Genomic DNA, 123,495 nt, shown 5'->3' with positions numbered 1-123,495 from the left:
ACTCACGTGACAGGTGGTGTCATCTGTAAACAAACAATGCCTAGCGAGAGGTGTAAACACAATACAAAAGTTAACCTATTTACACTCACCACTGCTTATTTAACATATATTCAGAAAAATTAAACATTACATTAACAACAATACACAATTTACTTGATAAATGGACTATAATATACAACTGTCATTACCTTGTGTGGGGGTAACTGACATTTTTGTCTTCCTAGTGCATCGGCGGCTGATGCTGTCATCCATTTTTGCAGACGGAAGCTGCTCAACGGGTTCAAGACAGTTCCTGTAAATAGTACTTATCAAGCGTACTATAAGCGTACGTTATACTTTCGGAGATGGGACATACCGTAATAAATTAACATAATTTGTATTCGGTTGCATCCAAGAACCTTTGAATTTTAAATGCATTCAGATTTTCCTAAAGCCAACTCACATTTTTAAAATCATATTCCTACGCCTGTAGCTGGCGGTAGGTTCGTCTTCAGCCAGTGGCGAGGGAGGCGGGTAAGGTGCTAGAATACGTCATCAACTTCGTTTTTGACACAGTATTGTTTCCAAAAACCAACACCAATGTGCGACTTGGATACAAAAGAACTGTTCACGTCTGCACGGCGCTAGGTTTGAGAGTAGCAAACCCGTCTCTCATCCACTAGGCATGGACATACAATAATAGTTCACTACACAACTATATTAGAATAGTCCAATCTCTGGTCTCGAAAATTGTAGTTAGCTGGAAACAGTTGTACTCTCTATGCTGCAGTACTTGAGTGTTTCGCTGGAGGCTACGAGTTCGGTGAACTGTTAGTTGAAAATTTTGAAACGTCTCCAGAAAAAAAAAAAAAAAAAAAAAAAACGTAGTGCTTGAAACTCTCCCATCCGTTTCCCATGAAATAAATATATATTCTATACAGATAATCTGAGTAATGTTGGCTTTTAACCTTAAATTAGCATGACATAAATATTCAAATTACTTGATATAATATACAAGTGATCAAAGATTTACATAAAATTTCCATTTTGATAGGCAAAAATTCTGATACATCATTTGCATATCAAAATTTAAATGACGTACGCACTAGGGCTTTACAACTCACCTTGTAGTCTTTCCACCATGGCTCCGACTATTCGTTTCAGGATCTTATTCTCGAATACTTTCAGTCTACGTTCTTCCCTCAGAGTAAGCGACCATGCTTCGCAACCTTATAGGAAAACAGGAATGCTTAATATATATGCTTATATATATATATATATATATATATATATATATATATATATATATATATATATATATATATATATATATATAACGCTTGACATTCCTCGACAGAATTCGCGACTTCAAGAGATTTTGAACTGAATAATAAGAATTCCCTACTTTTAGTCTACATTTAACTTCTTCGTGGATACCATTTTGGTCTTTTAATATTGATCCTAGATATTTAAAAGTATCCGCTTTGTCGAAAGTATTATTTGATATTTTAATGCATCCATATTTTCATATACCGTATTTCTTCGAATCTAACCTCCATCCCATCGCCATCGAATCTAAGGTGCACCTGAAATTTCACCTCATTTTAAAAAAGCTTCGAATCTAAGGCGCAGAAATAATGTACAAATACATTCCTACTTCGATAAGTATTTTCTTGTCATTAGAACGAAGTGTTCATTGTTCGTGAGCGATTACCATCTTTGTGCAGTCTGTCATTATTGTAATATAACCAATTTTAGGCAAATTAATTGTAACTACCAGTGTTAAATACTGCAGTAGATTATATGTTCTAACCTATGTGCAATGAATCAATATGTATATTGCAGTATATACATCGAATCCAAGACGCCATCGAATCAAGGGCGCACCTGAATTTTGGACGTCTAAAAGCTGACACAAAGCTGCGCCTTATATTCGAAGAAATACGGTATTTAGTTTTCTCTTCATTTACTTCTAAATCCATGTCCTTGTAAACGTTTAATTACTTTGAAAGTGTGTCTGTCTGTTTGTCTGTCAAAATGTATGTATGTATATACAATCACCTAGACGCCATACCAATCATTATATAAGAACCCATTTTCAAAGTTAAGGTTTCTATGAGATTCACTACAGACAGGATTTTAATGTTCTTCCTACAATTGTTTACGAATAAAACTGAAATTTTTTCTATTTTCTCAAAAACGGCTCTAGCGATTTCATATGTCTTTCGTATATCTGTTGGGATGCAAGAATTAGTTAAAGGGTTCGGTGGAGAAGATTATAGAATTGGGCATATGTTCGACTGATTATGGATTCTGTGTGAATCATGTGAAAACTAGGTTAGTCTGTGCAAATATGTACAGAGACTCACTTTAATATTCGGCCACCATATTGTATTGGAGTTTTATCTTATATTATGAACTACAGTAAAGTAAAGTGATAGTATTGGTTATACTATGTGAAACCTCTATATTTTCTGCAACTTTTTACAAACATTAAACCATATAATTTTAACTCTAACGTACAAAACTCAGAATATTTCTTCTCAAACACAAAAATTATAATCACTTTAATATTCGGCCACCACATAATGTGGAACTTTCTTGTCGCCTTCTTCGATGCAAGAAAAATGTTTTTATGCCTAGTTGGATACCCTTTATTGCACAACACCCCCTTCAAGTGATTTTGCATATTTCCAGTTATTTTTGCGGTATATTCAGGAGCAATATTGGACCATTCTTCTGTTAACCTTTACTCAAGTTCCTCCTTTGATTTTACCGCCACTTTCCGAACTAGCGTTGAGTTCATCCCACAAATTTTCAATGGGATTGAGGTCCGGACTTTGTGGTGGAGTTTCGATAACTTTGGAGCAGTTGTACAGAAGCCACTCATGTACAACATACGCCTTATGTTTTGGGTCGTTGTCGTGATAAAATTTAAAAGTCTCGCGGATTCCAAATTTGCCAGCACTCTTGTGTAAAGTCTCTTTTAGAATGCTCAGGTATTGTTCTTTAGTTATTTTAGCATTTATAAACCTGAGTTCAACCACACCGGCAGCAGATATGCACCCCCAAACCATTATGTTACCATCAGCATATTTGACTATTGCTAGTAAATTCAGTTTGTTTAGTTCTTCATTAGCCTTTCGCCAGACTAGAACCCTGCTATCTGACTTTAAAATGTTGAATTTTCTTTCCTCAGCAACAATAACATCTTTCAATCATCCTGGTTCCACTTGCACGTATATTTTAGCAAACTGAAGCCGTTTTGTTCTGCTCACTTTGTTGATAAATGGTTTCTTTCTAGCTACCTATCCGTGGTATCCTTCGTTTCTCAGTACTTTCCGGACAATCTATGGGTGTACATCCTTTCTATATCCTTGCAACAATTCCGCTGCAATCTTCGGTGCACTTAATTTTGGGTTTTTCTTAACTTTTCTCTCACACATGCGTTTGTCTCGTTAATTTAGCTTGCTAGGGCAACCCTTCTGCTTCACGGATTCTATCCTGTTTTCGTTCTTATAACGTCGCAAGACATCACTGAATGTACTTCGTGGTATATTCAAGAGACGGGCAATATACATATTGGAATCCTTCTTTTGTGACGAAAATTGACCAGTTGGCTCTGCTCAAACGTTGTGTTACAACGTTTTCGCCCCATTCGAAGTGTTATACTGCAAAGCCAATACCCATTCACACTTTCTAACACGAAGACGAGAAATGAGTTAACAATACGGCGTTCCTTCCCCCAATCATATTGTCCTGTAAACTGGAGATACAGCAGTAAGATCATCAAGTCACTTTAGTGGCCGAATATTAAAGTGGCATGATATGAAGGCAGTTTGTAGAAACATAGCAGTTAGTTAGGCATAGTTTGCATTTACAACTTCTACACATTACAAAATAGTACACGAAACATGATAGTTGTTCCCTGTCATCGCTTACAAATTCGCATATATTTACATTAATGCGTCCTTTAACATAAATAACAACAATATGGAGTGGCCGAATATTAAAGTGAGTCTCTGTATGTTTAGTCAGGTTTGAAATAGTTCGTTGATTATGTTCCTAAGGTTTGATACATACAAATCGATAGGTTACAGGTAAATCAAAGTGAGTAGCTTAAAGTACGTAGAAGTGTTGCCATTAAACTCAAAAGGGAATAAAAGGGAGTCAGAGAATTTCTGGTAAAATCCTTTTGGAAATACGCACGTTCTCTGTTTAATTAGTGTTGAGTGACCATTGTGCTAATTTAATTCCAGAAACAAAGCAGAAGAGATCCAGGAATCAGTTATGAGTGAAACTATTTAAAAATATATATATATTTAAGAATAAGAGGTTTCCTCACAAAGTAATGGAGATAAATTAAAAAGCAATGGCGTAAGATTGTGCATCGAGGTTTATGCTTCAAGTTTTCTTGCAACATCTTCACAAACTGGCAGAGCTACAGAAACGAGATCAGGAGATTGCTTGCTTAAAAGAAGAAATTGTCTTATTTTTGATTAACAATAATATCATATGAAGACAAATAATACACAGGAAACCCAGTTCAACCAATGCTTTAGAAAATGCATACACCACGTAAAATGATATAGGAGGTTTCACTGTTATAAACTTATGCCCTGCTGAACATCAAATATGCTTACGTTGTCGGTTGATTGCACATTACGCACGTGCTTGTTTTGCAGATAAAACTATTTTCACGCCTTACTTTGTTAATTATATATATATATATATATATATATACGAATTGAGTAAGCGACTCACTTTATAAATTAGCCAGATGCCGAAGGATATTTGCTTAATCCATTCTTTATCTTCCTCGTCCAAGTAACATCCAACCACTTCATCACAGTCCTAGGATCAGAACCAAAATATCCAGCAATCAGACAACTTCTTGCTATTAGCAGCACGATCAATACTGTCACCTTTTTGAGCGACAGTCAAATCTAAAAAGCCAAATGTTACTACACGTCCTGTTTTAGCTGTTTTTCTGTTTTTTCTTCTCAAACAGGGCGAATAAATGTTACGTTTTAAGCAAAAATGAACCAGGGACGGATCCACTACGGACTTGGGGGGGAGGCGGTGGGTTGTAATACTGCTACTTAGAGCTACTTTTAAGAGCTCCAAACTCTGGGATGGGTTTTATTAATATATAAAATAAGAAAGTTTACTCTTGTGGGGGGTGATCACCCCCCTGGATACGCCCCTGAAATGAACATGGTGTCCTATAAGTGTTATTTAAAATTTAAATGATGAGAGCAAATATGCTCTCGTCAAATGATTGTCTATAGAGCTATTTTTCGTAATAGACCAAATAGGCCATACAGCCCCACGCTGATCTGGTGACTAGTGGATGTGAATTTGGTACACGTGGTTCCGGGTTTGATTCCCGAGGGACACCACAAAATGTTGATTTCAGATTACTTCACTTTTATTAACCCCTTAAGGTCATATCCCGAAATATCTCCTATCTTTAAAAATTGTAATTAGTTTTTCCCGTCACCGTGTGCGTGGGTTTTCTCGGGGTTCTCCCGTTTCCTCCCACTTTCTTCATTTCACCATTTCATTCATTACTCATCACCACCGTCTCCTTTAGTCTAACCGGCATAACCGTGGGACGTAAAACTTAAAGATTTCATTTCATTTCATAGTTTTTCCCGTGTAATCTCGTTGCTTTTGTAACTTTCTTATTCCTTTGTACTCATCACGAACGAAGCCGTCTATTAGCGTTCGAAGTACTTATTTTGACTAACAGATGTCCATAGTGGTATTGTGCAGTGTCTAGCGGCTTTGTACTGCAGCGCCACTAGCATATCTGTGTTGAATTTTATGTACTTGTTCTCTGCATCACTCTGTATCGAGAAAACTCGGGGTAAAAATCATGATACCAACTAGGAAATTTGAAACGTTATTTTATTATGTATTGCAGACCACATTATCTATATCATTTAGCAATAAATATCACTTGTGCACGAATATTTCACCTATATCTACACAACCTTATACTTTCTTATAGCCCCGAGATCAGGGGTAAAAGCGGTTCTGAGTAGGTAGAGGGAAGTCTCTCGTAACGTTGTCTCCCGTACCTAACTTTGCCCATTGTAATTTCTAGGAAGTGGGGATGCCATACATATGTTTTTGAAGTGGGGTAAAGCCGTCTCCCTCACTTTCCCCTTCACTTTCATCCCTGCCAGAGATAACTCGGGATGAAAATCTGCAAGTTTCTTTTTTCTACACACTGCAAAAGATTTATGACGAAGTATTTTTAATATATACTCTTGTATATTCAAACAATTCAAACAAGCAACAGAAAAATATGGATTATTTTTACCAGAAAATCTCCTGATATTTAAGTCCTTAAGGGGTTATTCATCTGTGTCATCTAGCGTAAAGGGCATTATCATAGGACTAAAAAGTTTTCATTTCATTTTGGGTCATGCATAGAATTTTAATGCCCTTGAAAGATTGGAATCTTTTAATGCGTTTTGTTCATTTTGTAACTTGAAAACATTGCTGTCGCCCAAGGGCGCCCATCAGGGGAGGGCAAGGTGGGGCGCTCGGCCCCCTTTAGATAAAATTGAACTTCGGAAGATCGAAAACCCAATAGATATTTTAGAATACTTACCGCAAAATTTGAACTACATTTGAAATGTCGCTTATGCTTGCCCCCCCTTCCTTGGAAACCACAACATGGGCGTCCTTGCTGTCGCCCAATGCAATTTGAGAATAAGAGGTTGACAGAGGAGATCTCTCCAACTTATATGCGTCCCATTTTCGCAAGTAAAAATTATAGTCACTTTAAAAGAGCCTTTAGTTTTAGGCATCATTGCAGACACCAATTAAACCACTGTCGAAGTACCCTGCTGATTGAATGAATGTGCGGATTGAATGATTGAATGAATGTATTAAAGATCAGAGTGAGATTTCGTATTGATTTATATATTGAATCATGCTACATTATTGTCCGTGCTGTTAGTTTTTATTTTCGTAAGGAAGCAAGTTACTGTTAACATATAATTATGTATTTTCCTTCTGAAAAAAAAACATGGATTCTTTCTAAGTATAGCGACCGCAGTGGCTCAACGGTAAAGCGTTCACCTCTGGTGCTTGGGGTCATGGGTTCGATTCCAGTTTCCGCCAAGTGAAGTTAGTGGTGAACAAACACCGTGTGCGTGGATTTTCTCGGGGTTCTCCCATTTTCTTCATTCCACCATTTCATTCATTACTCATCATCACAGTCTCCTTTAGCCTAACCGGCATAACCGTGGGACGTAAAACTCAAAGATTTCATTTTAATTTTCTTTTTACTCGTAGGTGAAGCAGCAAACAGCTACTTGTTTATTGATTCATCATTGAACGGTATAGGGGAGAGAGCAGGGTTGTGTTACCTCAAGCGTTCTTTAAAATGCTTGTCTTATTTATGCCTTAGTTGTGAAGTGAAGACATTCTTAACAAAATTTTGATCAATGAAATAGTATTTGTGTTTAAAACGAAGAGAACAAGAAAGCAAAAAATAGTATACTCTAATATTCTTATTAGATCTTTCATCGTATTAAAAAAAAATGTGTTTCTATATAATCAGAATATGGCTAATAAATTAGTGTTTTTACAGTGTGGAAAGACAGTACGTATCCTGGAACTTCATATTCTATTTAAAAATACTCATGTGAAATTGAAAGGAAATGCGACACTTTATGGATACAAGACTTAGGCCAAGAAAGCCAGTGGAAAATTGATACTGAAATCACAAATAATTGCTAAAACAATGAAGTGAGAAATATATATATATGTATCTCTCTCTCTCTCTCTCTCTCTCTCTATATATATATATATATATATATATATATATATATATATATATATATATATATATATATATATATATATATATATATATATATACACTCTCAGTCTAAGAGGTTGGTGCGGAAGATTTGGGTTTATTCCTGATGGGAGCTCATTTGGTTCGGGATCCAGAGTTAAACTGCAAATTCATGTCTCATATAGAGTCGGTGCTGAAAAGGATACCAAACTCCTAATAAACCAACCAATCGGTCCTAGAAGTCATACGTTTCAAGGAAAATGATTGATTTGTGATCTGTAAAGGCTTACGATTTATCTAAGAACTATGCGTGGAGGCAATTTCCACATAAACCCAAAAATAGATCAAAGTCACAAATCTAGGTATAGAAATTGATAATCTATTGATGAACCACTGTGATAAATAATTAAACTTTGAATTTTTAACTTCCAAAAATTAAGCTTCTAATTTCCTAAAAATGGGCTCCAAAGACCCTTCAATATATTATAAAAATCATAAAATGGAATACATTCTTCTTTTAAAAATATTGAGTGGGGAAATCTTATAAAAGGCAACACGAACTAGTTGAAATTGGGAATACAAAATAAATTCACAACACTTGTTTCATCCATCTTTGTCTACAACACTTTATTTTCAAGTTACAATCATCACAAAATTTACAATCATCAATTTAAAAAAAAACAAGTTCCTGTGCATAGCTTCCATCTTAGCACTTTAATTTGTATGAAAAACTAAACTTACAAGTGAGATAATCCTAATTCTTTTCATCTATTCGTGTCTATTATTATTGTATGTAATTAAAGAAATTAATACCTTAACAGTGAAATTTATTTCTTGAATTGTATTAAACGAAATTATCGTCAATGCTAAATATACATTTAATCCAATGGCACAGCTGCCAACAGGACTTCTCCCCTAAAGGATAATAAGCTAAATTGTTCATTAGGAATTACTTTTGATCGTTATTTAATATACAGGGTGTTTCAAAAGTCCCCCGACATAAAATAACTCTGTTATTATCAGAGTTACAACAAAATGTAAGAGGCGAACCCACCTCCAAATATGATGTTTTCAATCTAAAGTGAAATTTTCTTTCAAATCTGACGATACGATTAGACTGTATAATCTTTAAATGTCCAATGTAAAATAAAAAATGCAACGTTGCCGTTTACCTTGGACCCACAACACAACGTCCTTTACGCTAACATGTCGTTGACAAGCTCAGATTTCAAACAGTAACTTCATTCACTTCTGTTGTGGGTCCAGGTAAATGGCAACGTTGCATTTTTATTTAACATTGGGCGCATAAAGAGTGTACGCCCCAAACGTCTCATCCAATTTGAAAAAAAATCCTTCACTTTAGATTCAAAATATCATATTTGGAAATTGTTTCCCGTCTTATATTTTGTTGTAACTCTTATAAGAGTTACATTTTATCAGGGGACTTTTGAGACACCCTGTATCTCAAAGCTGTGCTTAGTCCAAGCATTGTTTACATATCATATTATGTTAAAGTTACAAAAAATTCATATTTTTTTATTGTTACGTTAACCATAAATTTATAACGAAACACTATTTAAAGTATTGAAAAACTTTAGTTCTTAAAATACAGACGTAAAAAACAGTAGATATCGGGTAGATATAAAAACAATAATTATTGTTATTAAAGTAAAGATAAAAATAATAACAATTAATAATTTTATCAATCCTATTTCCCAAGTTATTGTACTTGCAGATTACTTTAACAACGATCATATAGCGAGACATTTAACAGTTGTTAACTGTAATTTTAATCTAAAATCTTGTTATTTCAAACGTGATCTTATTTAACCCTTTAACTGGCACATTTTTGTGGAAATGTGGCTAATACCAGTCGCAGTGGCGTATTTAGGGGAGCTTCCGGGCTTAAGCCCCCCGAAATCTTACTTACTATAGTAAAGTATATGAAATATCTTGCAGATTTTTCATATTTTCAGCCAAATCTCCCCCGAAAGTTAGCAAAGCCCCTCCCGAAACAAAATCTTAAATACGCCACTGACCAGTAGTAACCACAAGAACCGTAGAACTATGAAACAATGATGTATGTTTCACACAAACAACAATAGAACACAACAATAAACAAAAAGCGTTACAAAGACATCCACGCCTCTCCAAAACGTTTGCTTTTCTTTAGAGCAGCATGAATGTTCTTCTTACGAGCAACAATGTGCCATCTGTTATTCCAAAAGCCAATATCGTTCACACATTATGGGCATTCAGAGCCATCTATTGATTTGTTTCCGATTTAAATGTAAGAAGAGAAGTTTTCAAGAGAGACCTTCGTCATTGCCACTGAACATTAGTGACTTTTTAGTCAAAACGTAGTACTACGTCGTAACCGTTGCCACTGCACATGTGCCATGACGTAGTACTATGTCACAACCAGTTAAAAGGTTCCAGCTGAGTTAGTATAAATGATTGCTCTGTAGAATTTCCTTCATTCCCCCTTGCAAAAAAAAAAAAAAAAAAAAAAACTGATTATGTAACTGACTACATCTACTTTTTATTACTGGGTGTACGATAAGTAAAAATGTTCAAATAGAAACACATGTTAATCGTAAACTTAGATACAATGAAAACTTTAAAAATAACAGTTTATGGAGAACATTTTTTTTAAAAAATCTCCAGTACAAGAGCTTAAAGAAGGAAGAATGCCCCTCCCACAAACCACTCCACAGAAGAATGACTTGTCTATTTTTTTAAAAAAATAATTCGATGTTGTCCCTGTCTGGAAATCTATTCTGGAAAAGTTTTTTTTTTTAGATATTTCTCAACCCATTATCCCAATTACTACAAAACGACGTCGCTCTCTTTGAGAACAAAATCTTTTTTATTACGCACGTATGGAGGAGGACCCAACTTCTTATAGCTCTCTTGTTTTATATATTACTTAAAAAAAAGAATTGTATGTCAATGTTTCGCTAAGATAATGCGCGGAAATGTTTAGAAAGAAAGAGATATTTTCATGGTTTCACTATTTTGATCATATATTGGCTCAAACCAACTATATGTCCACTTTGTAAAAAGGACTATTCAATATATGGGATCAGATATGATATATTGTCTACATTCTCCACACATAAATGATCAGTTGACAGTAAGAAAAGTGTCAGAATTAGGTCCGGTTTTGAAATCAATTGTGCATACAGTGAACACCCAGAGGTCCTTTACATACCATTCACCTCATGCAAAGACAACACCAAATAACAACAAGGATATGACATGACAGTTTTGGTTCGGGACGGATTTCCCCCTTTAAGTCTCCTTTGAAGAGTCTTTACGTGATCACTACCTATCAATCTACCATATCCTGGATTCACAATAAAAAAAGATCGCGTCCCCTATCTAATCGCATTTATCATAGGACATAGGAATTTCTTACTTCCATAAAGGGAGATGTTACTACCTACCACGAAGTTCAAGTGTCTTGGATCGTACCTTGACCAGGATGAGGATTACATACAGAAACTCAACACAGAATACATCAGTAGCGTGCTGTGGAAAATCAGCGCCCGAGCCGAGAATATACGATAGTGTCCGAATACATATAAGTGATTTTGACAGACCAACCACGAAGTCCCATCATGGTTGGCGCGAAGTGTAAGAAAATTTTCAAAACTAAATCTTGCTTTTCATTGATTTTGAGCACTTTTTATTGCAATTTTTCTTCCATTTTATATATGTGCACGTACATTTTCCTAGTATAAATCTGAACCTGCTCAAGTTAAAATACTGCTTAGATTCAAAAATACTGCTGTTGATCTAAAACATTTCAAGTAATTATTTCTCTCTTTTTTTCTTTATTTCTTTACTTTCCTTTTCCTCCCAAATTTTTGCGCCCCATTTACTTCGGCCCCCGAGGCCGTCGCCCACTTACCTCCCCCATGGCTCGGCACTGGAATACAGTCTCCTGGTTGAAATAAAGAAAGATATCGGAGTGCTGTTTGACAAGAAAGTAAGTTGTAGGTTAAAAGCCCGCATACCCATGGATAAAAGAGTAATAAAGACAGTCATGGTGTACAGTAGTAAAACTTGCACTATCACAAAGACCCAGAAGAGGAAGATGGAAGTGACAGTGATGAGAATGTTAAGATATGTATGTAGCGTGACGAGAAAGGATAACATACGGAATGATTGTATGAAAGACATTGTTAAGGTGGGACCCTTCGGTATAAAGTTTCGAGAACGGAGGCTGAGACATAGAGAACGAAGAAGCGACGACTATGAGGAAAAAGGAGTTGCAAAGATGGAAATACTAGGAAAAATGAATGAATGAATAGGGGTTAATGGGAACGTAAGTATCAAGGCTATATGTCCCCTTCACGATAAATACGGGTGCTCAGGACTGCAAGATTAAAACAAGGATAGACTAAAGGAAGACCCAACATGTAAGACCTTCTGCCTTGGGTCTGTCACAGGAAAATATAACAAAATGGAGGAAAAGAGTTGAGTTTGAGTTTAACGTCCCTTTCAGCAGCGAGGCTATATGAGACGGAATGAAGGAAAAGAATAAAAGACGTCCAGTTTGCCCGTTTCTAGAAGTGGATCTGGTCAGAATTTCCAGGTTATCAAATTTTAGCAAGGAACAGGTGTTATGGGATTTCACTATAGATAAAAAGGAGTATTTTTGAGCACTTACAGTGATTTCAACACCGTTAGTACAACACTTGTAGTAAACTGTGATTTCACGTTCTACGGATCTCAGCTGTTTTGTCTTGACGTAGCAGTTATTTGTTTTAATACCGTACAGCAACTGTCTTTCCTTTCGTTCATACATTCTTCCCCTTTTACCTTCCACGTACTAGTTTAATCAGAATACAGTGCTGTCAGAGAATTTTTCAGCTGGTTTCTTTCTCTTTTTTTATTGTAACGAGTATTGTTAAATGAAAGCACGTAAAGACTGGGGTTAAGTTCCAACGTTGGGCGTCCGTTTCCAGCAATTTTTTTTAAAATTTACAGGAAAGATATGGATAATTTGATCGTTTGTGCGCTTGATAATATATGAGAGTCTCGAAAAATATGTTTATTTGTTATATATAAGCGACTATAAACATGGGACTATACGGCGAGCGGAGGGAACTACTTGGCGCAAGGTAACCGAACAGTTGCATTGTGGGAAAGAAACGAGCATATTTGTTATCAACATGGCGAATGTACAAGGGCAATGAACTAACAGTTTTAATATTTGTGAAGCAATACGTTGATAACGAGCAAAATCTTTTAAAAGTTTGTGAAGATAACGGATTAATGAACCTAATAACAAATTGCATAAAGTGTGCAAAGGAGATAACAGCGAAAAAACGTGGCGAAAGCGGACGCCCAACTTCGGAATAAATACCAAAGACTGTGACGATAAATAATAGTTGTTCATGTAAAAATGACATCTTTCCGCTTAAGGTCCTACGGTTATGCACTTTCGGGTAAGAGAGACGTTGATTAAAGCAAGTGAATGATGACGGAAGAATTGGTGGAATGAGAAAGTGGGCGGAAAAGAGAGTGTCCCGAGAAAAAAACACGGACACGTTGTTGTCCACCACAAAAATTACTTGGCCAGGAGTCGAACCAGGGACCCAACGCAGCAGAGGTAGCGCTCTATCACTGAGCCATCGCGCCCCTTCCCCTAGTTGTGCATATAAACGCCGTGACAAACATCTTCGCATTTGAAGGCGGCGCTCCAAGTTCCCTTTAAATGCTGCTAGCAAATGAGAGGCCAGCGGTATTGCCACGTTTAGTTGATACACATCCACGTCTATCCCTTGTTACCTGATCGCGCTGTAGTTTGTCTGTTTACCCATAGCCACACCCCTTTAACACTCGGCAACGTTGCGTCAGAGCTTGCGTTTTATTCGTTTAGCTGAAATGCCAAGATATTTGTCACAGACCTTAGTTTGTATAAGAAATATGTTATTGATGACTGTATACTACAATATTACGCTATTGTGTACAAACACATCTTTCTTTCTAGAAATTCATGATAATTTCTGCAAAAGTCAAGATCAAAATACCTAAAACTCTGTTCATTGATACCAGTGTTAGTATAGAGGTCTCTAGTGGCTGCATGATTAGCATACGCGTCCTCGGCGCGGTAGATCTGAGTTCGATTCCCGGAACAAATCCACGTGGTTCGAATCCCGCTAAAGCTGTAGGTGCACGTCTTCAGTAGCCGCGCTCCTGGACGAGACGTTAAACTCACAACTTAGTCAAAACAAGTGTTAGTGTAAATGAGACAATAGGGTGAAGCGAAAAAAGTAAGGGATTAAGAATGTTGGGCACGACATTTGAAGACAGAAAATAATTTGGTATAAAACGAAAAATTGAATTGAGTCAAGCGTAAGAGAAATGCTGCTCTTTCATTTAGAATATTGTATAGAATCGCATTGTCAAATAGTGAGATATGTTGATGTTTCATAATGTCGGCGGTATTCAAATGTATTTGTATGATTTGCAGGAAATGTAACATACCACCAAGTAGAGTATAGTAAAGTCCCGATTACCCGCGAAATTGGATAGCAATGGCATCCGGGATAGCGAAAATCGCGGACAACCCGAAAAAAAGACTAAAAATAAGGTGCAAACACGAAAAAAATCAACATAAAAACTATTTTTTATTGTACAAAATATAGTAAAACTTTTAAAATATATACAGTACAGCAGAAACCTTGGAAATATTGATTTTTACAGTGCAATTTACTTTTGTAATTTAGAACATACAGAACATACTTGCATACGGAGTGTCAATCCACAGCGACTACGTATCAAAAATAATTCAGGACTTTGGAAGAGAAAGGGCCAACTCAAAAAATCGAATTTTGTTTTGTATTTCTTTCCTCGCATCAGACAGATCTAGATAACACATAGATACCGCGTTTTGCCCTGGTTCGTCCTTAGTATTCTCACAGTTTCAAAATAAACAAAGATTCGACCTTTTCTATCTTAATGAACTTACAAACTTTCAGCTTGATTTCCCAACACCCTGATTTCAGGATTCCCCCTTTCTCTTCCAAGGTCCTGAATTGAGCGCGACTGCAGAAGGGTTAAAAAAGATTTCGCGGCAATCGCGGATAATCGTGGCTTTACTGTATATTTTATAAGAAGAAATTGACATTTTCTGGCAACACTGTTAACAAAACATCTCCCATGTGGGAAAATTGATATAGAATGAATGTATGCTATCACTGATCCCTTATATTGAAAGAAAACTACGTAAAACTACATTATATTAATTTAAAATCATCGCTTGGACTACATCTCCATCTCCTCCCGTGCGGTACTTGTGGACCAATAGGCGATATTGAAAATTGCAAAAGCAACAGGAAAGAAGATACGTGAAGCAACATCTATCTTGTAGCCAATCGTAGGGAATCTTGAAAGCCAGGCTCTGATTCGTCCAGGTGGCCGGATATCATCATCATCAGTGTCTTTTGCTTTCGGTCCTGAGTCCAACAAATTAGTCTGAAAAGAAAACGAAATCGATAGAATAACAGTTTTAGTTAAGACTTAATTACAAAGTATTTTGTCCCTTGTATTTTGAAGCAGTGATGATTTCAGAAGGTTTCTTCAGGGAGCGAGGACGGAATTTCAATTTTGTTTGGGAGTGAGAAAGCGAGAACATTGGGGGTCCACATTGAGCACGATGAGAAGTATGGCCCCGTGGGGTTCGTAGCTCCGACGGAAGTGTCCTCTCAGCCACCCCTTGAAGACATCACTGTTTTGGGTACCTCTCAGTCTCATAGTCAACGTAAGCAATAAGTTGTCCATTGATCTGTAATATTCTCATGAATCACAGGGTGACCATTAAATAATGACCACATTACACTACAAGTTTTGTGATATTATTTTTTTTTATATATATATATAGGTTAAGAGTCTTAGTCCCGGCGAAATTAAAATACCGCTAATTTTACAGTAAATATGTGATATCTTCAAATAGATAAAAGATAGACAAAACGTGGAACAAGAGCGTCTTAGACAATATTATTTTGCATAAGATACCGTTATCACGACTCGCTTATCTGCCTTCGATTTCCAGCCATTTTGAAAATCGGCATTTATTTTCGCGTTTCTAAACAGTTGAAAACGGAAAGCCACTAGGTGACTTGTGATAACGGTACCTCACGCAAAATGATATTGTCTAGGGCGCTCTTGTTCCATATTTCAATTATATTTTATCTATTTGAAAGTATCACATAGTTACTGTAAAATTAGCGGTATTTTAATTTCGCTGATAATGAAAAACATTTCCGAAATTAGTGATGTAACATGGAGGAGCTAGCAACTACTCGGTTATCTCCTCAGGAAAAGTTTCACGCTAGGTTTGATGTGCATGCAGCTTCTTCTCGGAAATCAATTCTGCGTATCTTAAGTCTCATAGAAAAAGAGGCAGTGTAATGGATGCTAAACGTGCGAGTAGGCGTAGCTCTCCATGCAATAAAGAAATTGCTGAATGCGTGAAAGAAAATTGTGTTATTGTAACTGTTAATGGATATCGTTACAGACAAATGCTTAGAAATATATATATTTTTTTTAATTCGTGATTTACAGGGTAGGAACCCCAAATTTAGGGATATGTTTTTTCAGCAAGACGGTGCAACAAGTCACACAGATCTTGAAACAAGGGAATTACTGCAACAGACATTTCCCAATCATGTGATTTCTCGCTTTGGTGGCATTGAATGGCCGCCCTATTCCCCAGACTTAAAATGCTCCAGAATTTTCTTTATGTGGCTATTTACAGTCTAAAGTCTATGTCAATAAACCAAACAATGTAGAGGCTCTGGAAGCTACCATAAGAAATGAAATTCAATTGATAACAAATAAAACACTTGCAAACGTTGTGGATGACTTGTTAATTCGTTTTCAGAAATGCATACGAATCAAGGAACGATATTTAAATTCTGTAAGTTTCAAAGCATTGGCAATGTTTGTTAATGTCCTGTATTTTTATGTATCATACTAGTTACTACTTCAATGTTGTAGCTGAAAGTGTAACACGAATTAAATTATACGAAATGTAAATGTGGACGTTAATTAATGGTCACTCTGTATTTACTTCAACTTCTTTCGATTATTCCCTCTAGAGTAAAGGAGACAGATGATTAATGAAGATGAATGGTCATGAGATAATATTGGTGAAATGAAAATATGGGAGGAAACGGGAAAATCTCGGGAAAACTCACAAAAATGATGTTGTCCATCATAAAATCACAAGTCCCGAGATCGAACCAGGAATTCAGCGTACCAGACATAAATGCTTTACCGCTGATCCACTATAACCACTATTTTCTCTATGAAATAAAAAAAAATATCAGATTATACACTCTCTAACACATGCCTCCTCAACAAGTATGTCCGAAGCTCAATGGAGAATATCATGAAATTTTAGAATTTATGTGCGTAAATAAATTTTATTCCACCTAGACGTTTTGCGATAAGTCTAGATTTTAAATATTACTTTCTATTTTTTTTAATGATGAATATTTTTACAAAGTTGAAACCAATTCCGGGGCAGATGAAACCCGCAGCCAGCCACCGAAGCTTCAGGGAGCCAAAAAAAGCGTTCTACATCAATAATCACTGAGATCTTGTATGCATGGTAACCATAATTTTCATTATATAACTTTACTTTAGCTTCCTACCACAATAATAATAATACTAATCATGGGCGTCACGGGAGAAAATTTTCTAGAGGGAACTTAAAACCCTGGTTGTTGTATTACGTTTGGTATTTATTATTTGTATTAAGAAAATCTTAAGAAATTTAATATATTTTCGTGAGCCAGAGGGGGGCTTCGGCCCCACCCTGATCTCCCCTTCAGGCGCCCATGATAGACTACTAATAACAATAATAATCACCATCTTTATTTCAGTGCCGCGAACAGCTTGATGGCAAAAATACAGCACTTTGTGCATCAGAGCACAAATTACGAATGAATAATAATATTTATGATAATAGGGTATAATAGCACTAATAATAATTAAGAAACAGTAGAAAAAGGAGCACAAATATAAAACACAATGTGGATAAGAGTCAATTGAGGAGAAATAATTCGTTGTCAACGCTATAAAAAAATCTATCTAAAACAACGAAAAGCTAAGAACACCAGCATTAACATTACAGTTTTGCTTAATATTTCTAGACGTAATTGCTTAAGGGTCTTCACTACAGCGAAATTAAACTACTGCTAATTTTAGTTTCTGCAATATCTTCGAAACAAATAAAAATATTCGAAAAGCAGAAACGTAGTAAAGTAGACAATACAATTTTGCATGTGATACCTTTTACCGCAATTCACCTATCTGCCTTTGCTACGCCGCTATTTACAGAACCCGCAAAAAATGCAAAAATCTGTCTAAAGGTTGCAAACCCAAAGCAGATAGATGAGTTGTGATAACGGTATCACATGCAAAATTCTATTGTCTAGTTCACTACGTTTCTGCTTTTCGAATATTTTTATTTGTTTTGAAAATATTACCAAAAAATCTCTAAAATTTGCGGTAGTTTAATTTCGTTGTAGTGAAGACCCTTAAAAAGTATGTCATAAAATTTGCACTCGCTTAATACAGTAAGTCTTACGAGTTAGTTTATGTGTTTGAAGAATCTATCAATCTTTTTTAAAATTTAATATTTCCAATTCAAAATCGTGCTATTTGTTATGATATGATTTGGTATAGCCTAAGAAAAAACACAATTTTAGTCCCTTTGAATTGGAAATGTTAAATTTTAGAAAGATTGACAAATTCTTTAAACACATAAACTTAAGACTTACTGTATTAAGCAAGTGAAAATTTTATGAGATATGGCTGATAGATTTTTGACATATGTTTCGTAAACAGTATTCACTGATATAAACATTATTTAGTAGTTTTTGCATGTATACTTTGTCATTTTTTTTAAAATCCTATTCGTAAGACCAAATCCCAATAATCATTATGCTTGAGAAGCTTTTTATAATGAAATTCTATTTCAGTATATTGTAAGTGCAGTTTTAGTAGCGTAATGCAACTATTAACTTTCGTTATCAATATTGTATGTTTCTCTTTTGCCACAATTTCTTTCACACTAAATGTATTTAAAGTGTTTTCTCCATGAGCTGGGCAACTTAAGTGTGGCACTCTAAATAATTTAATGATATTAAAATGGATAAATATCAGATTAGGTTGAGTAAGCGTAATACTTCTTACTATTTAAATAATCATAATATTCTAGAAATGTTTTAAAATGCGTATTTAAAAAAAAATAAAACAAAATGTAGATATCACTGCATAAGAACCACCTCACTCGTGTGTATAAAGGGACATTCCATCTGAAATCAACCAATGAAATGACAAAATCTGACCTGACAATCTTAGATTTTTGTAAAAATTGGTTTTATTACAGTGAGAGATGAAAAAATCCCAAATATCACCTCTCTCCTCCTGAAAGTGTCCCCATACAGGGTGTTCCAGTGAATATTAAAAATTGTAATAATATGGTTAATATGTGCACTAGAGACGTGAAACAAACACCATTGGAAATCTTAAAGATTGTCTTACAAGTTGTACTATATTTTGAAAAAACCTGTAAAATAAAAAAATAACACTTCAAAAATTCAAATTAAGATTTGAATTTTGAATTTCGCACAGAAATGTCCCTCTGAATTTGTTCAAAATTATCCAGATTGTAGTCTCGTATGTGTGCTAAAACATCACAAAGTTGCATTTTGGGCATTCAATGGAATCCGATTCAAAGTTCAACATAAATCAAGCATTGCACGATATTGACCATGTGAATATCTGGATTCAGGTCGATAACCATTTGCCTGGAGCTATTTACCTGCAGCATCAAAGGAATTTATATTCAATTTTATTTCTTTCTTTGCATGCAACTTTGTGGTGTTTTAGTACACATATGTGACTACAATCTGAACAATTTTGAACAAATTCAGAGGAATATTTCTATGCCAAATTCAAAATTCAAATCTTAATTTGAATTTTTGAAGTGCTATTGTTTAGAGCAATCTTTAACCTTTCTAATGGTGTTTGTTTCACGTCTCTAGTGTACATATTAACCATTTAATGACAATTTTTAATAATCACTGTAACTGAAAAAAATGCATTTTTTACATTTTTGAACACCCTGTATGGAAACACTTTCAGGAGGAGAGAGGTGATATTTGAGATTTTTTCATCTCGCATTGTAATAAAGCTGTACACCAATTTTTACAAAAATCTGAGATGGTCAAGTCTGATGAATTGTTGTTTTGACATGGAATGTCCCTAAAACTAATTCATGCTGGAGTTACTTCTAGAACATTTATTTATGATTATGAACAAAATTGCAACAGGAGTTTTAGAAAAAGTTTGATCGAAAATTACCTCCAAGGGCTAAAAGTGGATCTGAAAAGGTGGGGGGGGGGCGGTAGGTAGCGGCATGACGCCACACCGTTCCCCCTGCCTATCTTTGCCCATTGTAATTTATTTAGGAATTGCGGGGACGCCGTACTTACTTTTTTCCAGATGGTGGGATGGCGTTCCCCGCGTTCCCCCTCACTTTCACCCCTGTTCCCAAGATTAAAATACTTCTTGTTGATTTTTCACACTTGACATGTACCATATTTTACGAATGTTATTATGTTTATTTATAAAATATGAAATAGTAAATTTTTGAGAAATCCATCCGAAAAAAATCATTTCAAGAATGAGCTACCTCTTGTAGACACATTCAGAAAATAAAACTGTTTACTACGACAGAGGCGTACCCACGGGGAGTCTATCGGGTCCAATTCCCCATGAAAAAAATTGCTAACTCAACATACACTTCTGTACTTTCTCAATAAAACTATATTTATTTAACAGGGAAATGATTGACGTAGCATGAAAATTTGATCTTACACTTCACCTGTACTCTTTCTTTTATAAAAACAATCTAGTTCTATCATTTTTTCTGAAAATATAGGTGCAAGTATTTTACAACTAATTATCGTCTTTTCGGATGCAGAATAATACCCGTTCAATACTATACAGACGTAGTGGATTGTAGCATTGGACACCCCCTCAAAGCTTGCCCACCCCCTTAAATTTGGACTCCCCCAACAATAAATTCTGGGTGATTGCCTGCTCTACTTTATGGAATGTCCAAAAAATTGCCCCAATAAAACTTCTCTCCAAGAATAAACTACTCCTTGTGGGTATCTTCAGAAGAAACGGCTTGCCCTATATACAGTCGTTAAGGGGTAGACTACTAAAAATGATACGAAAGCTAACCATTTTTCTTTTGTCCGTTTTTCGTAAGTGAAAAGAGATAATGAAATGTAACTTACCACAATAATAGATTATGTTATTCTATACTCGAAAATATGAGTCAAAAGAATTTTCAGTGTTGCTATCCATAGAAATTACAGTTTGGCCGGAATATCAATTACCCAAAATCTATGTTAAGGCAGCGACTAGAAAAATAAACTCAACTGTAATTGATGACTTAACATGTTGTCTTGGCTCCTTGTTAACTACTTTTTTAAATAATATTTGTATTGAACAAAATTGAAATTATACTTTCTGTTTATTTACAAAATAAATACAAATATAATTTAAAAAGTAGTTAACAAGGAACCAAGACAACATGATAGTGCCGTTCTGTAATAGTGTTAACGTTTTTATCATAATTTTTCGTCATCGCTTCACTGCAGTATGAAACATGTTATTTCAGAAACAGTTTTCTACCGCTCCTTTAACTTGTCATTTGGAACAGACAGTAGTTCACGGAATGATAAAAACAAAAAATATGTGGAAAGAAACTTCTGTTAAAATTTGATTCAACAGAGAAAGGAACGCAAATGTTGTAAACTATTTTACAAGACATTATTGGATATGTATTTTTTATAGTAGTGGATATGTACTTTTTATAATAGTTGAAGTCATAATGAAAGGAAAATTGTTACTTTTTATTTGAATGAACAGAGGAAGGAACGTAGATATTGTAAAATCTTTTTCAATACTTTTTGTATATTCTTTTACTAGAGATTTCTTCATAGTTTCGTATTAAAATACTTACTGTCATATCCTCATTTTATTGTTCTAACAAACCAATATATGTTGCCAGTAAAATAGTTTAGGTTGATCGAGCCCCTGGTGTGATAACCACAGTATTTCATATCACCCTCTCCCCCCATTACGAAATCCTGGCGAAACGAACCAATATATGTTGCTAGTAGAATAGTTTAGAATGAGCGAGTCCCTAATATGATAACCACAGTATTTCATGTCACGGACCCCCCTTCCTTCCTTCCCCATTACGAAATCCTGACTACATGTGCCTGATTGTTCTCATATTTATGTCACTTTTCCATGTTTCTAATATATATATATTTCGTTTTGACTCAAGCAGGCACGTAGCCAAGGGGGTGGGTCGGGAATCCTACAATCGAAACCAGAAATGAAAACAAGTTAAGGAAGGATGAAACAAAAAGAAGAATCAACGTTAAAATTAAAAAACTACAGCAAGCGTTTGGTTACTCTTTCTTAATGAGAAGCTTTGTGAGGAAACGTGGGGGGGGGGGAGGCAACAAAAAATGGATTTTATTGTAACCGAGCATTCCGAATTCCATCTAGCTCCATGTTAATCCTATGGACTACAAATGACGATCGATAAACGGTTCTATCAGATAGACTCTCAGGTAGAGCTTAAGAAATGACCATAATCATCAATAATGAGCCTGGCAACATAGGTTCCAGTTACACTCGTCAAAGAAATTTTAAATTTTGTGCCAACACTAATCCATTTTATAGGATGTCTTTAAGCCAAAAGAGATCTCGTTGCTATCCTTGATGGCATTAAACAAAAATAAGAAAAAGAAGAAGAAAGAAGACAAGAAGAACCGAGTTCGAATGACATCAGAAGATTATATCTTTTACAATACTTTTTAAAAATATTCTTTTACTCGAGACTTCTTCATAGTTTCTTTTTAAAATACTTACTAACATATCCTCATTTTATTGTCCTAGTAAAGTAGTTTAGATTGATCAAGCTCTTGAGCCTTCAAAATTTTATGTCATGCCCCCCCCCCCCTCACCCGTTACGAAATCCTGGCTAAAAGAACCAATATATGTACCAGGAAAATAGTTTAGATTGTTCAAGCCTCTGGTGTGTAACCATAGTATTTCATTTCACCTCCCCCCCCCCCATTACGAAATCCTTGCTAAACGAACCAATATAAGTTGCCAGTAAAATAGTTTAGAATGATGGAGCCCTTGGTGTGATAACCACATTATTTCGTCACGGACTCCCGTATTACGAAATCCTGGCTACGTGCTTGACTCAGGTATTCACTCTTTTATCGTCTTTCACTAGCAACTGTCAATTTTAGCCCAAACATCCTGTATGTTTATGAATTATGAACAAAACCGCTTAAGAAGTTTTTGAGAAAAATCTCCGTTCCAAAAAAAAAAAAAAAAAAAAAAAAAATCCCACCCTCAAGAATAAAGTTCCCCTTTGGAATATTTATTTTTTAAAAGCGGAAAGTGAACACTCTTACCAGAAAATCGCAAAATTTCATTTTCACTCTCCAGTAAACTGTTCTTTTGAAAAATAAAAGTTGAAAAAGGCATCTAAAGAATTCCATAAAAATGTTATGTTTAAAATTGGGTCTGGATACGTTAAATGAAGCACAGTATACATACATAGAGCCGAAAGAAACAAGTGGGTGGACATACATTCAAAAATGCTTTCTACGGCATGTGAACTATGAAAAGTGTAAATTAGTTGAAATCTTGTATTCGATTAGTTTCATAATAATCATACTTTACTTTCCCCTCTCCTTCTTTCCTATCCTGACGTAACTAATTCTGACTTTAGAGGGCGGCTCTGTGGTAGAGCTCTTACCTGTGGTGTTCCTGGTTCAATTCCCGGTCAAGTAAGCTTGTGGTAGACAACATTGTGTCCTTAATTTTTTCAGGGTACTGCCGTTTCCTCCAGCTGCCTAAACTCAGAATTGTGTTTCTTATAATGGGTCCCCTTGAACTGAGATCGGTATAAGTCTTACAGCCCTGGGTAAGGTGCTGATAACAACTATGTAAGTAGTCAATTCAAGTATGGCTAACTGAGCAGAGGGTGATCTGAGCATTCACGTGGAACGATCTCCAGTGAAGAAGCAAATCTTCTTATGGAAGTCATAATAAGAGATATGTACCTCTGAAATAAGGTTTACCCCGTTTTTTCAGTACACGCTCATATAATAACATCTTCAGTGATATTTTTGTTTCTTTACGAAGGAGTTTTGCTCCTCATTTTTCAAGTGATTTGAACATTGCTAACAGTATTTTGATATTAGCTTATATTTACATTTATAATTAAGCCTATTCTAAATTTGTGTAACCTCTATGTAACGGACACTCGTCATTTATGGACAAATAATAATGTTCCGTAGGTATCAGTTCCTCAGAGATTTCACTGTAATGAATTTTTCGAATATTAGGATAATTACTCGAATAACTTTAATAACACCACCCACTGATCAAGTATTATGTGTTCAATGCTCACTCATTGGGAGTCGAACCAAGCAAATCGTGCACCAAAGGAGCACACAGTAGCTAATAGTCCAACGAGTAGAGCTAAAGAGATCACACATCATATTACTAAAGGAAGAACGTCTGTCCGGGCTGTAAACTCCAGGCAAACAGGTGTCCATATGTCTCAGTAACTGTCATCATTCAAGAAATGTTACACAAGCTAATGTCTCAGTAACTCGCCATTCAAGAAATATTTCCCAAGCTAATATCTCCGTAAATGTCATCTTTCAAGAAATGTTCGAGAAGCTAATGCCTCAGTAACTGTCATCATTCAAGAAATGTTCCCTAAGCTTATGTCTCAGTAACTGTCATCATTCAAGAAACGTTTCGCAAACTAATGTCTCAGTAATTTTCATCATTCAAGAAACGTTCCCCAAGTTAATATCTCAGTAACTGTCATCATTCAAGAAATGTTCCCTGCTAAGAACTTACCATAGCCACAGCCCCTCCATCTTCATTCTCAATGTCCGAAGGAATTAATTGTTTTCTGTCCCCGATGAGTATCACAATGACGACCTCCAGCAACGCCATAAAAACGAAGAGAAGCATCCAATTAGACCAAGCATCGATGGCCTTTGTGTCTGACGACGGTGGAGACGCCGATGTAACTCGTGAGCTTTCAAAGACTGCCGACAGAAACACAATCACTGCAATGATGACTCGAGTGCTTGTAGCTTGTGTCTTCAACCAAAAGACAATCCATGATACCATCGCAAGGAGACCAAGAGGTAGATATAAATGTAGCAAGTAGTTCTTCACCAGTCGCTTGAAGTACAGATCTACCCGAAGACAGCTGTATTCTCCTACAAAGAAAGACAAATGATAAAGATTATATAATAGAGAGAGAGAGAGGCTTAAATATAAATCTACAATTTATTCAAAGTTGATAGGCTACTCTATGAGATTTAAAGTTTTCTTTTTAACGCCCCAAGTGAAGGTTGATAGGATACTTTGTAAAGTTTAATGTTTTCTTTTTCTCCCAAGTGAAGGTTGATAAAATGCTTTATGACGTTAAAGTTTTTCTTTTTCCCTCAACTGAAGGTTAACAGTGAGATTGAGCGTTTGCTTTTATGTGAGATTGAGTGTTTGCTTTTTCTGCAAATTTAGGGTTAATAGTATACTCTGCGAGGTTTAAGGTTTTATTTTCCTCCTAAATAAAGATTAACAGAATACTCTGTGAGGTTACATGTTTTCTTTTTTAATTCATAGGATACTCTGTGAATTATCAGCCTCACTTTTCCTCCAAGTTAAGGTCAATTGGATGCTCTATAAGGTTTAAGGTTTTCTTCCGCCGAAGTGCTCTATTTAGAGTACAATTTCTACTAAGGAGCATAAGGCGTACAAACTCGCAACCTCAGCTATTGAGGTCAATCGGTCCGAACCTTAAAGATTTCTGCAAAGTTTGAGGAAATTGAAACGTAGTGTTACATGATGAGAGATATAGTCCCGGAAGTCCGTCGTTCAATTCTTTTCCCTGTCTTTCGAAGTTTTATATTTGACAAAATATGAATTAACGCTGTCCGTTCGAACAATAATTGCTGGACCAAAGAAAACTCCTGAAAATGCTCTGGCGTGGCCACGGCGTCTAGTTGGATCATATATCCACACACGTTGACCCTCATTATAAGTCACTGTTGTATGATGTTTTTCATATAACTACGTATTTGTAACTATAGCGATAAGATGCTGGTCTTTATGATAGGGTACATAACATAGAGTTTAACGTCTTGGCCATATGAGACTGGGACTACAGGATGGGCGAGAAGTCCCTTTTATTAATGTTAACATTGTTTTTGCTGTTGCTGTTTTATTGTTTATCCTTTATTTTAAGGTTAATTCATTTATTATTATAATTGTTATTACTGCTATAATTAATATTAATGTTTTGTTCTTATAATAATACTAAAACTGTACTAATACTAATGCAAAGGAATGTCTCACAAAAGTTTCACCAAAACATGAACAGTAACATAACATCAATAATAATATTTAAAAAAATTAAGCAAGAACAGTAACTTACAATATTTTACTATGTAAGGAGATTTAACCCTATACAACTTAATGTTGAATCCTAACCTCATAAGCTCCCACCAGGAATCGAACCTAAGTCTCTGGCGTTATATTAAAATCGAGATTTCCTCAATTTCGAACATTCTGTTTAACAATTTTTTTTCCTATGTTATTATTATTATTATTCACGCTTAAAGAATCACTAATCTGTAAAGCGTTAAAACGTATTTGATGGAAACTTTTTTTTTCTTTTAGATAGAAACATAAATTCTTACCTGTACTAGTTTTCGAGTTGCAGTAGTCAGTTGTAAATTTCTCCATTTGAAAAGGGTATGGATCAAGTGTTTTTCCCAGTTGTACCGGGTTTTCTTGCTTCCACCTAAAGACCAAGTCTTCTGTTGTGTGGGCATCTAGGAAAATAAAGCAGTAAGTACAAAAATACTGTATTGTATTTAGAAATGTCCAAATTTAATGATAGGTAAATAATTTACAGTATTTCTAATAAAATGTTATTGCTGTAAAATATTCTAATTTGTTCTAACTTTAAAAACAACCATAACCTAAGCGGTTGGCAACAGTCTTACGCAATACAGTTCTCGAAACTTGAGGAAACTCATCTGAAAGCATTGTCATTACGTACCGTCTATTCTCACGAATTATTTCATCCACTTTGCTCATCAACTCATCAGTCACAACAGAAGGCCGCACAGTTCGTGGTTCGTCGTAGACATTGAACTGCTCTCTTTATTGAACTGCTTATCTCGCTTTTGCACTATTGCATGTTCATCGATTTAATGTTCCTTACATTCAAAATCCGGATAGCAGAACGAACCTCACAGTCAGCGGGTTCGGCAATTATTTTATACATTGTAAACGATCACAGGAGACAATATACTTGCTACAACTCAGCCGTACTTTCGTCAGTAAAGAGCAGTGACGACGCCAGCTTTAAGTTCTTAGGGGGGCAAAGGAGGGGCAAATACATTTTCGGGGGGGCGGCTATTTGCCATACCAAAAATGACATATTTATTACGTTTGATTTATTTTACATTACATTACTACGAGTAATACATTCGTCTAGTACTATATGCTACGTATCTCTCTCTCTCTCTCTCTCTCTCTCTCTCTATATATATATATATATATATATATATATATATATATATATATATATATATATATATATATATATATATATATATATATATATAGAGAGAGAGAGAGAGAGAGAGAGAGAGAGAGAGAGAGAAAATTTACGAGGAGTTGCTGAAAATGTCCTAGTCCAATCCAGGAGTGTAGGTACTAGGTAGAAAAATGAAATCGTAGTTTAGAAAAGCACATCTCTGTATGTACAAATACAAATTTTCATATTAATAATGAAATTCTTATTGTTTCTCAGGCCTCTGACGTGATTATGTGTGCCCAAGCAGCGAATTTCACGAACATACAGACCCTAACTGTTATAACATTTTTGTTCCACCAAGGGAAGTCACCTAAGTAAATTAATTAGGAAATCAGTGAAACACCACGGGACTCTCCTCCGTTATATACAGTGGTGAAGAAGTAAGTGGCTTAGTATAAACGTGGCAATTTCTCAACAAATTATGCTTTACATCCAGGATGATTAAAAGCAATGACTCTTCCCGAAATCATGAATGCAATTTGTGACATTATTCTTGAAAATTGCAGCATTTCTGCCAGTGATTGATATAGCCCGAGGCCAGTGGGCCTAGGCCACCTCAGCTTTTGAGTGACAAAAAAAATTTAAGCTATTATTTATATAGTTTTTAAAGTGTATAGTAAACTCACGATATACTTATTATAGTCAGAGGTCTGGCTGCACCCCGCTTTCTCATTTCTGGGCATTTCTTTGGAACTTGTCGGTAGCATAATTCAGAATGGCTTGGGTATGCTCAAGTTCTTGGCATAATGGGTTCTCAAAAAATCTGTCAGGAGAATGAAACAGTGGCGGCATTAAGAGAAGTCTTCTTCCAATTCGACTGTAATACTGATCAATTTCGCTCACGAATAGTAACCATAGATGAAATATGGTTGTACCACTATGATCCTGAAACGAAACAACAGTCAATGGAGTAGTAGCACTCATTTCTTCATCGCCCCAAGAAGTTCAAGACACAGAAGTAGGTTGAGAAACTGTTTGCAACATTCTTCTGGGATAAGTATGGAGTGGTACTCATAGACTACCTCCGCAACGGTCAAATATTTAATCCAGAATCTCTACATTACTTACAAATCTAAAAAAGAAATATTCAAAGTTCAACGCCGCGGAAAATGAAAAGAAAGGAATTCTGTTTTTTCAGGAGAATACATCTGTCCATCAAGCCCCTGCGAACACAACTGACATTGCTTAATCTATGATTTCAATGTCTAGATCATCATTATTATTCCGCAGATTTAGCTCCGTCTAACTATTACGTGTACTTGTTTCCCAAACTTAAATAGCAGTTGAAAGAACGCCATTTTAGATCTGATAGGAGTAGTGCTACGAACAGTGGTGCGAGGAAATCTTCGGATTTTTTAACTTTCTGTTTTACCTAGTGGAGCACTGCACAAGGTAGTATATTGACTCTCGCGGAAAGTGTAGATGAAGTAAAACTTTACAATTCCACGTGCACTTCTTCTGGGTTGGGCTACGAATTTTTAAGCAGTTCCCAGTCAATATGGTAGACGTCACGTCAGTACTTTGAAACAAAGTAAGTAAGGAAGCACTACTGTAAACCAATTACTAACTAAAGATCAGCACTCTGACAATACGTTTTATTGGAAATCAATTTAATTCCATAAATTTATTATTATCATTTGCAGGAAGGGAAAACACAACTCTTTTTATCCCCTTCAAAAAATTAAGCCCTGGTAGTTGCAAACTAAGCTATTATAAGCACATCCTCTGAATATTAAAAGCCGAGAATAATGTTTCAGAAAAAAGAAGTATAGAACCTTTAAATAAAACAAAATATGAAACTGAAAAATTCAAACTTGGATAAATACAAACATGTTACGTAACTGGTTTTACCTTTCTTTTGTTTCCAATCGAAGTTGATCCAATGAGAAGAAACCAAGTCGACCAAATCTACTATTGTTCGCTAGGCACAATAATTAAAAATCATAAGAAAGAAGTATAACTAAAATTTACCTCAAAAGGGGCTAAATTAGAAAACAGAAATACTCAGACGTTCAAAGAAGAATGCTTGAGGACTTATCTGCCACATAGTAAATGCATGGAAAGTAGACTACAATTTGACAATGAGCTTGGTCATGATACTGGTATAAAATACTATATGCAGAATGTTTAAAGATTGTAGGAGTCTGGGGGGGGGGGCAGTCTAAGTGGCAGTCAGGGGTAAAGAAGTAGCTACTAGGGGGGCGCTCGCCCCCCTTGCCCCCCACTGGCGTCGTCACTGGTAGACAGGCAATGAAGCAGTGAAAGTAGTGCGTATGCATGAAGCGCCGACACTAGCGCTGCGGTGGTGTTCAAACGAGACGGTATTCACTTTCCGGAAACGCCTCATATTTCTACATTTTAAAAATATTTGATTATCCAAATTCTTTTGTGGATAACAAATTCAACTTAAACCTATTGCAAACAAGGTCAAATTGTCTTGCATTGTGTGAAGTAACTGTGTATTGGATATGAAGTGACGATGAGATAATTGTATAAACTCTAATTTAATTCATTAAATTCGATTATTTTATTAAATTATATTATTAACGAAAGAAACATGAACTCTTGAAAACTCATTGGAAGAAAACTTTGATTAGAACTGTACATTTTTAGACATCTGTTGTAAACACATTTTTTCTTCAGGCTGACTTACAATTTCATTTACGTTCTGAATATTATTATCTAAAGTATTTTCTTTTTGCTATATAGCATTATTACTAACAGGATGTATATTGTATTCGTTTGTTATTGCCAAGGACTTCGATCTCCACCATGTGCCGGTGTTGTACCATCAGTTGTAGCTCAGAATAATCTCTAAAAATGATCATAGAACAATGTAACAATAGGGGATGGAACTGTTGCACAACACGGTACTTAAGAACAAAATTATGATTGAATTTAAATGAAATTTAAATGCGTCAATTTTGATGATGACTAGTAGGGAAAAGGTGAGAGAAAAATAAAGATATTAACTGAGATAAAGGAATGAGCCTGGTAGATCCAACGAGGCTGGCGTCGTCCTGGTCATCTGAAACGATGAATATCTTTCTCTGGAGGAGCCTGGATAAGCTGGAAACAGTCAACATCTAGATCTCTATCCTGTTGATCTGCAAAGGGGCGTCGATAATGTGTCTTTACGATGATGTCCTCCTACACCTTCATTCCACTAGTCTGCTGACGAACTCAAAAGTGTCTGCGGCGATGAGCCGGCAGAATGGTATCCTTGACTTATGGAATTGGCTATTCTCCAACGATGCGATCTGCTTCTCTTGTCGATCCTGCACCCATCCTAATTGTGTGTCAAATACCCCTTGTTGTTATGTTCCTCGTGGTTTTGTTTGGCTGTAGAAATGATGACCTAAGAGTCCAATGAATAGGGAAGTATCAGGCTATGCTTGAAGGTATGCGGAAAGGTAAAGAGGAAGCTAGTCGAGTTTATTGACAAAAATGTGTTTACAACAGATGTCTAAAAATGTACAGTTCTAATCAAAGTTTTCTTCCAATGAGTTTTCAAGAGTTCATGTTTCTTTCGTTAATAATATAATTTAATAAAATAATCGAATTTCATGAATTAAATTAGAGTTTATACAATTATCTCATCGTCACTTCATATCCAGTACACAGTTACTTCACAATTGTCTGGTCTAATCCTCTTTTCGCCTATCCAATTATCTCATACAGTTATGACAGATTAATTATAAAATTTGTGTCCGCCATTTTGGGCAAAAAATTAGAATTCTTGTTTTGCCTAATAATTTATTTAGCTTAAAATGGTGACAATAAAAAGTCGTGGAAATCGGAGGAAGTTACAATTTTCGCTAAAATTAACTTTTCTCTCGAAGTTTGTGGTAGGAGCTGGCACTACACGTTCTCTAGTAGGGACCTGTTAACACCACTATCCACGTGCTGCCCACCGTCTATATAAGTGCAGCGCAAGCGCGATTCTTTCTTTGTTTTCTTCTTGGTTACAAGTCCGGTTGGTAGCAGGCAGGGATCTAGGTCAAAACTCCCACAATCAAGAAATGTCAAAACGCCCACACAATCGGTCATAATTCCCAAACAAATGGACAAATCTCCCAAATGCACGAATGATCAAAAGTCCCACAATCAAGAAATGTCAAAACGCCCACACAATCGATCATAACTCCCACACAAACGGACAAATCTCAACGTGTACTAGCAGCAACAAACGCATCAACTTTATTAGGTGGCAACTGTCGCCGATAATTTGAAACTGAATATGTAAGAACCATGAAATAAAGTAAATAGACAGTCATCACTTTGTTATAAAATTACATGGCGAGCAGATTTTATCTGATCTCAAATGGTTATCGTCGAATATACGTGGTTAAAGGAGCACTCTGATTAGCCAAATTCAAAAGACGTCAATAATTTATTCCTCTACAAGCGACGTTCTCTTTATCCCCTCCGTGGCCAAGTCGTAAGAGCACGCAGCTACTAATCCAAAGGTTGTTAGTTCGCGCCCACTCTGGGAATTTTTTTCATTTGTTTAAAGTGTTTTTAGACTCACCTTAATGTAAACACATTAAGCATATAGGCGATTTAACATATTTTGGGGGAGTAATTTTGTGGATCATTGACGCTTATGGCATGGGGAACGTACTTAGAACATACTAGGCACGTTCCCCAGGTACATGTCAGGTATGTGCCTATGGGCGGACATAGACTGTGACTATCACTTTTCATCCATGTGATTTCTCTCTCACAGAGGTACATAAGGCACATACTGGACACATTCCCATGTATCTGACTATGTCTCGGACTATGTCAAAAAAACAAAACCGTTTCCATTTTGATACCTGTAAGACAAAGAATAACCATAACTGTTCTATAAGATCATGACTCACGAACAGTAGCGGCCTAGTTCGACCCGGTAACTGCCCGCGGAAGGAAGAAAAACTTTTATGAACAACATTACTTGTCATTTAATAAGCGATGGTATGGAGACGAGACGAGACGAGACGAGACTTTGTACAGTCTCGGTCTCATCTCGGTTGATACATAGCGGTGTCACTCTCGATCTCGTCTCGAGTCAAATCGTCGTCTCGGTCAACAAATTCTTGTCTCGATCTCAGTATCGAGGGGCAAGTTTCGGTCTCGTTTCGAAAGTCTCGAAATAACTAGTGTGAAATTAAAATTGTGAAAGTATTATTATCGTACAGTCTGTCATTTCCGCTTCTTATTTTTTGCCTTCATTCTTGACTTAGAATTATGGTATGGTGTACCTCTACATAGCTAATTTGCTAGCACTAATGCTTTCCATGCGTGTGTTCCAGGTTCAAACATCAATGGATGTATTATACCTAGGATAAAACCCTAACAGCAAGCCATATTTCACTTTCAGCAATAGACTTTATCTCTTATAGCCTTAATACTGCCTATATAATTAAACTCTATAAAATTAACTCCGGTACTATACAATAGTTTATTTCCTTCCTTTGAATCAGAAATGAAATCTGTAAGTTTTACGTCCCACGATTATGCCGGTTAGGCTAAAGGAGACGGTGATAATGAGAGATGAGTGAAATGGTGGAATGAAGAAAGTTAGAAGAAATGGGAGAACACCGAGAAAACCCACGAGCACGGTGTTTGTCCACACGGCGCGAGCTGGGATCGAACCAGGGACCCCAAGCACCGGAAGTGGATGCTCTACCACTGAGCCACCGCGCCTCCTCCTTTGAATCAGAATTGTTCAATACCTCCTTACGGATAACGCAACACATAGGAACACGAATGTATTAATCGTACCGAAATTAAAATTTTACAATTTATCAATTATTATCCAACACATTCTGCTTTGACTGTCATTTTAAAAACAGAATGGGCTATAGTGTTCATTACCTTAACAACTAGGGTAAATTATTACTAGAATATATTTTGTTTCAAATTGATCAAATGCTTACCGTTTCACAGCTCCGTGTTTAACTGACACTTTGCAACAAGAAACTTTGTGAACTTTGTGCTGGAAGCTACGCCACTCATCTTTACTATGTGTGGTCTTGGGTTGAATCATCAAAAAAGTTACGTAGATTCAAAGTCCGATGTTTTGCATAGTTCGTGTCTCACTTGAAGTACATTATGTTTTTATAGGGTACAGCGGGGTAATTCGAATAGGCGGGGAATTTGAATAATGTTAAGCAGTTTGCTAGCTGGAGTGGAAACGCGGCTTGCCATGTTAGTGAACCTGTGATGGATTTGTAGGGGTTGGTTTGCAGAAGTCGCTCTCAGAAATGCAAACTATTCCTGCAGTTCTGAAGGCCTATACGATTTTTTGCTTGCTGCAAGGTAAGTACAAATATGTCTATTTTTAGGTCGATATAATTTTCAACGTTGTTTCCTTAAGCTTTCCTTATTATTAACTGGATAAAATGAAACCGCTCTGGATTATAATCGTATCAGTAGCCTGTGGGGCATTGATATACTGTATGCTGGCGTCAACTAATGAGCAGTTTTCATACTACGTTGTGAATGGCATATACGTCGACTGCGGGGCAATTTGGATAATTCAAAACGGGGCAATTTGAATACCAGTGGAATTAGAACTATAGGCGGGGAAAATGTAACGGTGATAGCATGCTGCAATGCCAAAGAGTCTTTATACCTCCTGTAGTAATATTCAAAGGCGTACGCCAAAGTATGGACTTTAAAACCCAAAATCTCACTCACAACTTCTGTCCTTAGAGTTGTCATGACATCGAAATGCTTTACCTACCTCCACACACAACTCACGTATTACAACCACTCTATCACTCTGATTTAAGGTCCTTAAAGCCAATTACCATCAAGAGGCAACCATCTGGATTCACCAATACTCGAGCTCAGTGATTAGTAAATCTCAGTTCTGCATTTTGTTCATTGAAGCCTGGAAGCGGAAATTCTTCTGTTGCACTGGCAGTTAATGGATTTTCATATACCCCTTCGGTATATACCCCTTTAGTCCACAAGCTGTTGAAGAATTTCGATTCGCCCCTTCGGAAACGTATGGCCTTGTTACACATTTTGAGGAGCAGTCTTCTCGGGAAGATCTTAATAACGCGCCTTCTTCTTCCAGTAATGGCTCTCAAAACTTTGTCCCAACGAAGCCTATAGATGAACGCATACAACAAGTGCTTCCAAGCCCAGAAAAAAATTGTGTGCAGAAGAGACGTCGTGTCACAGGAAAATCATGCCACTGAATTTCTCAAAATATTCGGGCAATGAGAATAAAACAACTCCGAAGAAAGACGCAAGCATCGGATGCAACAAAATCCATGGACACTACAAGAAAGAAGAGCGCTAATACAGAACCTGCCAAGAAAAAAAGCAAATGAAAGCTCGAAAGAAACTGGTGTCCTCTAACCCTTCCAGTGACGAAGATGTAGGCCTAAGTCTAAAGATGGCTGCAGGCAGTGAAAGTCAAACATGGAATTGCGGTTTTTGCCGTCTTAATTACTATTCAGAACGTTCTGCTAGAAAAGGAGGCTGGATTCGTTGCCAGCGTTGCAAGACATGGTTCCACGAAGTCTGTGCCGGTGCAGAAGGTCGAAAACAGTTTATCTGTTGTCGTTGTCATTAAATACGAACGATGGAAGATGAATTAACCTATTACGGATGTGTTGCCGTAGACAGTGTTCCTAAAAATTTCTTTAGTGTACATTCAAAAAGATAGCTACAGGTGACGTATATTTATAATTTACGTACTCATTTTCATTCAAAATTAGCATATTTCAACTACTGTGGAATTTGCAATCTAACAATTAAGTAGTTTATACATTATTTCTATAAGACTTGCTTATTTTGTTTTTTATTCATATTACCCCACTCGTTATTCAATTTGCCCCTCGCATTTACGTTTTTCGAAATTTCGGGGGGGGGGGGGGATTGAATACCCAAATTTCACAATGATGTATCTCAGATACTATCTTACGAAAAATTGTTAAGTAATAGTACGGTTCAAAGTTTTTGTTCACAATTTTATATTTGAATACCAATTACAGTTTCCGAGATATATGAGAAAATGTCTGAAATTATTCAAATTACCCGGCTGTACCCTACAAGTTCATAAGGTCGTAATGCATTACATAAGCATATATTCAGAGCCGTAACTAGACAAGAGGAACTAGGACAGTACCCCAGTGTCCTCACCCATAAGGGCCTCGGAAAAATGCCAGGCTTACAAAATTTCTATTCTGAGAATTGAAAAAAAAAGATAAAATATAAGAAATTGAAGAATTTAGTGTTATAATTTAAATAAATTGTTATGGATACTGCAGACCTATCTGTTTGTACGCCAGAAAAAATGTCGCCTCTTGGTGGCGACGAAATCATCTTTGGGGACCCACAGAGTCATTGTTACTTAACTAAATAGGACAAGACAATAATTTGTTTCCTTTCGGAAATATCTTGTTTTACTCTTCATACTACTCTTCGCAGTAGTTTATGTGAAGTATAAAAATGTTTTAAAAATCATATATATATCTTCGTGGATCTATAGCAAGGTATTTAGAAGCTAAAAGTCGTGTTGGAAGTGGAATCGACTATGAACCTGACGGTTCAACTAAAGATTTTAGGAAAGGAGATAGGATACAGTGTTGTCGCTGGTTTCTACTGAATTGGTATCTTCGACACCGTCAACGCTTTCTCGTCTGTCAACAGTATAAAAGCAGCCAAAAGGTTATTAAAAAAAAAAAAAAAAAAAAAAAACACTTGAACTTAGAAAATGATCCCGGAATATGATCACTGCACATAAGTGACATATGAATATTACTAAACGTCCTGTTACTTTAAAAAAGTCCCTAAAGTGAAGTGAATTCTATATTTACTTGTAGACATTCTGTTGCCCATAGTCAGGGACGTGCCGTGGAAAATCAGCGCCCGGGGCGGAGTATACGACGGCGCCCCTATACATATATTCCAAGTAATTTTTCCTATATTTTTAATTTTTTCTCCCGAATTTTTCGCCCCCTTACTTCGGCGCCCGAGGCCGTCGCCCCGCTCGTCCCCTCCATGTCACGGCACCATATTTTAATTTTGATGTTATGCCATCGAAGCATTCCGTGGGGATTGATGTCCTCAGCCCAACAAAGGTTAAGGCGCTTATGAGAAAGAATTCAATATATGTATAGTGCGTACATTTTATTCATGAGTGTATACTTTTATTGTTACAAAAAAAAAATAATAAAAAACGACGTCGTAACATAGGAAATGACAAATAGAATATACTGCTTGCAAGCGGAATCCATTTTCTATATCATTGTACACTAGGCGGCACCCAGAAATTTTTGTTGGGAGGGATCCCAGCTTTGGGAGGGGAAGGTCCAATACTACAAACCAGGTCCGCAACCAGCCACAGAGGTTTGGGGGGGCCATGAATATGTTAGGGGAGCCAAGTCATTAAAAAATTCTCTTACACAGCTAAATTGTGTGTTTTGTATTAATAATAGCATTTTGTGTTAAGGTCTAGGGGGCCACAAAAAGTTTAGGGAGCCAGGCCCCCCTAGCCCCCCTCTAGTTGCGGGCCTGCTACAAACCACTACGTCTATGTAGTACTGAACCGGTCCCGAAAAGACGATAAGTAATTGTAAAATAGTTCCACCTATAATTTCAGAAATAGAAAGACAGACGAGATTGTTTTTATAAGAGAAAGAGTTCGGATGAAGTGTGAGATCAAATTTTCATGCTATATCAATTATTTCCCTGTTAGATAAATATAGAATTATTGAGAAAGTGTAAAAGTTTACGTTGAGTTAAGAAGTTTTCGGGGTTCTGAACCCGGTGGACCCCTCGAGGAAGCGCACCTGTTGTACACAAATGAAGGGGACTCCATCCGCTACTACTATCTAGTATGGAATTTGTTGATATATATTTGATATAATTATGACATTTCTCCTTGTACAACTGTCCATTTTCACACGTATAGAATTCAAACAAATGAACCACTAAATCAAAAAAAGGAAGAAGCCCTGTAAGCAGGTAAGCCAAATCCACATAAAATACCAAGAGATCCTATAAGTTTGTAATGACATAGGTTGGTAACAGAGCGCAGCACCTTGCAGATTTATACCTGCCATCTACCGTTGGGAGGTAGAAGTAACACCAAATGGAGTAAGTTTCAGGCTTACGTTTATTGACAGTATACGTTTCCAAAAGAAATGCGACTTTGTACGGGACACCAAGGGCGCCCATCAGGGGGGAACAAGGTGGGCGCTCGCCACCCCCCCTAAGAGGAAATTGTATTTGGGAATATTGAAAACCCAATAGAATTTTTACATTAGTTACAGCAAAATTTGAAACTATATTTGAAACGTTGCTTATACCTGCCCCCCCTTGGAAACCACAACATGGGCGCCCTTGCGGGAGACGGTTGATTTTTTGGCAAGTGAATGGTGATGGAAGAATTGGTGGAATGAGGAAGTGGGAAAAAGGGGAATACCCCGAACAAAGAAAACCTACAGATATAATTACGTGTATAATTAAAGCTCCGTATTGGTCCCCATTATTTTCCATCAGCATCAGAATTTATTTAGCCGTTCTTCCTTTTCCTTTCTCTGAATTAACAAATCACCAGAAAATCAATGTAAAGATTTGTATTTATATTCCTACCAATTTCTTTTTTCTGTCTATTTATGTTCATATTCTATCAAAATTATCCTGCATCTATTTAGCGCCAATATCAATAAAACCTAGAGTTGTGAGCATGAAATATTTTAATCGAAATATTTCAGGGCTCTGAAATATTTCAGAATGAAATATTTCAAGGACTTCGTTCTCCAATATGTCTTCTGGGACAAAATAAGCAACTTTCATAGTTTAATTATTCCAATAGCAAACTGGGTCACTAAAATCGAAAGCGACAAATCTCAGATAAGCAAAGTGTATTAAATATTTTCTGACCTGAGGGAGAAAATCCAGAACACAGTTTCAAGAGCTCCTGATCTTCAAAGGGAAGAGCAAAACATAATGCAGTTCTTCGAGGACCGTAAGTAGATCTGTCTGCGTCCTGTGCATTTATTAGCGAATACTTTAGATCCAAGTTACAAAGGCAAGAACTTGACCACCGAAGATCAATCGGACACTTTAAAAAATCTGAATCAGGTTTCATTGATTTGTTCAGATGTTGATGAGACAGAAGTTCTGGCCCAATTTGCACAATACAGAATGAAAGAAAAATGTCTGGTCCAAAGTCTACTGCGTCAAAGCTGTCTCCTCTAGTTTGGTGAAATGGACTATGTCCTTCTTGTGAACTCACAAAAGTTGCAAGCAAAGTTTTTTCGTGTTCCTGCCACATCTGCTCCTTGTGAAAGAATCTTTTGCAGATGTGGCAGGAACATCCATACGAAGAAACGCAACCGTTTAACAAATGAATGTGCTGCTAAACTGACTTATGTAAAGCATAAACTATTTAAAAAGGGATATGTTGGAGGTGAAAAGCTATCTTCCTTTTCTAAGAGGAGTTGACCAAGTCCGAGTCGTAACCAAAATATGCCTACAGTGGGAACAAGTGGATATTCAGTAAAGAAAAGGAAGAAGCAGATTCAAGGACGAATTGACACAATATGTGAAGAAGAAACAGACACTTCTATACCTACAGAATCTGACGATGGTGACAGTGCTCACCCTGATGTTTCTGATGCAGAAACGTATTAAAGTTAGATAAACATGTTAAAGTCAGATAAACATATTAAAGTCAGATAAATATATTAAAGTCAGATAAACATGTTAAAGTCAGATAAACATATTAAAGTCAGATAATGATATTAAAGTCAGATAAACGTATTAAAGTTAGATAAACATGTTAAAGTCAGATAAACATATTAAAGTCAGATAAATATATTAAAGTCAGATAAACATGTTAAAGTCAGATAAACATATTAAAGTCAGATAATGATATTAAAGTCAGATAAACATATTAAAGACAGATAAACATATTAAAGTTAGATAAACTATGCTAAAGTCAGATAAACATATTAAATTCAGATAAACATGTTAACTGTTGAATCTGTCGTATACTCGTATAACAAAAGTCTTACATGTCTTACATCATACTTCTTACTTGGTAACTTAGCCTACTTTAATAATAATAATAATAATAATAATAATAATAATAATAATAATAATAATAATAATAATAATAATAATAATAATAATAATAATAATAATAATAATAATAATGTTGTATTCACTGTAGTAGCTGCGATTTTCATTTCCACAATACCACTGTCTTATCTGTATGAAACAATTATAAAAACGAAAAGATTTTCTGAAATTTCAATGAAATATTTCAATTTTAAAACTTTCATGAAATTATTCATCCCTAATGAAACTGTTAGGAAAGAAGTTTCGCATTGTTGTTTGGAGTTTTTATTTACTGTCCAAAGCGAATTTGTTTAATTTAGGAAGGAATGGAGAGAAAATATATGGTTTAAAAGAGCTATCATTTATTCGTTCAAAGGATGTACACTTAATTAAAAAGAAAAAAAAAACAGAATGAGCACATTGATTATGTCTATTTTGAACTAAAAATTTTCTAACCCAACCTCAAATGTCATAGGAAACAGTTTACCAAAGATGTCAAGTTGGAGCCCCTTTGCAATCGGTAAAAATTGTGCAGATTTGTATCTTTTTTTTTTTTTCAACTGTAATAAATTTTATCAAGTGCAGAAAAAAGTAATATTCATTGAAATACATAATGATACAGTATACTGAAATTATGTACACTTGTGAAAATATGCCAGTTTTGTTGCCTACATTTCCCTACGTAAAAGAACATTTCCAATGAAAGGAAATACAGTGAATATGATTTTCTTATCCATAGTAGAATGAAAAAGACAAAGGGGAAAGAAGCATTTCCAACGGATTTCAATGTCATTGTCTTTGGAATTCAGTTAGTATTGCTTCAGAAGAAACTCTGAAGGAGTGTCTATACTAGCTCACTGGTAAAGCACGGGGCTTCTGATTGTAAAATCGTGACTTCGATTCCCAGTTTTGTCAAAATTCTTGGTGTTTAATGATATTTTCCTCAATGCATTTTCTTCATATTATGTTTAAAAGTAACACCTGAGTGTTGGGTATTGACGGAACGCCAGTATATTATATGTGAGTATTAAACACAAGATCAGTAAAACATGTGATGGCAATAAGTAAGTGTCTGTTGTATATCTGTCTGTAAATACGTCATACGGAAGTTACTTCTCAATATTCTCATTACAGCATGGGGATTTACGTTCACCCAATGTATACTCATAGAAGTTCACACAGATCTGAAACACTATTTTAGTGTCACAAGAATGATCGTATGAAAACTATCTGTTAATAAAGTATTTGTACGAACACAATCAAATGTGTGTTTCAAATGACAAAAAAAAAAAAAAAAAATGAAATTATTCAGTTTAACATCCCATAATTATGCCCTTTAGGCTAAGGGAGACAATAATTAAGGCAAATGAATGATGATGGAAGAATTGGTAAAATGGGAATGTGGGAGGAAACGGAAGTACCCCGAGAAAACCCATTGGCATAATATTGTCCATCACAAACTTACTTGACCAAGAATCGAACTAAAGACCCACGCACCAGAGGTAGGCACAATACCGTGCTACTAATCAAAGTTTTAAGATATGCAAGTCATTACGTAATGTACTTCAAGTAATTATGGCTTAAATGTTTTTGTATTATACCCTTCCTAGACTTCTCGAGAGCAGAAGGATTCAATTAACTTCTACGTCGAGTGAGGAAAAAAAAATCATGGCATACTTTTACTTTATCAAAAATTTACAAAATGAAAACAATTCTTCAAGAACTGAGACGAGACAAGACGACTTCAGGAGACAAGATGAGCAAACCGTATTTCTCGTTTTGTGTGCAACATTCCCGGTGGGAGACTACAGACCTGCACGGGCCGGGCTTGGGCGGGCTAACTCTGTTATTCCTTTGGGCCGAGCCGGGCTTGGGCGGGCCGACACTGATTTCTCTTCAGGTCAGGCCGGGCTGGGGCCGATTAATTGCAATTCTTTAATAATTATTGACTTTCGTTAAACGATAATTATAATAAAGACAAACGTTGAAGAAAATGAAACTTTTAAAATTTATCGGCCCGGGCCGGGTTTGGGTCAAGAATTTTAAAAATCTTATCAGGCCGGGCCGGGCCGGGCCGGACTCGGGTCGAAAATCTCCAAAACATTTTGGGCCCGGGCTGTTCCGAGCCTAGATACATTCGGGCTGGATTGGGCTCGGGCCGAAAAATTCGGCCCGTGCAGGTTTCTATGGGAGATACTCGGCCGAAAAGGTGTAACAGTCTTTATAGGGAAGTTTTTTTTTCGTTGCAAAGGAAGCTTTCCCTGATTCAGCTCAGGCAAATGCTGAGATGGTTCCTAACATGCAGGTCGCAGGCTACTTCCTTCCTTCTCTGTATAGTTTGCTCGCTGAGGGACGTCATCCTTCATACTTAAGGCCATAAATTACGAAATATGTGTAAATAAATAAAAATCGCGGGCAACATTACCTCTAGCAACACATATTTTACCTATGTGACTTACTTCAAAAGTAGCCACTAGCAAATGGCTACTGGCCTGGCGCTGTATTCCATAAATATTGGTGTTAATTTTTTATATCAGGTTATAAATTGAAAGAATAGATAGTTCATTGTAAATCTAAGAGAAGAAAACGATTCAAATACTTACAACTTGCCATTCTAATTGGACAAACTTGTTCATCCATTGGATAACTCGACAAGTCCATTGGACATGCTAACGTCATAGTAATCCTGTAAATATATCGAATATTACATACTATATCCAGTAAGAAAATAAACCAGTAGAAAACAAACTACGGTATTAATGGTTTTCAATAAATCAATATTCAACCAGATATCTTTATATATCTTAGTATACAGGAATCTTATCATATCGGAGTTAGCATAGGTTTTGCAAATGTTAAACGAGCAAATAGCAGTGTCACATAGTCCTTACTCTACATAAAAGAATTTTGACTTGTTTTCTGCTTAACTAGACTCCTTAAGAGCCCACATCACGGCGAAATTAAAATACCGCTAATTTTACAATAGTTATGTGGTATCTTCAAATAGATAAAAGATAATCGAAAAGTCGGACAAGAGCTCGCTAGACAATATTATTTTACATGAGATACCGTTATCACAACTCACTTATCTACTTTCGATTTCCAGCCATTTAGAAAATCACCATTTATTTATGCGTTTCTAAATGGCTGCAAACGGAAAGCTATTAGGTGACTCGTGATAACATTATCTGAAGCAAAATAATTTTGTATAGCGCGCTCTTGTTCCACTTTTCGCTTATCTTCTTATCTATTTGAAGATCCCACATAATTACTGTAAAATTAGCGGTATTTTAATTTCGCAGTTCTTAGGCCTCTTAACAACATACATTTTACCAAGCGTAGGTTTATATATAGCATTTTATCTTATATAAAATTAAGTATACTTAAAGATTAAAATAGAAAATACTTAAGTCTTTAGATTTGTCGAGTAGAAAGTCAGTTACTTTCATTCAAGTATTGTATCTCACGGACAGATTAGTTTTTCTATCCTGAGTATTATAGTAACCCGCAAATCTAAACAGCACTGCAGATAGTCCATGAAGCTAGGATGATATCCATAATTACCTTCATATGAATATATGGGGTACCGAAATTTTTTTTTAATGTCTATATCTTGGGATAAATTGGATGGACCATTTCTATCAATGGGCTTAATTCCTAAATTTTGACAATCTGCACCTTGGCCAAAATTAATTTTGACCCATCCATTCTAGATTTTGATTATCCCGGACAGACACACGAACAGATAGACTGATAATAGGGTGATTAGAAATCATTAGTCGGGTTGGAAAGGGATGTATTAAAATGTATAACGCATACAATAACGAAACACATGACAATATACTGAATCTACTAATAGTGCTCAAGTTTCTTACATTCTGTTACAAATGTTCGATGTAGCTTTCTTTCGACACACAACTATGTGGTAGTCTACTTCGCTCCACATGCACTCTAGCATAATAGCATTTTCCTCCGAATAATCCTACATGTAGCTGTAATGTGATCCTGGAGCACACCGAAGATGTTGCTAGTGGAGGAACATAGACTGAGTCTTTCATATGTCCGAAAAGATGTCAAATTCACATCGGGAGATCCAGGAGGCCATGGGGGAAAGCGCTAAGACATCTTCAGCTAAGACCTATTTCAACAACATGGAAGTTCTTCGTTCAGGTAGCACATAGATGAGTGGTGTGTGGCAAAAGAAAGCCAAATCGATCATTTGTAGCAATTTGTACAGTTTCTGTATATTTCCATGTATCATTTTTTATTGTACGTTATACATGTTTAATATTACTTTTGCAAACCCGATGAGTCATTTATAATCATCATATATATAAAGTAGGTTTTGGTCGTTAACTGATGCTGTTTTGTACGTCCAGACCTACGCTAATTTTTACACTCGTTCGCCCTGTTTTGAATTGACGTGCCCACTTCCTACTAGTGTCAAGCGCAATATCACCACAAACACTCTTCAATTGGCGATGGTTATCAATTAATTAGCGATGGTTTTATATCAATTGGTGATAGTTATCAATTAATTGGCGATGATTATCAATCAATTGGCGATGGTTACCAATCAATTGGTGATAGTTATCACCTGCTCAACGTTCAGCTACGGTGAGGAATTTCACAATCACCTGTTGTTCTTCACCCGAAAATTTCATGTTCCCGGGCAGAATTAGAAACACGTCTTACTTGTTCAGGCGTTTTGACTCAACTGCTGCCACCTACTAAACAAAACCCTCACTGCTTATAGACGAAAGATGGATGTATCCGTCCCAGCAATTGATTTTTCTGAAATGACCAAAAAAATGTGGACTTCGGAAAAAAAAACGGCACATTTTGTCCTCGTGTAAGCAATCCTATCGAAGAGCCAGACAGTGGCAGAATTATGGGATAATAGAAAAGTTAAGTAGATGACATTCCGACACGATACCGAAACGCAATTTGAGGAGATAGCAGTAACGGTATTACAAGGTGTTACTTCTCCCAACGAACAAACACAACGATATTGGATATGTTTCATATTCGTACAATGTTCTCTAGATTCTTTTAACCTTACCCGAATTTCTGCCTTATTTGTTCCCATGATTCTTTTCTTACATTTGTCACATATTTAAATATTGCTATTTTACAATGCTACACAATTAATCGTAATTTGTGTAATACATTACGCAAAAAAATGATTAAGGAAAACTGTAGGGTTTCGAAATGTGAGTGTGAAGAATAAGGGAGAGAATAAAGTGGGTCGAACGAAAAAGGTATTTAAAAATAGTGGAGAAGAAAAGAACAATTCTAAGATGTAATTGGAAAGATGAAAAGAAATTGGTTGAAATATTGGCTGAGAAGAAACTGTATCATGAAGGACGTGCTAAATGATATGGTGACAGGAAAGACAGGAAAAATCATATGTGAAAACGAAGAAGTTAGCGGAAGACCGTGAACATAGTTAGCTTCTCAGTTGTGGCAAATGCCCTGCCAATAATGGTGGAATATCTACAGCTCACAGATGACGAGAAGAACCCTAGCAGAAGTAGTGTGACGTAGGTATGGGCTCGCCCACTTTTCGCACGGGGGTTTCAAATGACACCACGGAATAGCACACATATAACTTTACCCGGAGTAGCAGACGACATCTAAGTATAGACCACACCTCAAAAATCCAAAATGGACTTGACCGTGTCGTTGACCTTTCCCCGTAGCCCCTGCTTTAGGGTTCTTCTCGTCATCTGTGAGCTGTACAGGTGGAATATCTACAAATGATGACGGCATTTCGGTAGGAGGTAGAATGATTAGATGCATAAGATTTGCAGATGATATGGCGCTTGTTGCAGAATCTGAAAAGAAAATCAATAAAATGTTAGAAAAAATTAGGAAGGGCTTTGAAGAATATGGGATGAAAATACATGTTAGAAAGACAAAAGCCATGGTGATTGGAACGAAGAGGTCTGTGTGAAATATAAAAGTTGGAGGGGAGAAAATAGAACAAGGGAATAGTTTTCGATATCTGGGTAGTATTGTTAGTAATGACATGGAGTGTGAACGTGAAATAAAAACAAGGTTAGGAATGGTGAAAGAATCTTTTAGAAATAAGAAAATTCTGTTTTCTGGGATCTTGAACAAAGAGTTGAGAAAAAGACTCATAAAATGCTTCGTGTGGAGTGTTGTACTGTATGAGGCGGAAACGTGGATATTACGTAAAAGTGATGAAAAACGACTGAAAGCCTTCGAAATGTTGGTGTCGAGAAGAATGGAAAGAATTAGTTGGGTCGAGCGGAAAATGAATGAGAGGGTGTTAGAAATGGTATGGGAGAAAAGAACACTTTTAGATATTATTAAGAAGAGGAAGAGAAACTGGTTGGGACATTGCCTAAGAAGAAATTGTATCATGAGGGACGTCGTAGAGGGTATGGTGGCGGGAAAGAGAGGGAGGGGGAGAAGGAGACTACAATTAATGGATGATATAAAAACAGAAAGATAATACGTGAATATGAAGAAGTTAGTGGAAGACCATGGAACATGGAAGCTTCTCAGTTGCGGCAAGGGACCTGCCAATAAAGGCAGAATATCTATAATGATGGTGATGATCTGTAGTATGAAGATGGCTCTACAATACTGGTTGCTCTAATTCCATAAGAACAATATGCGTCATAATAATAACCAAGTGTTCATTGTCACGTAAGCACTGTATTCAATGTGAATATTTTAATTTGAAGATCACCGTGAAGTTTTCATCTATAAGTTTGTATTCCTCACCACATTGTGTCGCCCCCCTCCACCCATAGCATAAGACACCGCCACTGGCACACCATTTTGGATGGTAGTTAGGGGAGATTTCTTGTGTTTATTAATCACAGACCTGATGTCTGTACGAGACCGAGGTCCAAGATCTGGCAAGTATAGGGCAGGTTCATTATGTGATGTGTGAACACGGTAATCATGAACAAGATTTGTTCAACCGGAGAAAGGTCAGATGAATTTGCCGTCTACTGTATCTATCTAACAAGCGTATGACGGTGTGTGTAGAGTGTGGTCGAGCATTAGTAAGTTGGAAAGAGGAACTTGTAGTAAAGGAACCAAAACCGGGTATAACAATTCTACGATGTATCTCTAGCGACCAAAGACCTCTCAACGCGTATTAGACGCAAGCGGCCACGAAATCCAACGATACCCTATATAATAACACGCGGCGCCAGACCAATGTGATGCAGAATACAGACATCATACAGCCTGGTGCCACACACGGCACGAATGGAGCTCTCAATGTCCTGCAGATGAAAGCGGGTTTAATCTGCAAAGAGGATGTTGTATCACCCATATACCCTACGTTTAGCAGCACCAGTACAGTCGTACGAGTTGGTAAGTGCTCTTTGGTTAACGGGTGCCATGACAATTAACTCCTTCAAAAGATGTCGAACTCTTCGTAGGGGTACTGCTCGATCCTATAGTTTTAAACTCGTGCACCAGTGTTCAAGAATTGAATGTACGATCCGCTATAGCCCTGCGCGCAAGACGTTTGTCCTCTTGGTCCATGATATGATACAACCGGTGGATGTGTATTGCTATCCTGGACCCATCGATGTATATTCGTCCAACATGGACACTAATGTTTCTTAATGCTGCTGTATTCGATGATGTATTGTTCGACCATACAGACATACGTAAATCATACTAATACTTGGGAACTACTGAATTATGGCTTTATAGCGTACCTCAGGTTGCTGATTTTAGAGAGCGAGACTGGCGCATTGATACGTCAAGGAGTTGCGCTGATAAGTGATTTACTGTCGTTTCATTCTATATACACGCAGCTAATGTTGGGTCAATCTGATGGCTCCTTCTTTGTGTTGCATTTTTAATAACCCAACAATGTATTTACGAAACAACCAGGGGTAAAAGTGAAGGGGAACGCGGGGGACGCCTTCACCCACCCCCAAATGATATGCACAGCGTCCTCCCAGTTCCTAAAAAGATACAATGGGCAAAGATAGGCAGGGGGACAAGATCTGGCAAGTCTAGGTCCACGTTCATTATCTGATATGTGGGCGCAGCACGTCATGACGTCATAGGCGTGACGTCATGAAGCTACCTACTGTCCCCTTACCTTTTCAGATCCACTTTTATCGCTGCAAACAACAGTAATCATGGTATATTGTTATAAAGATATCTACGGTGTATTTCGTAAGGTTTCTTACAGTAATGGCTAGTAAGTTAGACGAATACAGTGGCAACTTAAGGAAGATTTGCTTTTCAAATTTTATTATGTATACTTTATATACCCCGCTAATATTACTTTACTCTAAATATATATATACGTCCTTGATATTCTTTTAACAAATTTTGCTGTGAAGTACCAAATTGAGGATCCGTTAAAAATAATTTTGCACTAAACACTCTTATGAATAATACTTTACAACTTGAATGTAATAAAAACTCACCTGACACTGTAAAGTACATCACCATTCGGATGAATACGTACTAAGCTGTTGGGAACCATAATATCATGAAAATGACCCTCTATTTCGTTGGATACAAAAAGATCTGGCGTCCATATCTTGTCAGCAGATGTCAGTAGAAGATATTTTATATCTGTAATAACAGATTTTAATTCAAATCATGTGACAGAAATAGTTATTTTTGTCCAATATGTGGAATTATTTTTAAAACTATGGCATTCTTTCCGAATATTCCTAGCAAATCTTAAAGTCTTTGAAAAAAATAAATATTTTACATCATTTATATATAGATATTTAACATTTATTATATTAATACATTTCAACATTGCAGTTACTACAGATAAACAAGAATCACACAATTTTGTGTGTGTAATGTAATAGCTAGGGACCAGATTTTAAGGTGCAAAAGAGGTGCTAATAGGATATAATTATTAAGTGGTATACTTTACAGTTACATGAACACTCCTTATTTATTACACCAGCAAATATTGTTAAAATCTTGGCTTTAAACATTTGACATAAATCGCAAAATTGTTTTATTTAAGCCCCAACTTGTATAACATTCAACATTCTTGTAATAAAATTGTGATTAAAACGAACTCGGAATTTTTGAAAAGAAAAATTTAATTTAGCAATATTCTGGGTTGGGAAACCGTTACATACTACTGGGTCATCAGAAACTGGTTATACTTGATAATGCACAACATTTTTATGTTTTCGAATATTAGTTTCTGTGTCTTGGAGCTCAGGAAATCCTTGTGTGTGAAGAAACTTCGCTCGACGGAAACCAGTGGTTCATATCTTGTAAGCACATGGACAGGAAGTTCAGTTTCTATGTCACGATTGTTTCGCAAATTCAGTTCAAATTTATCCCTAGCAAATCCGTCAAGATTGCGTCTAAATTTATGGAATGTTATGTGTAAACTAGATTGAAATTAAACATATTGTTCTGTCCAATTTTTTAAAAAAGAGAGAAAAAAGGGACAAAAGGGTGCTGAAGGCTAAAAGTAGTGAAAAAAGGGGAAATCTTATTAAACTAGGAAACAAAAAGTGCAACATTCACTAAAAAAAAGTGCAACAAAGTGCGTTCATTTCAGTTCATTTTATGCACGGAAAGACATATTTTGAACTTTGGTTGTTATAACAACTTCATTTTTGGAAAAGATGCTGCACATTAAAATCCGCTCTCTAGTAATAACAATCAATTCTACAGTACTTTTTGTCATTTGGGACATATTTCATCCTTAAGATCTCTACTGAAGCTCCTTTTAGAGGTTGAAACATTCATCTTCCGTTATTGTGTTATTATTATTATTATTATTATTATTATTATTATTATTATTATTATTATTATTATTATTATTATTATTATTATTATTATTATTATTTTTATTATTATTATTATGCCTTTTGGTAGGTCCTGGGACTAATGAGTTTTTTTTTCTTTTTCTTAATTTTTACTTTGGGCCTGGAAATGTTTCTAGTATATATCTCGATCTTCAGCTTCCTCTTTTAACTCCCAAGATTTTCTGCTATTTTTCAAATCATTGATAAATTGTGTTTTTCTTATTCCTCGCTTTCCTTCCACCTTCCCTTGTATGACAGTATGAAGAAGACCCATATCTTCGCAAGATGTGTCCAATCCAATTGGCCTTTCTACGAAGGATGGTGGCTAGAACCGTCCTCTTCTCTCCTATCCGTTTTAAAACATCTTCGTTTGTAGGTCTCTTTGTCCATTTTATGTTCTCCATCTTCCTTTAACACCACATTTCGAAGCTCTCTAAACATTTCTTCTCTAACCTCCGAAATGTCCAAGTCTCTCAACCATAAAGTCCAATGCTCCATACATAGCACTTGACCAATTTCTTCCTTTAGTCCAATATTAAGGTTGCTAATTAAGCTTGTTGAATGCTACTTTGACTATGGAAATTCTCGACCTGATATCTTTGGTGTAGTATGCGTCTTTCATCAAAATACTTCCCACATATTTGAAATGATCGAACTCTTCTTCAAGTTCTCTTTCTTTTACTCTGACCAGAAAAGCGTGTTTCCACCGGAAATTCTCATGACATACGATTTTTCGATATTGATTTCCATTCCATGGAATACGCTAAATACGTAGAAAAGTGAACACCGCCTTTTTACATTATATAAGAGTCACTTTCAATAAATGGAGTGGAGATTGGAAGGGGAGTCAGAGAAGGATGTAGTGTGTATGCCCAGTTATTCGGTGGGGTGCTGACTGCCACGGGTGCTGACTGCCACAGCCAATTATTGTTGCTGATTGCCACGACTTGCGCTGATTGCCAATATCAAGGTGCTGACTGCCACGATGGCGTGCTGACTGCCACGAGCCTGAGAGAAAGTTGCTAGACGTAACATTACCGGACGCCAAGAAGCATGAAAGAAACTAGATGAACCTTATGATCGTGTTGTTCAGACCAATACCTAACAAAGGTAAACAGGTCTCTGTATGTACAGTCATGTCCAAAATTATTGTCGCATGACTATAAATATGTTGTTCTAGTAATATAATTTGATAACGAATTCGCCCGGTATTTCTTATAATGTTAGTAGCATGCCATTTAGTCCCAATTCATGCTGATTATAACAAGCTAATAAAATTCCTGTACGGTTGAGAACGGTTCGAGATATTCAACTTGGAAGTTTATATGAGAAAATGAGGATATACACATTTATATCTACGCGTTAAGTACAACATAATTAGCAACGAATATTGACATACGAATTGAAAGCTATCGGAAGTAACAAAAAAAAAAAAAAAGTGTTTCGCAATAACTAACGGGTTTGTTAGATACAATTAGTCATTACATTGTTCACAATAATCATAGGTTAGAGATGAAAATTGACCACTGTTGTTCTTCTGTTTTATGAAGAAATGACGCAGGCAAAAGACTCCCTTGTACCATGAACATTTTATATGTGCAATTGCATTGCATCCGTCAAGGGAACAGTTCGCAGAACCAAAGCAAAAAGCAAATTCGACAAGTGATTAAAAGTTATAGGCCTATAATTTGTTCGTAACCTGCCTTGTAGAACGCAAACTGAAACATCCCAATGTATAGCGGTGATCAGAAGTGATTCTTATGGACACGTATTTTATTTGATTGTTTCGTTGGTACATTATAGCGTCCAGATGAAGTTTCATACTATGTACAAATCTCCTGCCATAATCTTTGATTGATCGGAATCAAAACACATCAAATGGTTGCACAAATCGTGTGCAATTCTTTGGTATCTTCTCAACCATTAGGTCTTTGCCATCCATCATGCAACTTGTAATGGACAATTTGTCTGTGAATGGATCCCAGTGATCAAGCAATAGCAAGTTCAAACCATCAGGCTTCGCCATGGGAGAGAATACTTAACGCATTGAAACGTGCATCCACTCATTTTCTCATATAAACTTCTAAGCTGAATAATTCGAACAGTTCTCAACCTACAGGAGTTTTATTACCTGTTGTAATCAGCATGAATTGGTCCTTCAAATGACATGCTTATTTCTCTGCAGGCGAGTGCTTCTCCCAAACTTCCCTTGTCAGCTGGCTTCAGACCCTCATATCCATTAAATAATACAATAAAATAATTAATATAAACAATGACTTGTGCAAATTGTACATATAACAGAAAAGACAATCCCTTTATAAACATCCAAGTGTGTGTCGTTCCACTTAGTGAGCAACTTTGTAACTTATAGGATGCCACATAGATTTGCTGTGATGATTACTAAATTAATCCTTAATTATTCTCTACTAAATTAATTAATAATCATAAATTTAGTATGAGGGATTAATTCCTCTCTTTCCAAATACAGTTTCTCCCAGGATCGTGGCAGTCAGCACGCGGTCGTGGCAGTCAGCACCTTCATATTTGCAATCAGCCACAGTCGTGGCAGTCAGCACCAATAATTGGGTGTGGCAGTCAGCACCCGTGGCAATCAGCATCTATCCAGTTATTCAACATTTACAGTGAAGGGTTAATAAAGGAAACATGAATGGGAATTAGAAATTTCAAGATGGGAGAGCAGATCATTAACAAGAACAGGTATGCTGATGATACAGTTATGATAGCTAGAACTGAAGAAGGACTACAGGAGATGAAATATATAATAGCTGTAATTCCTATCCCTGTTTCCTTCTCACCTCTATTCTACCCCGTCAAATTATATATATATTACAGCTGCAACACGTGTCTAATTATTTTGAACAAGTCTCTAACCTTCAGAGAGTCCAAAATATGGTCATTTTGAGATGATAATTCTTCTCCCCACTGCCCGTCTAATTTCCGAAGAAAAGTATTTCTTTGATGGAGCTTTCTATCAGAAATGTTAAAAATGGCTGTCTTAAGGTTCTAGTTCAAATTGTTTCGACTTTGCGCTTGACAACCAGTAATCCAGCGACGACTTCTCCGTGCCTATGTGAATTTATATTTATAATAATAACTAACATAAACGCCATTGAGAAGACTAATGCAATAACTTATCTAGAATAATGTAACAAGTTCAGCAATACTTACAACTCTGTAGCTTTACATAAGAACGTTGTGGAATCAAAAATGCAAAAATGCTGCTTAGAAAATTTATATTTATTAGTTAAAAGAAAAAACTTTTATAATAGCACTGCAAAAGTAAGATATTGTACGAATCTGTAATGCATTGCACACAGTGACATCTCGTTTACACTTTTTTAACGAACTAATACTATTTTTACTATATTGAAGATGCTGACGGTGAGAAGCTGGAGAGCCATTCTTCAATACAGCTGTCGGAGTAGAACTCAGAATGATAAAGTTGATGCAGCAGAGGCAGATTTATGCCAGGGCCGGGGGCCTAGCCCCCCCCAGTTTTCTGAGTGACAAAAGTTATTTAAGCTGTTATTTATATATTTTGAAAGTTTGTAGTAAACTCATCATATACCTATCATAGTCTGGGTTCTGACTGGCCACCCCAGTCTTTACCTTCTAGATCCGCCACTGCGAAGCAGTGGGGTACCCAAGGGAAGTTTCGGAGTTTTAACCCCCTTTGAGAATGTATTAAGCAGAAATAAATATTTACCATATTAAAATATTTGTACAAACACATAATTAGTGCTCTCAACGGGTCGGGTCGGGTCGGGTTGAAGACCGACCCGACCTGACCCGTGACCCGAATTGACTGACCCGACCCGACCCGACTGACCCGAACCGTGATCCGACCTGATTGACCTGACCCGACAACCCGACCCGAGCTGACCCGAATAACCCGACCCGACAACCCGACCCGAGTAGCCTGACCCGACAACCCGACCCGATTTGACCCGACTCGACCCGAGCTGACTCGATCCGAGTCGGGTCGGGTCAACTCGATCCGTTTGAGAGCACTATAGTCACGACACTGGGTGAACGCCAAAATGCACTCCCATTGGGAATTAAACCCGGACCACGTGTACCGAAGTCTTACACGTTAACCAGGGGTGCTCACAAGGGGGGCCTATGACGCAAACTGCGTCATTGAAATATTTGGGGGGTTAAAAATCTATATAAATATGTTTGAGGGGGTGTAAAAATTAATCAAAAAGATTTTTTTTCATGGAAGAACACCTACGGATAGACAATTGAGGGGTGGTTCGTCATGGACATGAGGGGGGCACCACTGCGTTAACCAGTAGCTAGATCAAGCGGGGGATTTGTATATGCATCTTAATGAATATTTGGCACTTTTGACGTTTGGTTATTTCTTTTTATAACTGATACCAATGTCCGACGTGGGAGAATTTTTTTTCCTTTAGTTCTATGTGACGAAATTTTTATTCAAGGTCAGTGTTCTGACCTGCTTGAACGGCAGGGGGTCTTCTCGGAAGGCAGTAGCAAGAGTCTCTTGGCGGAGACAAAAGGAAATCGTTTAACTACAATGATAAGGGTTGAGGAAACAGGAGAACACCTGTTATTTTTTCCAACCCTTCAACTTTAATTCCAAAATAGGTTCTTATGATTCCGGGACCCGTACCACTTTGATTTTTCTTTCTCGGTAATTAAAACGTATTTTACAGTATATATAGTTGCACGTAAGAAGATACATAATATGAATTTTGTAATTTAAAATTTAAAAATACAGTATGATATCTATATATATAAAAGAGAACGCACAAATCCTTTGTTACCTCATCACGCTAATACGGCTGAACCAATTTCTTTTATTTTTGGGGGGTTATTAGGATTTGGACCCTAGATGGTTTTTATCATATCACTTTAATTTTTAATTACCAGTGTCTTGAGATAATTGACCATTCAAGTGTCCATAACGTACAAATCCTTTGTTAGTTCATCATAGGTAAAAATAAACGTATTTATATGCAACCCGCATGACCGTGTAACTCGGCGGGTTAACATAAATGACAGGCGATATAATGTTAACATTTACTGCAATCTACTATGGTTTTTATCATATCACTTGAAAGCGAAAACTTCCGGGGTGACCGCAGCGAAGCGGGGCGGGTTAACATAAATGACAGGCGATATAATGTTAACATTTACTGCAATCTTCTATGGTTTTTATCATATCACTTGAAAGCGAAAAAGTAAAAATTATCTAAGTAACAAAGTTTATTGCGTTCCGGGGTGACCGCAGCGAAGCGGGGTGAACGCTGCTAGTTTAATTATAAAGTACTAATTTTATTTAATCACTTTCAGCCCAACAAATGAAATTCAAACAATTCGTTCCCTGGGTCTTGGTCATCAATACTGCGTCTTATTCTTTGTCTTGCAGTCAAGTCTTGGTCCTGCATTTCGTAGTCGTAGTGGTCTTTCATGCTATACAAGAGCCAAGAATGCTCACCTCATCGGTACAAATGAAGACCAAGTGTGATTTTGATTATGGTCTTTCATACTATACGGAAAGCAAGAAAATATGCTCATCGCTACTTGGTGATCACCAAAACAAGGCCAAGAGCAAGATTACTATGCAATTCGTCTTGCATATCCAATCTTTATCTTGTTCTTGTATCGATGTCCTTGGGCTTGGTGAAATAAAATGAAATATTCAGTTTAAGGTCCCTCGATTCTGCACAGAGGCTAAGGGATACGGTGACCATGAGAAATGAATGAAATGGTGGAATGAAGAAAGTGGGATGAAACAGGAGAATCCCGAGAAAACCCACTACACGGCTTTTCTCCACCACAAAGCCTACTTAGCACAAGCTGGGATCGAACCATGGACACCATGCACCAGAAATCAATTCTCTACCACTGAGCCACCGCAGCCCTGCTTGGGCTTGGTCGTCCATATCCAATCTTTCTTTTGGCCTTGCTTAAACAACTTCTAGTTTTGTTCTAAATCCAGACGCCATATTGGCGTAGATATTAATATTACAGTCGATTGGTAAAATCAATCTTCCACATTTACAAATTAAAGTACATACAAGTACAAAAATTAGCATTTACTATAAAAACACTAGCTGCAAGTGTTCAAAATAGATTTATGGCTTCTATAAAATCAATTGAAAATTGCTATTTTTAATTAGGCAGCTAGTGAAAAACAGCAGCTTTCGACTCCAGCCGAGTTTAAGCTCAACCTAAACTCAGTTGACCAAAGTGAACTGACCCGACTGACCCGACCCGACAACCCGAACCGAGCTGACCCGATTGACCCGACCCGAGCTGACCCGACTGACCCGACCCGAGCTGACCCGACTGACCCGACCCGTTTGAGAGCACTACACATAATATTATATGAACGTGGAAGCTTGAACCCCCCCCCCTTGACGAATTTCTGTGAACCCCACTGTTTACAACTTACATATATTCTTCCATTTCTTTCGGTTGAAATATCTAATTTTAATAGACCAATTAACAAATATTAGAATTTAAATGCTGTGCCTGTAGAAAATGAACTAATGTAGATACAGTAATTTGAATTTTGTGTTCAATAAATATTTTTCAAATCACTTTATTTATTTATTTATGTTTGCACCAAAAGCATTTTCCATTTTCTAGACCAGTGGTTCTCAACGGATGCGTCGTGACATGCTGGTGTGTCACGCAGTCCCTTAAGGTGTGTCGCAAAATTTTAGAATTTAAAAACCATGAAGAATTTAATAATAACAGTTAACAAGATTTTTGTAACATAAGAGGAAACACCTGACCTCGAAGGAACTGTGTGCGCTAAATTCGAATATGCATTCGGTTTTTCCCCGCTACAGCGGAATTTTTGGGAAATTTCCTCAAAAATTTCCCCTTTTCGCGTATTTCATAACCCTAGCTCTTGTCCCCTTACGAATAATAATACAATAATTACACCAAAAAAAAAAAAAAAACTTGGTTGATGCTCAATAAACCCTATAAGTTTCAGAACAATCACGTTATTATTTCTAGAGAAAGAAATATATTTACATGTCTATACTTTCAGATCGCTTGATTTGGTTAAAAAAAAAAAAAAAACTATTGCTTCATTACCACAAACACAGGCATAAAATATAATACGATACAATTTACATTTATCACAATTTACAATAAGCAATAATACAAATATACAAAAATGTCATGAAAATTCCATTAAAATCATCAAATGTATGAAACTTCCATTGAGTTACACAAATGCACACTATTTCCTTCTTCTGTCAGAAGTATTGTATTCTCTAACAAGACTCCAACAATAATCCCCCATCATTGAAGCATCCCATCGTTTCTAGTACCTTTTTCTCCATTGCCATTATGCCTTGGTAGAATCTTTGCACCTTTACGCACTGACAGCCTCTAGATTAGTAGGAAAAAGCTAAGGTAAGAGTCTAAAAAGTGAATTTTTAAAGATATCCTACAACTCAATTCTTTGTATTTCTGTACCATGTCCTGTACGATTTCATTGTAATTCTCTGCTTTGATATTGCCGAGAAAGTTGCGCATAACACACTGAAATGCTGTCCAGGCTACCAACTCGACACTGTTTATTTTGCTGTCAAAGCTATCATCAAGCATGAGTTTCCTGATCTGGTGGCCAACAAACACTCCTGCTGATATCTTAGCATCACCCAGGTTAGGAAACTTAGGTCGCAAATGCTTGAAACCTTCACCAGTAGTGTCTATGACTTTGACAAAGTTCTTCATGAGTCCTAACTTTACATGAAGTGCTGGCGGTAGTATCTTATTTGAATCTAGCAAAGGAGCATATTTAACGTTGCATCCTCCAGGAACGTAATTCACTCGAGATTCCCAGTCCTTCACTTCATAATGCTTGTCATCAGGTCGACTATCCCCTAAACATAAAAAGCATTGATAATTCGGGTAACTGCACTGCAGTCCTAATAAAATAACAACTACCTTGAGATGACAACATATTTGCCAACAATGGTCCTTATAATGTATGAGATTTAGCAAGGTTGACATGGTGGCATATGATTCCTTAATCTTCACTGAGTACGCATGTGGTATAGAAAGTTTTTGATTTCCACTACGTAAAAGATCACCTTGTGGTAATCAAACAAATCGTTTTTCCCCTAAATAAATAGATTTGAAGTATGGTGCAATGAACAATGCACACAGTACACATATAAATATCTTTATCCCTCTAGAAATAATAACGCTATTGTTCTGAAACTTGGAGGGCTTATTGAATACCAATCAAGGTTTTTTTTTGGTGTAAGGTGAATCACCACCCGGAAGTCAGTACATATTTTAGCTCATTGCTTTAATTACTGTGCAATGAAACGTTACATATTATAAATATTGTACTATATCTATAAGATATAGTAAAATATAAGCACAAGAATATATATGATTCATTTGGTTGTGTCTCCCGATATCGAAAATTGTAATAAATAAAAGAAAATATTTGATTTGTTTTAGAATGAACACAAAAATGGCACTTGCTGTTAGATCTTGCTAGAAGTGCTCCGATTTATGAAATATTTATTTGTATGTGTAAAGTATTTTAAAGTAACGATCTTCTCACGAAATAGATATATTGTTTGACCATTTTTCGTGTTATGTTTCATATTTTATTTAAATATTAATTTACATATAAGGAAATAGGTTTTGAGATGAAACTTAAGCAGAACGCCATAATGCATTGTTGCCAAATTTGTACGTTTACTGTAGTAGTCACAAGAAAATTCCTGGATTCTAGCGTTGCAGTTGGAGAAGCGGAATCGCGGCAAGGGTCGAAAACTAAATTCTCCAATAAGAATCTAAGCAGAATTCCAAGATTACTCCTTTTATTATCTGGCGTCAGTAAACACTCGACACTATCTGGCAATGCCGCACTATTCAAGTAGCGTTTAGCATAGCACTCAGAACACCTAGTAATCTACCTTAATTCTTGTGTTATTATTTGTAAGGGGACAAGAGCTTGGGTTATGAAATACGCGAAAATGGGATTTTTTTTAGTGAATTTCCCAAAAATCCCTATGTAGCAGGAAAATTGTACGGGATGGAGAAAAACTGAATGCATATTCGAATTCAGAGCAAAAAGCTCCTTTAAGATGAGGCGTTCTCTCTCATGTTACACACACACACACAAAAAGATAAATTTGTTGATTGGTGTAATTAGTTAAAACCGAGACAGACTGTACGAGTCAACACCTCTAGCAGCAGCAATAATGCTCAGTGCTATATAGAATCATTATAAAAACTAATTGGTTTCACTATTATAATAGACATTATTATTATTATTATTATTATTATTATTATTATTATTAATAATAATAATAATAATAATAATAATAATAATAATAATAATAATAATAATAATATCAAAGAAGTGCGTCGCGATGTTGTGCATGCTCACTAAAGTGTGTCGTGAGTGAAGAAAGGTTGAGAAGCACTGTTCTAGGCAGCCTCTTTCGATTACCAGTTAGTATATCTCATTGTGAATAATAAACCAGTAGACTTTGTAATTCTTAACACCAGACACTTAAGACCAGCCCCGAATTCCCCTTTAGAAGCTCTATGCTGTTCTTTAATACCTGTATCTAAATTCCTAAATATAACTGTGGAATAAGCAGTTTGATGTTCGTCGTATCTCAATTGCAGAGAATTAGATTTCTCTCGAACTGCGTATAACTCAAGATACGACAGTTTGCACGAAAAATTAAGTTCTATTGTTCACACACAGCCGTATCTCCAAGGATGTTATAAATAGATGATCTGCCCATATGTATCTTCATCTAATTAAATCGATGAAGCCAAAAAACAACAGAGCATCGGCACGTCTGATTGGCTACTCTCGTATCTGTCATCCTCTGATTGGCTACTTTCGTTTCCGCCATGATTGTTGGCTCAGAACATTGCGATCCTATTGGGCGGAGTGGGCAGAGTAGGGGTGGCGAAACTGTGACGTATGGCTTCAAGATTTCGTTGTAAGGGCAGATCTTCTATTTTATAAAGTCCTTGCGTATCTCAAACGACTTTTTTGAGTGTATGTGCAGGAGCGGATCAAGGGCGGAGCCAATGGAGCCCAGTCTCCGGGGACCCCTGGCTCAGGGGACCCATCAAAATCCCTTTTCTTTAATACTAAAATATAGCAATCAACTTCTTATATTAGAGGCTTCAGACCCATGTTATTTTTTTTTCAGCTTCTACGCTCGCGGTGTCCCTTAAGTCTTCTTCTACCAGCGTCTTCACGCTACTTATTTTGTGAGGTTGACCATTTCGCTTGTTTTTTTGGTATTTGTGTGTTACACTGCAGAATATGAGTATTTAACTGTTAATAACGAACGTAAGTAAACTTAATTATTGTAAACTTGGAGCATATTAAAATATTAGAACATTGTTCTCGGTGTTTCGATAAGACTATGAGGTTGTGGAAGGCAGCAAGAAAATTTATGCGCTGGAATTATTCGTAACATAGGGCCCACTTGAAAGAGTCGGCTCCAGGGCCCCAAAAGCCTTAATCCGCCCCTGTGTATGTGTGTGTTCACTTTAACGTGTAATTTGTTTTAATATGTTGTTTAAGCAAGCAGCAAATATTTTTGTGCCTTCACAACTGGTCTCTGTGATCAAGCTGGCTCGTAGAAAGCAGTCTTTTGAGGTAGTGGAACTACAGTATAACGATTTCCTCAATTTCAAGCAGGTCTCCAAAGAACTTGGAATTCTACCAATTCTAGAATCAGAGGTAAGTAATGCAAAAGACGTAAACTGGAAGAACACGATGGAAATAAAGAGTTTTGAAGAGGTCATCGACAACAAGCGACACAACTAGGCTAGTTATCGCCGGGGCAGAATTCGCCTTAGTCCCCTTTACCCTCACCAACCAAACCAAAACGTTCCTCGACTCAAGGGCGCCGATCCTAGAGGGGCCGAGGGTGCCGCCCCCCAAGCTCATGTGGGGCCCATGCATTTTTATAAATATGTTTATTTTATATGTATTTTTTATTGTTATATGTATTTTTTTATGAATATACAAACCTACATCTGAATGGGCCCCCCAAAGTTACAGAGAAATCGGCGCCCTTGCCTCGACTACACTTGATATTAGCATCACACAGTAATTCTCTTATTCTATTTTTTCTTGAAGTGGTGAAGCTTGATTTCAAAATTGCAGTACATAATTTAATTTTTTGTACAAGATGAAACACCAAACTAGGCCTAATTAGTATTTGATTGCCAAATAATCTTAGAATAGCATGCTCGACATATTCTTGTAGTCTTACCATAATAACTGCAAATCACAGTGTTTTAGGAATTATATTGGGATGTGCATATGTGTAGAATGAATCAACTGTCTGTTACTTTAAAATAGAATATTTATGACAACATGTCAAGCTGTTGTCTCGAGTAGCTCTTAAATCGATGTAAGTTAAATGAAAACACGCACATACACACACACACACACACACACAAAAAAAAAATACTGGAACTAAAATTTAATTTTGCGAGCTCTTTGGCTGCAAAGGTATTTTACAATGTCCTCAAAAGATAGCTCTAAAGATAACTTGTGTCTATGGATATGATACAAAGGTTGGTAAGTCGTTGTTGTCCTGTTAAGTTTGTGAGGTATTTTTTAATAATCTTTAGTTTGCTAAACCTCTTTCCCTTGCCTTATAGGAAAATAAATATTAGCCCAGTTTTGCGCTTCCCAATCTGGCGCCCGTGGCACAAGTTTAGTTCTACTCTACTTATATAAGTGCCGACAACTATGTTCTACAATATTACCCACCTACAATTGAAGTAGAAGGAACTCCAATTTCAGCGCCTCAAGAAGAACGTACAAGATTTTAAGGTCGAACTTTACCTGCGAAAGCTGAAAGTCGCCCAAGACAAATACGTAGACTTACTATCTCTATGCAACGGACCTACCCCTGTTACACGAATGTCTGAGCACCAGCAATTTTACTTGCACCTCGACCATTAAGGACAGTTTCAAACAATACCGAATTTCTTTCTTTTTGTGGTTTAGTTAACTTCAGGACTTATTTTTTTTTTTTTTTTTTTTGTCAATTACTTTATGGAAATGGTTCAATAATTTTCAGTATTGTATAGAGGTGCTATTGACTGTACTCATTAAAGTTATACTCATGTTTACTTAAAAGAATATTATTACACTCTAGTTTAGTTACGATAACTTATTTTTAATGTTATTATTTAGAAGGTGTTCTCCATTTTGCTTTTCTTTCATACAGCTGCATATACACTCAATAGTGTTAATTTCATATTACATTATTTCCTTTTTTTGGTGAAAGGTCATAAGCCTTATTAGTTTGTTTCTTTTTAATTAATTTCATAAACATGTTTAATTAATTAATTAATTAATGATTAATTAATGATTTAATTAATTAATGAAAGAAATGACTTTTTGTTCTATAGTTTATTTACCATTTTTTTAAATAACTTATTCACATCAAAGATGAGTATAGCAACTTAGAAGATATACAAATGGACAAATTTACAGTTTTCCAACTTAAATTTAGCATTATTCTTATATCCCAAGAGCTATGCACACGGACGTAACTCATTCTTAAATCGGCATTTATTCCGAAGTTGGGCGTCCGCTTTCGCCACGTTTTTTTCGCTGTTATCTCCTTTGCACACTTTCTGCAATTTGTTATTAGGTTCATTAATCCGTGATCTTCACAAACTTTTAAAAGATTTTGCTCGTTATCAACGTATTGCTTCACAAATGTTAAAACTGTTAGTTCATTGCCCTTGTACGTTCACCATGTTGATAACATAAATGCTCGTTTCTTTCCCACAATGCAACTGTTCGGTTACCTTGCGCCAAGTAGTTCCCTCCGCTCGCCGTATAGTCCCATGTTTATAACCGCTTATATATAATAAATAAACAGATTTTTCGAGAGACTTATATATTATCAAGCACACAAACGATCAAATTATCCATATCTTTCCTGTAAAATTTAAAAATTTTGCTGGAAACGGACGCCCAACTTTGGAACTTAACCCCTTAAATCAAACATTTTTTTTTTAACAAAGTGACGTATCTCAAGTAACATATTTGTTATGGCTTAATATTACAATATTATATAAATTGAACATATGGTATTAATGAAGGTACTTTCGGCTATATTGTGTCAAAAATTGGTACAGATTTGTTGGTAAACACAAGAGTAATAGGAAAGTAAAATAGATGCAAAATTTCAAATCGCTCTCCTGCAAAATGAGAAATACTTAGGTACGACACTTTTCAAAGAAAGGGACGAATGGAATATGACGTACGGGGTGGTTCAAACTAAGAAAGTACCCTAATAAAATGGGGTCTGTGAAGGAATATTTAAACCACAAAGAAACAACTTCTGGGTGTGAGTGAGGTAGAGAAAGAGTAAACATGGCAGAATACTTACTTGAGCTTTCACTATAAGCCAACCTTTTATCAGACCATTGTTGTCGTAATGTAACAGATGCCTTGAAATCCTAGAAGAAAAACCAAACGTTTCTGCATAAAATGTAATTATTGATGTCATCTTTCGTATTTCAAAACAACAAAATTCATTGTAGTTCAAATATTCTATAATGATATATAGGTGGCGCGGTAGCTCAGTGATACAGTGTTCACCTCTGGTGCTTGGGGTCCTTGGTTCGATCCCAGATCAAGCCAAATGAGATTTGTGGTGAACAAACACCGTGTGTATGGATTTTCTCGTGGTTCTCCAGTTTCCTCCGACTTTCTTCATTCCACCATTTGACTCAGCATCACCGTATCCTTTAGCCTACTCGGCATAACTGTGGGACGTAAAACTGAATGATTTCATTTCATTCCTATAATGATATAAATACATGTATTATGTTCATAGTCTTGTTAAAAAAAATTCTTCCCACCAACCTCTCTTTGAAAAGCTCTACACTCTTACTTACACTTGGAGTGAAATGAAATAAATGTGTATTTTCTCAGGTCAATTGAGATTTGTTTTATTAGGAACCAGAGTATTTGAATTTTCTGTGTACAGTTGCTAGAATATGGTCTTCCAAAATAAGATGGATGGCCAAGATTGTAGATTTTTTTTTTAAACTTGCCTCCTTATACCTTCAAATCTCGTATTATGTTCCTGATTTCGCTTTATTTATTCAGAAGTTAGATTTTCCAAATGCTCCTATATATATAAGGGGGGCTGAGCCCTCCTAGAATATATATGCGCCACCCTTAGAATATCTATTCACATGCATTGAAATATTTGCTTTCTTCTGTTTAATTTTTTTCGGAAATAAAAGTCTTAAAAGCAAAGATTTTTGTTTTTTAAAGAAAATTAGTTTTTTTTTTTTGTACAACCTAATTGTTATGATTAACAAGCCACGTTCTTGTGTAAAGTCGAAGTTAAATAAAAACTCGGAAATTAGATACATATGTACACAAACTCTTTACAACGTTAGTTAGGGAAAAATGACAATATGTTGGTTATTGCAACCGACCAGATATAAAAAGGTTGGGAGGTCAAGCACTATAATAAGGACTTGGTGAACAAAATGAAACAGCTCAGAACAATGTTCAAATTAGCCTTCATCCTCTTGATTCATTCTTCACGTATGTATTGCGTAGGTTTCGAGATGTGCTTTTTAGAAGCCTTGTTGGGAGCAAGGGAGGAAGGCAAAAAATCGAAAAAGACAGTCTCTCACATGGAGGTGTAATGTGAGGGTTTTCCACACTGATTTCTATGTTTTGTATAGTTTTTCCGGCATTCGCTTGGTGGGACTAAGGAAATTCTTTGGAAAAATTTGAGTTAGAACGGTCTTGCTGGACCAAATTCGGAAGTGTTCTTATAATGTAGGGGAAGGCGTTGTACCTGTGAACACTTTTAGAGTCTTCGAAATTTTGGTGCTAACATTCAGCACTTTCCCCCGATTTTTGTCGTATATTTGAGGTGCCATCTCTTTGCTATCAGATAGGATGATTTTTAAACGTGTTACATAATTACAGTAGCTTTTATAGAATATAACAAGAGCATATCCGTGTTGTTCACAGCAGGCCCGTGCTGGGACACCGGGACGTGTCCCGGTGCGCCCTCCGAAATATCACACTATAAATAATGGTACAAGTTTTTAGTAATAAATTATTACAGTTTTATTGGTAAAGAACCCGTGAAACGTGCAGTGCGCCCTTTACATTAGGCGCCCTTCCGAGACCACATCAAAGATGAACGATTTTATTTACTCTTCTGTATAGCACAGTTCTGTACAATAAATACACACAGCTACTGTTGGCGAAGAACCCGTGAAAGGTACAGTGCGCCCTTTACATAAGACGCCCTACGAAACATCACATTATAGATAAGTGGTTTTAGTTATTCTGTATACCAGCTTTGTTTAATAAATTCAAATACTGACTGGTAGTACAGAACCTATGAAGAATAGACTACAAGGCGCCCTTTACATAGGATGCCCTGCGAAATAACACATTATTTTTTTATTCTTCTGTATTTCAGTTTTGTATTATAAATTCATACAGTTGTTATTGGCAGAGAACAGGTAAAGAGTATAATCACTTACAAAAATACTATAAAGTTATATAGCTATAAAACGAAACAATGTGATACATCAAGAATAGTTCGGATAGTCAAACGTACTATGCATTTATGTAATACTACACTGACACTAGTCTCTAATTTACGATTTTTACGGCATCGAAGCTTTCACAGTCTTAATATGCATCCATATATGCGAGCATATTGATTGTTCCTATGTGTTTTAAAGCAGTGTTCGGATAATCAATATCTGTTGTATTTCTGAAATATAGCTGTATTAATTTCCGTAAAATGTGGTCTTCCTGTCAACACGGTACGGCGCGTCCTCAGGTTGTGGAACGAGGAGAAGGCCTCTGGAATAAAGAGGTTAGCTGCGAACATGAAATGTAAGATTCGGAACATGAAATGTGAGAAGTCTCTATAGGGCAGGCGCGTTAAAATTTGTAAAAAATGAGTTTACAAATAGAGGTTGGACCTAGTGGGATATCAGGAAGTTAGATGACAAGGAAATGGAGGAGTCAAGTCGGGAAACAAATTAAAAATTACCAACTAGAAACAGGGCTTTCCGTTCACAAACGAATACGTAATATCAGCAATTACCTAGGTTGAATTTGTTAATGATATATTTTCTTTTACTTCTCTTAAGGGTCGGTGGTGTAATATTATTTTAAATGCACATGCCCCAACAGAAAATAAGGATGGCGATTAAAAAATACGGTTTTTACGAAAAAAATAGAACGGGTATTTAATCATCTCCTGCAAAACCATATGAAAATTCTGTTAGGCGGTTTCAATGAGAAGGTAGGACCAGAGGCCATTTTCCAACCGATTATAGGGAATAAATATTTGCATAAGGAAGGTTGTGACAATGGCGTTAGACTCGTGAACTGTGCAATATCCAGAAACCTCATCGTGAAGATTGCAAAATTCCAACATCGCGACATTCATAAACATACTTGGACTTCATCAGATGGAAAAACACATATTCAAACTGATCATGTTTTAGTAGACAGAAAAGAACAGTCTAGCACAACTGATGTTCAATCGTTCAGAAGAGTTGATTGTGATAGTAAGAGAGAGACTATCGTTGAATAAAGGAAATATTCAATGTCTGAAAACTAAGCGGTTTAATTTTTTTTTTTTTAAATAGAAGAGAGTCAGGTGAGAGGGGAGCCAGATTTAAGTATCGAATAGATTCTTGGTTTTAGAAGGTTCGGAATGCACTAGTGTTCATGATACTTGGTTGAAATTAGAGATAACATTAAAATTTCAGCAAATGAAATATTGGAGCATGGAAAAATACGTAGCACGCATTCATGGTTCAACCAGGAATGTACTAAAGTAGCAGAGAAGAGAAAACAGAAGAAACTGCGTTGGCTACAAAATCCGAACGAAATAACTACATAAAATTTCATTGTCATCTGGCAGTGACTTCTAAAACTTTTAAAACTTTTAGAACAAAGAAACGCGAATTTTGAAAGTTAAAATTAATTAACTTGAAGATAATAGTGAAAACAAAAACATTCGGGACGTGTATAAATGCATCAACGAACTTAAGAAAGGCTATCAACTTCGTGCTTATATATTTAAGAAACCTAAAGGAACAGTTCTCACTGATACAGATAGCACCTTAAATAGATGGAAAGATTTCTTTGACGATTTGCTTAACACATATCCAAAACCTAATGCGCGTGGAGAAAGTGAAATGCATGCAGCATAACCGTATATTCCAGAACCTAACCAGACAGAAATAGAAATCGCTATTTAAAAAATAAACACACATCTCCGGGTGTAGACGAAATTCTGGTTGACTTAATTTTAGCTGGAGGGGAAAAATTGTAGAGCAAGATACACAAACTCATTATCTGGAACAAGGAGGAATTACCACAAGATTGAAGAGAATGAATCATTGTTCCAGTTCAGTAGAAAAGCAACAAAACAGATTTAATAGTTATCGAGATATTTCTCTTCTGTCAACATCCAATAAATCCTCTTAAACATTGTATTAGCAAGATTGACTCCATACGCAGATGAAATTATTGGAGATTATCAGAACGGATTTAGGTAAAATCGATCAACTATCGACCAGATATTTACCATTCGACTAATACTTGAAAAGAAATGAGAGAATACAACATCCTGGCACATAAATTATTGACTTTAGACTCTGGTAGGAGGGAAACGTTGTACAACATGCTTACAGAATTTGCAATACCGAAAAAGGTAGATTAATTAAGGTATGTTTAAATAAATCCCAAAGTAAGATTCGAGTAGAGAAATTCTTGTTCACGAGCTTTCACGTTGAGAATGACCTCAAACAAGGAGATGCGTTGTCGTCATTATTATTTAACTTTGTTCTGGAGAACACGATAAGAAAATTCAAAGACAGCAATCAGGTCCTAGAGCTGAATTGTATTTGCCAAGTTATGGCGTATGCTGATGTTGTAAATTTAATAAGTAATGATAGAACAATAGAAAGGAATGCAGAAATCTTACTTAACGCTTGCAGAGATATGGGCTTAAAAGTAAATGCAGAGAAAACTAAATAAATGGAAGCTTGTTGGGATCATAATATTGCATTTTATGGATGCGTTAAAATAGCAAATAATATTTTCTTTCGACAAAATGGATACTTTCAATTATCCAGAATTATTTATTAACAGACCAAAACGATAATCACTAAAAAATTTGATGTTAACTGAAAGCAGGGATTTCGTGCTATTATTCAGTTAAAAATCATTTGTTGTCGCTAATTCTGTTGAGGAATTTGCAGCTTAAAATATAAAACGATAATCATGCCTGTTGTGCTGTATGGTTGCGAAACATGATAACTGACTGAGGGAAAATAGCAGACTGAAAGTATTTGAAAACAAGATTCTTAAACCAATATTCGAACTCCAAAATGAACGGGAATGGGGAAAGACGAAAACTTCATAAGGAGGAACTGCATAATTTTATACCGTTTACCAAACATTGTTAGGTCATCAAGTTTAGGAGGCTCAAATGGTCATTTTATGTAGGCAGAATGAAACAAATTAGAAACGCTTTCGAAGTTGTAACTGGAAATCCAAATAGGAAAATGACCGTTAGGAAGACCGAGGCGCAGATGGGAGGACAATATTAAAATGGTTATCGCAGAGATTGAAATATAAAGTAGCAACTGGGTTCAGTTTTCTAAGGACAGAAATCAATGGAGAGCTTTTGTATACGCGGCAATGAGCCTTCTGCGTCCATAGGCGTGCTATATTAAGTTGTTGATACATTTAGCTTCTTTCTATTCGACAGAAATGCTATTACAGGAACTAAAAGGTTTTTTTTGTAGTAAAGAGGATTTCGATTCGAGGTTAGCTATTTACGTTAATACCAAAACAAATTTGGTGGTGATTTTGATATAAAATGGCACCCATACTTTCTTTCAAAGAATCTCTCTCTCTCTCTCTCTCTCTCTCCCTCTCCTCTCTCTCTCTCTCTCTCTCTCTCTCTCTCTATATATATATATATATATATATATATATATATATATATATATATATATATATGTACCCGTTTGTATAGGCGCCCTTTTAGTAGACTTGTCCACCGCCCTCATTAGTATCCCAGCACGGCCCTGGTTCACAGGTACATTATGGTCGTGTGCCATTGAACAGACCCTCTTGTGCCTTTGAACAAAGTGATAATTACAACGTTTCTGAGGCAATAATATAAAAAGAAGCCGTAAATATTAACAGTTATAAATTGAAATAAAGGTTTAGCTATAAAAATTCCCCAGAATTGAAATTTTATTAATTAAATTAAAAATTGAAGAGAAGTTCTAACAAAAACTTGTGAACAATAAAGTTGAGCGTATACAACTCTTAACATTATGTTATATAATAAGCGAATATATAGAAACTACTTAAAATTATAATTAATAACTTTATATCCTAACCTAACCTATATAAAATATATCAATTGTTTTAACTACTTACATTGTATAGCTTTAAACAGTATTATTTATTGTTCAAAGGTACACGATGCATTAATGTTCATAGGTACAAGAGGATCGCCATTACGAAAAAAAGTTTTCCACTAGCTTAAATATTGAACAGATGTTAAAACTAAAAATATTACTGTATTCATCAATGACTCTACCCTAAGTTTGGACAAATAAATATCGCAAATTGCGAAAACCAAACAGCACAAAACTCAAAAGGTAACTACAAAAAATCTTCGTTTTGGGGGTGAAAGAATTAAAAGGAACATTACTCGGCACAACACTCAGTAAACAACAGCCAAACGCGTTTGTAGTGCTTTTTTTTTATTATTTAATCTTTCAAACGAATTTTAATCACTGCACCTAAATAACACTAAATTCGAGAAATGCACAGGTGTTCAAAGGTACATTGTTTCAAATTTACAACGCCTTCCCCTACCTCTAAAATTTTTATTGCCCCCCCCCCACTCCTATACAAAAGTCTGAATTCAACACTGAAAAGGGTATACAAAGCCTAGCATATTGTTGTTGTTTGCAATCAGTTTAATCTCACATATAATATTTTTTGGTTAAACCTTACAAAAAATAAAAAAAATAAAAAAAAAATAATGACATTAAAAGTTCACAAACTTGGGGTATGAGGTGAAGTACAATACAGATCTTTTCAAGTACTAGCATAGGTTTGTTCCAAATAAGTTTCTCTCTACCAGAGTTCATTAATATTTAATACATTAAGGTGTTTACACTATATTTAAGCTACCCTCTTGCATCAAGATAACATTTGGTCGAGTAGTGGCGTATCTTGAGTTAGCACTATATTCATAAAATAAAAATTCTATATTTTGCCTTCCTACTTTTTTGATAATTACGAATGTGTATTAACTATGGAGAAAATGAGAAAATCCTATTATTTAAAATGTTATTCAGTTTGCGGCAAGGCCGGATTAAGGGGGGCTTAGTGGGATATAGTCTGGACCTCCAGAAGGATAGAGGTCTCCACTTTGATCAAAATCTCAACTGGCTACCTGAAAAGAATCACGAAGATACATCATCGTCATAAAATAAAATATGACCAAAAATATGAAACATAGTCCGTTAACTTTCCTACTGTACTTTCATAGAAGTCAGCAGGGGCCACATATTCTTTCTAACCCCGGGTCTCCAGATGGGTTAATCCAGCGCCGGTTTGCGGCAGTCATACAAGATTAAAAAATTTTGAAGAAAATGATCTTAGAAACTTTAATATTATTTTATTCTGGATATCATTATAATATATATGCAACTATTTATTATATCCTAACTGCTATAAACTTGTCTATAATGTCCTTAAACTCCTTTTTTTCTAATAGGGGGCGCGGTGGCTCAGTGGTAGAGCGTTCTCCTCCGGTGCTTGGGGTCCCTGGTTCGATCCCAGTCCGCAGACTTTGTGGTGGACAAACACTGTGCTTGTGGGTTTTCTCGGGGTTCTCCCGTTTCCTCCCACTTTCTTCATTCCACCATTTCATTCATTTCTCATAATCACCGTCTCTTTTAGCCTAACCGGCATAATCGTGGGACGCATAATTCAAAGATTTCATTTCATTTTTCCTTTTCTTCTACTTCTTCCCTCTCAACACTTAATAAAGTAACGTCACGCAATCTGTCTTAAATGGACGCTTTTTTAAGTATGAAAGAATTGATTTTATTTGCTGAATGATCTTCCAAAGTTGCCAAATCCATGGGTATGCCTCCTTCATGCCGATACTGGGCTTAAGCCAACCATGGCCCGACAATGGCTCGATATATTAGGCGGCAGAATGGAAAAGGCAGTTGCTATAGTGCTGCCAAAATGTCTTGAGCCGTGGCAAAAATGCGAACTAAAGCTCACACCCTCCCACACCCACGCGTTGAACCAATACGGGTTCAGCTGTTGCTAAGCGAGAGAGTCTTAGCGAAAGGGAGTGGAATTCCTTCTGCCGATTGCAGCGCTAGGAACGGAAGACTAGGTGTCAAGTCAATGTGATATATCTATAGCACTATTGGCTGGCGATTTGCAGACAGGGCATCACGTCCTCTTCTCCACACCATACACTCAATTTGAGAAGCCCATCGAGCTTTGCAATTTTTGCCACGCGAGTTGCATATAATATTTTACAGACCATTTATCTTCTATGACTATTATGCATCAATATCACTACCATTAGGTTCATCGATTTATGCATTTCTTTTCTTTGTTACTAAAATCAGCACTATAATACAGTGTGCTGGTGTCCAGAAAGAATACGAACTACGGATCAGAATCTTGCAACGAAATGACCTTTCATCTAGATCACTCATATGTAACAGCCAGCTTCGGCCCATTAATTCCTTTCATCCGGCCTGTCTGACCCATTAGATCCTATTTAAACTGTATATCTTAACTAATATTTAAACTGAATTAAAACTGCAACCGTTAAACACGTAGTGAGACATGAGAAAACAATCCAGAAGCTAGTATTTCTCTTCATCACCACCCCTTTCCACTCAAATTTGAGCTTCAAAATTCGTCATAAGATTTTTATATATTTTTTAAGTAAATTAAATAAATATTTTTGGTAACCGACAAAATAGTTTTAACGTTCCTATGATATTAGTGTACGAGAATGAAATTCTCTATTGAATCTCGTACGGCTCTCGACGCCAGTAATAATCCTCTGTGATTGGCCCACCACGTGTTCCAACTTGCACATGTCTGATCTAGATCCATACATAAACGGCAAAATGATGCATCATTATGTTTTCGCTTCTTGTTTAATGGTTAATCTCTTATATCTCGACATGTCAATAGCTGTAATTTTTTTTCCCTTTGATAAGTCTCGACTCCAATGTCTCATTTTAGAAAGATCAAATCCTTCACCCAGGTATTCATAGATTAAAGTTCATTTGGTGTACTAAAATACTTTCACCTAATACTTATTCAATTTCTGTAAATTTACTTTAATATCGTACTTAATCTAGTTTTGTGAACTTAACTTTTACTTCATACTTACTGTAATACTGTAAACTTTTTACTTTGTACTTATTCTAGTTCTGTAAACTTACTTTTACTTTGTACTTAACTCTAGTTTTGAAAACTTACTTTTACTTCATACTTACTCTAGTTCTATCATTCACTTGCGATATGGAGCGTAGAAATAAATTAACATGTACAACGACAGGTCCATCTAGAAAATGTAGAAATAAAAATTATTAAAAATCTACACAAATATTAAATAAGGTTGACATTAATCATATACATAATACAGTAAACTTCCGACTATCTGGGATAATCAGCAGACGGGCGCAGATATTCCAAAACGCAGTTTTAGCAGAGAATACTTATATTAATCTTTCTTTGTTCTAGTTCAGTGTTGTAGTAATAAACGATAAAAGCAGAACAGCATAAATGTGTTACAAATTTTAGATGAAGTTACTTTATTGTTAAGATTTTATATTAATTTATTTTAATAAGTAATTGAATAATGTAATATCTCCCTCCTATTAGTAAACAACACCACCAAGCAGCCGACGAATGCCGTCTCCAATGAAATACGAGGGGGACACGAAGAAATACGAGAAGGACACGAAGCGTCACGAAGAGGAATTCAATCCCTCAATAGGCTCCGCCTCCAAAACTGGCTATAAAAGGGGAAGCAGAAGACAAAGAGACAGAAGACATCGCTCAGCAGTGTTGTCAGATGGCGGGAAATTTTCCGCAAAACGGGGAATTCTTAGCATTGGCGGTAATGCGGGAAATTCTGTCAACTTTTCTTTCTTTTCATGTTCATAGTTATTTGATTTTAGTTTGAAATTATTAATATAATGATTAATTAATTAATCATTAATGATTAATTAATAAATCAACGATCATTATTCTTTCCTTGCGGGAAATTTTGCAACCGATCGGGAAATTCCAGAGCTTTGGGCGGGAAGTCTGTTATTCTGAATCTGACAACACTGCATCACTGACCAACTGATCACATTCTACCTATCTCTCCAAGCTGGGAGACTCCTTAACATTACCTCTGCGCTGCTACGGGCAAGAGGTTCCTTACTGATTTCCGCGCTGCACTGGGCAGAAGATATTATCGTATCGCTGCGCTGCTTTGGGCAAGAAGTTCCTTACCAATCTCCGCGCTGTGCTGGACAGGAGATACTATCTCACCTTTACGCTGCATCGGCCAAGAGATTCCTAGCAAACAACTATAAACCTCCGTGCTGCTGTGGATAGGAGGTCCAACTTATTTCAGAAAGGGTCATTAATCATATTACTTATTTGTAATTCAATGTGTAAACTGTATAGAAACTTTTACAACGATATTTGTATTTATACTTGTATTTCAATCCTTAATTGTATTTGTGGACAGAATTCACTTTTTAATTATGCACAAGCTGTTTAAGAAAGGAAGAAGAAGGATATAGATGTAATTTCTCTTTCGGTTGTTATACGTTGCTATTTTGTTTATATAGTAATTCGACGACGTGAAATTGGTTGTCATAGCAACACAAAATAAATACTGCATAGTTGTGAATCCATCTCGTGAACATTATATGTACAATTTTTAAGGTGTGTAAAAAGTTTAATGTGTCATATCTTACAATAAAAGGTAATATCATGATGCCGTGTGTAAATGGTTTTTTGATGAAAATCAGTAGCCTTAGTTATAGGGCCTATATAAATATATTCTACGAACTGTGGGTCGTTATACTTTTATAATAAAAAAAAAGTGAGGGAAAAGCCCGTGTAACACTTCTCTAGCATACATTACAATATAGGTAAGTAAATACGATAAACTTCGTGGTTACTGGAAATTTGTAACACAATGAAATAAGATAATTTGCAAATTATTATTGAAATGTTAAAAGAAGTTTAGAAATAAAATAATCACTTTAGGTGCATTTAGAAAGAAACAAACATTATTTTATATTTATATTGAACTTAAATTAATTAAAATTAGCTCATGACTCCCCCACTCAATTCTTCAGCTTCCCTTCACACGAATTTCGACGAAAGCGACATCTCTTGGCTTCAGGTAGGAATGCAATGCAGTTAATGACAATTATTAGAAATTAGCATGACTGACAAACAAAAGTATCCTACTTTTATAATAAGGTTTAAGAATATCTAAAATATCTTCGTCTAGATATTTATGCAACCAGTAACTTTTAAATGTGAAATTTGCCCAACATTGTACGGATTAGCATGACTGACATACTGAGGAATCTTTCTTTCATGATAAGCATTAATTTGGTCTGTTTCAATGTAGGAATACATGAACATAAACTTTGTAATTATTTTAACAAGGCAAAAACAATATAATATATTTACGTTTATTAATTGTAATTATGCTTTTAAATTTGGGAGTTAACTTTTTAAACTTTTTTTTTCTGGGAATAGGGAGAGATTTCATTTTTGTGTATTTATATAATGTTTATTTGAGTTATTTTTTTATAAATTTGTTTTAAATAACTTACGGTATTGTAAAAAAAAAACTAAGTAAACAGGGACGTACGCAGGGGGTGGGTCATGGGGATCCGTACCCTCCTCGAAATTTCGACTTTTGTGTAAATTTTACCTAATATTAGGGGCAATTTTAGGAATTTTAATATTAATATAAAATACCCTTATAGTGAGTTTGGAGCTCCCCCCGAAATAAATTCCTGCGTACGCTACTGTGAGTAAATACAAAAGTACTTTTTATAAAGGTACTAAAAAACACGTGCAAAATTAATAACTAATTTGTTTTCATTACCTCGAAATTTGAAGTACAAAATTAAACCGTATAGTAGGTTAATCATTATGGCAAACATATACAGTACAGGTAACAGCACATACTTAAAAAAAAATAGTTACGTCTACACGGGTAATCGTGAATTTATTATACTGTATTCATCCTGAGGAATGATATGATTAATGATAAAAATTAGAAAATGAAACTTAGAACTGTAATTTTTACAAACTTTCTGGTGAGGATAATAGAAATGAGAAAATTAAGCTTAATACTGTATTCTCTCTTGAGATCGCAACAATCCATAATTGAATTGAGAAAATATAGTTAAGAGAGACCTATTTAATTCTAGAGGATTCTATTATTAATATAGTAAATCAAAACTTCATCAAAGCGTCCACAATTGCAATAATGTATCTACAGTTTTCGACTGTGAAAGCTTCGTGGGAGTATTAAAGTTGCAATATACTATAAAGGTAACAAACAAAGTTCTAAGGCTCCTTTTTGGAGGTCTGTGTTCAATGAGCCCTCACACCGTGAGTTGAACGCGAATGGAGATAAGACGAAGGTCGGTTGTTGGTGTAGTTATATTCAACATACTACCTGGTTGTGGCTGTTCAGTTACACCGTAAACTTGCGTAAGGACAGAGTGAATATGGGACCTCCACAGAGCGTCATAAGGGAGTGTATGCTGTACCAGTTCAAACTGGCTCAAACGCGGGAGGAAGATATGCTAGGCCTTTGGTGAGGATGTCATGACAGTGCAGCGGTAGTTTAACAAGTTTAAGGATGTGACAAAACACTCGAAGACGCACCACATGCCGGCAGACCAATACATGTACAAAATGAGCGTCAGGAAGCAATTGAGTCGAACAGTAGCCAGATATGTGAGGAACTGGGACTACAATTCGGTGTGAGTGAAGAAACCATTCAATAGTACCTCCATCAACTTGGGAAGCACTACAAGTTGGGTCGATTGGTCCCACATGATTTGACTCCGGACCAGAAGGCAACGCGAGCACACACCTGTGCTTCTTTGCTGTCTCGTTTGAGGAAAGAGCCATTTCTGGACACGGTATTGACATGTGATGAGAAGTGGGTCCTGTACAAAGCTCCATGGCGCAGTCATCTTTGGTTAGCATCCCATGAACCGATCCCACAGATTATCAACTAGCTCCCGTTTCCTTGTTTTAGCGTGGACGTTCAAAGCAACATAAATTGGCAAAGTCATGTCATTTCCTTTCTTTGGCTTCTTGCTCTTACCTTGGTCACCTGTGTCCATTTATTTCTGTGTTTTCATATTCAGAGCAATTAGTTGACGAATAATTAAAGCTTCCTGTGTCGATCGTAATGATCCTGAGGAAAAAACATACAACATATTGCTTTCAAGGGAAAGTAAAAGAGGACCAATATCCTTCTCTTGACAATGTTTTGAGAATGTCCCTTGAAATTGATACTTTTTCTTCAAAACATTTCTTCGAATAATTTTAATTTTAAACATTCTTGTAGTAGAAACTGCCTCATCATCGCAACAGAGAAATGTTTAGCGAATACTATAACCAACGCTTTCATTGCATACCAGCATGTCACCAATATGTGCCAATATTTTTCCCTCCGTTGAGTAGTGGTGGTTCTATGGCACATTCTTAGGTTCGATGGTATAATGAAGCTACTTCATACAGACGTTCGGTATACTTACATACAATTGCTAGCATCTGGAAGACAGATTTATTCCCGTATTCTGGTGAACATCTTCAATATAATTAACGAGATCTTCAAATGGAGAACTTCATGAAGTTATTTTTCAGGAATAATCATGCGAGGGTAACGAGAATTGTATATACAATTTGTTGAGGCATTTCAGATTATACATACATTCCTATGCCACCATATCACCTTCCGGTAGCTCTGCAGAAAGAATGAGATTAACGATTTCTGTCACACATTTACGGATATTTTCCTCAATACCTTTGTTTTTTACCTGGCATAAGGGTCATCAGCAGTTGAACAGGGTGTCTACTAAATGTTCATTTTCAAATTCCAGGTTTTATCAAGGTTTTCAAGGTTTATTTTTCCTTTTTTTCCAGGTCTATTCAGTACAATGACATTTATTGTAACACGTATAAGTTAATGCAATTTTATATAGTTCTTAACAAAAACTGGTTATAATTAGAGAATGCATCTGGCAAGTGATAGTTTAAGTGACAAGATGAATAGAAAAAAACTGACTGGAATGTAGGTTCTCAAAACATTTTACACAAGAAAATGTTTAATTAAAATATCCCCTACCAGAAGGCCGGTTAAGAAAAATGTGCAGTAGCTTTAAATATCCTAATGTAGGAATACTATACAGGGGTGAACCTTAATTAAACCGACAAACTTCGGGAAATGATTCTCGGCACCCAAACAAGAAAAGAAAATTCTCTAACTCTTCCCCAGGGTGCATAGTTTCCGAGCTAAAAGGTGCCGAAAGTGTGGAAAAATGAACATCCGACGCCTATATTTCCAAAATTATCCAAAGTAGAAAGTGCTGCTTAAAATCTGACAAAAGGAAATCAGAACAGATAAGACTTCCTTAAAGAGATATTAAGCTGCACTCTCTAAGTTGGATAGGTTTGGAAATATAGGCCTCGAAGTTCATTTTTCCACACTTTCTGCACCTTGTAGCTCCAAAACTATGTATCGTGGAGAAAAGTTAGAGAAATTTTTTTCTTGTTTCGGGCTCGGGAATCACCTCCCAAAGTTTATCGGTTTAGTTGAAGTTCACCCTGTATAATACTAAATTTCCGTCAAAAACATTACTTCAAATAAACTAATATTATAGTAGTGGCACGTGAGTTGATGAACATTGACAAAAATGGCGAGAAAAAAGGTTACTCACCGCTCTAAGTTATGGAATAAAATACCACAAGAGTTTTTTACTACAAGCACTCCACTTTAAAGTACTCTTGTGGTATTTTATGCTAAGTACTGGTAGGACTTAGCGGTGAGTAAGCTATTTTCCCGTCATTTTTGTCAAACTAGTATTAGTTTAGAAGTAAAAAGAAAATTATCATATATAATACAAATTCTTAACGCAAAGTAGTTTATATTGTTAAACGTTACTGCACATTCTTCTTAGATGGGGACTGGCCATCAGTTATATTTTATTTAAAAATGTATTGTAACATGAAAGTTTAAAAAGTAAAAATGTTATGGAACCACGCACATTATATCAACAAATATAGAAAACAACTTTTACAGTGAACAGTTTTTGACATAATTAACTTCTAGAGTTTAACATTCCTTTTAACTTCTTCGCCTGTTCTTCCAACGCATCTACTTCTGCTTCGGCGTCAGTTAGTATTCTTTTCTTCTTTAATTCCAACTCTTTTACTTTCTTTTTAATATCTTTCTTTTCTCGAGCTGCTCTGTCTTCTTTTTCACCGCGGTCTTTCAGATATTCATTTCTTCTGCTTGATGCATTCCTCATATACTGGATCATACTCTTTGTGATATTCATATTACGTATGGCACCAGCAACACGCACAGCATCCAACACACTTCTCTGGGCAATCAGGCACTACTCTTGGAGATTTTCAACAATGCACTCTTTGTTAATAGAGAAACTATTTTCCACTGCTGCGTTGCTATGGAAAAGTACACATATCTTATGCATGAATATTTTTAACGCATTGGAGACACCTTCTTTACTTAACAGATCATGGATAAAATCGTCTGATCTGTCATTTTTGTAACTAAAATTTGACAGTTTTCGTGCTGTGTCTTGGTCTGAACAAAATTTTAAATATTCCCGTTTCATCATATCAGCATTTACAGGTGTTATTTGCTCCTTCTCGACAAATGTCTCCAGGGCGAGTGTGATACGTGATTCACGAAGGGTTTCGTTGGTCATAGTTTCTGGCGACAAGCAATTTGTGGCTCTTGTTACACTGTATTTTAAAGGACATTTTAGCATAAGTTTTTTACACAGTTCTTGCAAAAATCTTCTGCATTCTTTCATTCCATAGAAACGGTAGTAATGGACTGTCTGTCTGGTACTTAGTGAGGAATTATTCTAGTTCTACAGATACGGACTGAAGGAACCCTAATCTAGCAGGCAACAGTACATCAGAGATATGGGCTTTTACTTTAGAGAAGTTTGATGTTTCAGGAGGTTTTGTTTTCACTACATCAACAAACTTTTAAGGCAGGAATCACAGTTATGGCACGGTTGATAACTTTAGAATTCTCCACCCACCTAATAGAATAAAATTTAAGAGGGAAAACTGCTGTTCCGGATGCTGCCATGAAATCTACTCTTCTTGAAGAGAAGTCCTTGAATAAATAGTACAACGCTCTCAAAAACTGTCACATTCCAACCAGCTTTGGTATCACAGTCTTAAAAGCCCCATTAACAATATGTAAAGAGCATGTTCCTGTCTCCAAAAGCTGTGGACCTTCACCGTTTTCTTCACTCAGGTAGGCCTTCAAATCACTCAAGAAATTTCAAATTAACGTTGGGGACATCAAGAGAAACCTGAAGTAACTTACAAAAATCGAAACCCTTGTCCTTGAAAGTATTTATAAATGCACTTAACAAATCCTGGGCAGTAGCATGTCCGAGGAATACTGATGTTAAATAACGTTTTAAAACTTTATTTTCGTCACTGTGCCAGAAACGAACTACTAAGTCCATTTGATTTTTCTGTGAGATAGTGTTTAGGCTTTCGTCGAACGATAGTGCAAAAAATTCACAATTTTGTAGTTCACGAAGTAACGTCTGTTGGAAATATGGACCCAATCCAAAAGTGATGACATAACCTATTTTGTCTTTGTGTAACTGCATATTTTTAGCGACTTCACACTCAGAAAACATTAAAGGAAACAAATCCGTTGCACTCGCTTGGCTTCTGGCCGATGCATGACTTGTAACTTTGTGTAATGTCCAGATTATTTCTGCTTTCGTCACTTGATCTTTGATAAGATAACTCTTTATTACACCACTAGTTTTTGCTGGGCTTTCATTTTTCTCCTGAACAACTGGAGTAGATGATGTGCCAGTCACTGAACTGGAAGACGCTGTAGAATTTTTTGTACAGGAAGGCTCCTTGTTAACATTGCTTGAGATCTTTACGATCGAACATTGTGCATTAAGAGCTTTAACAGCTATTTGATGTTTCTTTCCTTTGTTGTGAGATTTCAATGATCCAGCTCCCATATTTGGAATGTCAAAATCAGTTCTGCAGAGTTTACAGCATGCTTTAAATGGATCGTTGGACCTAATAACCCATTTCCACTGGCCTTTCCGCGAGTCCTGGAATTTAGTTTTACTTTTTCCCATTTTAGTGGCTGAGAAATAAAATGTTAATTGTTAGTGTGTAACAGGGTTTATTGCAAGACTAGTAAAATATTAACCTAAATACAAAAAGTGATTCCGTTAAGATGTGGGCAATTTTACTTTTTTCCGGTGATATCTTTCGGCCACCGGGAATGGTGTTCACTGCGACATCCGCGGGCTTGAACTCCTGTTAAAAAGCTTCGGCACAGGAGTAGGCTATAAGCGGAATGTTCGTTCCAAACCTGTCTACTACTCTTGCTACAGAAACATATAAACCAATGTCTTCACAAAGCAGCAAATAAGATTGATTCATACTATGCAAATAAGCAGCAACTACAGAGAAAGCTTCTGGCTTGTATGCCAGAACCTGGAAGTATATAACTTCCTTGCATTTTAGAAAAATATACTTATTCCATACCAATCCCCAAAACAATATTTTAAAAACAATTTTAAAACTTCCAGGTTCCTCGTCCAATTCCAGGCTATTTCCAGGTTTTCCAGGTCCAAAAGTAAATTCCAGGCTAATTCCAGGTTTTCAAGGTTTTCCAGGTCAGTAGACACCCTGTTGAAGAAAAAGCATATTTTTGGAAATGGGACAGTCTTCTTTTCGACGCTTTGGGTGCTCTCGTATGCTAATTGCATCATAAGTTATGTCTTCTTCGATGGATATAGTTATGGACTTCCGTTTGTGCTTCGAAAGTCTATAGAGTTTGGTGTTATGGAATTTCAATTGACATACTCAATTGCCCCTCTCACCATCGATCTAGATGAATTTCCTTCGGTAGGGCATTTTCCTCCTTAAACTTTGTAAGGTTCCCACAAGTGAGCTTTATCCCGCATTTAGCTCTGTGAATCTCTTGTTTGCAACTGGACACACTAAAGATTCTTCTTTTCCAGGGATCATTTTGACATATTTCGCAGAGAGACCAGTTCATTAGCTTCAAGCTTAGTACATCTTCTGCCAAACTAAACTTCTTCTCTCACGCCATTGAATCAGGGTTGAATGAAGATGTAGCTATAGGTCACAACAACAGTCTGCTCTCGGACGAAACAAAGTATGTCGTGCCAGTCGGCGCTCGGTTGTCGAAGAAAACAAATCTCGCAGTCTCTCACTGGACAATGAAACACAGATATACACAAAATAACCGAACATAGAATAAACATTGATGCAACACAATCACACATTTAAGCAAAAGTGTTTCAATTATATTCTTCACACACTAACATAATGAAGATTTTCTCTTCTCTAATTCCCTTTACGTTATAAAATTAAAAAATGCATGTTAACTTTAAGCTATCATTTAATGTTGCTTACAACTGCGATTACAATGGCAGTAGAAAATAAGAATTGGAAGGTAGTCAGCGAGAAAAGTGAAGTCTTAGGAAGATGGAAAAAATATGTTAAGGACTTATATGAAAGTAGGAATAGGCAGTGTGGCCGAGATGTTGAAATAGAAAATGAAGTAAGCGTGGATGATAAAGGGTTTAATATTCTTCGGGGTGAGTATGAGAAAGCTATATTCGAGATTAGGAATGGAAAGGCAACTGGGAAAGATAACACAGTGAAACCTCTCTAAAGCGGACAGCCGTGGGGAATCAAAAATTGTCCGCTATAGAGAAATGTCCGCCTTAGAGATATTTCAATATTTTCTTACGTAAATTAATAAAGAAGGTAATATGCAATTAGATTTTTTTTTTGCATGAATCACGTATTTATGAATATTACCAAACTGTTAGTGTACCTGTATTATTTTGCTCCATCCAATTCGAGGCACAACATGGAAGTAAGATGTTATAGTTCTCTGCACTTTACACTTATCGCTACTTACTACGTTTTCGGTGTGTTGCTTTAATTTGTGAGTTAATTGTAGTCCAGAAATGACTTTTTTAAAAGACAATATGCGTACCCGTGGTCAAAAATACCAAACTTGTCTTCTGTTTGGTTAGAGATTCCAGCGGGACAGTAGAATGATGTGTCATTCCAAACAGTGGGCAATTGTCAACCATTTTTTTTCTGAAGCAGGTTGGGTGGGAGTAGAATGCAAGCAAAGGATATAAGGGTGTTCTCAAACAAAGACCCTTCTTGTGGGTTGCTGAATAGACAGTTGAGGAGGCAAAATGTTGTCACACCCACATGTTCTTCCTTGGTGACATACGTATGAATTACTAAAAGTGTATTTTTACTGCACTTTCCAACTTGTTTCTAGAGAAAGTGTCCGTAATACGGAGGTAAATAATACCTATAAAAGACAAGAATGACTGTCCGTGTCCGTACTAGAGAGTGTCCGCTTTAGAGAGGTTTGCCAATATGTTTTTTCCTATTACAGTGTTTGGGGATTACAAAATATGTCCGTTATGGGAGGTGTCCGCTTTATAGAGGTGTCCGTTAGTAGAGGTTTCACTGTATAACAATCGAATTCACTAAGAATATGGGAGACAAGGACAAGAAATAATATTTTCGACCGACCCCGTATGAAAAAGGAGAGTGGCCAAAAGACTTCCTGAAGACGATCGTAATACAAATGGCTAAGAAATCGAACCCAAAAAGATGTGAGGAATATAGTACTATCAGTCTCATATCTAATGCAGCAAAAATTTTGCTTTGAATTCTGAACAGAAGGTCATATAAGAGAACAAATGAAAAAAGTTGAGAAGGAACAGTTTGAGTTCAGGAGAAGTAAGGACACAAGAGATGCAATGGGAATATTAAGAGTGGTCGGTGAAAGGATTATAGGAAAGGGGAAAGAGGTGTATGTGGTATTTCTTGATCTATAAAAGGCTTTTGATCACGTCAATTTGTGAATTGTTGTTGGAAGTTCTGAAGAAAGTTGGGTCGGAATGGAAAGATCGAAGACTCATAAGAAACTTGTATATGAACCAACAAGTAAGTATCAAAATAGGGGAGGAAATGACAAAGGAGAGTGCAATTGCAAGGGGAGTTCGACAGAGAAGCTGACTCTCGCCTACCTTGTTTAATATCTATCTAGAAGAGATAGTGGAAAAGAGTCTACAAAATGAAGACGACATTGCAGTAGGAGGTAGAATGATTAGGTGTTGCAGATGAATATCGCTTGTTGCAGAATCTGAAAGGGAAATCAATAAGATGTTATGGAACTTAAGGAAGAGCTATGAAAAATATGGAATGAAAATTACAAAAGCAATGGTGATTGTAACGAAGGGGTAGGTGTAAAATAAAGTAGTAGGAGGGGAGAGAATAGAACATGTGACTAGTATTCGACATCTGGTAGTATTATTAGTAACGATATTAAATGTGAACGTGAAATGAAAGCAAGCATAGAAATGGCGAAAGAAGCCTTTAGGAGGAAGAAAATACTTTGTGACTTAATAACTCTTAAACCACTCTATCGATCTCGGTGAAATTTTCAACATAGATGAGGTTCGAGCCTGGGATGGCTTTCATTATTTCATTTTGACAATGCAACTTAGGAGAGGGGGAGATATTTATAAATGATCGAAAATGATCGCTATTAGTGTCAAATCCATACTTTTCAGGGCCGCGGAGTACGAACAGTGAAACTTCTGATGCAGTTTAAATCCAAATTTAGTCCTTTATGTCCAAAATGAATCGTATTCCTTCCGTGCGAAGAACGGATATTCTGCTAGTATATTTATATAAGAAAGGATATGTGCGTAAATAACTGTTATTTTATATGATGTAGGCCTATTACGCGCACAATTGCATCAAAGTATGTGTATGTTATTAGCACCCATGCTTGTATCGGTTTTTTGTATCCCCTGGAATCGGCCATTAGCTCCCCTTGGAAGAAAACACTACGGCCGTCTCTGATTCTAACTCTCTGTGTTACTCACCTGCCACCGGTCACTCTGATCAATGCACCCTCATCAATCGCTCCAATCACTACGAAAGTTATCTTTTAACGTTTTGGTCAGGGATAGAAATGGACCTGAAAAGGTAGGAGGACGCATGACGTCATGCCATCCCCCGTGCCTATCTTTCCCCATTGTAATTTTTTTTTTTTTAGAAAATGGGGGGAGACCACAGATATTTTCTGGAAGTGGGCGGACGGCGCTTCCCCGCGTTGCCCATCACTTTTACCCCTGGTTTTGGTGACGAGATACGAGATAGAAAGAGAGAATGCTTAGAATATAAACAAATAGACTTTTCGAGACGAGAAAACATTGTCCCTACACCTTTTAGAGACGAGACACCTCCAAATTTAGTCTCGTGAGCAACACTATTTGAAAGTATCAATGAACTGGAATAAGATAAGGAATAATTGAAAGGTATCCAGCCAGGCTAGAGCAAGTATCACTTTTTGCGAAATTGAGTTACTCATACCAAAGTACAGGTAATGATGTGAATTTCTATCTGGCAAACTAAACCAGCTATAATGTTATTCAAATAGACACAATTTGAATAAATTTCAATGTAGTTGGCTTTTCCTGCAAATTACATTTGTTATTCAAACTTTCTTTTTCGTTTTTCTCAAAACTTTAAAAATGCTGCATATAGTATGCCTGAATATCCTCCAATTAATACATTAAGGAAATTTTCTTCCTTTAGTTTCAAGTGAGAGAACGTTTAATCTTTACAGATGTGATTTCTTTGAAATTCTCCTGTAATTCTGAAATTGTATATATATATATATATATATATATATATATATATATATATATATATATATATATATATATATATATCAAGGGCGCCCATGTTGTGGTTTCCAAGGGGGAGCAAGTTTAAGCGATGTTTCAAAACTAGTTTCAAATTTTGCTGCAACTAATGCAAATATTCTATTAGATTTTCGATATTCTGAAGCACAATTTCCGCTAGGGGGGAGAGCGCCCCACCTTGCCCCCCTGGTGGGCGCCCTTGATATATATATATATAAGTATGTGTATGTTATTATCAAGGGCGCCCACCAGGGGGGCAAGGTGGGGCGCTCTCCCCCCTAGCGGAAATTGTGCTTCAGAATATCGAAAATCTAATAGAATATTTGCATTTGTTGCAGCAAAATTTGAAACTAGTTTTGAAACATCGCTTAAACTTGCTCCCCCTTGGAAACCACAACATGGGCGCCCTTGATATATATATATTAACACAGGAAGCATAAATGATGTAATAGAATATTATTTTACTTTATATTTTTTAAAGGAATGCTTTTGTCATAACTATAACAACTGTTAGTAGTGTACCTTTCTTTTACGCAAATACGCTAACCTTGCCTGATACAATAACACAGATATATATATATATGTGAAACAGGGTATGCGTGAGAATAAAATGTGTGTGGGTGTTGTCACCAACCTCTTTTCCTCTTTTTTTCTGCATTCATACTCTACACATGCAGTCACATGGTTAGGGGAAGGGGATAAAACTGGAAGACACATATGCGAGGAGAAATACATATGTATGAAAGAGGAGCCATGGGCTTGGATCATACAAGGTCATCTTGCCAGAAAGTATATCTATCTATCTATCTATCTATCTATATATATATATATATATATATATATATATATAGGGTATTAACAAAAATAAATTTGTCACAATATTTTTGGAATAGATTGATAACATCAAAATAAGAAAAAAAAATTCATATGGACCTGTGGTCGGAAGTGCATAGTTTCGTATTTATAGATTGCCGAATAGGTGATAAAAGAACTTTAAAGGTCTATTTTTTCACTACAGGGGCGTCATTTCGGACTTCGCTTGGGGGGGTGCAAGAGCACCACCGACCTAAGACTTTCGCATTTTGTACTAGTATATTAGTAGACAACCGATTAAAGTATATATATATACCTCAAATTCTTAAGGGGGGGCAATTTCCCCCTCCTGCCTCCCCTAAATGACGCCCCTAGTCTGGTCAAAATATCACTGAGGAATTCGTACGTGAACTATCCACAAATTCATTTTTCAGAATCTCTGGTACTTGCACAATGATTTTTACAGAGATTGTTTAAAAGTACTTGATCATGCTTCACCTACCTCCCTAAAAATTGGTGTGCAAGTACTAGAGCATTCTTAAACATGGATATTTGAATAGTTCCTCAGTGATGTCTTGAACCAACTACGATAGGTCTCATAGTAGTGGAGGTATGAACTTTTAAAGTTCACTTGTTTATATATACATATATACAATGGCGGATCCAGGATATGATCAATGGAGGGACTAAACCATAGTGTGCCGCTTTATCCACTGTAAAGCGGGATTGAAACCCATTTCATCCAGTGTATACCTGTGTATACCTAAGCGTCAAGTTGAACTATAGCCCCCTTGTATCCGCGCCTATATATAGGGTGTTTCAAAACAACACCGACAACGTTTGGGAGGTGATTCCTGACACCAAAATAAGATAAAAAGTATAGACCAACCTGGGTGCACAAATGCTCCCTTTCGGAGTTATAAGTTGCCGAAAACATGAAAAAATGAACTTTAAAGGTCGATAGCTACCAAATTATAGGACCTACTCTAGTCGCGTCAAGACTTAACTTAGGAACTATTATGTGTTCTATCCAAAAATACTTGTTTCAGAATCCTCAGATACACCAGCAACGATTTTTGTACAGGCAATTTGGTTACGGGCATATAATATGAAATACTCACTAACTACTTTTATAAAAATTGTTGCGGAAGTACTGCAGGATTCTGAAGCATGTATTTTTGGATAGAGTACATACTAGTTCCTTAGTAAGGTCTTGACCCGACAATGGTAGGCTCTATAGTTTTGGAGCTATGGACCTTTTAAGTTCATTTTTTTCACGTTTTCGGCAGCCTATAACTCTGAAAGAAGGCATTTGTGCACCCAGGTTGGTCTATACTTTTCGTCTTATCTCGGTGTGAGGAATCACCTCCCAAACGTTGTCGGTGTTGTTTTGAAACACCCTGTATATATAAAAGAAAAATCTAAGAGAAATAACATTAGTTTTGCTCTTTAACCCTATTTCCTTAGATATCTTAGCTCTAATAACATATGCATAAATATAGGACATCTTATAGATTTGTGTGCGAATGATAGAGCGCTTACTTCTGGTGCGTGGGGTCCCTGGTTCAGTCCCCGGTCAAGTATGTTTGTGGTATACAATATCGTACACGGAGTACTCCCGTTTCCTCCCACATTCAATCATTATTCACTTGCCTTAATCATCCGTCTCCCTTAGCCTAAAGGACATAGTCGCGTGATGTTAAACTAAATCATTTAATTTCATTTTTATAAATATCCATCTTGCTGTCGAGGGATCAGAGTAAAAATGGTAGTTCAGTTATCTCCTTTTGGAAATTTCTGTATCATTCTTAGTAGTAGTTAAAAACACTTGCATTAAACCAGGACTAAAAATATTTTAAAAGCACCAAGCTAATGGCTTTATTATTTGTTGAAATATCAGATTTAGGAGATATCGGAATTTGACAGTTGATGTTCCTAGCTGAACTTCTCAGTATAAAGGGGCCATATATCAGAAAAACATATCTGCTTTAAACACAGATCTGCACTCCCTACTCCACCCAAGACAGTGCTGTCGTTGGCGTACGCGCCTTTGTTGCAGGAGACCCGGCAAATTTTGTATAATACCCTTTTCTTTTTGTTGTACACAGCAGTGGCGTATTTTGTGGGCTACTGGGCCTAGCGGCGGTAGCCCTAGAATACTACAAAATAAATTTATTATAATATAAACTAAATTATGTTGATATGACTACAAGTTTCTGAGAACTGTATGTATTTAGAAAGATCCACTAATTTCTTCCCACGCAGTCTGTCTAGCTAACTTAAGAGGTCTTCGATATGACAACGCAGCAGAAACCACTCTCTAGGTACTACAGCAACAATTGTACCATCGCATTACCCTTTGCTTCACCTCCGCCCACAGCGTACGAATGGGATGCCAGGTAACAGCAGTTGTCTCTAGAGAAATCGGTTTCTTTGACTTGAGCGAAGACTAAAGGGAAATTATACGATTTCATTTTGGGGGGCTCTGGGAATAATCTCGGATACGTTGAGCCTTTTTCCATGGTGGTTTGCGTCATCGCAACGAAAATTTTGAGCTCTATAGTATTTTGCGATAGTTTCCATAGTTGTTATAAATACTTGTTTCATTATTTGCGTTTCATTGCTAAGGCTCTTAAAGACTGAGGCTCCTTCGTGGCTAATTGCCTATTTCAGCGTTCTTTATTACTCGGACAGCTTTCATTTACACTGGTTAGTAGGTTTACCACCTATCCAATGCAAAATGTAGGGATACTTCATGAAAGAAATGAAGGTAGAAATGTACGATCGTTTTTCCGTAATACTAATAAAATAAGTCTTGCTAGTGAAGAGAAAATATTTATCTACTTGAAAGTGTGTTGTAAAGTTTTTTTCTTATTTTGAAAACTGTGTATTAGCATCGAAACTAAACTATAATAATAATAATAATAATAATAATAATAATAATAATAATAATAATAATAATAATAATAATAATAATAATATACAGGTATTATAAAGGTAAGTGGTAGCCCAAGCCATCAAATCAGTATACACCACTGGCATACAGTTGTATATCTACACTTGTTGCTTCCAGAGACGTTATTCTCTCTTAGTATCCATCCTTCTTAGACCAAACACCCAAGCAAACAAACTCAAATCAAATAAGGATATAAATTTGTATGCTGAGATACGTATATTCATTAAATGAAGGCTTAATTATATAGTTCAGTAGTGATATTGAATGACATGATCACTTATAACAAAAGTCGTCGATTTTAATACGATGAGTTTATTTCATGAAGAAATTACGCGACCTAAACAAATGACTTAATTTATTCTCCTTTCTACTTGTCGAACATTATGGGCGGTATTCATAAAGAATTCATTAACCAAGCGTGGCTCAGTGGTATGTTGCTCGGCAGACGCCGTGCTGTCCACACCGCTGTCTCTGTAGGTGTGCGAGTGGCAGTGTTGAGTGTTTTTTTTTTTTTTCAACACACGCCGCATTGTCAAGTGGAGTATTTTCTACTATCAAGTACTTAGTGTTTGCTATTTGCTAATTTCATCATATAGTCTAGTGCGAAGTACTGTTTTCCAGTGAACCATGTCAGTTATTCGAGTGAATACTTTACGTTTATCATTTCAAGATGTAGTGAACAAGCCTAATACATTAGTGTTACATGAATGGATTCGTAATACTTTTCATTTGCTTCCAGATCAAGTTGTCAGTATTGAGTTCGATTACAGTCGCAAACAATTATATCTAAAGTTAATATCGCAAGTGATTTGTGAACAAATTCTCTTTCGAGTGAATGGAAAGGTCACTTATTCAGATGAGCTTGGTACATACAATATTTTAATAGATTCCGCAAGTTCCAATGTAGTGACAGTTCGTTTACATTTGGTACCCACCGAATTAGAAGATCAACATATTTCCCGTGTCCTATCTCAGTATGGTGATATCAAATCCATTACAGATGAAATGTATTCTACTGGCCATATCTACGAAGTCCGAACTGGTAGAAAGATAATACGTATGTGTATTAAGCGCCCTATACCTTCCTATGTGACTATATGTGGTTTACGATTGTGGTTAACATATGGAGGCCAAGTTAAAACCTGTGCTATCTGTGACTCCCCGAATCATTTTTTGATGGAATGTGCGAAGCGCCGTCTCCCTCCAGCCGTATCGGCTTCCCTCACCAGTGCTCCAACACCCAGGTCACCGCCCATGCCCGGTTCTTTGAACAAAGTGGATACTTTACCGGATGTTCATTCATTTACCAGCTTTCCCGTATTAAGTGAGAAACGTCCTCCGACTTTACAGGAAAACCTTCCATCGCCAACTATGACTTGTGATCCTACTCTTCCAAGTGCACTCACTATAAATGAACCTACTTGTCAACTCGATGTCCCCAAGAGTTTTACCATTGCACCTATCAGTAGTATTCCCGCTACTGTCTCCCAGAGAAACCTTGCATCCAATACAACATCTCAGAGTGACTCATCAACCTCCAGTACCATTGTGACGACTTCTCCGGATCTTCCACAACAAAGTCCTCCTGCTCCAGCATTTCCAAAATCGGAAGAGGATCAGTTACCTGAAACCGCCGTAAATACTCCGTTGTCAGCGATCCCGGATGACTCCCGCCAGGAAATGAGTGTTTCATCTGAGATGGATTCTCCAACTATAGAAGCATCCCAGTTTCCCGCTCTACCCGAAAAGAGGCGTAGAAAAGGCCGATCTCAGTCTTCACCTCGTGATAAACCCAATCGAGCCAATAAACATCAGAAAACTAAAAGTGTTCTCCCTGAGAACCATAATTGTGTGTCTGGTTTCACAAGGTCACGAGCAGATCCCCATCAAAGTGAACCGAGTACTAAGGTAAACGATGTTGCTGCCCCTCCAGACAAGTGATCATTTCACCTCCCAATTTAGGTTGGGAATATGTGCGAGAGATATTACCCGTCTTTGTTGTGACAAGTGCATTATGCCATTTCTTGGTGCAGTGTTTATGTGGTGTATTTTTCTTCTTTTGTGGCCATTATCTATGTTTGCAACGCGTATAGCCACAATTAATATCAACGGTATTTCAAGTCTTACTAAGCAAAAAGCATTAGCCGATTACATCAACAAATCAGATCTGGACATAATTTTCCTTCAAGAGTGCAATATTGATCATTTCTCCTATCTCTTTAATCACATGTGGGAAATCAATCCTTCCGAAACTGGTTCTGGCACTGCTATTTTATATCGTAAGGATATTTCTTTAACCGACTTTTCTAAATTTCCGTCAGGTCGCATTATTACAGCCAATTATGAAAATATACATTTTTGTAACTTATATTCACCTTCAGGCAATAATAATCGTTCCGAGCGCAACTCTTTCTATCTCACCGACGTTCCCACGGAGTTACATTCTGGTACACGAGATTTGATCTGTGTAGGAGACTACAACGCAGTGTTAGATCCTATAGACTCAAGTTTTGGTTACAATACTTCTCTTACACTGCGTAAATTGGTTCAAGACTTTAAGTTAGTTGACGTATGGCGTCATTATAAAGGTAACACCCCAGGGCACACTTTCTTTAGACAAAATGGATCCTCACGTTTGGATAGGATCTATGTCAGTACCACCTTAATTAATTTTGTGCGCTCCATAAACGTTCAACCAGTATGCTTTTCTGATCACTGTGCTGTGGTTTGCACCATTGATTTACCCATCCGTAAGTACTTAAAGTCATCCTTTGTTTGGTCGCTCAATAACAGCATTTTAACTGACGAGGATCTTCAGTTGCTCATTACCAATAGATGGAATTATTTAATGCATTTTAAACCTCACAAGAAAAGTTTGTTTTCATGGTGGTTATATCAACTTAAGCCTTCTTTTCAGTCTATCTGTAAACAACACAGTAAAGACAGATCCTCTCTTCTTAAAGAGCAATATAATTACTACTATAACTTATTATGTGAATACTATAAAGAACTAGCTCAAGGAGTAGACGTACTTCCTCGTATTAAGGAAATTAAGGCACTCTTACTCACTTTACATCGTAAAAAAAATCAAGGTTTTTTCACGAGAGGCAAAACGACGATGCTTCAACATGAAGTTGCCTCTTTACATACAGTTAGCCGTGAAAGGCGAAGAGGTAAACAAAACCTTATTTCCAAGGTCACCTTTCCTAACGGTGACGTTCACGAGCATGATCGCGTACTCTCAGCTCTGTATGATGCATACCAGAACCTATATTCCCCCGCTCCAACCCAATCCTCTGAATCCTGCTTCGAACATCCGATCGGTTCTATCACCCCGGAGGCTCGTAACACCCTCAATGAGCCCTTTACAGAACGCGAAGTTCGCCAAGCTATTTTTGCGGGGAAGTTAAACAAATCTCCGGGACCTGATGGTCTTACACTAGAATTTTACCGCCAATTTCACGGCATTCTCACGCCTTTTCTCACAGAAATGTATAACGAACTCCGAGTCACACCCACGTGGAGCTCTTCTTTTACGGCTGGCATCATGGTTCTTGTACCTAAAAATGCAGGTGTGCATGATTTTGATAATTTTAGACCGATTACCCTCCTTAATGTTGATCAGAAAATTTTGTCACGTTGTCTTGCCTCTCGTTTAGAACCGTTTTTAAATCAGGTCTTACATAATGATCAGTATGGCTTAAAGCATACCAAACCTATGTATTTAGCATTAAGTAATATACGAGAAGGTATTCATTGGTGTCAGAAAACTAGTTCTCCGCAGGCAGCTATATTAGCTCTTGATTTCCATAAGGCATTTGATAGGTTGTCACATGATTATATGTTTACAGTACTTGCAAAATATGGTTTCGGAGACAGTTTTCTTAATTTGATTAAATTTCTTTATACTCAACGATACGTAAAATTAAAAATTAATGGCGCACTTACAAATCCCATCAATGTACGTCGAGGTATTGCACAAGGCTGCCCCCTGTCTTCCATCCTGTATAGCTTGGTTCTCGTGCCCTTTCTTTTAAAACTGGAACAACACATTCAAGGTATACAGATTGGTGCAACAACCTTAAAATTACAAGCATTCGTCGATGATATACATTGTTTTCTTAACAGTCCACAAGAACTGTCACGTGTTGAAAACCTCATATCGCACTATGAGCGCATTTCAGGTGCTGTTCTGAATAAACAAAAGTCACGCCTGATGTGTATAAATCCGGCTGACCAACACGTGTATTTTTCTACGATTTCTTGTACTGATCGCATCAAAATCTTAGGTGTAACTTGGCAACGTCGCATAGCAGACACTATAGACTACAATTTTCATACCACAACATGTACTTTGGTTGCACTCATTCACCAAAGTAAAGCCCGGCATGTAAGTCTTGCAGGCCGAGTTTACCTTTTAAATGTTTTTATTTTTAGTCGTCTTTGGTTTTTGACGCAATTATTTTCCTTGCCGAAGAAATACCTCAGTGTGATACGAAAACACACAGGGCAACTGCTGTGGCAAAATCACTGCCTAAGAGTAAGTCACGAGACCTTGTGTTTATCAAAAGGTGCTGGCGGCCTCGGTCTTAAAAATATACAACTTCAGAGCTACTCGCTGTTACTGCATCGCGTATGTCAAACATTATGTTCATATTCCGACTCCCTTTCCAGCAAGGCTTTGTGTGTAACATTACGTCATATTGAGCTACAAGCTCCCCTGCATACACAGCCATGGGCGAGCATTGTGCCATACCTCAAGGACGTATTTATTGATATTAGTTACTCGCTTATTGCACGGAGTCACCTTGAAGACCTTTCCGTAAAGCAATTATATAATCAATTTCACTCTATCACAGTTTCTGTTCCCCGTATAGCAGAACATTACCCACTGAAAAACTGGACGCAAATCTGGGCGAACATTCATGCACCGATATTGTCCCCTGCCCTGCAATCTCTGTGGTACAGTGTTGTTCATAACATATACCCTACAAACGGGAGACTCTATGAATTGGGTATCCGCAGCCTCTCTTTCTGCGGTACCTGTCATGCTCTCGATACTTTACAACACCGGCTCGATAGTTGTTCAAAGAACGTTACAACTTGGTCTTACTATCAAAAAATTATTGCCCGTATATCCCGAACAACTCCTTCTACTATCACTTGTCTGTCACTAATGTTATTTCCTGATTATAAATTTTATCCCTGTACTAAACATAAACGCAATTCTGTGGATCACGTCCCATACTATGGATATTCTTTTATGTAATGATTTTAATGGTAATGTGACTTTGTACATCCACCAACTTTTGTTACGCATGCACACTATTGCATTTCCAATTCGTAAACAAAAGTTTGCTAATTTTCTTGCAGCAATTTATTGATGTGTCCATTGTATGTTCGTTTGTTTATGCTTTCTGATGTAATTGGCTGCTAAGAGTACAACTTTTGTTTGTTTATTGATTCTGATGTAATCGACCGATAACAGTACAATAAAGTATTTAAAAAAAAAAGTGGTAGAGCGTTTACCTCCGGTGTTTGGGGTAGCTGGTTCGATCCCAGCTCACGCCGTGTTGACTTTTTGGTGGACAAACACCGTGCTCGTGGGTTTTCTCGGGGTTCTCCCGTGTCCTCCCACTTTCTTCATTCCATTCATTTCTCATAATCACCGTCTCCTTTAACCTAACCGCGGGACGTAAAACTTAAAGATTTCATTTCCTTTAATTTTTTTTAAACAAATATCGTAGAGGACTCGGTTAAATAATTGCTTCATAGCTAATTCACCCGATGAGGTGAAAGGAAAGAAAGAAAGAAATACAGATTATTAATTGCCTTTGTATTTTCGTAATGTAAGTTTATTTTGGCTAATCCAGGGTACCCTATACCCTAAATTAATTAGTTACATATAATTAACTTAATCAACTACTACGTGCTAATTAGGGATTCTAAATACACTTCTGATACACATGCACTAGTCAAACCTTAAATATGGCGCTAATCATATGTCAAAACAACTCTGCATAATGCCCTATATCTCTAGTCTCTTACCTGTACCATTTACGCCTGATGGCCTCACGCGTTTCTCATATGCTTCAGGTGCTAACAGCTGTGAAATCATCTCCGATTTAGCAATGGAAATGGAATCTTGACTCCTACAAATAAAAATGAAGATACATTATGCTTACTTGCAAAATTGAAAACACCGCTAGACATTATCCGTCTTATGCAGAGTCATTTTGACGTACGCTTAGCGTCATGCTAAAATCCTCAGTACTGCAGCAAACATATGTTAGCCGAACTCTTTAGAATGGTACTAATCACCCGTCAGAACGTCTCTGCATAAGAGTTTATAAATTCTTTATTAATGTTAGTATTTCACGAAAAAGAAATGTTCAAAGATGTGAGGGCCGAATAAAATGGTCGAGAAATTAGAGAAAAATAAGTCTTCATTTCCAATGTAATATAATTCATTGTTTTATTTTCCTGAAATAGATTATTTATTAGCATCACTCGCTGGGACTTACAAAATTTTGCTATTACAGTATCTGTCCATCCATTACCTCCACAAGATAACATTTGAACGAAAGCAAATATTCGAATTCGTTTCCATTTTTCTTTTCTGCAATAAGTAGCTAGAGCAGTTATCTCAGCCGAGTTCATTAACGGAACCAATCTCTTAATATATTCTCGAATAACGCTGACCCTAACGGTGCCGATCTATATACCATATATGTAAGCAAATTTTTGAATTCTGTCCCTTTGTTATAGAGAGGTAGAGGGATTGCTTCTATCAAGCTCGTTAATGGAATCAATCCGTTACCATATTAACGGATAATGGTAATTTTAACGGTGGCTGTCTATATTTCCCATTCCGTAGTTGTAAACAATTGTTGAATTGTTTTTGCTATAGATAGCTAGAGTGATTGTTTCCATGGAGTTCGTTAATGAAGACAATCCGTTACCATATTAACGGATAATGGTAATTTTAACGGTGGCTATTTATATCTCCCATCCCGTACTTGTAAGCAATTTTTGAATTGTTTTTGCTATAGATAGCTAGAGTGATTGTTTCCATCGAATTCGTTAATGGAGACAATCCGTTACCATATTAACGGATAATGGTAACTTTAACGCTGGGAATCTATATCCCACATCCCATATTTGTAAATGAAATTGCGAATTCTCCTTTTAGTTATAGATAATTAGAGCGATTGTTCCCCTCTAGCTCGTTAATGGAGACAATCCGTTACCATATTAACGGATAATGGTAATTTTAAAGGTGGCAATCTGTATGCCACATCTCATACATGTGTAAGCGAATTATTGAATTATGTCTTTTGTAATAGAGAGCTAGAGTGATTGTTCCTATTCAGCTCGTTAATGAAGACAATCCGTTACCATATTAACGGATAATAGTAACTTTAACGCTGGGTATCTATATCCCACATCCCATATTTGTAAATGAAATTGCGAATTCTCCTTTTAGTTATAGATAATTAGAGCGATTGTTCCCATCTAGCTCGTTAATGGAGACAATCCGTTACCATATTAACGGATAATGGTAATTTTAAAGGTGGCAATCTGTAAGCCACATCTCATACATGTGTAAGCGAATTATTGAATTATGTCTTTTGTAATAGAGAGCTAGAGTGATTGTTCCTATTCAGCTCGTTAATGAAGACAATCCGTTATCACATTAACGGATAAGAGTAACTTTAACGTTGGGTATCTATTTCCACATCCCATATTTGTAAATGAAATTGCGAATTCTCCTTTTAGTTATAGATAATTAGAGCGATTGTTCCCATCTAGCTCGTTAATGGAGACAATCCGTTACCATATTAACGGATAATGGTAATTTTAAAGGTGGCAATCTGTATGCCACATCTCATACATGTGTAAGCGAATTATTGAATTCTGTCTTTTGTAATAGAGAGCTAGAGTGATTGTTCCTATTCAGCTCGTTAATGAAGACAATCCGTTATCACATTAACGGATAAGAGTAACTTTAACGTTCAGTATCTATATCCCACATCCCATATTTGTAAGCGAAATTTCGAATTCTGTTTTTAGCTATAGATAGTTAGAGTGATTGTTTCCATCGAGCTCGTTAATGGACTCAATTCGTTACCATATTAACGGATAATGGTAATTTTAACGGTGACTATCTATATCCCACATCCAAAATATATGTAAGCGAATTATTGAAATCTGTTTCTCTTATAGAGAGCTAGAGCAATTGTTTCCATCGAGTTCGTTAATGAAGTCAATCCGTTACCATATTAACGGATAATGGTAATTTTAACGGTGGCTATCTTATATCCCACATCCAAAACATATGTATGCGAATTATTGAATTCTGTTTCTCTTATAGAGAGCTAGAGCGATTGTTTCCATCGAGTTCGTTATTGAAGTCAATCTGTTACCATATTAAGGGATAATGGTAACTTTATTATTATTAAGTATTCTGCCTTTCCGCAGGTCCTAGGACTAATGAGGATTTTTTTTCCAATTTTAGATTTGGGCCTGGAAATATTTCTCCCACTTTTCTCGATCTTCAGCTTCCTCTTTTAACTCCCAATATTTTCTTCTGTCTTTCAAATCATCGGTCAGCTGTGTTCTTCTTCTTCATATTCCTCGCTTCCTTTCCATCTTTCCTTCTATGGCGGTGTGAAGAAGACAATTTCTTCGCAAGATGTGTTCAATCCAATTGACCTTTCTACGAAGGATGGTGGCTACAAGTGTCCTCTTCTCTCCTATCCGTTTTAAAACATCATTTGTTGCTCTCTCTGTCCATTTTATCTTCTCCATCTTTCTCCAACACCACAGTTCGAAGCTCTCTAAATATTTCTTCTCTAACTTCCGTAATGTCCAAATATCTGAACCATTCAGTCCAATGCTCCATATATAGCACATAACCAACTTCTACTTAAGTCCAATATTGAGCCTGCTAGTTAAGAGTGATCTTTTCATGTTTAATGCTTCTTTAGGTATGGCAATTCTTGACCTGATCTCTTTGGTGCACTGAGCGTCTATCTTCAAAATACTTCTAGATACTTGATATTATCGACCTCTTCAAGTTCCCTTTATTCTACTCTGATCCGTAAGGTCGTGTTTCCACGGGATATTCTCATAACTTTCGACTTTTCAAGGTTAATTTCCATTCCATACAGTTTTCCAGTGTCTACTATTTTTTCAATCATATGCTATAGTCCTCCTTCGGTTTTAGCTATTATAACTGTATCATCTGCATACCTTATCTGGTTAATGATCTGCCCTCCAATCTTGAAATCTCCAATTCCCATTAATGCTTCCTTCATTAAACATTCACTGTAAATGTTGAATAATCGGGGTGACAAACTTCATCTTTGTCTGACTCCTCTTCCAATCTCCACACTATTGGTTTCTCCTTCATTCAAGCGCAACTTCACTCGTTGTTCTATGCACAGGTTTTGAATGAGTCGTCGATCTCTCCAGTTGACTCCGATTTCTTTAAGTATTTTCAGAAGTTTCGTCCAATTGACTCGGTCGAAAGCTTTTCGCTAGTGGATGAAGCACAAACACAACTCTTCCTTTACACCAAGAATTCTTTCTGATATAATTCTCATTAATCCAATAACATCTCTGGTGCCGTTTCCTTTCCGGAATCCAAACTGATCTTCTATCTTCTCATCTATCTTACTTTCCAGCCGTCTGTTCAGTATGCGTGCAATGATCTTTTCAGTGTGGGAAACCAGGCTAATGGTTCTGTGATCGCTCCACTTCTTTGCTTACTTTTTCTTAGGCAATGCAATCTCTGTAACATCAAGAAAATCCTTTGGCCATTTTCCACTCAGGTAGATCTTGTTAATAAGTGAAGTCAATACTTTCATTGCGTTGTCTCCTAATTCTTTGAGCAAATCTACTGGTATGTCGTCGTCTCCAGTGGCCTTTCTCCTTCGCATGTCTTTGATTGCTTGTACTACTTCACTTTTCAATATACTGAGTCCATTTTCATCATCATCCATCTATTCCTCTGCTTCGATCGCAATATCTTTGGAGCGATTCTTCTGATCATACAGATCTTTTATGTATTCCTCCCAAATTCTAAGGATTCCTTGATGGTCATTGACCACATGACTTTGTTGATCTTCGATTCCAAACTTTCGTATACTTTTTTTTAGCTTTTCCTCCTAATTTTTGTGTTTTTTGGTACATCAGATCATATCTGCCACGCCGTTGAGGTTTCATTATTTATTCACATATTTGCTCCATGTACTCTTCTTTGGCTTTGTCTGTCTCTCTTCTCAATTCATTATTCAGCCTTCTGTATTCATTGATGTCCGTGTTTTTTGCCCTTCTGCGTTCCTCCATCTTCTTAAGCATCCCTTCAGTTATCCATGCTTTTCTCGGTGTTCTTTCCATCCTGCCATTATTATTGTGGAGTGTGTCAAGTAGAATCTGTTTAACTTTTCCCCATCTATTCTCTAAATTATCAACCATATCGCCCATTACACAGAATTTTTCTTCAATACATTCTTTCACATCATAGTCGATATTTCTTAGTCGCTCTAAGTTCCATTTTCGATTTTTCCTTCCATTTTTCTTGATCGACTTTAACCAGGTTTGCACTTAAGCCACCAGGAGATTGTAATCCGAATCAATGACCGCTCCTGGCAGTGTCTTCACGTCTCGTACACTATTCCTGAAACGTTGCTTCACAAGAATGTAATCGATTTGGTAGAGTTTCTTATCTCCTGAACTTTTCCACGTGTACAGCTTCGTTTTTCTTTTCTTAAACCACGTGTTCATCATCACCAGATCATGTTGCCTACAGACATCGATAAGCATTTGACCTCGTTCGTTTCTTCTACCTCATCCAAATGGTCCCACTACCTTATTCTCAGCTCCTGCTCCTACTACGCTGTTGAAGTTTCCCATTACTATGGCGTTGACCTTACCTCTTCCTTTCTGATGCAATGTGTCACTAATTTGATCATACATTACTTCTATTTCATTATCATCATGATCGGTGGTTGGCATATACGCTTGTATTATCACAATATCCACTGGTTTTGCATGTAGTTTTACAAACATCAAGTGGTCACTGCAGCATTCCACTTTGGTTAAACTTCTTGCTACTTCGTTCTTCATTGCTGTCGCGACACCATTCTCGGCCTTATCGCCACCCGAAAAGTATATTCTGTAATTTTTCGATACTATCCCATCTTTCCCTGGCCATCTCACTTCGCTCAAGCCCACTATGTCCACTTTACATTTGTCCATTTCCACTTTTAAATTTTCAAGTTTTCCCCTCCTGTCGTAGAGTTCGTACGTTTCAGATTCCCATGATGAAATGAAAGTCATATTTTCTCCTCTGATGATTTTTCCCGGAGTAGTCCCCACCAGGAGAACCGAACGGAGGACTATTTTACATCCGGAATTTTTTTTACCTCAGGAAGAACCATCATATTTGTTTATTCTCGTCCTTCGTCCCTTCTGGGGAAAAATAATGCGGTAGTATTCCCATTTCTTTTCCACATCTCCATGCCGTTGACCATCTAGTGGTTCATCCGTCTTTTAGGACAGTTTCCCCTCCTACGGACAAGAAGGTGCAATGACCTCCACCCGCTCATCCGCCCTACGAGAAGGCCGTTGGCAGTTGGTAGAAGCTGACTCCTTATCCCGGGAGTCGGTCGGTCCCCACCTACGTTAGTCGTCAAAGACGTTGCCCGCTTTATCCTACGAGCAGGTGTAGGTTGGGATTTTCCCTTCGTTTAGGACGAGACTCGAAGGCTTTTCTCAAACCTCTCCAGTACTTTTAGAAAGCAATTGTAACTTTAACGGTGGCTATCTACATCCCGAATATGACATGAAGATAGTGGAAGCCTGAAGCAGTGAAGTTTTACATGGGGTCTAAGTGCCATACTTTATGTAAAGCTTTTCGTAAGTCATAAAGAATAAGTCATGAAGACCGAGCAGTACTATGATGATTCGTGATGAAATTGAGAAGTCTGAACAATTGGTTATTTATAATAAAATTAGGTCCGTAACCAGCTTGGCGTACACGTAAGAGATTATATTGAGAAAGATGGTGATGTAGTCTGATGATGATGAGCTCAAAAATCTTGCTAAATACGGAGGTTAATTGTATCGGATAGTAAGACGCAACAGAGTCCGGAGGTTATTTGGACTTAAGAAACATGAGAGTAGAAGTTTTCCAGTCATAACGGATGTAGCCAGTCCGGAGAATAAAAGAATATACTGCCTCTCTGATATGACGGTAAGTTATGCGGTATATACCCAATGGTATTACTCTAATTTTTTAACAAGCAGTTATATATATATATATATATATATATATATATATATATATATATATATAGAGAGAGAGAGAGAGAGAGAGAGAGAGAGAGAGAGAGAGAGTATATGAATAGGCAGGTAGCTAGATACAATTATCTTAGGAATCAAACTAGATACAATTATTTTCTGTTGCCTGAAAATTTCAAATGTTTATTCCTACCAATACGAACATGAAGCACTGAAAAGAATTAACTATTAAAATCTGGAAATCTTTCAGTAACATAACTTGAAACTTCGGTAGCATCAGATAATTTCTTGGCGCCCACTCATTCAAATTTCTGTCTACCCATTGAATTGAAACAATAAAAATTGCTTCTTTTCACAACAATGCAAGCGAGCGGGAAAAGTACAGAGGTGTTTTTAAAAAATTTGGTTGGTTTCTTTCTTTCACTCTTGGTTTGGTCATCATGCATGTTTGTGTTTATGTCTAGATTTCAGTGGCATAAATAAGGGCCCTGCAGACCCCGCATTGCGGGGGAACAAGCCATTAACGGGCTCCCAAATCGTGAAGTAGGACGTACAGAAGGGGCCCCATTCTACGCTGTCTGCGGGGAGGCCCCCAAGCCTTTAGTTACGTCAATGCTGGGTTTAACAAACTGTTCTGCTAACTTGAAATACTTTAACAACCGGTTCGCACCGGCTGAATAGCCCCACTGCCTATACCATTAGCTACGTTGCGCTTGAGGTTTATCTCCGAAGCGATATCAAATGTAGAAATTGGAGCTGTAAGAGTATTGTCACCTGGAAGTCGTCTGTTGCACTCGGTTGTAGAGATGAAGGTGATAAATTCAAACAATCACTAGAATGTCTCTGAACAAAATCAGATTGAAAGGGGGCAAAGGTAATTTGCAGGTATCTGCAAAGAAATTTGCTTTCTCTTCGTCTGTGAGTAATGTTGGTTATGGACTAACAGCAGATATGTTGTGCGAGTAAGCCTCCCACTTAACGTATGAAATAGCTTCCAATACTTCGTACGGCGGGAAGTTTTGGCTAAGTTGTTACATGCTTTCACCCAATTACGAATCTTATATGCCTTGATGTAGTTTCGCACAGTGCGCTGGAGTTGGCGTGTATGGCGAAGAGCTAAATTACCAGTACGGTGATATTCACAAAAGAATTCGCGGGAACGACGTATGAGAGTGAACGTGGTTGGTACCTGGAGATTTCCGTTGTGGGTTATGAAATTCAGAAGCGTGATGGATGGAGGCAGGCCCGTATCCACGGGGGGGGCAAGGGGGGCCGGGCCCCCCTAAACTTTGGCTGGCCCCCATAAAATTTCAAGGTAGGCTTGCAAATGAACTATAATATGGTGATGAAGTATAATATGATTGGGTCGGGCCCCCCTAACTTCTACCGGGCCCTCCCTAAATTTTTGGGCTGGCTACGGGCCTGGATGGAGGAGATGATTTCAGATACCGTGTATAGAGATCATCTTCGGTAGTGGGAGGCTCGATAGTAACCAAGTCTTCCTCAATAGTAGTGTAATAATCGTCCCACTTCGCTTGATCAAACTGTGGAAGACGACAAGATTCAGGTAGTAAATGAAGAGTATTTGCCTGTGGTTGATCGATATGAAGCTTGATGGGAAGGTGTCACTACACTTCGAGAGGACAGCGTTGGAAGATTGGTTGATCAATACGAAGCATGAGGGAAGGTATCACTACACTTCCAGAGGGCAGCGTTGGAAGATTACCAGAAGAAATCAGTACGTCAGACGTGGTCCTAGTATTAGGTCTGGCAGCTCTAGTTCCATTAAAAATATGGTCTATGGAATTAACGATCTCGTAGCTACTGAAATTTATTTGTGTTATCTAGATATCAGTGTTACAACTCTTTATAAACTAAGGTTATTATGCTCCATGTGCACTGTGTTTTCAAATTAAAGATATAAGGATAAGTTGTTCGTGATTCTACTTTATATTATACATTTTAACTAGAAAATATAAATGTTTATAAATTCTTTACGTCTCTTCTTTATAGCTCTACAATAAATGTCAAAATTTTATACAAAATTGACTCAGTGCTTAAAGTGTCACCTATTAATGTATTTTTAACAACATATAAAATTTCTAACATTCTTTATAAATGGTGTATGTTATACGAAATTATATCCAAGATTTTTCCGAACGGTTCTCTTCCCGAATCTAGTACCGAGAGCAGAGCCTTTGGTGTATGAAGGTCGGATACAATTTCCGTGTTGGGAGAGTATCCAGAGGTTCAGATCCCACTTTAAATTATAGGTCTTGTCCTATACAATCTGACTGCTGACAGAAGACACTATAGTAGATACTCAACAACGACGCTATTAGTTTTGATGCCTTGACTTGGTTTTAAAACGTAAATGAATACTTTAATCGCTTGGAAACCGTGCAAAGAAAACGGTCGTTTCTCTTTTTGAAAGTCATCCGACTTTCGGAGAAAAAATGCAAAACTCAAAAAGAAACGACATAAAATATGGGTTTTGAAAATCCCCTTTTTGGCTCGTAATGACATTGCCAAAAGAACATAGTGTTTGAAGATGCTGTGTTACATTTTTATAGTAACAACTTTTGGTAATTGTTTTACATGTCAAAAAGTGTCCTGAAGTGCATAAAGATGTGCATGCGTTCAATGATCATAAGCGCAGAAATGGCTTATAATTCTGGTTAGGACATTTCACACATTACCGAATAACCCGGATAACAGTCATTCATTTATATATATATATATATATATATATATATATATATATATATATATATATATATATATATATATAATATATATACAGTGGCGTATTTAGGGGGATGGCTTCCGGGCTTAAGCCCCCCTCCGAAATCTTACTTACTATAGGAAAGTATATGAAATATCTTGCAGAATTGTCACATTTTCAGGCATAGCCCCCCGAAAGTTAGCAAAACCCCCTCCGAAAGAAAATCGTAAATACGCCACTGTATATATATATATATATATATATATATATATATATATATATATATATATGCATGCTACACATGAAGAAAGCGAGACCTAGGATCGATCAAAGTGCCCCACACACAAGAGCTGCACGCTCTACCACTAAACCACCGCGGGTTGTGAATAAAATATAGTAACAGGTTACTAGATAGTCCATCCATGTATCGGTTTATTTTCAATGTTGATAGTAGTAAAATTATTAAGATATTTCGAAATGAAATGAAATCTTTAACATCCCACGGTTATGCCGACTAGGCTATAGGAGACGGTGATGATGAGAAATGAATGAAATGGTGGAATGAGGAAAGTAGGAGGAAACGGGAGAACCCAGAGCAAAAACCCACGCATACGGTGTTTGTTCACCATAAAGCTCACTCAGCGCAAGCTGGGTTCGAACCAAGAACCCCATGCACCAGAAGTTAAAATTTTACCATTGAGCCACCGCGGACCCCAGTCAGGTTACGAGTAGTAAAGCTAAACAGAGGAGTATTTGGTGATCAGTTGATGCAATTTCGCTGTTTAAACAATGCACAAACATCAAGGTAAAGTGCATATTGGGGAAACCTGTTTCAAATACTTACTTTCATAGCCTTAAAATCAGTTGTAAAAGTGGATCTAGAAAAGTAGGGGGACTCATGACATCATGCCGTTCCCCGTATCTATCTTTAACCATGGTAATTTTGTATTTTTTTTTTCGAAAGTGAGAGGACGCCACATATATTTTTTTAGAAGTGGGGGACGACGTCTCCCCGAGTACCCCCTCACTTTTACCCCTGCTTAAAATCACTTTACGGTGTTCCTGCTTTAAGGAAAACAGCACTGGTACCCGTTTCGCCACCGTAGAAGACATCCAAACCAATGCGACGGCTGAACTTTGGAAAATACAGTACCAAAATAGGACTGGTGGAAGAAGTGTGTATATTCCGAAAATGCCTACTTTGAAGACAATTAAGTAAAACTGTATTTATATTGTGGTAATAAAGAACCATAATAAAATTACGGGAACTTTTCCATTGCCCCTCGTATATCACTTCTTGCAAAATAGAATTATTCGAAAGTACCTTAATCTCTTGGTACTATTATAAGAAGAGTAATTTCAAAGATAATTACAGTGTGTTTGAGGATTGAGTTAGTGTTTAAAAAAAAAATAACGCACAATCCTCCCCAAGGCCATTGGGTTGTAACACTTAACAGACAGCAACAGTTATGCAGTAAACCTTACTTACTTCCTCATATTGAGACAGTTAATAATGGACCACTTGCATGCTCGTTTAGAATAGAAGGATACAGCCTATCTCTGTCCTCATCTCTTACACAGCTTCATTCAGTACATGACATTTACATTTATCATCCTCATACTAACATTTTATTTTTTTATTATTTGTTTTTTTAACTTACAAACGCATAGCTTTTCATTTGTGAGCAGGTTATTTCAGGCAACACAAATATCCAGATTATTTATACTACATGGTTGCTCATACTCTAGATTAAAAACGTATGTAATTTTTCTCGAACTTCCTGGTTGATAAAGCTTAGCATTTTCAGTATCGGTCCATGAGCAGTGGCGTAACTACAATCGAGCGAGTGGAGCAGTTGCTCCAGGCCGCATTATAAAAGGGCGCAAGTAGTGGTCGAAGTGAGACGGTATGCGACCGTATGCCATACCGCCTCTTGTTTTTCTGTAATGAGGACATACTGTCTCTGGTTTTTCAGTGATCAAGACAATATTTAAATAGCCGGTATGTTGAGTCAAAATCATAATAAAACAAACCGCCTCTGGTTTTTTTTTCTCACTTCGAACACTGGGCCGAAAAAAGAATACGGAAAACCATTACTTATGCAAAAAAAAAAAAAAAACGTTTAAGACATTTCGAAAGAACGCTATGACTATTAGCAGTTAATTGACAACAGCCGATACTGGAGGCGGATTTACGAATTTTTGAGAAAGCACAGGTCTGATAAAATAAACTTGAGGCATTTTTCGATATTGTGTTCGCTAACTAAAAAATGTGGACTGAATTGCTTCATAATTCGTATTTATCTCCGCCCTTCTGGAGGCGGCAGTGAGGAAAGCCATGTTGTTCAACACAGGAGAATCCAGGATTACCATGAACTGGAAACGCATACATTGGGTGATATCAATAAAAATGAGTAACTACTCCTGAGAAGTCCTGCTCGAGAATCGGAGTAACTACACCTGGAGTAATCTCCTCCCTCAATTTCGTATCAATAAAACAAGCCACTACTCAGGTCTAGTCTGCTCCAGATTTATGAACGTTTACTCGCGCTTCCTCTGCACATAGCACTGAGTCGTATCAATAAAAGAAGTGGTTACTCATTTCTCCCATCTGTTGGGCGGTCATTTCCTTGTGCGTAACTTATGGCGCAGTATCCTAAACGCCATGGAAGGGACAAGTAGTAACGACAGCTTCAATCAAAGTGCATTTGTGGATATTATAAAAGAGTTTCCAGTGGTACTTTCAAAGTCACAGTTACCAGAAAGTAAACAAAGGAAAGCCGAAGCTTTGAAGGCAAGTACAGTGAAATGCAACGAAATATCAAATACATCTACAAATGAGACACAAATCCAAAAGAGAATCTTTAGTATCCGAGCGAGCATTAAATAAATAAATAAATAAAAAGAAAAAAACTAATTTGAAAAAGAAAACGGGAAACAAGAAAGTAATACTGAAACCACGGGAACGAACCTCTTGGAACTGATGGGTGTTGATTGGAATCCAGCAATATCAAGATTAGCACGACAAGTGCATATCACGTGATGCCCAAGGTCTTGTCCAAGATTGTTTGGCTTTAAGAACGAAATCAGACACTTGGTCCCTTTGTTTCCTTTTTTAAATAGTCCAGCCAGTCACGTCATAAAGCACGTCCATCTGATTGCGTTTTCCACACCATACGTGTACCCTTTCACCTTGGCATAAAAAATATACATTCTCATGTATACACCCTTCCTATCAGCGTTGAGTTGAGTTGATTTTGAGTTTAATGTCCTTTTCAGTAGTGAGGATATATGAGACGGGACCCACTGATTAACTTGGAATCCGAACCATATGAGCTCCCGCCGGGAATCGAACGCGGGTCTCTCATGCCAAAGGCATGTACGCTATCCGCTTAGCCACGAAGGAGCTCTTCCTATTAGCGTATAAACTAACTAACTAACTAACTCTATGGCCTATGGAACCCGCAGGTTCAGTGCCGCGTTCACAAAAGCTCTCCACTGACTTCTATCCTTAGCTAATTGCATCCAGTTTCTACTTTGTATTCCTATCTCTGCGAGATCCATCTTAATATTATCCTCCCATCTGCGCCTAGGTCTTCCTAATGGTCGTTTTCCTATGGGTCTTCCAGTCAAGACTTTGAAAGCGTTTCTACTTTCTTCCATTCTAGCTACATGACCTGCCCACCTAAGCCTCCTAGACTTGACGACCCTAACAATGTTGGGTAAACCGTATAAACTATGTAGTTCCTCGTTATGAAGCTTCCGCCATTCCCCATTCTCGTTCCTCTTGGGTCCGAATATTCTTCTCAGGATCCTGTTCTCAAATACTTTCAGTCTATGTTCTTCCCTCAGAGTAAGTGACCATGTTTCGCAGCCATACAGAACAACAGGCATAATTATCGTTTTGTATATTTTAAGCTTCAAATTCCTCGACAGAATTCGCGACGACAAGAGATTTTGAACCGAATAGTAACACGAATTCCCTGCTCTTAGTCGACATTTAATTTCTTCGTGATTATGATTTTCGTCTGTTAATATTGATCCTAAATATTTGAAAGTATCCACTTTATCAAAAGTATTATTTAATATTTTAACGCCTCCACAATTTGCCGTATTACTATTAGCGTATTCGTCTCCAAAATACTAGTTTTACTTATTGCCACGTCTGTATAGTCAAGTGCTCCGATATTACTCGGAAATGTATATTGTTCTTGCCACTCTGCCTTTGCTGTTTGAATATTACACACACCTCCGGAAACAATCAATTTTCAGATTTCGCAATAATCGCAACCATTACACTTGTAGTAGTCATAGACACAGTACTTTGAGCCACAACAGAATCCCCTGACATTTAGACCTGGAATCCCGGATCACTCACGTAAAACAAGAAAACCCGCATCTTTTCGTCATTACGTAGTGCACCACCACAAATTTCCGTTGATTCTCCTTAAAAAATGTTGTGCTAACTACACTACATTTTCTTTCCTGAACCTATGTTTTTTGTAATCTCCATTTGCAACATTTCTATTCAATTTATAAGTTTTGCTACATAGCAAAACAATCATATATTCTGTCATATTTCGCACTTATAACAAAATACTTTGGATTGAGTAATAATTACCTGTACCTTGGGCAGAAAGTGCTCATACATGTGCACTATACTTGATGGAATGTTAATTTAATAATAACAGAAGAAGAATGTTTTTAAGATATGTAAAAGATATATTATGGGATAGTTGTTGCTATGTACATGTTTATGGATACCTAGTCAGCAAGTTTGTGTGCTTGACAGTTTTAAGGAAAAGATATTATAAAGTATATCAACTAATAAACCATTTTTAACACCGTTCACCGACTTTATGATTCTAATAGTAAAGGTGAGAATAATAATATATAATTATAATTATGGAAGCTAATTTTTACATGCTAAAGGATTACTACCACTCAGGATTTGTATATCATCAAACGAACCAGGTTAACGACTATCCTTGATAAGTCGTTGTAAAAATTTTGGTTTACCTCACCCGGGAAATACTGTAAATTCACGTCCTGAAGCAAAAGTAAGGGTGAATTAATTTTTATAATTAAGTTAATGAATACAAATTTGACCATATTGAGAAGTGGTAGAATAATTGTAAGAAAAATGGACAATGAAACAATGGAGCATGAATTAAATAATAGTGACAACGGTGAAACTAGTGTAACACCAGGATTGACATCGGAAGACCGAATCTTGTTAGCTTTACAGCGACAATTGATTCAGATGTCTACCGAGATAAAGCAGACCATAGAACAGAAGTCTGATGAATCTAACAAGCAATATGAAGAATTAAGTAGACGAATGGAACAGAAGTTCGACGAATCTAACAAGCAAAATGAAGAATTGAAGCAGACGATAGAACAGAAGATAGAACTGAAGTTTGACGAATCTAACAAGCAATATGAAGAATTAAGTAGACGAATGGAACAGAAGTTCGACGAATCTAACAAGCAATATGAAGAATTGAAGCAGACGATAGAACAGAAGATAGAATTGAAGTTTGACGAATCTAACAAGCAATATGAAGAATTAAGTAGACGGATAGAACAGAAATCAGATGAAACGAAACAGACAATTGTCCAGGTGGTGAATGACATATCCTCACAGTTCGAGGAAAAGTTAAAAAGAATATCCGAGGATTGTCAGGAGAAGCACAATCACCAAAACCAAGAAATCAGTGCTGTAAAAAAAGATTTAGAAGTAATAGAATCTTCCGTTCAACAGCAAAAGATCCAGGTCATCAACAATTCTAACAACATACGTGTAAATACGCAATTGTTAGCTACTATTAGAGATGCAAGGGCTCGGAAAAAAACCGGCTTTTTTGGAAAAAAACTCGGTTTTTTCTGCTTTGCTTTTTTACTTCGGAAATTTTGGGCTTTTTTCAAAATACTGCTTTAAATTGATAAAACAGACTTTGTATCGCTTCTCTATAACACAAAAAATCATTTAATTAGTGGTTGATGCTGATAATAATATAAAACATCGAAAATAAACTATGAATTTCGAAAAAATATTTCAAACAATTTTTCTTCAACATATTTACATTATGAATTCCACAGGATTAACCAATGTATATAATAAGAATTTTTTAACCTCCTATATACAAAAGTAAGCAGAGTTGGCAAGAACCGTGGTTGTTTTTGAATATGCCAAAACCTCGTTTTTTGGGGGATGTTTAAACCAGGCTTTTTTGGTTTAAACCAGGCTTTTTTTACTTAGATTTTTTGCTTTATGTATTTATATTACATATTCACAGAAATAGCCTAAGTTTGTTTCGCCTTGATTTTATTATGCAACAGCGGGGTTATGCCGGAAGAACTCCCATAAGCTTAAAGAAGTGCGGTCAGTAAATTTCTTAAGTTGAGAATCTCCCGCCCTAGCCATTGGGAAAATCCCGTCATTACTTGAAATGTAAGACAATAACGGGAAAATCCTGTTATTGCTTTGCATGTAAAATTTAAAGGTCAACGTACCATAATCAGTATGCTAAAACTGAGGTATTAAATTACAAATTTAGTACCGGTACGTAGATATCATTGAAAGTCCAATCCAAGCTAATGTTGGAAGCTACGTAGGCAATTTTGCCAATTTCTATCAGTATATTTAAGCAATATTGGCTTCTTTATAAAACAACACGCATTTAGGCATGTAGAAATATACAATTTGGTTTGTTTCGTATATTTAGGCTTAACATCCTTACGAAATACCGAGGTTATCAAGGAGACTTTCGCTTAAACTGACATCCGAACCGCTACTTGGGTTCCGCATGAAAGAAGGATTGTGGTTCGACCGAGAATTGAACATGGGACACCTTGATTAAAAGGTGAAAGGGAAATAAAACTATTGCAGGTGGTTTGATATCTGGAAACGTTACCATGAAGTTCACACGATTCGCATTTTTCATTCTTTTTATTTTTGTGGTTTAAACCAGTTATTAAAAAAAAAGTTGGTGTAAATCAGCCAACCCTAAAAGTAAACACTTCTTTTTAAAGAATACACAAATAACTAGCAAAATAGTATGTAGTATTTTTACTTGAAAATATTCCATACCCTCTTTTTGAAACAAAATAAAATTAAAATAAAACATAAGAGAAATACTTAGATTTATATGATACACTTAAAGGCTCCGCACATCTAGAGCTTTTGGTTCTGTATATTCTTGAAATTCTACAGTTAAGTTTTATAGAACCACCATCACAGTTTAAATAATCCTGAAGTTTTCTGAATTTTTAACAAGAGGGATTCAACATATCATTACGGAACTCCCCCCCCCAAAAAAAAAAGACTACGGAATATATTTAAGTTAAGCTAAATACAACTGCACAACAAACATGACTGAGTGATTAGCTTTTGCGCTTCTATCGGGAAGTCCGGGATTCAACCAGCATTCGACCATTCTGACAAAGCTTTTCTTCATTCCATCTGTGAATGCAGAAATAGTGCGTGTACTGTGAGTTGGGCGACTTCCTTTTTTATTGTTTTTAAATCGTTATTATTACTAATTACCAGCAGTGACGGTTTTGCAAAGGTTAGGGGGGCGGTCTTTCGGACTGAAGCCCGTTCCCCAAAGTTACGGAATGTCTGCAACAAACGAAATATCTATTATTTATGCCTTTACTCATAAACTTTAAGCTCCCGTCAAATAAAAATTACGAATGTTTAAAAAACTAAACATTAGTAAGAAACCCTTCCCAAAATGCTTTTCTAAATCCGCCACTGATTCTCAGTATAAAATGATTTTTAAAGTTGTATCCGGAAGATTATTGCTAAACATATAAACGAAACGAAATATTAGTTATGCCTGTACTCATAAACTTCAAGCACTTCCCAAATAAAATTAGGACTTTTTAGGAAACGAAACAATCAGAAAAAACCCTCCTAAAGTACTTTTCTAAATCCGCTACTGATTATTTGTGTAAATTGGTATTCAAGGTTGTGTCCGGAAAATTATTGCTAAATCACTTCACAGCTACAGTATAAGAGAAGTGTGGAAGTACGGTTTGACGGATATATTGAAAAACGTACGCTTTGACGGATAAATAGAAAAACGGGCAAGTTTAACTTTTGCGCTAGAAGCTAGAGTACTAAAAGCTCTTAGAAATGAAACACGGATGACAAACTAGAGAAGAAAAAAGATGTCGATAACTCAAAAGTTATAATAAAGTTAAATAGCCTCTAAAATTACCCTCAAATACTACATTCTTCATGTTAGCTTTAATTCGTAAAACATGTGCTCCATCCATTTTGATGGTGAATTTCAGAGCGAAATATCACATTCAGGTCATAGAATTTTTATCTAACTATAGAATATACTATAAGAAAGCTATTTAGATAGAAAAATCATGAAGTTGAAAAAAGCCAAAATTTCCAAAATTCCCGTTTTTTTCCCAAAAAAGCCGGCTTTTTATGTGAAAAAAACCATCGGTTCAAAAAAGCCGGCTTTTTTGCATCTCTAGCTACTATACAGGAAGAGATTAGAACGCTACAGGTTAAGGACAACACATACCGTAATAACTTGGGTAGTGATCGCTTGGAGTTTCCCCACTCACCAGAGATGAACTCGCCTTCGCCGGGGTCTGATGAGGATATTATACTGGAAGAAAGTTATCCGAAAAGTACAGATGGGCGAAACATAGATGGTGTAACGACACATCATGTCATGGATAGGAACTATCACTCAACAAGTACACGGAATGATAAAAGGAAGGTAAAATTAAGTGTTAAGATGAGTGAAATACGAGCTATGAGCAAATTCAGTGGTAAGTGTAACGAGAATGCTACTTCTTTCTTAGAGAAATTCCAGGATGAGTGCAATATAATGTGTATAGATAGATCACAATATATGAAATTAATCCCTCATGTATTACTCCCACCTTGTTCATTATGGTTTAAAGCAGTACGTGATTACATCAGTACATATGAAGAATTCAAAGCGGCACTAATCGCAAATTATGAAAATGACTTTTTGCTGGCAAATAGAGATGCCACCATTCGAAATCAACACTTCAATCCTCGATAGCATTAATCTGTTGTAGAGTTTGTTGTAAATACATACAACGAATTAAAGGTCGTTAATCCATTGCAATCGGAATCGAGAATAATAGCATCGATTCGAAATTTGCTTCCATTTAAGTTACAACAGATCTTATTTTCCACACAGTGTATGAGTTTCAACCATTTATTAATGCTTGTCCAATGCTATGAAACTCAATACCATGCTATGAATCAACAAGCCGGAATGGGTAAAAATAAGAATAATTCAGATCATTTTGTGCCAGTTCGGAATTTAGATATCCGAAGTGTGAATAATACGAAACCTAACCTAAGCCGAATATATTCTAGCAATCAAAACGCGCAAAATAGGCAAAGTTATGTAGGGAATCCGCCTAACCTAACTAATCACGGTAATCATGATGTCAGATCACCCAACAGCAGTAGATATAAAAACAATCGAAGTACTGAGCGAAATTACAGGAATACAACGAACTACGTGGATAGACGTAATTGGAGAACAAGAGATGGCATTTCATATCAAACTCAGAATCATGATGAAATACATGTACAAAATAGTACGGAACCTAATCATGATTGCGCAGTACAATGTACTTTATTAGAATCGTATGCAAGTACGAATGTAACCTGATTACCGTTAATGAAATTTGGTTAAACCCATATCAGCTATAGATTTTCATGAACATTTATTTTATTTTTATTCAATTTAATTCTCTTTAATTCTCATTAATCAATGATATTTCTCAAATGTTTTTAATATATGTAAGAATTATAATTTAATTCATAAATGATTAAAAGCAAAGATTATTTATATTAGATTGATTTGTGTTGAAAACTTAATTGTCAAAGATTATGTTAAGAATAAGATCCATTCTATAAAACTAATTATTCAACGACTATCTTGAATGAGATTCTTCTATGTTTTGATACCTTAGGAATCCAATGTTTATTTTAAAACATCTAACTTATTTATTATATAATGCGCCCTGACTATTTGTAACTCATGTTTGTCCTTTACGATTTTTGAATTCGCACCCTTCAACGATTAAGTAAATGAGCGACGATATTTTTAATAAGAAAATATAATAATAATGTAATGAATAATAATAAAATAAATATAATTAATGTAATAAAAGATAAGTATTGATGAAGTGTAAGATTTGTTAAAAATATATATATATGTGAAATGTAATGAAGAGATATACGAGGTGCGATCAAAATGTGATATACATATGCAATGTAAGAACACTATTGTAAACGGACCAGTGGTTCTTGAAGATAAAAGCCAAGCTTACTCATGACTTTTATATTCAGTCCAATTGTCGGGCGACATTTTTATATAACAAAATACTTTGGATTGAGTAATAATTACCTGTACCTTGGGCAGAAAGTGCTCATACATGTGCACTATACTTGATGGAATGTTAATTTAATAATAACAGAAGAAGAATGTTTTTAAGATATGTAAAAGATATATTATGGGATAGTTGTTGCTATGTACATGTTTATGGATACCTAGTCAGCAAGTTTGTGTGCTTGACAGTTTTAAGGAAAAGATATTATAAAGTATATCAACTAATAAACCATTTTTAACACCGTTCACCGACTTTATGATTCTAATAGTAAAGGTGAGAATAATAATATATAATTATAATTATGGAAGCTAATTTTTACATGCTAAAGGATTACTACCACTCAGGATTTGTATATCATCAAACGAACCAGGTTAACGACTATCCTTGATAAGTCGTTGTACACGGAGTCACCTATTTAGCTTGCTCCACAAATTTGGAGAAGTTACTAGCATCGCAGAGGAGTCTTTGATTTTTAGTGATATCAAACGCGGAGTAGATACTCGGCTCGAGAATAGAGGTGTGGTTACTTCAAAAGGGCGGGGCTTCTCCGAGGTCAGCCGAGACGACTAGTGCTCAGTTCTCTTTTTATTGATACCAATGCGAGTAACTACTTCAAAATTGGGCGTAATGAGTAACTTCTCCGTTTTATTGATATCACCCAAAATCTGCAACGCATACATTATCTGCAATACTGGAGAACGCAGATCTTCTTTCTGAGAGATTTTTTTTTTTCCCACAGCCTTTGAACAACCTCTTCATTAGGGACTAAGTTATAAATTTTACTCTTCGTGAAGGGGTGCGAAAGCCCCGGGCCCGTTTCTGGATCCTCACTGGGCGATACCCGCACAATCGTCACTGCAACGTTCCTCTAGCTAGCTATCTAGTGAAAGTTTTGCATAATTAGTCATTGCAATCAGCGCACCGCGCCACCTCCCGGGCTCCACCCTCACCCGGGAGTAAAATGAAAGCTAGACCAATTTGAAACCTAGTTAAAAACTATCGTGTACTCCCTATTAACCCTAGGAACACCAAGGTATTTTTGGGTTACATGGAATATCAACGGGAGGGGGGGGGCATTCTGAGGCCCACAACATAAAGGTTATTATTTCTCACGGAAAATAATTTATTTCGTCTGATATGAACTTGGGATGTCTAAGACATCATATATTTTTATTCTCTAGTATTGCTAGGTTTCAAAGTACAGTGTTGCAAACTATATGTGCCTAATTGTTTGTTACCATTTTTTATTTCTCAGTAACTATGACCTATTTATTTTATTTGTTTGTGTAGAAAAGTATCAAACAGATCAAAAGCAACGTAATATAGTGTAGTATGTGTACAAAGGCGGTCTCTAAAAACATTTTGGTGGTGGTGCAGTGAAGTGGGGTACAATGAGGAACAGTAAAGTATACTTCATTACTCCAATGAATTCAGGATTATTCTTTTATAATCCCCCCCGCCAAGTGAACTTTGTGGTCGACAAACACTGTGTGCGTGGGTTTTCTCGGGGTTCTCCCGTTTCCTCCCACTTTCTTCATTCCACCATTTCATTCATTACTCATCATCACTGTCTCCTTTAGCCTAACCGTCATAACCGTGGGACATAAAACTCAAAGATTTCGTTTCATTTTTCTTTCATAATTCCATTCCGGTTATCCTTAGAATCGCGAAATTCTTTCAAATTTTGTTTCCGCAAAAAGATAGACAGTATGAGGGACGTTGATCGGACACTATAGGGAATGTCACTAGAGAAGCAGTGTTGCCAACACAACATAAGTTACAATTTTTCTAGTAGCACAACGTCAGGTTTTTGCACCTATAGAATGAACATGTAAAACGTAAGCAAACAAGCGACGACTTGTCTGTCGGTTTTGTAAATTAACACCACTACAGCATTATGAATATTACAAGGGATTCATTCCAAGAAACGTACCGCTGCTTAAACTTGTTCCATTTGCATTATCAAATAAAATGTTAGATCACTGTCTTTTGCATCAAAATCTCATAGGATTATTTCCACCTTGATATATTCGAGCCCACTACCTTCTATGTCGGATTCATTTAAAAGTCCCTTAAGTTCTTTCTCAATTGAACTTTGGCGAAGAGCACGATTTGCCATTGTTCCAATGCTGCTGCAAATTCCCACAAACAGTCACACAGTCACAGAATAACGAACTTACAATTTCCTATCAAATATACGTCTTCAGTCAGTGTTGCAGGCTGCTGCTTGTAGATTCTATGATTGAAAATACTTGATAACACCGGAGGTGGAGTAGCATAGTTGTTTCCAACCACTTTTGAAACTCAATTCTCTCTTTCTTTCTTTCTTATATATATATATATATATATATATATATATATATATATATATATATATATATATATATGTGTGTGTGTGTGTGTGTGTGTGTGTGTGTGTGTGTGATTATAATATAAAGTGACATATTTAGGTGTTAGGTGTTAGCAGGTTAGAAGGACTACACTAATAAAAAATAAAATATTTAGGTACCAAAAAAATTAGGAAAATGTATATACTAATTTTTTATAATGTGCAGTTGGCAACACTGCACTAGAATAGTATCTCAAAGTGTCCCTGCATGCTGTAATACCAAAATTGTTTCAAATGAAAGTAAAATAAATAGCCAAAACACTGGAATATAACAGTTAGTGTATGCGGTGAATAGTCCCTTAGTACTACCAAGGGAGGCGGGGGGAGAACTCTGAGTCCCACAACACTTTATTTATTTATAAATAGAAAAAACAAACAAACCAGTAAAAACTAAGCAAGTACGTTTTATGATGAATGGAATCAAGCTTGACAATATTATTTTTTTTTTTGTTTTTTTTATGCAATTAGAAATGTTACAAAATGTAACAAAAATAATTTCTGGCCTCCAACCCCCCCCCCTTGGTGTCCCTAGGATTAAGAATTATAAACAATGACATAATTTTACCTTTAAATATAAAAGTGGCAGTTTGGATTAAGTACAGTAAACCATTTTAAATTTAATTTCCTATGTAGTTATAATTTAGGAAAAAAATAACTAAAAAGTTTAGGTTTCTTAATAAAAATAACTTTGTATTGTATATATATGATGATGATTGTACGTCACAATCATCATCATGGGTATTCTGTCATTATTCACAGATCATTTGAAGGAACTGACAAGTTTCCATCCTCCATAGTCTACAGCTAACCTTTTCGTCTTCTCGTACGATTTTTCTGTTTTGATACCCTCCATCAATTGTGATTTCCTTCGCCCCCTCCCTCTCTTTCCTACCACCATACTCTGTATCACGTCCCTCATGATACAGTTCCTTCTTAGCCAATGTCCCAACCAGTTTCTCTTCCTCTTCTTAATAATTTCTAAAAATGTTCTTTTCTCCCCTACGATTTCTAACACCCTGTCATTCGTCATCCGCTCCACTCAGCAAATTCTTTGCATTCTTCTGCACATCCACATTTCAAAAGCTTCCAGTCTTTTTTTATTTTTTATCATTTTTGGAGAACGTTCATGTTTCTGCCTCATACAGGACAATACTCCATACGAAGAAGTATTTTATGCATCTTTTTTCAACTCTTTATTCACAGTCTCACAAACTAGTATTTTGTTCCACCTAAAGGCTTCATTCAGCATTCCTATCCCTGGTTTTATTTCGCGTTCGCGCTTCATAACTCACTTAAAAGTGGAATTTTCGAATAGGCTAGAGCATATGTTTTCTTTTCATTCATTCTTCTTCTTCTTCTTTTTTAATAAGGAGTTTACATTCCTACTTCCATCTCAGGATCTCGTAGTATAGACCCCTCCCTCCCCTTATAATACACGTTTAATCATAGCTATCTCTAGGATATGGTTTAATGCAAGTGACAAAAAAAGAAAAAAAATAGAGGACAGTACTAAGTTCATCTGAAACAACGGAGCTGTTCTTCCGTGATGATAAGAAATATATGATTACTTCTAAGAAAACGTAAAATCTTCACACACACCCATTAATTTTCGAGAATGTTAGCACACATGTTCATTTATATTTAACGAGAATTTATAAACCGAGTTTCATCTCCCTAGTTTAAGGAACTCTTGAGATACTTTTTTCTTTTCGATAAAATTTGAATCTGAATTTCCTCTCTTTGGATCATCCGTCTTTTTTTTTTAAGCCTGAAAGAGCATAATTGTGGTAAGTTAAGTTGAAAGATTCAATTTAGTTTCACTTCTTTGTAGTAGAATTAACGTTCGCATAATTATGTCCTTGATGCTAAGGGAGTTGATGATGAAGACAAATGAATGATGATCGAAGAATTGGTGAAATGAGAAAGTGGAAGGAAACAGAATAACACCGAGAAAACCCCACGGACAAGATGTAGTCCACCACAAACTTACTTGGAATAAGCATAAGCTAGCAGTGCAGCTACAAGGGAGCTTAGGAGAAACAAAACCCACTTTATCGGAGATCGAATCGAGTTGCCTGAATATTACATAGACGCCGCGCTAGTACTGATTTTTCCACTGTGGCTCTAAAAGACAATGCAACGCGAAAGTTACAAAAGGGATGTATCCACACAGGGGATGCACTAGCTCCGGACAACCCCAAAACTTCGTAGCTGGATATACATTTATATACGTTTTTAATAAAGTTATACTTGCCCTAAGCAGAGAAATGATAAACGTAATATAGAGATTTTGTCTTACACTTCATCCGTACTCAGTGGTCGAAGTGAGACGGTATGCGGTGGTAAGCCATACCACCTCTGGTTTTCCAGTAATGAGGACATACCGTCTCTGGTTTTTCAGTGATCAAGACAATATTTAAATAGGAGGTATGTTGACTCAAAATCGTAATAAAACATACCGCCTCTGCTTTTTTTCCACTTCAAACACTGTCCGTACTCTTTCTTTTCTTATAAAAGCAATCTAGTTCTGTATTTTTTCTTTAGAATATAGGGCAGTACTTAACAACTAATTATCGTGTTTTCCGGTGTAGAAAATGAAACGAAATATTTCAGATTTACTTCCCACGTCTATGCTCTTTTAGGCTAAGGAACACAATGGTTAAGGCAAGTGAATGATGATGGAAGAATTGGTGGAATGAGAAAGTGGAAGGAAACGAGAGTACCCCGGGATAACGCACAGACACGATGTTTTCCACCACAAACTGACTTGGCCTGGGAATGAACCAGGGACCACAAGCACCAGAGGTCAGTGAACTATCGTGTCCATCTTTTCGGGTATACAGTAGAGTAACGCTGGTTCATTATTACATAGACTTGGTGTGGTCAGTGATGAAAATTTTCCTATTCATGGAAACATACTTCACTTATTCCTACATCGTTGTTTAGCCGTGATGTGAAGTGGAAAATTTTCTTCTATATTTTTCCGGAAAATTTTCAGTTCTAAAAAAATATCAGTGATCAAGTAACAATTCCTCAGTATTCATAAAATTGATTGAAATCATATATAGAAATGTTAAAAAGGGAATGAAAGATCGTTTAAAGAATCTGAAAATGTTCATAGCTCAGACAATTTTCAGTACTATGTAGGAACAAGTTAAACAATTTTTCATGAATCGAAATATTTTCTGTCTTGTATGGAAAAATTGAAGAACTTTATATGAGACGGGAAATTTTCATCATTTTGAAGCAAAAAGTAAATCAATTTTTTGTGAATCGGAAAGTTTTATTGCTCTGTAGAAACAAGTGAAAGGAATTTTCATGAATCGGAAAATGTTCATCATGATGTAGAAACTAGTGAAGAAACTTTTCAAAATCCGGACAATTTTGGATATTATGTATAGTGATGTTTGGTGGAAAATTTTCCACTATATTTAACTGCACATTCAGCTATAAAATTCAATTCTTGTAGAAGAAAGTAAGACAGCAACAAATTATAATTTTCCAATTAGCTTTCGGGAACCAGAAAATTTTCTAATATTTCAAGTTGGTAAGTAAAAATATACAGTCTCTCTCTCTGTGTGTGTGTGTGTGTGTAAAGTGCAGGGAGTTTGTAGAGAACAAATATCCCATTCCAATATTTAAAATGTAACAAGAAATTGAAAAGAAACCTTTGTGAATTTATCAATTTCAGAAACAGAAAATTCCACTATTTCTTCACGTGTATGCCTGGCTATGTAATGAAATCACTACATAAAAGTTCTTTTTGAAGATTGTTTTTGTAACAAAAAATAAGAAAAATTATTTTATTGTGTTTAATACTCCTAAATCATAATTTCAATATTGGAATTTTGAATAATCAACATCTTAGAGCAGGTATTTGTATTGTAAAACTATCATTATTATCTATAAAAAATGTATTAGAAATAATGAGGATTCCATAGAACAAATATATATATATATATATATATATATATGTCTGCGTGTGTGTCTGTGTCTGTGTGTGAGTGTGTACAAAAGAAATATGTTTTTTATTTTGTAAATTAAAATGAAATTACTAGTTGCTTTTAGAACTCAGTGCTAGTGCAGCTTTTTATGTTTCTTTTATTATTTTATTGGAAGAACAACTACACAAATCAACTTCCTTATTAGTTATATTTCCCTTTCTCTTCTGAATGAATATATGAATAAATAAATGTTCATTTCCAGAAAATGGTCAGTATTTGCTTTCATGAGTTACTTATACTCGAATTTTGGGTAGTCAAAAATTTACAGTAGGAACTTTATATTATATCTACTTATTTATAAAAGTTGCAGTATGTAAATCTATAAAAGTAGTAAAGCTATGAGAAAACCGTCTTATGCGTATTAAACTGACGAAATCTAATATTGTAAGATCAAAAGTGGATTCTGAGGGAAGAACGCATTGAAGTTTTTGAAACATTCTTGAAATGAAGAATCATTAGATTTTCACTTCATGAAACATTTTGAGACAATATTTATTACCAATAAATTTTACGGCTAAACAACGATGTAGGAATAAGTAGAGTATGTTTTTATGAATCGGCAAATATTCATGACTTTTAATAAATTGAAATTTTAAATAATAGAATAGGATATTTGTACTCTACGAACTCGATGTATGTTCTCTGCACAATGCACATATACACACACACACACAGAGAGAGAGAGAGAGAGAGAGAGGAGTTGAATTGAGTTGATTTTGAGTTTAACGTCCCTTTCAGCAGCGAGACTATATAAGACGGGACCAACTGATTAACGTGGAATCCGAACTACATCAGCTTCCGCTTGCTATCGAAGCCAGGTCTTCCATGCCAAAGGCGCGTATGCTAACCGCTTAGCAACAAAGGAGCTCGCAGAGGAAGACAGAGAAACACTGTGTAAATTTTACTTCCCAACTTGAAATATTAGAAAATTTTCCGGTTCCCGAAAGCTAATTGGAAAATTATAATTTGTTGCTAACTTTCCTCTACAGAAATTCAATTTTGTAGCTCTATGTGCAGTTAAATATAGTGGAAAATTTTCCACCTAACATTACTATACATAATATCCAAAATTGTCCAGATTATGAAAAGTTTTTTCCACTTGTTTCTATATCGCGTTGAAAATTTTCCGATTCATGAAAATTCCTTTCACTTGTTTCTACAGAGCAATAAAACTTTCCGATTCACAAAAAGTTGATTTACTTTTTGTTTCAGAATGATGACAATTTTCCGACTCATAAATAGTTCTTCAATTTTTCCATAGAACACAGAAAATATTTCGATTCATGAAAAATTGTTTAACTTGTTCCTACATAGTACTGAAAATTGTCTGAGCCATGAAAGTTTTCAGATTCTTTAAACGATCTTTCACTTTTTAACATTTATATACATGAATTCAACGAACTTTATGATGGCTGAAGAATTGTTACTTGATTACTGATATTTTTTTAGAACTGAAAATTTTCCGGAAAAATATAGAAGAAAATTTTCCTCCTCACATCACGCCTAAACAACGATGTAGGAGTAAGTGGAGTATGTTCTAATGAATCGGAAATTTTCATCACTGATCCCCGCAAACTTTGGACTTTCCGAACAAAAATTTTCTTGGTTGCGCCCCTGGTTTACAATAAAACAAAAATCTTCAATTACATCAAATACAATAAGTTCGCTGAACCTTAAATATCTTCCTGATAAAATTATAGCATTAATAATTGGTCTTACCGTGAATGACGGATGTCCTCTATTAACAGGACAAGCAGGACAAGAGCAAGTTGGCTCCAGATGGACATGTTGACTGCACTTCGTCAAGTAACACAGAGGAAGTTCCCAACTTTAGCAACGCGTCGCCACAGCGCCACGAACCAACTGAAGAATTTTTTTTTTCGTATTTGTTAATTTTATTTTCCTTATTATGACTGTTCCCTTTCCTCTCCCCCAATCCCCCTACGCTGTTAGCTCCATCGTGTCCTGTTCCTGTGAATCGCTCCATACACACAAATATAAACAGAAAAGGACAGAGCTTCCGTTCTTTTTCGCAATACTATTATTGTTAACATGCAATATATAGAAGGGTTTGCGTTTATCTCATACACGATCGAACCTTTATTTCTACACAGTATCTATGCTTTTATTTATATATATATATATGTGTGTGTTTAGAAATGAGGCCCATCACACTACATAAAAGTAATAACAATAATAAAAAATAGTACAAGGACATTTTGAAGGTCAGACTTTTAGTAAAAAATCAACTGATATCTGTTATTTCAATTTTTTGTGAATATATGTAACGTTCACGTTTTAGAGAGCTTTGCCAAGTTGAAATTACAATGATTTGATAGAACATTATCATTATTATGAAAGTTATTCTGCCTTTATTGACAGGTCATTCGCCACAAAAAGTTGAAAAGTGTCCAAGCAAACACGAGTTCCATAATCTCTTCCTTTTCGTATAAGAATATACATGGTGTAACATAGGAATGGGCGTCCATTAGGAGGAAGAGGGAATGCTTTCTCTCCCCTTGTTTAGCAGTTCAAAACATTTTACTTAGAAAATATGAAAGAAATACCCATGACAATATGAGTAAAATAATAAACTGTGATAAAGAATAACGAGAATCACGCAAAATTTACATGTAAGGGCTAAGGGATCACCGTTAGTCATTAAGATGTTAACGGATTGAAAATGAAATGAAATCTGAGTTTTACGCCCCACGGTTAGGCTAATGGAGACGGTGATAATGAGTAATGAATGATATGTTGGAATGAAGAAACTGGAAAGAAACGGGAGAACCCCGAGAAAACCCACGTACACGGTGTTTCTCCACCATAAAGTTCACTTGGCCCGGGACCCCAAGCTCCAGAGGTGAACGCTCTACCACTGAGCCACAGCGGTCCCTGTTAATGGATTGAGTCCATTAACGAAGTCGGTTGAGATTAATAACTCTAGCTATCTAGTGCAAAATAGGTATTTCAAAAATTTGCTTTCGATAAGAATTATAGTGTGGAAATAACGGACGGCCGTTAAAGTTTCCGATACCCGTTAGGGTATTAACGGATTGACTTCATTAATAAAATCGGTGAAGATATTAGATCTAGCTATCTACTGCAAAATAAAAATTTCAAAAATTCGCTTTCGTTAAGAATTATGTGTTGTTATCCATCTTGTTCTCTTTCATGGCTATAAAACTGTCAAAAATTAAAAATTTAGAACTT

General features: G+C 36.4%; 1 protein-coding gene across 1 annotated transcript; it reads right to left on the bottom strand.

Annotated features, from left to right (window-relative positions):
• Positions 1-8,407: 8,407 nt before the first annotated feature.
• Positions 8,408-122,358, bottom strand: LOC145671251 (glutamate-gated chloride channel-like). The gene is made up of 9 exons (XM_081740169.1): positions 122,002-122,358; positions 94,494-94,597; positions 72,089-72,156; positions 62,890-62,959; positions 48,089-48,239; positions 42,254-42,336; positions 26,668-26,802; positions 24,815-25,185; positions 8,408-15,292 (listed from the first exon to the last, which is right to left on the bottom strand). Exons 1-9 carry the CDS (start codon positions 122,067-122,069, stop codon positions 15,083-15,085), a joined length of 1,260 nt encoding a protein of 419 aa, XP_081596295.1. The 5' UTR covers positions 122,070-122,358; the 3' UTR covers positions 8,408-15,082.
• Positions 122,359-123,495: the final 1,137 nt, after the last annotated feature.

Source organism: Thermobia domestica, chromosome 2 (assembly GCF_964235325.1).
Source record: "Thermobia domestica chromosome 2, izTheDome1.hap1.1, whole genome shotgun sequence".
In the NCBI taxonomy this organism is placed as follows: domain Eukaryota; kingdom Metazoa; phylum Arthropoda; class Insecta; order Zygentoma; family Lepismatidae; genus Thermobia; species Thermobia domestica.
This window is presented reverse-complemented; position numbering and strand designations above follow the sequence as displayed.

Excerpts from the sequence above, each read along its gene's own strand:
- LOC145671251 (XM_081740169.1), bottom strand. The coding sequence starts at position 122,069 with ATGTCCATCTGGAGCCAACTTGCTCTTGTCCTGCTTGTCCTGTTAATA. Across the intron at positions 62,960-72,088 it reads AAGTGAATGATAGAACTAGA|GATTTCAAGGCATCTGTTAC; the intron begins GTAAGTATGAAG and ends TTTTTCTTCTAG. Across the intron at positions 42,337-48,088 it reads GATGTACTTTACAGTGTCAG|GATTACTATGACGTTAGCAT; the intron begins GTGAGTTTTTAT and ends ATATATTTACAG.